Below are 119486 nucleotides of genomic sequence, written 5' to 3'. Positions count from 1 at the left end.
CAGCATTCTGATAAATCTATTCAAAAAATACTTATGTTTTGTCTCCTGAGTTGAATGATTTTATTTTGATTATTGGAAGGATATTAGCTATTCAAATACTTTTGTCACGATAACATTTATTGAAGAGTAAATGAAAATCAGGGAAAAACATAAAAAACTGCAAAATGCTGAAAACTGAAATAAAAACATAAAATGCTAGAGAAACTCCATGGGTCAGCCAGCATCTGTGGAAAGAGAACCGGTTAAGGTTTCAGCTTGAAGACCTTGCTTCAGTTCTCATTCCACTGGTGCTGCCTGACCTGCTGAGTTTTCCAGCATTTCAGTTTCTATGACAACAAAGGGTGCCCAGAAATTCTAGTGCACTCATTCGACAGAAGCTGCACTTATGTGATCATCGTACACCTGGGAATAAGGTTTGCAAGGCCAATGATCATTCCTCTGGCTGTAAATGGGGGTCGAGTACTTAAATGAGCTTAACTTCCTATCCCTAGTCAAAACAGCAACTTAAATGTTCTAAGTGACATGAAATAACCCAAAAGTGGTTTCAGACAAAAAAGTATTTAAAATTACATGGGATCAATTGAATTTCTAAGCAATGTCCTTCCAGTAACTGCCCATAATCGCACAGTTTTGGCTCTGATCAATTGCGAAGAATATACTGTAGAACCAAACCAAGTGGTGCCATGTAACCTCCATCCTTTAAATCATAGTTCCTGATGCCTTGTCCATATCCTATACAGTCCATGTTCTCCCATTTTCTCTTGTTTAAAACTGCTCAGATCAGCTCTTGGTCTGTGCAACTCTCCAAATCCCTTTGAATGAAAAATTGCTGGGTTCACCTTTATCTGCTCCATATAACGGAGATGTACGCCACAGAAGCAGGTCCTTAGGCCCATTGAGTCTGCGCCAACCCATAACACTAATCCTGCACTAATCCCATTTTATTCTTTCCACATTCCTACTCGCTCTCCTGCTTCATCCCATCCCAGTGTCTCCCACTCCCCAACAAACCTGGGCCCATTCATCTATCGACCCACACATTTTTCGGATGTGGAAGGAAGTCAGAGCGCCTGGAATGTATCCATGTGGTCATAGAGAGAACTTACAAACCATAAAAACAACGTCGGAGATCAAAATGGAACCTGGTTAACTGGAGCTGTGTGGAATGATGATATAGGCCATGGCTGAAGGTTCCAAATTTGCCGTAGCTACTTTGTTGAAAAGTTGATGCTGGTGTGAATCCTTTAAATGAAGATATAGTGCTTATAGACTGTGTGGATAAAGAATTGTTGTAGGTGGGAGTGGGGGAGGAGGCAGCAGATAGTTCCAGAATCAGTCTTTGTCACTAGTCACTGAATTCAAAGTCATTAGCAACAATACAGTGGAAGGCCTTCATTCTGAAAATATAGAGTCCAAGCTCACCAAATTCAGAATGCTATTCCTAACCTTTACAATTCTGACTGAAATAGGTCATGAATTGCTGGAGGTTGTCACTTGGTCTTCTGGGTGCTGCCAGAGAAACAAAAAAACAGATAAATCTGCAAATTGAAGAAAAGACTTCAATCTGACACATTAGCTTTGTTTCATTTTTCACTGATGCTGCCTGGTCTGCTGAGCATTTCCAACATTTTAAGTTTATTTTGCAGATTTCCAGCACCTGCAGGGTTTTTTTCTTATTATTTTTAACTTTCAAGAGAAAATAGTGTAAATGACCGAACTATCAGTGGGAGGGCGAAAGAGTCGAGTAAACTGAGGCATTCTTGGAAAAGTAAAGCACAGACATACTCAGCTGAATCGAAAAGCAGGTTCGAAAAGAGGGTCTCAGTAGGCTGGGCATATCTGGGAAGTGGGAGGGGTGGTAATTGGGGGAAAGGAATTATTGTGGGTCGAGACACAGATGCTGCTCGACCCACTGAGTACCTCCAGCAATATGATTTAGCTCCTGATTCTAGCATCTGCAATCTCTTGTGTTTCCATAATGGGCCAAATGGCCTCCTTCTGTGATATGTGGTCTATTAATGCAGTTTCACTGTCAGTCATGGATTGGTCACTGGGATTATGGAATGGGTTTCCTAAATCAACAGTGAAATTCCATTATCACATGTAATAAAACAAAATTTCACACCTCTGTGTGAAATTATACTTTTGTACATGGCAATTATACTTTTGTAAAGCAGTGTAAACAGTTCATTCTGTATTATCCATTCTGTATTATAATATGCACGTGGGAAAGATTGAATTCAGTCCTGGGGCAAAATGAGTTACTGACTTCATGTCTATTAGAAAGCCATCTCCACGTAAAGCTTATTAAAGTATGTCTGAGCCCGTTTTTTATTCTGTGTATTCAAATTAAAACCTATTTGATTAAATTTATACCAGCGCAGAATCACTCACGAGGCTTAGAGTAATGGCCCCAGTGTTTTGTGGTATTTAGAGTATAGACCGTCACAATACAACACAAAGTATGTTTGTTAGCAAACTAATGCTTGCAACCCTTTTCACTGAGTAGCTGTGTGGAACTATGCTTAATAGCCATGTGGGTTGCCCATTTCCTCACACCTTCCAAAGCGTTCGAGTTTATCCAGCTTTCTGAATAGCTGAGAATTACCATAATTATCAACGCCTTCCAGTCCTGGCCCTATTGTCACATGACTCTACACAGGATTATTCCAATTAGCTGAAGTGGTGCTTTACCCTCCTGTCCTTTTAATGATGGATTGGATGCTGGGGGTGATGATTTGAATGCAATCGACAGATCCGATCTTACAGCACCCCTCTCACACACACAAAACCTAGAGAGCCCTCGCACAAAGGAAAGGTTCGAGCTCATCCACGCTGACTCACCAGCAAGAGAACATCTACCTTGACCCTTGATTTTGCTTTTTTGTCTTCAGCTTATTTTTTCGTCAACGAGTGAGAGGATTTATGAGCCATTTTGAACCCTGCCTAATAAGTGTTCTCTTTTGCAAAGAGCCGACACAAATCCCCCCTCAATCCCCTTGCAGTGGTCTGGACCACCAGTGCCTCTCGTGTCCAGATGTCTCCTCAGTTTACCGATGAACACACGACAAAGCCCATCTGTTGCAGCCTGGGATTTAACTCTCAGCCTCTATTGGGTCCAGATTAAACCCTCATCAAAAAGCAATGACCCTCCCCATGATATCACTTTCAATCGGAGCCCCCTGTAAAGATTCAGACCTGAGGCTCAAAATCCAACAACTATGTCTCTGCCCACATTTAGATTTTAAAAACGTACCGGCTTTTCTAGAACTTCTCTCAGAAGCAAACGTAAATAGACCCGAGATCTTTTGTTTCCTGCATTAAAAAAATATGTGGTCTGTGGAATTTTTTAGAATTAGCCATGCAATTTTAAAATTCCGTTTAAAATGTAAACATTAGCTGCAAAGCTGAGCCGAAAGCAGAAATGCTGGAAGAACTCAGCCAGTCTGGCAGCATCTGAGGAAAAGCGATCCAGATAATGTTCAAAGAAAGTTCATCAGAACAGAAAAAGTGAAAGCAAGGGAAACACGCAAAGTGCTGGAGTACACAAGGTCTTCCCTGGGGAACATGAATTGGTGACGTTTTGGGTCGGGCTCCATCGCCTGTTGTTGGTAAAGTAGCATCTATCGTCTGAAGAAGGGTCTCAACCCGAAACGTCACCCATTCCTTCTCTCCAGAGATGCTGCCTATCCCACTGATTTACTCCAGCTTTTTGTGAGCATCCATAGTTACTTGTGTCTACAAAGGGAAAGCAAGTTAGACTTTAGACCCATCCCTAGCAACTTTTGAAAAGGAACATGCTAAAATTCCCAGCTATCACCTCAGCAAGACACCGAGGGAATGTTGTGTTGTCCCAAGTGCCTCTGCTCACATTAGACTTTAAACCAAGATGCCGATGATTCCTTGGGTGAATGTAAAAGATCCCATGGCAATGCTTTAAAAACTTACTTCTGGCTTCTTAATCAATGCCGATATTTTGGTAACTGTGTCCATAAGAGATTATTTAATTACCTTTTGTGGGGGTTTACTATACATAACGTCCCTGCTACAATTTCATCTTTTACTGAAATTACTTCATTGGCTGTAAATTACCTCAGAATTTTCTGCATTCATGAAAGATACCGCTTACATATCAGCCTTTAAAAATGTGATTGATACAATCTTTTGTGATATGATGTCCTGTAATCTAATGCTGATGGTCCTATGTTATTTCTTGCAGATACACAGGAATAATTAAGTCAAGTCAAGATGACCTTATTGCCATATGCACAAGTGTAATGAGGTACACGTACAAAGAAAAGTCTTGCTTACAGCTGCATAACAAACGCAGACAAACATACAAAAATAAATTGTACATAAATTCCACATAAATTACACCTAAAATTTCAAAAAACAAAGAGACTTAAATGACATAGATTCTTGATTAGTATGGGTGTCAGAGGTTATGGGGAGAAGGCTGGAGAATAGGGTTAGGAGAGAGAGACAGATCAGCCATGATTGAATGGCGGAGTAGACTTGATGGGCCGAATGGCCTAACTCTACTCCTATTCCTCATAACCTTATGACCTTATAAACTCAACTCCTTCCTGGATGGTGCCAGCATTTTGTTTCAGATTTCCTGCACATTGATGTTAGAAAACTGAAGTAAAAACAGAAAATGCTAGAAACATTTAGCAGAACAGACAGCATCTGTGGAAAAAGAGACAGAGAAATGTATCAGGTCTGAAACCCTTTGAGAAGAACTTGGTTGCAAGGTCCAGAATGGCCATGAATGATATTGGCCAAACTAACGGAGATCAGAGCATCCTGGTCAAATGGGTTCAGTTATAAATCATACACACCGTTGGCATAAAGGGAGTCCTGAAACCGATTATTGTTAGTACCTCCCTGAGCAGTTAAAGGTTAGTTTTGCCTTCAAAGACAATCAGATCCAAAATCTCAGTCTGCAGATCAAGGCTCAAAATCCCTTCTGAGCTGTTTACCAGCTGAAACAGTTTCAAGGATTTGGGTTTTATGGCAAATACAATGACAATCTTCCGCTCTGTTCACTGAGCAAATAAATTGACTAATGCAATCATTATGTGGATGGCAAACACTTTGGGTGAGGTGCATAGATATAACTTTGTGAATTTGATGTTCGTCACTGGCCCCCTATACCTCACTATTAAAAATTCAGTTGACCAACAGTGGTGACATACAATATAATCATGGTGTAACGAGAATAGAGAAGATGCTTCTAACGTTTCATTTCTGTCTCATTTAGTTTAAGCATGGTGTTGTTTCTTTATCACAGTGATTCATTAGGTAAGAAGGATCACTTCTGACTGAGTGACAGTGGTTGTGTGAGATGTGCAGTGGCAGAGAGTGGAAATCAATGCAGGCGGTTTCCATTCACCCCCTGAAATACGAAGCTAATCGCATTTGTAGATTGTTCCCGCAGCCAGGGCAGGAGAATAAGCTCCTGCTGCAGAAAAGGTATCTTGCCCACATCGCGACACACTGGATTTGTGTGCTCACAAAATGGAACGGTGCACAATAAAGCTCGTGTACAACTCCGACCCTTATCTGCAGCCTGTTCAAGTGTCACTCTAAATTTTCAGCATGGCTGCCCTGGAGAAGGCCCAGACTTAACCCCCTGTGACAGAGAGGGGAGGCCACACTGAATAGCAATTCACAAGTCTATACATCTTCGACAAACTGGAGCACATGTGTGTCGAGGAGCCGTCTCCAGCTGCTATGCATAGTTACAGGCCCAATCCAAGGAGTTTCATGCCTTGCCAAGAAACCATTTCTTTCTAACGAGATCTAATTTGCACTGAATAGAGGCACGGAAAAATATGACATTTTCATTGCAAACTAACAAGTGAAGAAATTCAATTATAGCCTGAAAGCTTCTTTCTAATGGGGTTCCCCCTCTGGTCTGTATCCAGATTAGTTTGCATATAAAAGCCACACGGACCATCCATCAGGGCACACTGTAAGCAAAGGAAATATTTTTAATTCTCCACATGAAAAAACGCAGAATTAAAGGGCAAATAAAAGCCCCTAAACCCTTTGATTTTTTTTTAAAAACTTTTGCAAGTTGGCTGCAGACTGTTCAACTCTCTTAGTTTCAACGGGGAATGATGTATGCTCTTCAGATTCTTAAAGGAACTCCTCAGAAGAAGATTAAACCTGCCTCGCATTTTAAAGGGACTGCTCCTCTCAGGAAAGAGGCGAAGAACCAGGTAGTCTGATGGCCCTGCCTATAAACAATAGACAATAGACAATAGGTGCAGGAGTAGGCCATTCGGCCCTTCGAGCCAGCACCACCATTTAATGTGATCATTACTGATCATTCTCAATCAGTACCCCGTTCCTGCCTTCTCCCCATACCCCCTGACTCCGCTATCCTTAAAAGCTGTATCTAGCTCTCTCTTGAATGCGTAGAAAAGATAAAATTACTTACCATGTATTGATAGCAACCTTTTCCTTTAATAAAATCAAATGATGTTCAGATTTATGTTTGCGAGGCAATGCAAGTTTTTCTCTTGTTAAGACATCATTATGGTGGGGGACTTTAAGCTTTCGGCCACTTGGTTGGTTGGTGCAGACTGGTGGTCATGCCATAGAACTTCATCATTTGATTTAATGGATATTCAATGGATATATTTAAGGCAGAGATAGATAGATTCTTGATTAGTACGGGTGTCAGAGGTTACTGGGAGAAGGCAGGAGAATGGGGTTAGGAGTGAGAGATAGATCAGCCATATCGATTTATTCACAAAATGCTGGAGTAACTCAGCAGGTCAGGCAGCATCTCTTCAGTCTGAAGAAGGGTCTCGACCCGAAACATCACCCATTCCTTCTCTCCCGAGATGCTGCCTGACCTACTGAGTTACTCCAGCATTTTGTGAATAAATCGATTTGTACCAGCATCTGCAGTTATTTTCTTATGATAGATCAGCCATGATTGAATGGTGGAGTAGACTTGATGGGTCGAATGGCCTAATTCTTCTCCTATCCCTTATGACCTTTTGACCTTAATTTGGATAAAGGCAAGAGCACAGATGGAGTAACATTGTTGACTCATCTGATTGAAGCTGGGCGAACATCCCATCTATTTGGACACAGGGGAGTGACAATCGAGGTCTTTGCCCACCTTTCCAATGCACTGCACAAGATGGAAGACCAAGGAGAAAGGACTCAACATTTCATTACACAATAAACCTTGTTAAAATGGGGTGATTTTAAACAAAACCAAATGTTTATTCTATGGTGCAACTGGTCCAACTTGCCAGCTCTAACAGGGAATTTTCAAGGAGCTTCATCACACAACATTTGGCTTCCAAATACACTTGCTCGTCCTGTGTACCCTTATCCTGGTCAACAAATGTTTATCGACCTGAGAGCCCAGCATCCCATTGAGCAATGAAAATATTAACTCTGTTTTTCTCTCCACAGAAACTTTCTGGTATGAAAAGCATCAGCAACAATTTTAATTGCAATCTCTCACATATTCTCTAAATATCTCAACTTGTTGAGTGGGGGCTTACATTTTCCCCTAAATCCCTTGCCTTAAATAAACGAGGCATGGTGATTACAGAGAAAGATACATTAAGTTAAAACAGTCTGCTAAAATTAAGAGACTGAAGTAAAGTCCCGACCCAAAACATCACCGATCCATTTTCACCAGAGAGGCTGCCTGACCCGTTGAGATACTTCAGCATTTTGTGTCTGTCTTTGCTATAAACCAGCATCTGCAGATACTTGTTGTTACATTTTGACTGCTAAAATTAAGCCTGAATTTATCTTCCTGTAATCATGGGATGCATCCCTACAGGTCATTGTCAGGTTGGAATTCTGGTGACACATTCAATAAGCTGTGGTTTGTACAGTAGTTCTAAATTCTAGAGTTTAAGACCTTGGCAACTGAAGATTTAACTAGGGAGTAAGTAATTCAATTCAGAGATGTTCAAGAACTGGAGGAACATAATCTCAGAAGGCTGCAGGAATGAGACTCTACATCACACTTGCATTGAGAATTCCATAGATTTGCTACCCACTGAGCAAGGAAAACTTCTCATCTCCTCAATGGACACCCTGTTACTTTGAGATCACAGACTCCAAGCAAAGCAGTTAATGGGAATATCAAAGAATAGACACAAAATTACTGATACATATTAATGATAGACACAAAAAGCTGGAGTAATTCAGTGGGTCATGCAACATCTCTGGAGAAAAGGAATAGATGATGTTTTGGGTCGAGACCTTTCTTCAGACTCTGCCCCAACCATGTGTTGCAAGGAACTGGAGATACTGGTTTAAACCGAAGATAGACACTTCCACTTCCTCCCCCACCCAAGTCACACCAGCTTTGCATTCTCACCTAGCAAACAGCTAACAATGCCCTCTTTCCTTTATCATTATTACTTTTTTGCATATCTTTCATTCATTTGTTCCATATCTTTCTACATCATCGTCTATATCTCTTGTTTTCCTTTCCCATGACATTCAGTCTGAAGAAGGATCTCGACTCAAAATGTCACCCATTCCTTCTCTCCATAGATGCTGCCTGCCTGGCTGAGTTACTCCAGCACTTTGTGTCCATCTTCTGTCTCAACCATGTCAAGCCCTATCAGAATTCTGTACATTTCAATGAGTTGACCATTCACTCACCCAATCTGCTTAACTTCTCACACGGAAAACCCTCTATCAGGCTAGACACAAAAAGCTGGAGTAACTCAGCAGGCCAGGCAGCATCTCTGGAGAGAAGTAATGGGTGACATTTTGGGTTGAGGCCTCTGAAGAAAGGTCTCGACCCGAAATGTCACCCATTCCTTCTCTTCAGAGATGCTGCCTGTCATTAATCCGACTGTGGTGGTGCTGGACTGGCAGATTTTCCAGACCATTCGATGTTATTCCAACTGTACTCCTAAGAACTTCTCATAAGTGAGTTACTCCCACTTTTTGTGTCTATCTTCGGTTTAAACCAGCATCTGCAGTTCCTTCTCACACCCTCTATCAGGCAGCTGAACCATCCTACCGCAACCAGAGAGCAGCCGTGAACTACTGTCCAACTATCTTTGATTGGACTTTGCTGGCTTTACTTTGCACTGAACGTTATTCCCATAACATGTATCTATATACTGTGAATGGCTCGATTGTAATCATGTATTGAAACGTATAAGATAATTAGGGGATTGGACACATTAGAGGCAGGAAACATGTTCCCAATGTTGGGGGAGTCCAGAACAAGGGGCCACAGTTTAAGAATAAGGGGTAGGCCATTTAGAACGGAGATGAGGAAGAACTTTTTCAGTCAGAGAGTGGTGAAGGTGTGGAATTCTCTGCCTCAGAAGGCAGTGGAGGCCAGTTCGTTGGATGCTTTCAAGAGAGAGCTGGATAGAGCTCTTAAGGATAGCGGAGTGAGGTGGTATGGGGAGAAGGCAGGAACGGGGTACTGATTGAGAGTGATCAGCCATGATCGCATTGAATGGCGGTGCTGGTTCGAAGGGCTGAATGGCCTACTCCTGCACCTATTGTCTATTGTCTATTGTCTATTGTCTATTGTATTGTCTTTCCGAAGGCTGGTTAACACGCAACAAAAGCTTTTCACTGAACCTCGATACAAGTGACAATAACTTGAACTAAACTATACAATACTCCCATCCCAGGAATCAATTTGGCGAACCTTTGTTGTACATCTTCCATCACAAAGATGCCCTCTCTTAGGTGGGGAGACTGGTCCTGAACAAAAATATTCAATATACCATTTCACCAGAACCCTTTACATCTGCCCAGTTCCTCTTACACCATTTATTTTCCCTCCTGTATTTGTATGTAACATTTAATTGACTCATGTACAAGGCACCCAGTTCCCATTCAATACAAATTTCAATCTCTCACCATTAAAAAAATTATTCCACCCTTCTACTTATTCTACCAAACTTGATGACTTAATATTTTGCACATCATATACCATATGTTGTGTTGTCACCCATTCACGTAGCATGTCTACAACTTCCTGAATCCTCATTTCCTCCTCCTTACTATGCAAGTTCCCTTGTGATGTTTCATCATCACCAAACTTGGATACATTGCAGTCATTTCCCTCATCCATATCACTGATGTTGATTGCAGACCTCAAAAAACATCTATTTATTCATTATCTATTTTCTATCCAGTAACCAATCGTTAAACCTCAGCAGTATATTGCCTCCATATGTTCTCATTTAGTTTACTAACATTGTGCATGGCAGGTTCACATTCAATAACATTCATCGTCTCCCACTTAGACGATGAATGTTATTCATCTACGTTCATGAAACTCTAGCCAATTTTTCCAAACATACAGTAATATCCTTTTCATAAATCAATGCTGACTACATTCAATCCTGTTAATAATTCTTAAGTCCCCCAGTTCTACCTCCTTAATTACAGATGTCAACATTTCCCTTTCGATTGACGTTTTTGAATTTCCGAATGGTGGCACAACGGTAGAGTTGCTGCCTTACAGCGAATGCAGCGCCGGAGACCCGGGTTTGATTCTGACTACGGGTGCTGTCTGTACAGAGTTTGTATGTTCTCCCCGTGACCTGCGTGGGATTTCTCCGAGATCTTCGGTTTCCTCCCACACTCCAAAGACGTACAGATTTGTAGGTTAATTGGCTTAGTAAATGTAAAAATTGTCCCTAGTGGGTGTAGGATAGCGTTAAGGTGCGGGGATCACTGGTCGGCGCGGACCCGGTGGGCTGAAGGGCCTGTTTCCACACTGTATCTCTAAACTAAACTAAACTTTCGAATCCCATTTTCTTTCAGATTCAGATGGAAGATCTACACCCAAAACGGCAACTGTCCACTTCCCTCCACAGATGCTGCCTAGTCCCTTGACCTCCTCCACTAGCTCTCCTTTCTTGCCCCAATTTATCCCTTCCTTCACTTTCTATTTCTATCTTGCAGAGTGGCACAGTGATAGAGTTGCTGCCTTACAACGCCAGAGACCCAGATTCGATCCTGACTACTGGTGCTCTCTGTAGGGTGTCTGTACGTTCTCTCCGTGACTTGCTTGGGTTTTCTCCTGGTGCTCCGGTTTTTTCCCACACACCAAAGATATACAGGCTTTGTCCTAGTGTGTGTGTCCCTAGTGTGTGTAGGATAGCGTTAGTGTGCAGGGATCACTGCTCAGCACAGACTCGGTGGGCCGATGGGGCTTGTTTCCACACTGTATCTCTAAACTAAACTAAACTAAGCTGCTGGAAGAGGTGAATGGGTGAACAGAGTTTCGTTATTGGGGGGAAATGTGGTTACATCTGCCACTTTCTTCTCCCTGGGTATTATTATTTTAGCAATTATGCTATAATATTCATTATCTTCAGTGAGTATTCAGAATTCTGAAATCTGATTGTTATCTGAAGTAAATCCATCAGCCAAGTTGGTGAGACCAATGTTGAATTAGGCCATTGTTAAATGATCGTTAATTCATTAATCCGACTGTGGTGGTGCTGGACTGGCAGATTTTCCAGACCATTCGATGTTATTCCAACTGTACTCCTAAGAACTTCTCATATAAATAAAGTCATAGAGTCATAGAGCACAGGGCCTTAATGGCAACTGCCCAGTGGCTCTGACATCCACCATCAGGAAGTGCTTCAAGAGACTGGTGATGATCAAAGTTAACTGAATTGCAGATGCAGTAATATAGAGACAAGGAACTGCAGATGCTGGTTTACACAAAAGGACATAAAGTGCTTGAGTAACTCAGCAGGTCAGGCAGTGTCTCTGGAGAACATGGATAGGTGACGTTCCAGATCAGGATTCTACTTCAGAGTGATGTACCTGAAATCTGACTTGGCTCCAACCGGGAAAGCCTGGAACCGGATGAGGCAGAAGATGGTGGCACAGGCAAGTGTTGAAGAGACACATGTGGCTGTGGTAAGAACATGGGTTAGAGCCTGGTTAGAACATGGTGGTCGAAGCAGAGAGCAGCAAAAATCACAGAAGGGCTGCAGTGAGAGAGGATCTCACATAACTCCTGTCAGGAAGATGGGAAGACTTCTTCAAAGTAAGCATACCTTGAGGATATTTCACAGTGGAGCAGTCAAACTGTGGAAACAAGGAACGGCAGATGCTGGTTTACACAAAAGGTCACAATGCGCTGGAGTAACTCAGCAGATCAGGCCACATCTCTGGAGAACATGGATAGGTGACGTTCGGGTCGAGAACCTTGTTCGGATAGTCTGAAAAAGCGTCTCGAACCGAAACGTCTCCTATGTATGTTCTCCAGAGATGCTGCCTGACCTGCGGAGTTACTCCAGCACTTTGTGTCCTTTAGATGCAGTAATGGCCAGTTTCTGGATGACCTACTCCTCCCAAATGCCTTCAGCCACATTATTCCCAACACCACATCGCAGCCCAACATACTCTTCACCCCCTAGTGCCGGGTCCAGACCTTTTCATTTTAAAATGACATAAAATCCCCAAGTGATCATCAATTTAAGTCTGAATTCATATCACTGATTGGCAACCAATCCTTAACGTCCAAAGAAGAGTCTTGACCCGAAACGTCACCTATTCCTTTTTCTCCAGAGATGCTGTCTGACCCGCTGAGTTACTCCAGCTTTTTGTGTCTATCTTCGGTTTCAACCAGTATCTGTAGTTCCTACCTACACCATCCTTAGCGACAGTTGGAAGCAATTTCCCTTGTTCTGGTCGTTATCCATTAATGGAAGTGTGTTCACCTTTCGAATTACCGCACAAAAAACACTTCAGCCTCGAACCTTCTCTGAGCACTGAACTGAAGGCCTCCGTTCGAAGGTATCTGTTCTGCACCTCAGTCTTAACCCTATGAATCCCATTAGCGTTGGGTACAATGCTGCATTTCACTCAACAAAAGGCAACCCGCATCCCTCCCCTCATCTGAATTGGAGAGTGTGCCATTGTCCAGCTGCAATTTGTCAACAATTAGTTAGGTATAAAGATGGTAATCAAGGAAGCGTTCTTTCTGAGTCACCCCGCCAAGTGTGGGAGGCCCGACTAGAATGAATTGCAGAATTTATTTTGTGCCCTATTAAGACTGTGGAGAAGCAGTCGTTCCATGAAAGGAACCAGATTCAGATTGCTGAGGACTGACCCTCTTTTCTTTATTTTATAAACAGTCAGTGGTCTGGCCAAAGACAAAACATCCTTGTGCTTGGCATCACAGTATAGGCAACAGGCTCATTTAACTACACCCGCACTCCGGCGTTGAGTGGCAGAACAGCACTCCGATCCACTGACCCTGTGCTGCCCTCTGAAGCACAGATCATCCATCATTCTATTGCTTGAAAGCAAAGCCGATACATTCAGGACAGAGGCAGCTCAATTAGTTCAGTCGTCTGTCAGCTGAAAGGACAAAACAATAATTCATAATGTTTGTGATCACTCTGTCCTTGACTCCTTTGAAGTGTTGATTTGCTCACCAGAGGGATAGGCAAACAAATGCAAATTTACCCGTAAAAGTTTTTTAAGGGGGATAGAATTTGGCAGTGGACGGCTCGATGAACAAGCTGAATGGTCAGGAGAAAAGTCTAATTAGTGTGAGAGAGGATAATGGATTCAGCTGCAGTCTCAGTCCCAGCCCCTCCCCTTCGCTGCATGGTGCCCCGCTATTCTTAAAATACTCCCCAGCTTTGTCTCAGAGCCTGACTCTTGTTCAAGCTTTTCTTTGCACAATTGGATAGAAAAGGAGAATGGGATGACTATGGAAATCATAGTTTGCCCTTCCAGTACAGAACAGCACAAACCCTCTCAACTAGCCCCACACTCTTGAGAGCAAACAAAGACAAAATTCTTCCTGCATAATGCGCACAAGGCAACTGAAATCTTGAACAAAAATTCCTTGATTATATTTGTAAACATTTACAAACAATCTAACACTTCTCCAACTTTCCAGTTAAGGGACTTTGAGTTGTTACTGACTCTGAGCTGTTTTTTATTTATGTGATTTTTAAATGATATCTTACATTGAGACAAATGGGATTTAAGGTTAAGGTATTACCATTAGGGATTCGAATGCTAGGATGTTCAGGTTAGGATTCGAATGTTCTGGTCAATGTTTTAGTAGTTCACTTGTTAGTGTTAGGGATTGCCATTAATGTTGCAGGTTAGGATTTTTGTTTAAGATGGTAGCAAATGAAATGCTCACAGTTAAGGTGTTAGGATTATGTGTTTGTGTTAAAGGTGTTTGGACCAGTAGCTTAAATATTACTAGTTTGACTGATAGTTTTAGTGTTAGTGCTTGGCTTACTGCTTGTTATTATCATTAGTGGTTGGAGTATTAAGAGTAATATTTGAGATATTTATATTAAATGCTATTATATCAGTGCATTAATATCAGTGACTGGAATCTTAGTGATAAAGTGTTCATAGTTGTGATGTCCTGGTTACGGTTAGTGTTTAGTATTCGAGTTTAACATATGAATTAAGGTAAGGGTGAGGTTGTATTTAGTTTGGGTTAGGTTTAGAAAATTGGGCTCATGATTTGAGAGTTCAGGTGTTAGAATTAGAGTTGAGATGGTCATTCGTGTTGGGGTTAAGTAAAGGTTAGGGCAACAACACTTTAATACAAACTTTAGTTTGGTGCATCTTTGTGGCAGAATTAACTTTGAGGCTGCAGAATTAGTTCACTAATTTAGCTGCACACTCCAAGCCAAGTTCCAGGTAATGTCCAAACGCACAACGCTTGCCTGATTGACATGTTGGAGTGGAGGCCAAATGTGCCCAATTCTCATCAGAGTAGCAAACCCACTCACGGAGAGAATTCCGCAACATGTGAAATGTGTTGGAACATTTTGTGCCCACAAGTTCGCTCTTAAACAATCAAAGCATTAGGGTTAATGCTGCTTTAATGGTGTAACAGCACAAACAGCGAGTTGAAAGGTCCAGTTCTATTTGCATGTTTAAGGAGCTGTGACAATACACAGAGCTCTGGGTAATGGAAATTGCCTGCACGTTGCCAGTAATCAAGGCAGGAACACTGAAAACAGCAGCACAATCATTTGTGTTTTCAACGAGTGAAATCATTGATCAAAGTATAAACTAAAGAGCCAGTGTTTCATATTCTCTTGCCGTCTAACAGGTGTGAATACTTTGCTCATTCCCTGCCATTTTCCCATGCTTGAGGGGCGACGAGACGGGTCTTTAACTTTATAAAGGAGTTTAATAAGGTTAATATAGAGAAGCCGTTTCTATTCATGGGGAATCTAACCAGGTAACTTAAACGCAATGTAGCCATAAATTCAAAAGCAACCACATTACTCAAAGGGTGGTGCAAACGTGGAACTTGTCTTAGTTTAGTTTAGTTTATTATTGTCACATGTACTGAGGTACAGTGAAAAGCTTATTGTTGCATGCTATCCAGTCAGCGAAAAAATGATACATGATTACAATCAAGCTGTCCACATTGTACAGACACACAACAAAGGGTATAACATTTAATGCAAGATAACGTTCAATAAGGTCCAATTAATGGTAGTTTGATGGTCTCCATGAGGCCATGAGGCCAGCAGCATAATCAAGGACAAGTCACACCCTGGCCACTCCATCTTCACCCCTCTCCCATCAGGCAAAAGGTATAGAAGTGTGAAAACGCACACCTCCAGATTCAGGGACTGTTTCTTCTCAGCTGTTATCAGGCAACTGAACCTACCACAACCAGAGAGCAGTGCTTAACTACTATCTACCTCTTTGATGACCCTCGGACTATCCTTGATCGGACTTTGCTGGCTTTACCTTGCACTAAACGTTATTCCCTTATCGCGTATCTATACACTGTAAATGGATCGATTGTTATCATGTGTTGTCTTTCTGCTGACAGGTTAGAATGCAACAAAAGCTTTTCACTGTACCTCGTTGTACACGTGACAATAAACTAAACTGAAACTGAATTGAAACTGATTACCTCACATGGGTCCAGAAATGGAGTGAATTGTCTTTTTCTATGTCACTGCCATTCTACTTCTCCAACAACTACATCATCCCACTTTCACACCCACTCCTTGCACACTGGGGACAATTAACCTACAAACCCGTGTGTCTTCGGGGTGTGGGTGGAAATCAGAGAACCCAGAGGAACCCCACACACCCACAGGGAGAATGTGCAAACTCCACACAGACAGTACATGGTCAAATCAAACCTGGATCTCTGTCGCTGTGAAGCAGCAGGTCCACCAACGGCACCACTGTGCTGCCCTTACCACTGAGGATGTAACTAGTAGAGTGGATAAGGGAGAACCAGTCGATGTGTTATATCTGGACTTTCAGAAGGCCTTCGACAAGGTCCCACATAGGAGATTGGTGTACAAACTTAAAGCACACAGTATTGAGGGTTCAGTGTTGAGGTGGATAGAAAATTGGTTGGCGGACAGGAAGCAAAGAGTAGGAATAAACGGGTCCTTTTCGGAATGGCAGGCAGTGACTAGTGGGGTACCACAAGGCTCAGTGCTGGGACCCCAGTTATTTACAGTGTGTATTAATGATTTGGACGAGGGAATTGAATGCAACATCTCTAAGTTTGCGGATGACACGAAGCTGGGTGGCAGTGTTAGCTGCGAGGAGGATGCTAGGAGGCTGCAGAGTGACTTGGATAGATTAGGCGAGTGGGCAAATGCATGGCAGATGCAATATAATGTGGATAAATGTGAGGTTATCCACTTTGGCGGCAAGAACAAGAAAGCAGAGTATTACCTGAATGGTGGCCAATTAGGAGAGGGGGAGATGCAACGTGACCTGGTTGTCATGGTGCACCAGTCATTGAAAGCAAGCGTGCAGGTGCAGCAGGCAGTGAAGAAAGCGAATGGTATGTTGGCATTCATAGCAAGAGGATTTGAGTTTAGGAGCAGGGAGGTTCTACTGCAGTTGTACAGGGCCTTGGTGAGACCACACCTGGAGTATTGTGTGCAGTTTTAGTCTCCTAATCTGAGGAAAGACGTTCTTGCCTTAGAGGGAGTACAGAGAAGGTTCACTAGATTGATCCCTGGGATGGCCGGACTTTCATATGAAGAAAGACTGAATAGACTAGGCTTGTACTCGCTGGAATTTAGAAGACTGAGGGGGGATCTTATAGAAACATATAAAATTCTTAAGGGGTTGGAGAGGGTAGATGCGGGAAGATTGTTCCCGATGTTGGGGGAGTCCAGAACCAGGGGTCACAGCTTAAGGATAAGGGGGAAGTCTTTTAGGACCGAGATGAGAAAACATTTCTTCACACAGAGAGTGGTGAGTCTGTGGAATTCTCTGCCACAGAAGGTAGTTGAGGCCAGTTCATTGGCTATATTTAAGAGGGAGTTAGATGGGGCCCTTTTTGCTAAAGGGATCAGGGGGTATGGAGAGAAGGCAGGTACTGAGCTGGATGATCAGCCATGATCATATTGAATGGCAGTGCAGGCTCGAAGGGCCGAATGGCCTACTCCTGCACCTATTTTCTATGTTTCTATGTTTCTATGTTTCTAAATGGTAAAAGGCTGATCTTAAGTGGCAGGATAGTGATGTAATATTAAACAGTATTGACTCTGGCAAGGGTACAATATTCCTGTATAGTTTATAGAGCAAAAGATAAGGAATTATTTGTTAAAAGTGGCCTGTTGCAATTGGAGCTCATAATATCAGGCTTTCTAACCCAAGTGCAGCCCTGAAACTGGCTGTCAAGTTCCCATCACATCTGACTCTCATAAATTGTGAGGTTAACAGCTGGTTTTTGCTCCCTTCTCGTTTTGTTGTCCCCAACAACAGCTGTAACCTGTCCGCAGAAAAAAGATGACTGCAGGTTTACACGGACGGCAGGTGAAAAATGGGTCAGTCACCCATGATTTATAACCCACTAATGGGGCTGACCGTAATTGATTCATGAGATTTTGAAGGTATTTATTCACAAAATGCTGGAGTAACTCAGCAGGTCAGGCAGCATCTCGGGAGAGAAGGAATGGGTGGCGTTTCGGGTCGAGACCCTTCTTCAGACTGATGTCAGGGGGGCGGGACAAAGGAAGGATATAGGTGGAGACAGGAAGATAGAGGGAGATCTGGGAAGGAGGAGGGGAAGAGAGGGACAGAGGAACTATTGAGATCATTTCCTCAGGAGATATAAATGCTAACAAACTGGCCTTTCTAAGTATACTATTCAAATTATTTTTTAAAGAAGAACCTGCCAGACAATTTGATCTAGAGTAACTCAGCGGGTCAAGCAGCATCTCTGGTAAAAAGGAATAGGTGACGTTTCGGGTCGAAACCCTTTTTCAGACTCGGTCTGAAAAAGTGTCTCAAGTCGAATTGTTACCTATTCCTTTTCTCCAGAGATGCTTGCTGACCCGCTGAGTTACTCCATCATTTTGTGCCTATCTTTGGTGTAAACCAGCATCTGCAGTTCTTTTCTAGTCAATTTTATCTTGTACTGCATTATGAAAAAATTAATTGCACAGACCAACATTTACAATTCCATGGTTACGACTTGAAATCAGCCCAACCAGCCTGTTCTGGCGAACCAAGAGAATGCAGGTACTAGAATCTTGAGGAACAATACACATAGCGGGTCAGGCGGCATCTGTGGAAGGAAATGAACGGATGACGTTTCAAGTCGAGAGCCTTCTTCAGATTGCATTGTTTGGACTCCACACAAGCAAGAAGCCTCAATCATGTTTATTCTTCCGACAGCACAAGCCCCTTTCTTTTAATCTGTTGAATGATTTTTCACACAGGTTCTGCCCTAAGCACTGGGCCCGTGGGAGAATCGCAAGCCTGTGAAGTTTCTTTCCCTGTCAGTTTGCTCCTGGGCTGCTCCATGGTGGCTATTCAAGGGTGCAGGCAGTAGGCAGTCGAGGGTCCTGCCAAAGACAACTGCCTGTCCCTCTTCCGGGTCTACATCCGTGCCAGCGTGTCCCTGGAAAGGGAACACGCGGTGCCCACGGGGACTCTGGAGGCCTTCCGTGAATGCTAGTCGCCGAGGGGGTCCAGTGTACATGGATGATAACGTAATTTGATAATTGATTGATTAATGTTTGGAACTGCTATTTGGCAGTATTGATCCTTCCAGTACTTGTACAGTGATTATGAAATAAAGTCTCCTTGTTAAGGAAAAAAAACCCTGTGAAGATGTGTTGCACTGTCAGAGCAGCCACACTGACAGACCACTGCATTTTTTTTATAGTAGTAAGTATATTTACATACAAAATGACAACTAAAACACTATTCCAAGGCGATGTCAATCCAAATAAAAGAATACACATCTAAGTATCAAAGCCAAACATTATTACTTTCATCTAAGAAGTACTCAAGACCTGGTGATGCCCAGCGGTCCCGGAAAGCAGCCAAGATGCCCCTGAATGCAGCATGCTCAATCTCCAGGGACACCCGGGCAAGGACATAAGCCCAAAATAGTAGCAGGCATCCGACCCAGGAGGACAGACCACTGCACTTCCAGAGGAGCTACATGATAGAGCACAGCACTATCAATGGCCATGGCTCAGGGTGTGATGTTTGATGGGCTGTGTGGGGTGGGAGGACCCATTGCTCCTCCCGTGCAGCAGGTGGCATTGCACAGGACAAAGGGAGATGTTTTGTACATAGTTATCTTGGCTGTACACAGTGTGGAGTGTGCAGTCAGATTGTGGGATGGCAGCCATTTTTTAGTTGTCTTGCTGCCAGCATTGAGTTACTGTAATAAAGACTTCTGTTGTACCTTGAAGACTCGCAAAGTTTCATACAGGCATAAAACAAGAACATGAAACACGGAGTGCAAGAAAGGATGAAGGGATTTCATTTCTCTGTTGTTTTAACTTTCACTGCGCATGCACATAGGGACAAGAAGGGCTCTCTTTAGCCATATTTGATTGATATAACATTCCGCAGGCTACTGATTTGGGTGATTATTCCCATCTGTCTGTCGGCTTTGAGGATTTATGTATTGAAAAACTTTGCCCAGTATCCAATGTTTCAAACCTGCCTCTTGCAACAGTTAGACGTAAACAGGCAATTGGTCTTCAGAACCACTTGGCATGGAATTCCCAGCCTCAGGATGTACAAGTTCTTAACCCCAAATTTATGCAAAGAGGGAGCCCACAAGTCAAGAGTGCTTAATGGTCATATGTACTGGGATTGGAGCAATGAAATTCTTACTTGTGTAAATTTTGGCGGGCACTTAATAATGGTAAAATATGTTTTCACTGATGATACTTGAGGGATGAAAGATCTAGCAGGATAACATCAGTACTGCCCCAACTGCAGCACAGTACAACCCTCCAGAAGTGCAACTTTTTACCAGTTTTGCCCCTCTGTTATTGCAGAGCTTCCCAAATATTGGTTCTTTAACAGTGCCATACTCCTTCAATATTGTCCTTTTGTTTCTTCAGCACTGCCCCTCCGACAGCACAGTGCATCTCAAATATTGTCCCCCTAAATAATGCTGCAATCTCTCAGTCCTGGCCATTTATCAGTGCAGCGATCCCTCACCATAGCCCTTCCAACCTTCAACAATTCTCTCAATTTGCCCCTCAGCAGTGCAGCGTTTCTTTGTAATTCCTCAATATTGCCCCATCTGAGTTGTAGTGAAATCTTTCTCTTAATCAGTTGTCCAAGGCAGAATATCAGCCTTCATCTCAATAGTCAATAGACAATAGGTGCAGGAGGAGACCATTCGGCCCTTCGAGCCAGCACTGCCATTCAATGTGATCATGGCTGATCATTCTCAATCAGTACCCCGTTCCTGCCTTCTCCCCATACCCCCTGACTCCGCTATCCTTAAGAGCTCCATCTCAAGTGACTTCTACTGCATTCTAGTAGTGTCAAGGGACTTAAACACGAATCTACTGTCCTTAGCAAGCAAAATGGTGAGTGTAGTTGCGCAAATTATTGAACTTTAATTTCCCCAGAGAGACTGGGACAGAATAAGCTATTGTTGCTGATATCAACAAGAGCCTTTCCAAAATATTCAGAATCATTAGATGGGCAATCTGAAGAAGGGTCTCGACCCGAAACGTCACCCATTCCTTCTCTCCAGAGATGTTGCCTGACCCACTGAGTTATTCCAGCATTTTGGGTCTATCTTCGATTTGAACCAGCATCTGCTGTTTTAGGACAGATATGGCAGCAACGGTGAACATTACTGGCATTATCTGTCGTCTGCCTGGAATCAAACATCTGGCTTCATGCTCCTCTCTGTGTTGATAGCTACTACTTTAGCAGCAGTGTGTGTTAATTTGCCCGGGTAACTCACATCAAATTCTCTAACCTGTAATGGTTGAATATTTGACCTCAGGATATCTTCTGACCACCCACATAAGAACAACTCTTATACCACACAAGCTCCAGCTCTCTGGCTCTGCACAGATGATGCAAGACAAGAGTATTATTTCCTCTCTCTGCACCAATGCCATGCCCTGAGGCAGTGCTTTGTAAGCCCTTGGCCAGGCTTTAAAAGCAAGTGTCAAGCCTATTATCAACATAAGTGCAGGAAAAGAATCTCCATTGAGTCCAGTGCTGGAGAGGTCCCCTATATAACAAATGGGTCCATTCCTCATTAAGTACATGTTTTTCAACATCCAGTTTAATTGCAGCTTGAAGAGACAACTAGGGAACTAGATCTTTGTGCATTAAACACCTAATGTTTGTAAATAATTTCTTAATCCCTTTGCAGTTTACTCACACAATTAATTGAGTTGAACCCAAGAGCAAAAAAAAATCTGTTGAATATTCAGCAGAAGGAATTGAAAAGGCTGCTTTAAAATCCGTAGCATCGCTCTGATAAATCTGATTTACTTTTTTCCTTTGGCTGCCTTTAATTCCTGCACAGAGTTGGCACCGAGCAACCTTGTGGTGATATTAAATTCCGCTCGGTTCCAAGATTTCCAGGAGAGCTTTAGTCTGAGGGATAATTGTCGGCAAACATTATGGACGAGCGTATTGACTGCAGAGAGTTCTAAACGTGTGAGAGTCTGGGGCAGTTAGTGCACAGTATTGCTACTCATGACTGAAATACAGTTATGCAGATGTGAAGTCTGAGAATAACTCAAGATATTGTCATCCATTCTCTTGGTGGTACTGTACATTGATCAATGCTTCCTTCAGTTCTCTGATGAAGTTTCTGGTTAAACTGCTGAGAATATTATTAGGGATACTTGTTTAACAATGGAGTTTGAACGTGGAAATTTGTTATAGTAGGTGTCTAAGCAGATTCAATGAAGTGTTGGCATACTAATTTCAGTATTTCTGTGCATTGATCCAAGATGTATTTTTAAAGGGAGAGTTATTGTCCTTTTCTGGACCTTTGCCACCTTTCTCTTTCCTTCCTACCCTCTTCCTCTTCCTCTGTGTTTCTGCAGTGCCATCTTCCTGCTTTCTCTCTTTCTTCCTTTCTCCTTTTCCTCTCTTCTATATCCTTCTTCAGCCTCGGTTCCTTTCCTTCACCATTTCTTCCTGCCTTCCTGCTCTCTCTTTCCTCTTTCCCTTCCTTTGGCTTCTTCCTCCCTTTCTCTTTCCACTTCATTCCCTTTTTTCTTTGCTCTTCCCTTCCCTGAAATCAGCGGACTCCTCGTGCATAGTTATTGAATGTGTGTGGGGCAGTTTCACTCATTGACTAGAGATCGACTCATCGTCCATTTGCTGTATTTTATTTTCGAAAGACAGTGATTTGGTGTAACTGAATTGTAAGATGTATATTGCACCAGGGGGTGTCAGGGCTCTCCTGCATATCACACTGGGGTAAGAATCCAATGGAGAAGAAGTGAAATGGGAAGCAAGGCTACTGATGCTGGAATTGTGAGCAAAAAACAAAATGCTGAAGGAACCCAGTGGTCCATGGTTTATTTGTTGTTGCGTGTACCAGGTACAGTGAAGTACGTCACACAGCATCTATAAGAGGAATGTACAGATGATGTTTTGAGTTGGGATCCTTCTTTAGCCTTGAAATGTCGTCTGCCATTTTCCTCCACAGATGCGGCTGACCTTCTAAGTTCCTCCAGGAGTTTTTTGTTTGGAGAAAAAAAATGAATATGTCCTTCTGTGTGTGTGTCTTGTTGGATTCCTGACTGTCCAGTACATTTTGCAAATGAAAATGAAAACATGCTTTTAAAAAGCAATTTGTTTTGCAAAGCCGAAAGTCGAACAAATTGAGAGCATTGTTTTAATTAATGCGTTGGCAATGGTCCACTGAGATTATTATCAGCACCTACTTCAAGGTGAACTAGCAAGAGATGGAATATTGACTGGCTCCTGATCAATACAGGTTTTTAGCAACAGATGGTTGGACAGCAACCAGGTGGCAGTTCCATTTAGGTCAGTATTTGGTTTAAGAACATTTTAACACACAGTGATTAGCGACGGTGGAGTGCCATCTGCTGCTAGTCCACTGAGATATTTACCAACCTGTATGTTACTTGGTTAAATCATTAACAGTGCACAAGGTCAGTTATCAAGCCTGCACCAAAGATGTTGCCAGTGTTTCGAACCAACATTCGGGTACCCACACTGATTAATAATTCTTAATTGAAAGAACCTCAGCAACATAAGGGGGGTCTAAGGCCGCTGTGATCCAATACAATTTGTAAACAGCATGTTCTGATTGACTACAGAAGCCAGGTGCAAAGAGGCAACATAGCTAATTATTATTTACATCCTTTAATTAGTGTCATGAAGGACTGGTTGATCACCTTTTAATTAATAATTATTGCATTGATCCAAGGTAGCAGTGGGATAATGCAGTCAGGCTGAAGACAGTTGTCATGGATAGTTAATGGCCAGTTAGAAATATGAAACATAACACTCTGTAAAGATCGAGCAACACATTCTTCGGTCACCACTCTGCAAGGCTGGATTAGCAAAGATTTGCCTGAATCTAAAGTAAAAACTACACCAGTTGTTGAAATGTTTGTATTTTGGAAACTTCTCTACACTTATGTAATTAGTCCAGCTGAATTGCAGGAGATTTCACGATATACTGCTCAAGGTATTTTTGCAGAACACGCAAATGATGAGGCCTCTGCTCGTGATTTATTTCTTGCTGCTTTCTAAACCTGGGCAGATTATGAAAAATCCACTGTAATGCTGGAGTGTGGCTGCACCTACAAATCACCAGCATTACCTAACCCATTGAGTCCATAAGAGAATAAATCTGAAAGCGATTTAAGGCAGAGATCGATTAGACTCAAATTATATTGCCAAAATTAACAGGGGTTGCAGAGTAGTGGGAAAAACACATACTGGAGTAACTCAGTGGGTCAGTAAACATCTATGAAGGGAATGGACAGGCAACTTGACCCAAAACGTTACCTGCCCATTTCTTCCACAGATGCTACCTGACCCATTGTGTTGTGCCAGCACTTTTTGTTTGGTTCAAAATTCCAGCATCTCCAGTTCCTTTTATATCTCTGGCATAGTAATGTGCTTGAGTTGAGGAATCATTGTCTGGTCAACAGCAAAGTTCAGCCCATCATTCTTATATTAGCCCATTGAAAAAAAAATCCCACTTGCTCAATGCCCACCTTGCTCTTTCCGCATTAAACTGCAATTAACACCCGTACCAATACTTATGGAGTACTTCTTTGAAAATCACCACTGAACCAACTGGCATTGCATATTCACGAAACTTATTTCAGATCACTATTCACTAGGTAAAAATTACTGCCTCTTCGCTCCTCCTGCTTTTTTTTCCATGTTACAATAAGTCTATGAATGCAAACCATCTCCCAATGCAAATCCTTCTCTGAGATTACTCAGTCAAAATTATTCACAATCTCAAAGATTAGTATTAAACCTTAGTATGTTCTCCTGTCACGATTTAACAATTGCCCATATTTTCACTCTTTTCTGGCATACATTGAATTTGCTTCAATCAGTAAATATATTTATTTTGAAGCCCCACTCCCACCACCACCTCTCCAACACCACCCCCTCCTCTGCCTCGCTTAGTTAAGTGACTTGGGCACAGTGGCAAGCGGGTGCAGAATTAATCAATTTCGTAACATTATTTTGTCTTTTCAGTGGATATCTCCCTGGGTACCTTTGACCATTTTCTGACATATGAACAGATCTCATAAAAGTCTATCGATCATGTTGCAAAACCTTTTGGTGTCAGGGATGAGGTGAGCTCAACTTTCATTGATCACAAACAGATGGAAGGTCTACACTTACATCAAATCCACAGCAAAGAAACAGGCCATTGAACCATCATGTCCATGCAAACATTGATAACCCCCACCCCGTTCTCCCTTAAGTCATGTCACCCTTTCACTGGGTATTTCTATTCCCTTTCCCCTATATGCATGTCCAGGTTTTCTTTAAACCTTTCAACTACTCAACCTGCTCTATGTTTAAATATTATTGACGGTTTTGTGCTCATGATCTCATATGAAAGTTGTTTCCCTATCTACCCTTTTGGAGGATACTGCTCCACTTAAATAAAGAATCTAAGCCCTTAATCTTTTGTGGTGATTATAATCTTTAGTTTCTGGTAACATGGCAAGAGGAGGGATGAGGTGCCATGCTTTGGGTATTGTGCTAAACTTCAGTGGAATGGTTTACAAGGCCAGAGAAGTTCCATATGGGACAGGGAGTTACATCTATTAATTAAAACCGAAATAGTCAGTGCCGTGACTAAAGTCACCTTTGGTTGTCACTCGGTAAATTTTGTCTGGATAAATGACCTCAGGGACTCTACTTAAAGCAAAAGCATTTCCAGGTGAAATGGGAATGTTCTGAAGAGGCTGCACCTGTCCGTGTTTCAGAACCTGCTATTAAAATGCCCCGTCTTTCTGTGAAGATAGACCTCAGATGGAACTTGTTCTTTGCAGTTTTTAATTTTTATCTCTACTACAGAAATTAATCACGACTCATTATCAGAAGACTATTAAAAATAATATCTGCGTACTAAATACACATTGGCTGCTGTGGTTCCCCCAGTTCATTAAGCATGCAAATTAAACCCAACCAAAGATTAATTTTTTTTAGGAGTGTGAAATCAATATCCTAGTTCCTTATTGACCCTAAACATCTGCATCACCATATATTGATGTAGTCAGCAAATAATTTTGCTTGTGTTAAGTTTTTAATCCATTCATTAGTGTAATAATTTTGTGTATTTGTGAAACTGTATATTTGTATTTACTTGAATGCATTGGCAGTGCCCAGATTACATAAGGTTCCATTCCCGGGTGCTGTCCCAAAGATGATTTTCCCCAAAGTCTAAAATATCAATTTTCTATAGTAATCCACATCATAGCGCTTCACATATACTTATTATAACTTTTGAAAGACACAAAAACATGGAGTAACTCAGCAGGACTGGCAGCATCTTTAGTCTGAAGAAGGGTCCCGACCCGAAACGTCACCCATTCCTTCTTTCCAGAGATGCTGCCTGTCCCGCTGAGTTACTCCAGCTTTTTGTGTCTATCTTCGGTTTAAACCAGCATCTGCTGTTCTGTCTTATACTTATTAGAACTGTTTCATTTCATTCAGTAATCACCCCAACAGTACCCATAGTTAAACGAATGGAACAAATACTAAATACCATCATTTTATACCATGAAAACTTATCATTAATTTCATTAGCTTAAAATTTGCTTTGAAAATATACAGGAGAATTTGCATAAAGTCAAATGTCCAGAAGTCAGGTTATTCTGAACCCAGAGAGGTTAACCCTGTATTTATATATCAGTATGTGTACTTACATGTTTGTGGGTGTGTGTATATCAGAGTATACGTGTATGTGTGTGTGTGAGTGTGTATATTTATGTTTGTGTATCCATATGAATGTACATGTATGTGCACATGTACTGGTGCACCAGTAAGTATCTGTCCACTTGTATGTACTTTTCTGTATACCCCTCTTTGTGAATTTATGATTTGTGTATTTAATATTTGTGCATTTACCTGTATGTGAGTCTGTCTGTGCATACACCAAGTCAATGATGCTCATAACATTGCTGTCAGAACTTAAATAGAGGCAGGTTTATAAATATTAATATTTTACTTGTCCAAAATACATTTCAAAAATAGGGATCTATCCAGGAAACCTACACATCCACAAACAATATGTCATATATTTCAATCAGACAAATTGTGATTTCGAGCTAACGCAAGAAAATCATATTTTAAAGTTAATCAGACAATGTTTCCAAAATCTCAGAGCCATTCACTTGAAAGACATACTGTAGCTCAGAGCGAAGGTATATATTCACAAAATGCTGGAGTAACTCAGCAGGTCAGGCAGCATCTCGGGAGAGAAGGAATGGGTAACGTTTTGGGTCGAGACCCTTCTTCAGTCTGAAGAAGGGGCTCGACCCGAAACGTTACCCATTCCTTCTCTCCTGAGATGCTGCCTGACCTGCTGAGTTACTCCAGCATTTTGTGAATAAATACCTTCGATTTGTACCAGCATCTGCAGTTATCTTCTTATACTACCTGTAGCTCAGAGCTTTATTTTCCAGCTTTGGTGCATTTTTCTGCTGATTGGTGGAAGGTGGGACAACAGGGACTGCCTGCTTGAGGTGCCTTTGTTGAAGAGGTTGTAAGGATCTGTTCCGGCACAGCTTGGACAGACTTTGATGTTGCTCTTGCACACCTCTCCGTGGTCAGTTACAGATTAGCACTGCTTTGCTCTCTCCGGCAGTCCCAACCTGGAAATCTTCCACGAAATCTGGCACTTTACCACGCAGAGATTTTTAAAATACACAGACAATAATGATGGTGATAGTAGATGCTAGCATGGATTTTTTAATGGATTTCTTTTCCAGTACATGACTGGAATTAGATCAGAGGTGAAAAGTATGCATCATGCCCCCCCCCCCCCCCCCCCCCCAAATATCCAGAAGTATCATTGCTTCAGGTAAATGTAGAATGTGGAATGTAGAAATGTAGAGAGGAGATCTTATCGAAACGTATAAGATTATTAAGGGGTTGGACACGTCAGAGGCAGGAAACATGTTCCCAATGTTGGGGGAGTCCAGAACCAGGGGCCACAGTTTAAGAATAAGGGGTAGGCCATTTAGAACTGAGACGAGGAAAAACGTTTTCAGTCAGAGAGTTGTGAATCTGTGGAATTCTCTGCCTCAGAAGGCAGTGGAGGCCAATTCTCTGAATGCATTCAAGAGAGAGCTAGATAGAGCTCTTAAGGATAGCGGAGTCAGGGGGTATGGGGAGAAGGCAGGAACGGGGTACTGATTGAGAATGATCAGCCATGATCACATTGAATGGCGGTGCTGGCTCGAAGGGCCGAATGGCCTCCTCCTGCACCTATTGCAAATTGCAAATCCATACTGAGTTTATTCTCAGAAATATTGAGTGTTCAGTATGTCTGTCTCTGTCAGGATATATTGGCGCCTTGTTTCACCATTAGCTCAATGACATTGAGCTGAGCATGCTGTGAAACCTGCAACAGATCAAGATCACTAAAACAAATGATGTGGATTAAAGAAATGAAAAAAAACAATAAACATGTTTCTCCAAAGTAATTTATTGGACTAGGGCAAAAATATATATAATGTCTGAACAGTGAATTTGAGGATTTGCAAATAGTAAACCACTGTAGCCATTGGGAGAATTCAAAGTCCCGAGGAATTTCTTCACAAAGATACTTTCAGAGAAGACATTATCATAACTTGCCCGGGTTAATCGTATTTTGGGATTTTTGGTGGTGCATTTCCCTCTCCGGGAGAATCTTGGAAAGATATATGTTCAATGTTTGAGTTTTGAAGCCTAATTAAGTGGACCTGAGAGAGTTTGAGGTGTTACTGCCTGTAACTCCTGGTTCATGCCAGAAGCTACCAATGTAAGAAGAGGAAGCAGGAGTAGGCCATTCATCCCTGCTATGCCATTCTGCCCTCTAGGCTGTGTTTCTGCACTAACCTTATATGTGATTCACTTAATATCTAAAAGCCTTTCTCGATATGCTCAGTGACTAAGCCTCCACAACTCTTTCAAGTAGAGAATTCCAAGGATTTGCTAAGCTACGGTTGAAGATATTTTTTATCTCAATTCAGATATTTGTGAGTGAACCTAGCAGTTCAGTATCCCAGGTTCTGGAGCAAGATAGGGAATTGACTCTGGAAGACTGGGCTTGGAAGATCATACCAGGTTTCCAAGTCTTCTAGTAGAAACAATCAACTGTAGATGCTGGTTTATACCAAAGATAGACACAAAGTGTTGGCATAACTCAGCGGGTCAGGCATAATCTCGGGAAAAAATGGATAGGTGACGTTTTGGGTTGGAACCCTTCTTCAGATTGTCCCTGGGTCAGGTTGGGCAGTGTTGGGCTCTGTATTTAAAGAAGGATGCAAATGAATTGAAAACCCAATTTAAAGCAAGTTTTAAATTTGCAGAACATTTCAAAATATTAAAAAGGCTGAGAGCTATAAATATCTGAGATCTCTTTACTGGATGTATTAATACAATAGTCTGAAATGTATAAAATCCACATTCAGTTTAAAAGGGAAATGTTACTGGAGCAGTCCCAGGGATGCTGGAGGATCTGTGATTGTATCTAATGGACTGAACAGGACTGGTGGTTCATGCAGTGCTGTTGAGCCCAGAGGCACCATGCCAGGTAATCTGCCTTCTGGGGCAAGCTCCACGTCCGCCACGACGTGGAGCTTTTCTTCCATCGCCTCCGCCTCAGTGCCTTTTTCAATGGGAAGGAGTCCTCACCACCCAGTGATGACCCCTTCTCCTGTCTCCACTGTCCCCCTCCTCTTAGACTCCCCAGAACGGCCTTCTACCCTCTCTAGACCCCTTTGTTTCTAACTGCCGGCATGACATCAACCGTCTCAACTTTTCCACTCCCCTTACTTACTCCAACCTCACCCCCTCTGAATGTACAGCCCTCCGCTCACTCTGCAGAAACCCTGACATTATAATCAAACCCGCCGACAAGGGAGGTGCCGTAGTAGTCTGGCGGGCGACAACTCTCAGACACCTCCTACTTATCCTTGGCTCATGTTCCCACAGATGAGCACCAGGCCTTAATCTCAAACACCATTACTGATTTCATCACTTCTGGCTTCACTATGGGCACCGGCATGGGCCCCAGCTATCCCAGCCTCTTTGTAGGGTACGTTGAACAATCCTTGTTCCAGGCATGCACTTGTCCTATCCCCAAACTCCGTTACATTGATGACTGCATTGGTGCTACCTCCTGCATCCATGCAGAACTCATGGACTTCATCAACTTCACCACCAATTTTCACCCTGCACTCAAATTTACTTGGACCATCTCCGACATCTCCCTCCCCTTTCTTGATCTCACACTCTCCATCTCAAGAAATAGACTATTGACTAACGTCTATTACAAACCCACTGACTCCCACAACTATCTCAACTACACTTCTTCCCGCCCTGCTTCCTGCAAAGACTCTATCCCCTAGTCAAGTCAAGTCAAGTCAAGTTTATTTGTCACATGCACATACACGATGTGCAGTGAAATGAAAGTGGCAATGCCTGCGGATTGTGCACAAAAAAGAATTACAGTTACAGCATATAAATAAAAGTTAATACAGAGAAGACAAAAGTTAGACCCTGGAGTTATAAAAGTTAACAGTCCTGATGGCCTGTGGGAAGAAACTCCGTCTCATCCTCTCCGTTTTCACAGCGTGACAGCGGAGGCGCTTGCCTGACCGTAGCAGCTGGAACAGTCCGTTACTGGGGTGGCAGGGGTCCCTCATAATCTTGCTTGCTCTCGATCTACACCTCCTGATGTATAGGTCCTGCAGGGGGACGAGTGTAGTTCCCATGGTGCGTTCTGCCGAACACACTACTCTCTGCAGGGCCACCCTGTCCTGGGCAGAGCTGTTCCCAAACCAGACTGTGATGTTGCCGGACAGGATGCTCTCTACAGCCCCAGAGTAGAAGCAATGAAGGATCCTCAGAGACACTCTGAATTTCCTCAGCTGTCTAAGGTGGTAAAGGCGCTGCTTTGCCTTACCCACCAGTGCGGCAATGTGCGTTGTCTATGTCAGATCCTCTTTCATGTGGACTCCCAGGTATTTAAAACTGCTCACCCTATCCACAGTAGACCCATTTATCTCCAGTGGCGTGTACGTCCTTGGATGTTGAGCCCTTCTAAAGTCCACAATCAGCTCCTTAGTTTTTTTGACATTCAATTCTCTCAATTCCTCCATCTACGCCGCATCTGCACCCAAGATGAGGTGTTCCATACTGGAACATCCGAGATGTCCTCATTCTTTAGGGAATGGGGGTTCCCCTCTCCCATCTTAGAGGAGGCCCTCACTCATGTCACCTCGGTAGCCCGTAGCACCGCCCTTGCTCCCCCTCCCCCCAGTCGCAACAGAGAGAGAGTTTCCTTAGTCCTTACCTTCCACCCCATCAGCCGTCGCATACAACACATAATCCTCCGAAATTTCCACCACCTCCAACGGGATCCCACCACAAGCCACATTTTCCCATCTCCACCCTTTTTTGCCTTCCACAGTGACCGTTCCCTCCGCAACTCCCTAGTTAACTCATCCCTTCCCACCCAAACCACCCCCTCTCCAGGTACCTTCCCCAGCAACCGCAGAAGATGCAACACCTGTCGCTATACCTCCTCCGTTGACTCTGTCCAGGGATGCCGACAGTCCTTTCAGGTGAGGCAGAGGTTCACTTGCACCTCCTCCAACCTCATCTACTGTAACCGTTGTTCAAGATGTGGGCTCTAATACACCTGCGAGACCAAACGCAGACTGTGCGATCGTTTTGCGGAAGATTTTCGCTCAGCCCGCGTGAACCATCCTGATCTCCCAGTTGCTGGACACTTTAATTCTCCTTTACATTGCTACACTGACCTTTCTGTCCTCAGTCTCCTCCATTGCCAGAGTGAGGTTAAACACAAATTGGAGAAACAGCATCTCATATTTCCCTTGGGCAGCTTACAGCCCAGTGGTATGAATATTGATTTCTCTCACCAGGTAGCCCCGGCATTCCCTCTCTCTCTACCCCTCCCCCACCCAAGTCGCACTAGTTTCTAATTTTCACACTACAAGGCCTGTTTCCTTTATCATAGTTACTTTTTTGCATATCTTTCATTCATTGTTCGTTATCTCTCCACACCACCGTCTATACCTCTTGTTTCCCGTATCCCTAACCAGTCGGAGGAAGGGCCTCGACCCAACGTGTCACCTATTCCTTCTCTCCAGAGATGGTGTCTGTCCTGCTGAGTTACTCCAGATTTTTGTGTCTATCTGCCTTCTGGGGGAAGTGCTTAACGTTTCATTGCTGTGAATATAATTCAAAATCAGGTGCACAACATTGCCTGCATTCTACAGAGTTTCCATGCAACACATTGAACACATGCAATAATTTGGCAAGAAGATGAAAGTTTTATCAGTTTAATTTAGTTTAGAGATACAGCGCAGAAACAGGCCCTTCAGCCCACCAAGTCCGCACTGACCAGCAATCCCCGCACATTAACACTATCCTCGGGACAATGGGCGGCACGGTGGCGCAGCAGTAGAGTTGCTGCCTTGCAGGGAATGCTGTGCCGGAGACCCAGGTTCGATCCTGACTATGGGTGTTGTCTGTATGGAGTTTGTACGTTCTCCCCGTGACCTGCGTGGGTTTTCTCGGAGATCTTCGGTTTCCTCCCACACTCCAAAGGCGTACAGATTTGTAGGTTAATTGAATGGGTAAATGTAAAAATTGTCCCTAATGTGTGTAGGATAGTGTTAATGTGCGGGGATCACTGGGCGGCGCGGACTCGGTGGGCCGAAGGGACTGTTTCCACGCTGTATCTCTAAATCTAAATCTAAATCAAAAAAAAAAATTACATTTATACCAAGCCAATTAACCTTCAAACCCATACGTCTTTGGAAACCAAAGATCTCGGAGTAAACCCATGCAGTCATGGGGAGAATGTACAAACTCCGTACAGACAGGACCCGTATTCTGGATCGAACCTGGGTCTCTGACGCTGTAAGCGCTGTAAGGCAGCAACTCTCCTGCTACGCCACCGTGGCCACCCCTTTGTTTCATAGTAAAGTACAACTAGAATTATTACAGGTGCATGATCACTTTAAGGCTTTAGATGAGTGAATATGTTCTTGCTGACTGCCCATTGCACATGTGCAGTTTTTGGCCTCCGAGTCTCTGTCATTGTAGCCATCAAAGCCAAGATGAAAGCATTTTGCTCAGACCACCCTTTAAAACTCTGAGTATCTAAAGAATTACTGATGTAACAAAGAATGCCCTAATACCCGATGTAAACAGTTCCTTGTAAACGAGGACGTGTGTTGAGCGATGCTAACAATTGACATTTAAAATGTTTCTAATTGGCCAAGAATTTATTAAACTCACAATCTGAAATTTATTCATAATTTTCCACCGGTTTCAATAGTTTTCCTTATTTGATTTAACCAGTATCTTTATTTAATTCTAAGAGCTTGCATTTCTACATAATGGTTTTTCTGAGTAACAATATTCACCCACTGACATAATGATTTAATCATTTAATGCATGCAGTGCACCCATAATCAATTTATTTTCAACTTAAATATGGTCTAAATCTAATTATGTACATTTTTTAAGGCCAATTCTCCCCCTTCGCTTCAATGACACTCTAATCCATTTTAATCCCTGTCCCTCTCCACCAATTCTGAATATACACAAGTGGCTTCTGATAGTCACAGCTGGAGCCCAAGGTTTAATAGGACAGGACTGGAGCTCTCTATTCAAGCACCATTTGTGGTTAGTGGAATGATGAGGGGTAGCCAAGAAAAAAATTAACTTATTGTAGGCTGCTTTCTCTTTGTTACTTAACTGGACAGTCCGTCCGCACAGCCAATGGTAGATGTTAAACCCAATCACACCATCATTGTTTGAACATTCTTCTCTTACTGCTGATGTCTGAACACGTCAGACAGTGTTCCTGTTAAGCTACCATGTAGGGCTGCACGGTGGCGCAGCAGTAGAGTTGCTGCTTTACAGCGCCAGAGACCCGGGTTCAATCCTGACTGTGGGTGCTGTCCGTACGGAGTTTGCACGTTCTCCCTGTGATCACGTGGGCTTTCTCCAGTTTCCTCCCACATTCCAAAGACATTGTAGGTTAATTGGCTTTGGTAAGAATTGTAAATTGTCCCGTGTGTGGGATAGTGCTAGTGTATGGGGATCGCTGATCGGCACAAACTCAGTGGGCCGAAGGGCCTGTTTCCGCGCTGCATCTCCAAACTAAACTAAACTAGCAGTAAATGTACGATCCAGGAAATCATCATTCATCCTGTGTCATCCCAGACATACCTTCATTGGAAAAAAGAATGAATAAATTCATCCAGTGTGAGTAGCATCCTTACAGCTGAGTTGGAAAGTAATGGATATGAATCCTAGTCCCAAAACTAGAGCAGAGAATCAGATGCTCCAGTGTACTAATGAAGGAACACGGCACTGTTTCAGAGACAATATCAACCGAGGTCCCATCTGGTCTTTGAAATAGATCCCATGGCACTACTTCAAAGGAGAGTAGGAGCGATATCCCTGGTGCCCTGATCAATAATAATCCATGGAGCAATCAATCTCATTAAACAGATTATCTGATTGTTATCACTGTGGGAGCAAGCTATGTACAATTTAGCTGCTCTGTTCCCCTGGTCTGCACTTCAAAATGTACGTCATGGATTGTAAAGTGCTTGAGGTTATGGAACAAGCTAAATAAATCCCAGGCATGATTCCAAATCTTATATATAATGATACAGAAGAAGGATATTCAGCCCATCGGGCCCACGACAGCTCCTGGTGAGTAATCCTAAATGGCCTTTTCCCATTGTTTTACTTCCTATATTCCTGCAGTTTACTCTTTCACATGTTTATCATCATTCCCTTTGACGATTTTTGGCTATTAAGGTACACTCAGGGATAACTTGCAGTCCTGAATCCTGAGCTACTATCTACCTCACTGGGGACGCTCGGACTACCTTTCATAGGACCTTACTGAACTTTACAGTATCTTGCAATAAACGTTAATCACGGTATTCCCTTTATCATGCATCTGTACACAGTGGATGGCTCGATTGTAATCGTGTATTGTCTTGTCGCTGAATGATTAGCACACATCAAAAGCTTTTCAGTTTACCCCAGTACATGTGACAATGAACTAAATCAAACTCAAACTCAAATCAAATCAAACTCAGCAGCCGATAAACCTACCAGCACAGTTTGGACTATGATGGAAACTGAAGTCAGCAGTGGAAACCCACGGACTAAACAGCAGAATGAACAAAAAGCACTTAGAATGAACCTGAGGTCTGGGCTGAACCCAGCTCCACGCAGCAGCACTACCTGCTGCCCATTGAAGAAATTTATCAACTAGTCTGTAAATCAAATCTCAAACTTTAAGCCCCTTGAGAGAAGGTGGTGGGGGCAGGTACCCTCTCAAGGGTTAAGAATCATCAAGATAATAGTTGAACCACCAAGGCATGGATGTCTGTGATCTAATATGGGTAAATGGGATCAGTCAATATGGATGCAACAGTTGGCATAGACAAGGTGGACTGACGAACCTGTTGCTGCACTGCACAACTGCGTTGCACAACTGCGTTGCACAACTGCGCTGCACAACTGTAAACTCAACATCTCTGAATCCTGAACTATTAAGACACATTTTTTTCTAAAATTTGGAACATTATTATTTGTTTGTCTGTTTAAATTTTGTTTAAATCAAACAGGGTAAATCTGCTAAATATTTAACAGATTTAGATGTCTGAGTTTCTTGAATGTTAGATTACTCTTTGTTGCTGAAGAAAATTTGAAGTGTTTTGTCCTGTAAAAACGACTACAGTATTCTGTAGGCTGTGTCATTCACCTGACCCATTCCCATAAATGAGATGATAAAATCTGTAACCAGCCATTTAAAGGGCAAATGTGTTGGATTAGTTATGATTGTCTGTTCAATATTTTAAAACTAATGGATATTAAATTGGATAGGTTTAATCTCCTATCATTGAAAGGGTCTCCTAGACAGCATCCTGCCTGACATTGATGCTGCCTGACCCACTGAGTTACTCCAGCATTTTGTGTCTACCTTCGATTTAAACCAGCATCTGCAGTTTTCTTTCCTACAGATATTACGTTAGGCTTGATATTCAAGTGATAAAACATAGCTTAAAATAAAATCTAAACAAAGTTTGATAATAAATCATTGCACGTTGCATATTAGGCTAAGATCAGACTTTTCATAGACTTGGATCTGAAAGTTGCAAGATGGTGATTTTTTACATGCAGTCCCGAAAGGAAATCTATTTGCAATTGTTTCACTAATTTGCTTATATATAATTATACTCATGTTCATATATATTTGATTTGACTGGATATCACATGAAGCAAGCTTTGCACTGTATCTCAGTACAATAATAAACTAAACTAAACTAAACTTTACACATTTGGGAAACGAGTGCAAGGGGGATGGAAGTTTCACTCTAACATAATCTAAGCATTGGACAAATTCTGCTAACCTGAATCTATCCACAGCCAGCTACACCCTCTCACTGATGTTGGAACCCCAAATCTCAAGATAAACTCAACAGAAAACACTTGAATAAACTGCAAAACCAGAGGAATTAAAGCTGATGTGGGAAATCATAACTTGATTGGCAATTAATTGGGGATCAGAAGACCAGCAGAAATGCAATTTTTTTTTTTGGCCTAACAGAGCTGACAGCAATAAAGAAATAAACGTCTTGATAAAAGGGAATGCTGATGCAAGAAAAGGCAATTAGCCTCATACCAGGACCCTCACAATAAGACACCCCTGATTCTATTTCTAAGTGTAGGTAGGAACGGCAGATGCTGGTTTACACTGAAGATAGACACAAAATGCTGGAGAAACTCAGTGGAATAGGCAGCATCTCTGGATAGAAGGAATGGGTAATGTTTCAGGTCGAGACCCTTCTTCAGACTAAGAGTCAACAGAGAGGGAAACATAGAGATATGGAAGGCGGAGGTATGAAAAAGAGAGATCAAAGAGGACGAAGCTCAAGGATAATGTAGCTGATCATTGTTAGCTGATGGAAAGGTGACAACGAGGTATACAATCAGTAAAATTTCTAAGTGAAAGCTCTGTGGGTGAAGACTCTGACTTCCACTAAGCATGGAACCATAACTGCAGCCGCACACCCCGACATTTAATCCTACCATTGCATCACTAAATGCAGCACATAGATAGAAGATATTAGATTGAGTAGGATTTCTCACAGCAAAGGAGTGAAAAGTCAGAGCATACCTTAAAATTGATTTGCAGAAGTATTGAAGGGTAGGAGAGGAAGATGATTTCCACCCAGTGGGTGTTGGGAAACCTGAAGTTCACTATTTTAATGGGTAACATAAACAAGGATGTGAACTTGAAGATCCATCACCTGCAGAGATGCAGACCGAACACTGGAAGCTGGGATTAGGCTGAGTAGCTATTTTCTAACTGGCATAGACACAAGGGGGTGAATGGCTTCCTTCTGTGTCACAATTCTTTTGTGATTCCACCTAATCCCTAATACCTAGTTTCATTCTTACACTAAAATTCCTCTAGGCTTTCATCCACATTATAATCATAAACTTGACTTCTTCAACTGTATTAACCCACTTTTGGGAATGGAATATTTACCGTTGATTCTCCAACATGGGATGGATAATGATGTGGCAAGGAATAAAAGTGTTAAAGAACATGAGCTAAATAAAATAGCTGATGTGACTGAGACAAAGAATTGAGAAATAAGAAAATAAGCACAAGGCAATTATCCTACCACATCCAGACTCGAACCCTGATTGTAATCCTGATATAGCCTTAGTCATCTCCTTGATCCTAACCCTCTCCGTATCTCTAATCCTTGTCCTGTTCCTTAGATGCTAACAATTGAAACACCCACCACTATCATCTCCACAAATAGAATGTAAATAAAAGGCCTGATCTAAATATTAACCTGTCTCATTTCTTTTCATTTGGTATCTGTCAACCAATGACTGTAAAGCAACATTGTGAGATCCGGAAACAAAAACAGAAATGGTGGAAGAACTCATCCAGTCAAGCAGCATCTGCGGAAGAGAAACCAGTTAACATTTCAAGTCAGGGACCTTCCTCATAATTGAGGGAAGAGTGAAGGGTTCACAATTTTTCAAAGCAGAGCTGAGGGGGGAGTCATGCTTAAAACAAAAGATTAGATAGAGATAGGTTACGACAGATCAGTGGATAAGGAACATGAGAACTAACTGTGAGCAAGACATTTTAAAGAAGCAAAGTCAGAAAGGATATTAAGCATTATAATGGGAAATGATAAGAGAGCAGGTTACATGTTGTTGGAAAATTCAATGGATGAAAAGTGTCTTCAATTATTTTCCATTATGAGGTCATTGCCACTTTGTGTTTATGATATCTTTAAAGATTCTTGGTTCATGGAGTTGTATCGCATGGAAACTGGTCCTTTGGCCCAATGTCCATCCTGTGCACGATGCATACTACACTCATCCCATTTGCCTACATTTGTCCTCTATCCCTCCAAACCTTCCTTATCCATGTACTTCTGCAAATATCTTTGAGATGGTGTGGTTGTCCCTATCACTACTACCTTCTCCAGCAGCTTGGACCGTATATATACCAACCACTGTGTGAATATTCTGCCCCTCATATTCCTTTCTATCTTTCCTCTCTCACCGTTAACCTTTATACACCAGTTTTAGACTCCCCTGCCCTGGGAAAAAGACTGTGACTATCCAGTCTGTTAGTGCCCCTCATAACTTCTATGAGGTCATCTACATACAAACAAAATTGCACTGCCATGTTTCTGACAACACAACAGTGGACACTCAATGGTAACAGTTCATTGACTCGGGAGTTATTGAGGTCAATATTTAACACCACAAGTTCTATGCGTCTACAACAGTTAAGTACCCAGCTTGTGACAGAACTTGCTTTATTGAGATATCACTCATAGATGCTGGATAGTCACAAATAAAACAAAGTGCTGTCAGTGGGGAGGAGTTAGCAAAGGGGAATTATTGTTTTAAAATAATTGATTGAATGTCTGAATTTGCTTCATAGAACATCGACCAGCATGGGATCGGGCCCTCTGACCCACGATATATGTGTTGAACATGATGCTTATTTGAACTGATCTCATCTGCCTGCACACGATCCGCATCATTCCCTGTCCTTCTACGTGCCTATCGGCACGGTAGCGCAGCGATAGTTGCTGCTTTACAGCGAATGCAGCGCCGGAGACTCAGGTTCGATCCTGACTACGGGTGCTGCACTGTATGGAGTTTGTACGTTCTCCCCGTGACCTGCGTGGGTTTTCTCCGAGATCTTCGGTTTCCTCCCACACTCCAAAGACGTACAGGTATGTAGGTTAATTGGCTGGGTAAATGTAAAAATTGTCCCTAGTGGGTGTAGGATAGTGTTAATGTACCGGGATCGCTGGGCGGCACGGACTTGGAAGGCCGAAAAGGCCTGTTTCCGGCTGTATATATATGATAAAGATGCAATGTGTTGCAGGCGTCCACCACCCTCTGTGTATAAAACTTGCCCAGCACGTCTCCATTAAACTTTCCCCCACTCACCCTGTAGCTATGCCCTCCAGTGTTTCCACCCTGGGTAAAAGGTTCTGACTGTCTACCCTATCTATGCCTCCTATAATTTGATATACTTATATATCAAATCTCCTCTCAACATCCGAAGTTCCAGAGAAAACAATCCAAATCTATCCAACCTCTCTGTGTACTTGAAACTTTTAGGCTTTACTTTAGAGATACAGTGTGAAAACAGGCCCTTCAGCCTACCGAGTCCACACTGATCACCCCATACACTAACACTATCCTACACACTAGGGATCATTTACAATTTTACCAAAGCCAATTAACCTACAAACACTTACACCTTTGGAGTGTGGGAGGAAACCGGAGCACCCAAAGAAAACCCACGCGGTCACAGGGAGAACATACAAACTCCATACAGACAGCACCCACAGTCAGAGGTATTTATTTCACAAAATGCTGGAGTAACTCAGCAGGTCAGGCAGCATCTCAGGAGAGAAGGAATAGGTGACGTTTTGATTCGAGACCCTTCTTCAGACTGAAGAAGGGTCTCGACCCGAAACGTCACCCGTTCCTTCTCTCCTGAGATGCTGCCTGACCTGCTGAGTTACTCCAGCATTTTGTGAAATAAATACCTTCGATTTGTACCAGCATCTGCAGTTATTTTCTTGCACCCACAGTCAGGATAGAACCCAGGTCTCTTCTGCTGTAGGCAGCAGCTCTACCACTGCTATGCCACTGAGCTGCCCACATCTCTAATCTCTCTAAACCAAGCAGCATTTAGGTAAACCACCTCTGCACCCTCTCTAAAACTTCCACAACGTTCCTGTAAGGGGGCAACCAGAACAGCACGCAATATTCCAAATGTGGCCCAACCAAAATCCTATGGAGCTGCATCATGACTTCCTGACTCTTGAATTCAATGCCCCTTGCAATGAAGGCACGCATACATTATGCCTTCTTTACCACCCTTTCCACTTGTGTTGCCACCTTTAGTTAACTATGAACTTGGACTCCAAGATCCATCTGCACATCACTGCTGTTAAGAGTCTTGCAATTAACTGTATAGGTCTTGCCATTATCTCCCTAGAAATCATATATATAGCAACTTCCTAAAAAATAAACAGAAATATTTGGGAAAGAGGAATGTGAGCGGGATAGCTCATTTGAAGATGTGGCACAGATTCGATGAGCCAAATGTCTTCCTTCTGTGCAATAAGATTCAATGATATCAATAGGTACTGAACAAGTTTGCATGGTTCTATGACTCTAAAACAAACTTGATTTGCTGCACACTGAAAGCCCATGTCTATGCATAGTTTCCCCGCGAAGGCTCTTAGATAGCATTAAATAGCAACTTTAAAAAAAACTCTATTCCCTATTAGATGTTGCAGCCAATAAATGACCCAGGTCAGCCCTGAATGCAATGGATATCTTGTTTTCGGCTTTTAATTTATGAAGTTGATTACTATCTTGCACACTGATCAGTTGCTGAGGCTTCCTGGTTTGAGCAGGTGTCTGCCAAAGATAATTTATTTCAATTTACAGTTCTGACGGTTATATTGTTGCTCATAATTTGAGTTTCCTTTATTTATTTGACGGTTCTTTTCATTGTTATGCTAATTTAATTAATATGATTGCTGTGCTTAAATGAATCAGTTCATGGAGTGACGAGCCGCTGCCATTCCTCCTTGATGCTGTTTTAATGTTGTTTGCGTGCATTATACCATCTACCCTACTTTAAGGTAATTTCTCTCTGACATGGACCATTTTAGAATTATAAATATGATTTGTGTCACTATTCTTAATTCTTCTCTGCGTTACTCAATCACCCTGAGAAATAATATTTTTATTGCCTTCCTTTGGAAACTTTAATTGAGGGTAGATCCCACACGATAACATGGGTCAAAATATTTTAAAGCTGATATAGATAGATTTTTGATTAGTACAGGTGTCAGAGGTTATGGGGAGAAGGCAGGAGAATGGGGTAAGGAGGGAGAGATAGATCAGCCATGATTAAATGGCAGAGTAGACTTGATGGGCCAAATGGCCTAATTCTACTCCTATCAACTAAAATGTGGCTGACAGTTCTGAAAAGTCAGTCAGTCTGCATACAAGCAACTCCTGAATCTAAGCAGAGCCACTTTAAGTCAGGGACTTATTGAGTAGTCAGACATACCCACCATTGAGGGGGAGGAGGAGGGGGAGGGGGTAGGACACCAATGCAGGAGAGGTTTGGGCCCAACGGGTCCACTTGGTCCAGTAGTTTATAAATATCTCTGAAAATCAGAGCAATTTTCAACTCTAAATAAAACCAGGCAGGATTTGACTGGTAACCCCCAGCTTTGCCTCCTGTCCAAGGCTCTGTGGTGCTCCTGAAGGCAATGCCACAACTGAGTCTGGTTGATGCATCACGTCCCTCGCCTCCCATCTCCCAGGTGCGATGACCAACGTGATAGGGTCCTCTACAGGTAAGTTTGGGTTTGGGGGAAAACACAGTGGGCACCAGATCCATGAGGTGGGCAGCGTTCAGCTGAATAATAGGCAACCAACACAAACCCATAGAAAAAGCAAGATCAAGAGATCATCCGTTTCATGTTAGAATTAAAAATGTTGTGTGGAAACTGATATTCTACTCTCTAATATTTTAACTAGGAAGTTAACTTCTTTAAAACGACTTGGAAAGTTGAATCACCACGGTTCTTGCACTATCTTTACAAGACTGGCAAGGTGGCAAGTATCTGTTGTGGTTCAATTGGTAAACCTCTGACTCAGAAGCTCCTCATATGTCTCACAGTCGAAGACATCAGCACATAGATCTAAGCTGGCATTCAAGTGACCTACGAAAGAAGGCTGTACTGTTAGAGATACAGAAATTTACTTCTTCAAAGTATTTTTTCTGAGAAAGTCTGAAGAGGGGTCGTGACCCGAAATGTCACCCATTCCTTCTCTCCAGGGATGCTGAGTTTCTCCAACATTTTGTGTCTATCTCCTGAATTTTACTTCTCCTGGACTCATAGGTTGACGTAAAAGTCTCCATCAAACTATTTGGAGGGAAAACATAGGAATTTTCCAGCGTGTACTTGTCAATATTCAAGGGTTTCAAAGGTTTCAAAGGTTTCAAAGGCCTTTTATTGTCACATGTACCAATTAAGGTACAGTGGTATGTAAATTACCATCCAGCCATACGAAAACAAAAAGCAACAAGACACACAATTACATAAAAGTTAACATAAACATCCACCACAGCAGATTCCCCACATTCCTCACTGTGATGGAAGGCAAAAAAGTCCAATCTACTTCCTCCTTATTCATTCCCCACTTAACATTACTAGTCGGTGGCACATTGCTAGTTGTAGGGCTTTCTGTTTGCTAATTTGATGCTGCATTTCAGCCGACGTTGGCTGCCTTGGGGTGATGTGAAATCTGTATATAGGTGCAAGCCTTTCTGTCTATTGGATATTTTTCACATGTGGAAATAAATAACGGAAATACATCACCATAAAATAATGCAGAAATTTGGGAATCATTGAGTTATACACATATGACTCAATGCTTCCTGAATTTTTGCAGTATTTTAGGGTGATGGATTTCCATCGGAACATTGACCTGAACATACAGCGGTATGAACAATAGACAATAGACAATAGGTGCAGGAGTAGGCCATTCGGCCCTTTGAGCCAGCACCGCCATTCAATGTGATCATGGCTGATCATTCTCAATCAGTACCCCGTTCCTGCTTTCTCCCCATACCCCCTGACTCCGCTATCCTTAAGAGCTCTATCTAGCTCTCTCTTGAATGTATTCAGAGAATTGGCCTCCACTGCCCTCTGAGGCAGAGAATTCCACAGATTCGCAACTCTCTGACTAAAAAAGTTTTTCCTCATCTCTGTTCTAAATGGCCTACCCCTCATTCTTAAACTCTAACATGTCCAACCCCTTAATAATCTTATACGTTTCAATAAGATCCCCTCTCATCCTTCTAAATTCCAGTGTATACAAGCCTAGTCGCTCCAATCTTTCAACATATGACAGTCCCGCCATTCCGGGAATTAACCTAGTAAACCTACGCTGCACGCCCTCAATAGCAAGAATATCCTTCCTCAAATTTGGAGACCAAAACTGCACACAGTAACATTGACTTCTCTCACTTCAAGTAACCCTTGCTTTTCCTCTCTCTCCATCCCTCCCTCTTCCCAGTTCCCTGGCCAGTCTTACTGTTTCCGACTACATTTTACCTCTGTTTACTTTGTTGTTGTTATCTTCTCCCAGCTAGCAATGACCTTCCTTGATCTCCATTCCCTTTGTCCTATTTTCACACCTTACACTTCCTTATCTATGTATCTCCCTCTCCCCTGACATCAGTCTGAAGGGTCTCGACCCGAAATGTCACCCATTCCTTCTCTCCAGAGATGCTGTCTGTCCCGCTGAGTTACTCCAGCATTTTGTGTCTATCTTCGGAAGGCTCCTGAATTTCTGCAGTTGCTTGACCATGGCTTAGTAGGAGTAAAGAGCTGGTTTCTGCTCCGACTGTAACTCTGAGGCCCCACTGTTGTTTTAGCCCCACTGATGCACCCCCAGTGCAGCTCATATCTCCTTTCTTGTTTTAAATACAGCTGAACTGGCACACAGGGACGGTAGGGATTTGTCTGGTGAATAGCTTCCTTCTGTTGAACATAAACTGCAGCCTCATTAATGCAAATATCCAGTGTGAACAGCCTGTGCCTGGCGTCTTTAATTCCTATTTCAGATTTAATTACAGCCCCTCTCCTGCAATAACCAGAGTCAAACCACACATTGAGGAGCCGTGAGATGAGAATGAATCTCAACCCCCCCCCCCCACCCCCACCACCGTCCCCTTCCCTCCCCTCCCCTCCCCAAATGGGGTCAAGTCACCCAGCAGGTGCGACATTTTTTCATCCAGGCTGCACTCAGTGTTTTCTCCAAACTCTTATCGATGCTTTTGTCGGGTAAGGATACGAACTACAGCGCTGTAATCCCAGTAATAAAATCAAAATCACTAATTCCTGGACTAATATCAATAGTGCCTTTATTCCAGCCAAATCCATATGCAAAAACCATGCTATGGAGACTGAAATCCACTGCTATTCTTTCTCAAAGAAGAAATGATTGACCCCATTTCTTTGACAGCTGCTGATGTTAGAACTTATTAGATCCGTTGCCTAGGGGGTGTGTAAGGAATAGAATACATAATGCTAAAGTTAAATAAACAGCAGCACTGGGAGATTTCATTCTGTTCCTCCCATAAGACTCCATGGCTGTAGAGCAGACTCACGTGGACTTGAGTGTAACTGCACGTTCCCAGTTTGGAACTAAAGTATCCCATTGTCCCGGACCTCTGTCCTGTTTCAAAAACCCTTTGGAATATCAACATTCAATTGTCACTTTTCTAAGCTGCTCTCGAACAATATATCTAATCCTTTCCTCGTGATGGCCTTCCGTAAAGCAAACCAGCTATTTTGAAATAGTGTAGGAAGGGACAGCAGATGCTGGTTTAAACCGAAGATAGACACAAAATGCTGGAGTAACTCAGCGGGACTGGCAGCATTTCTGGAGAGAAGGAATGGGTGACATTTCGGGTCGAGATCCTTCTTCAGACTATTTGAAATAGTGCTTGTTTTCAGATTTCCTCACAACCTCACCTTTCGCTGTCATTGTAATCTCCTTCAGTGCTGCCACCTGTGTTGGGAACAGTGTTAAAGGGTCTAATTTCTTGCATTCGTAGCACCTTTCTTTGCTGCACTTGACCTCAGGAAATAGCCCTTAAAACACCTTACCACAGTACAGTCATCATGTTTACAACTGGACTGTAGCAGTGAAATAAGTACATGCTATGATGCCATGAAGGTGGTAGTTATCCTCAAGGAGAATAGGGGAACCCACGGAAGATTCTGAAGAACAATGCATTGAGGAAGCAGCAATGGTAGGTGTCTGTAAAACTATGAAGGGAATAGGCAGGGTAAGCAGAAGCAGTAAGGACGTGAGTGAGACTGGAGCGACTAGGCTTGTATACACTGGAATTTAGAAGGATGAGAGGAGATCTTTTCGAAACGTATAAGATTATTAAGGGGTTGGACACGTTAGAGGCAGGAAACATGTTCCCAATGTTATGTCTGTTATGTTTGTGTGCTACTGTATGTTTCATTTTTTCCTTAGTACCTAAACAGATGTACAGCACTTTGGTCAACGTGGGTTGTTTTTAAATGTGCTATACAAATAAAATTGACTTGACTTGACTTGACTTGAATGTTGGGGGAGTCCAGAACAAGGGGCCACAGTTTAAGAATAAGGGGTAGGCCATTTAGAACTGAGATGAGGAAACACTTTTTCAGTCAGAGAGTTGTGAATCTGTGGAATTCTCTGCCTCAGAAGGTAGTGGAGGCCAATTCTCTGAATGCACTCAAGAGAGAGCTAGATTGAGCTCTTAAGGATAGCGGAGTCAGGGGGTATAGGGAGAAGGCAGGAACGGGGTACTGATTGAGAATGATCAGCCATGATCACATTGAATGGCGGTGCTGGCTCGAAGGGCCAAATGGCCTCCTGCACCTATTGTCTATTGTCTATTGAGTGCCTTCTGTGAATACCTGCACTTTTGGGATCCCTGCACTGCAGCCTAATGGCCCTTTCAGGAGAGAATGCTGAAGCCACATGCATCAAATGTCAAAAGTTCCCAACTTCATCAGTGCAGTTTTTATGCAGTACAGCAGTGGGGAGCATAGTATTATGCATTGCCCCTCTCCAGCAGAAACAGCCTGTGAGGATCCTAAGGCAAGATTTCTGATAGACGCTGCCTCCTGCACCAAAGTTCATCTTTGTTTAAATCACTGATACATATTAAGAAAACTTATACAAAAAGCTGGAGTAACTCAGCGGGACAGGCAGCATCTCTGGAGAGAAGGAATGGGTGAAGTTTCGGGTCGAGACCCTTCTTCAGATTGGTTAGGGATAAGGGAAACGAGAGATATAGGCGATGATGTAGAGAGATAAAGAACAATGAATGAAAGATATGCAAAAAAGTAACGATGATAAAAGAAACAGGCCATTGGTTAGCTGTTTGTTGGGTGAAAACGAGAAGCTGGTGCGACTTTCTGGGGGAGGGATAGAGAGAGAGGGAATACCGGGGTTACTTGAAGTTAGAGAAATCAATATTCATACCACTAGGCTGTAAGCTGCCCAAGCGAAGTATGAGATGCTGTTAGAGAAAACTAATGGTCCTATTACCAATCCATGGGAAACTTCACTGTATATTTCCCTCCAGTCTGAGAAGCCTTCCACTCCTGCTATCTGTTTCCTGTCACTTAGACAATTTTCCACACATGTTGCCCCAGCCACAATTAAAGTATGTGCTTCAATCTTGATAAACAAACTTATTAATTTGACATTTTATCAAACATCTATTGGTAGACCAGAAAACCACAACAACCATATTTCGCTCATCAACTCTCTGTTATTTCATCAAATATCTCATTCAATTTATTTGAACACAATTTGCCTTGAGCAAATTCAGGATGGCTCGCTCCAATCAACACACATTTGTCTAAGTGTTTCAGTTTTATCCATGGTTTTAGAGTTTAGAGATACAGCACGAAAACAGGCCCTTCGGCCCACCAAGTCCACATAGACCAGCAATCCCTGCTTGTTAACATTACCCCCTACACACACTAGGGATTATTTTACATTTATACATTTACACCAAGCCATTTAATCTACAACCCTGTACACTTTGTGGAGTGTGGGAGGAAACGGAAGATCTCACAGAAAATCCACGCAGGTCATGGGGAGAACGTACAAACTACATACAGACTAACACCCAGGTTTCTGGCTCTGTAAGGCAGTAGCTCTACCACTATGCCACCGTATCTAATCTATATACTAAAACTTTTGTTTGTTTGTTTGTTCCTGAACTACAGCCAAAATGGTACATGATAGCGCGACAATTGTAGGCCCACCTGACTCACCGTTGTCCCTTTGGTGCTAATGGAAAAAGTTTCATTGAAATTGGTGTTATATTTTAAAAGTTATTCACATTTTAAAGTTTAAATCTATCTCCTAGGGAGGGAGGGAGGGGGTGGAGGGAGGAGGGGGAGGGAGGGAGGGGGGGAGGAGGGAGGATAAGGGGGGGTTGAGAGGGATGGAGTGGGGGAGGGGAAGGGGAGAGGGGTGGAGGGAGGAGGGGTGGGGGAGGAGAGGAGATGAGGGGAGGAGGGAAGGGAGGGGGGAGGAGAGTGTACTGCACCCATGCAGGAGAGGTTTGGGCCCACTTGGTCTAGTAGGTATCTAAAAAAATCCCACATTACCAATGTTAAACCTGCAGTCAGCATTTGAACAAGAACATAACATGCAGAGTTTTCAGTCCTTAGAACCATTCCTCAATCTATCAACATTTGGATGATTATAGGTAGGATCTCTGAAGGTTTCTCCCATCCACCTTCATAGCATCCAATCTGGCCCATGCAATTTATCAAGACTAGTTTGACGTTACTAATGTCCAATTTATTTTCATTTTTAACCTATTCAAAATCTCAATCATATTTTATTTTGCAGCAACTTCTTTCTGGGTGGGAGATGATGGAAAGAAATCATGTTTCATTTCTTCTTCTCCATCAGAAGATTTCCTCTTTGGTCTCTGATTTGGCTTCACTTATCCTCTATCTCTTCCTATTTTCAAATTTCTGTAGAATGTTTTTCAACTTTATTTTATCTTCATTCCCAGTTTTTACTCATCTAATCTCTTTGCCTTTCCTGTTTGTTATTTCACCTGGTTTTCAATTTGTGTTAACAACCTGGCAACTATCTTATGCTCTTTATCTTCTGGTCTTATCTTCAAGGCAGCGCGTTGGCGCAGCGGTAGAGTTGCTGCCTTACAGTGAATGCAGCGCCGGAGACTCAGGTTCGATCCTGACTGCAGGCGCCATCTGTACGGAGTTTGTACGTTCTCCCCGTGACCTGCGTGGGTTTTCTCCGAGATCTTCGGTTTCCTCCCACACTCCAAAGATGTACAGGTATGTAGGTTAATTGGCTGGGCAAATGTAAAAATTGTCCCTAGTGGGTGTAGGATAGTGTTAATGTGTGGGGATCGCTGGGCGGCGCGGACCCGGTGGGCTGAAGGGCCTGTTTCTGCGCTGTATCTCTAAATCTAAATCTAATAATCTAAATCTAAATCTATTTTGGTTTCTATATTCTTGTTTATCAGTTCTTTCTTGTGAGGACGCACCTGTACTCGATTCCTCTTCTTCTCAGACAGTCCCTTGTGATCAAAGATGATTTGCTTCTACTATAATTGAAAACGCACACCTGCAGATTCAGGGACAGTTCCCAGCTGTTATCCGGCAACTGAATCATCCCGCCACAACTAGAGAGCAGTCCTGAACTACTATCTACCTCATGGGTGACCCAGGGACTATTTTTGATCAGACTTTCCTGGCTTCACCTTGCACTAAACACTATTTCCTTATGATGTCTCTGTACACTGTAAATGGCTCAATTGTAATCATCTATTGTCTTTCCGCTGACTGGTCAGCACACAACAAAACCTCATTACATGTGACAATAAACTAAACTGTACTAAGGTTCTGAGGCTAGTTGGGAAACAGAAGACTTATTCACAGATGCGGCAGGAGGTACACAGTGGAGCGAGTGGTTGGGTAGTTTGTGGACTCCTGTTTGCTCCAAACGCAAAGACTGGAGGCTCTAAATACCATCCCCAAATATTCCTTCCCGCTTTGAGCAGTCATGGCCAACAGGGGCACGGTGGCGCAGCTGTAGAGTTGCTGCCTTACAGTGCCAGAGACCCGGTTTCGATCCTGACTACGGGTGCTATCTGTACACAGTTTGTACATTCTCCCTGTGATCACGTGGGTTTTCTCCTGGTGCTCCAGTTTCCGTATTCATGAATTGGTATTATCAGAGGGCAGTGCTGCACAATGGCGGCAGGCTGATAAAAGATTTTTCCTGTGGATATTATGAATAAGGCCAATCGCTGTGAACACAATACCTGGCAATCCCTAAGCCTGGCCCTAGTCCCACACCTTCCCATGCTCCCAGTTTCTGCCTTCATCCGTAAACCTCACCACATTGCTGATCTCTGGCCCCACACCTAATCATGTTACAAAGAGCCCTTAGATCAGAACCCAGATTTGGGAACAGAGTGAGGTATGTGGCTGGAGCTGGGGACCAGGAAAGGGGGAAGGTATTTTGCTGGCTCCAAGTGGGGAACATGATGAGGTGTAGGGTGGGAGCCAGGGATTGAGGATGTGGCTAGGTTTGTGACCAGTACTAAACACCAGGAATTTAGTTAGCTACAAGGATGAAGGCAGAAGCTGGATGAGCAGGAAAGTGTGGGATTGGAACCAGGGGCTTGGTAAATCCCACACTGAGAGACTGGGAATATTTAACATATTGAATAAGTAACCAAGTAATATGGTGAGTTGTGCAGCCTTGCTAACTTGAAGGTGCTGAGAATACAATACAATACAATATATCTTTATTGTCATTGTACAGGGGTACAACGAGATTGGGAATGCGCCTCCCATATGATGCAATAAATTAATTAGCTAGTCAGTATTAATTTAAACAACCCAATGAAACAAATCGTAGCAGTTTTAAAACAGAATAAAGTGCAAGTAGATCTGTGCGATGTAACCATCCGGTTCAGCAGGACCGGTTCATAGCAGCTATGGCCCTGGGGATAGCATAGCAGCTATGTCCCTGAGTCTGGAGGTGCGGGCGTAGAAGGCCTTGTATCGTCTGCCCGATGGTAGAAGTTTGAACAGACTGTTGCAGGGGTGTGAAGAGTCTTTGTGGATGCTGGTGGCTGTTCTGAAGCATCGTGTGTTGTAGATGCCCTCCAAGGCTGGTCGCTGTGTTCCGATGGTCCTCTGAGCTCTATGGACTACCCGCTGAAGAGCTTTCCTCTGTGCCTCCGTGCAGCTGAGATACCACACAGGGATGCCATGTGTTAGGATGCTCTCTATGGTGCAGCGGTAGAATGTCGTCAGCAGCTGTTGGGGTAGACCAGACTTCTTCAGTGTTCTTAGGTAGAATAGTCGTTGCTGTGCCTTCTTGACCAGCGCAGCAGTGTTATTGGACCATGTTAGGTCCTCCGAAATGTGAGTGCCCAGAAACTTGAAGCTGGACACTCTCTCCACACTGTCCCCGTTGATAAAGATTGGGGCGTATTCCCCGTTTTGTGACCTACGGAAGTTGATGATCAGCTCCTTGGTCTTGGTGGTATTTAGGGAAAGGTTGTTATCAGAGCACCAGTCCAGGTCCTATGGTTAGGAATGTGCTGGGGTTTTTGTCTAGGGTCTAGGGCTGGTCTGAAGAAAGGTCTCGACCCAAAACATCACCTATTCCTTTTCCCCAGAGATGCTGCCTGACCCATTGAGTTACGCCAGCATTTTGTGTCTATCATCCGGTAAAATGGGTGGTCGGAGCAAAGAGAGCTGGCAATGTGCCAAGATGCCAAGGTTGGAAACCCTGCCTGGAGGCAAAGGTCGAGAACGTGGTCGGTGCATGGTCAGAGGCAGGGAACGAGTAGGGGGGAAGGAGTGGGCCAGAGTTGGAGTGAGGAATATGGGTCGATGTGCAGTCAGCATTGAGTGTCGGGAAAGGAGGTCAGGAATGGAGCTCTGAGCAAAGGATCGGGAATGCAGTTGGAAGTGCAGCCAGAGCAAGTGAGTCGGCTGGGTGAACGATTTGAGATGGGGGAGGGGAGTGCGGTTACAGTGACAGGATTGGAGACCAGGAGCTAAAAAGTGTGCATTTAGTTCAGTTTAGTTTAGTTTAGTTTAGTTTAGTTTAGTTTAATTTAGTTTAGTTTAATGACTAATGACAGACAACTATCAATGACTAAAAGGAGTGCTTTCTGTTTAGTTTAGTTTAGTATAGTATAGTATAGTTTAGTTTAGTTTAAACTAAACTAATTTGAAAGCACTCTTTTTAGTTGTTGGTGTTTCCAATCTGCAGAAGGATATTCTCCCCATTTGGCAGGTGGAATTTAATCCTGACAAGTGTTAGTTGAGGTCAAATAAGGGTAGGATATACACAGTAAATGATAGTGCCCCAAGGGACTTTGATGAATAGAGAGATTGCAGGGTTCAAGTCCACAAATAAATAGGATGGTGAAGAAAGTGTTGACATGTTTGCCTTCAAAGGTTGGAACACAGAATGTAAATGTTGGCATTACATGTTGCAATTTTACAATGCCATGAATCAAATGTGCAATCCTTTTTGATGATCTAATCCTCCCAAGATTGACATCAAAGCTGTGCTCGTCCTTAAAATGAAAGTGTTGAACATCAATAGTAAGTTGTACGTCAGCTTTGGACACCCTGGTTGCAATAGTAAGAATGAATAGATGCAATAATCAATGGACAGTGAATGTCTCTTTAATCGTTATAGAGAGTACAGGCTTAAAGATACAGAGGATGAAATCCCTTTTAACCATAGCGATACCGGGTCATTTACCAATGATTGTACTGACCAATCTGATGGGGCATGTTGATCGGCTTGGCAAGTTGGGCCGAAGGATCTGTTTCCACTTTATGACTCAATCCTTCTGGGCTTCCTACTGCATAAGTCATCTGGTTTTCTGCCGAGGATGCAAATCTTGAAATAGCCCAGCCTTGCTCTGATGCATCCTGTAGGATCATGAGAGGTGAGAATGTGAGATTCAGCAAAATATTTGTCTTCATTCCTGCCATGTAAAAAAATCCCTGAAATTTAGTCTCTTTTCATTTCTGCCCATTAGGAAACATGCACAGTAACTAATTCACATTTCACCTCTTTAACTACAAATCTTTTCAAATAATTAGTTTTAATGGAGGCATGGCAAGTGGAAAGGCAGAGTTTTAATGAAGGAATCCCAGAGTTTGGGAGCTCAGCGGCTGAAGGCATGGCCTGCAATGGTGAAGTGCTTGGATTCAGGGATGCTCAGGGACCTGAATTCAAGGGGCAGCACATCCTTAAGCGCTTTAAGACTGGGCGGAATTACTGAAATTGGAGGCAGCACTCGAAAAGTAAGTGTGGGAGCTTTAAAATTGGAACCCTTCTTAACATGTGAGTCAGCAAGCCCATGTGCAAATTGGACTTGGTGCATGTCAAGGAAGGAGACAACTGTTTTGGATGAATGCAGAAAGTAAATTGAAAGAGGCCAGCCAGGAATACATTGGAATAGACAAGTCTAGAAGTAACAAAGGCATGGACCAAGGTTCCAGTCACAGATCAGCTGAGGCAAAAGCTTTAGTCTGGTTCCGTCACGATGTGATTGTGCCATCCTTTAGTGAAGCTATTCAATTAGCCCCATTTCCCTGTTCTTTACTCATAGCCCAGAAACTGCTTCCACTCCCTGTCCAGCAGTACATTTCTCAGCACAGAAATTCACTAAATAAAGACTTCGTTGCATTACATGTCACCTACCGTAAAGCTGATTCCGCTGGCTTTCAGAGGGAGCCACGAAGATTCAATGTACAGGCATAAGCTGGGAAACGCAACATAGATTTGTACCCCACCTCATTGTCATATGTGTGCGTGGAACAGTGGGAGGCGACACCAGAACTGCAGCGACTGATGCACCACTGCAATTGTAGGGTCGATAGCATAGAAAATATAAAAGAAAGTGATCTTTATGCTTGATGGGAACTGAATAATTGCTGCATCTTTAAACGCCTATGAGGAACTCTTTGCATATCCTACACCCACTAAAAGCACCTTTCAATCTCATCCATGCGAGAGAGCCTGGGAAAGCCTACATTTTCCCGTGAATCATTGAGAATCATTGAGATCATGTTCCTTAGGCAACTAATCCACTTCTACCTTCCAGTCAGTACATAAGAGCATTACTTCTTAAATATCATGTCAATATTTATTGTCTGTATATGCACAGTTCGCATCCTTATCGAGGGACCACTGCCTGTATATGTGGCATTTATAGGGGATGTTTTAATGAACTTCCCACCATAATCTGTGGCTTTAATGTACTAACTCCTCTGCCTGCAAAAAGAGCAGTTGTCAGTTTTCATCGAGTAGATATAAAGAGAATCAGAGTATTAATGGGTCAAAGGGGAATGAACAGGGAGTGTTGGGGACCCTGTCTTCAAATGGTCATATATTAAAGATAACCATGGCAACCTTTCAGTCTTTATCTTATCAAGCATATGCAGATACCTAACTGAAGACCCCCTGAACACAGGGGCCATACAAGGCTCACCTCCGCAAAAAGTGAAAAACATTGTCAGATTAAAGAAAGAATATATTTAATAATAATAATAATATAAGTTACAGTACAATCGAGTCTAGGTCCCGCATACCTACAATACCGGTCACTTGCACATGTCTGAATTCCTTCACTTCACCGCTGACATTTCTCCCTTCAGCTGCCGGCCTTTAAAACGTCGGTAGACACAAATATCTGGAGTAACTCAGCGGGTCAGACAGCATCTCTGGAGAAAAGGAATAGGTGACAGTCTGAAGAAGTATAAGAAAATAACTGCAGATGCTGGTACAAATCGAAGGTATTGATTCACAAAATGCTGGATTAACTCAGCAGGTCAGGCAGCATCTCAGGAGAGAAGGAATGGGTGACGTTTCGGGTCGAGACCCTTCTTCAGACTGATGTCAGTCTGAAGAAGGGTCTCGACCCGAAACCTCGCCTATTCCTTTTCTCCAGAGATGCTGTCTGACCCGCTGAGTTACTCCGACATTTTTGTGTCTATCTTTTGTTTAAACAAGCATCTGCTGTTCCTTCATACACTTTAAAACGTCGGATTCCCAATACAAAACTTCTCTTCTACTTTATAAGCATATCCTATAGCTTCTCCCTCTTGTTCGTCTACTCTAATATCACCTGTATCTTGGTGACAAATCTTCCTTGATGAAACTGCTGTACTTTCTGTTGGAAGGCATGCTGCAATGCTGTGCAATCTTGGTATGGAGAACGTGTTTCCTCTTGCGGAAGATTCCAGAGCAAGGGGTCACTGGTTAAAACATAAGAGGTTACGCTTTTATTTCCCCTAAGCGCTGTTGTTGGCTCGCCCGCAGTAGATCACGCACCTTGGGTGCTGTCTATATGGAGTTTGCAGGTTCTTGTGCTACCCCGTGCGTTAACGTTCCTTTTTTAAAAAAAAGCAGATTCAAGAAACAGAATCATATGAAATATGTTTGGAAAGACATGTGCACTACTATTTCCAAATTAGCGGCATCATAGCTCTGTAACTTCCTCCTGCCCTACAACCTTCTCGTTGACAAGACCCTAAGTTCTGGAGAAGGGTCTCGACCCGAAACGTCACCCATTCCTTCTCTCCAGAGATGCTGCCTGTCCCGCTGAGTTACTCCAGCATTTTGTGTCTACCCTAAATTCTCCCCAGTCCAGTCTCGGGCTGAAAAAGGATCCCGACCTCAAATATTGTGTCCATTCCCTCCACAGATGCTGCCTGGCCCTCTTGAGTTATTCGAGCAATTTGTTTATTTCTTAGTATTCCAGCAACTTGTAGCCTCCTGTGTCTCCTTTGCGTCTTCCTCCCGATAAAGTCCACCTCTTTGACCAAAGTCGTTTAGTATATGCAGTGAGTGTATCCATCTTTTGGCGATAGGGGGATCTGTAGATACTGGAATCTTGAGCAAAACACAATGTGCCGGGGGAACTCAACGGACCAGGCAGCATCTGTGGGGGGAATAGACAGATGACGATTTGGATCGGGTCTAAGAAGCATCTCGACCCGTCTGCCCATTCCCTCCACAGATGTTCCCTGGCCGGCTGAGTTCCTCCAACACTTTGTGTTCAGTATCAATATTTTCCTTTGGGCATCTCCAAAAGTTGCTGGTGGCTTCTTTGGCCCCTGTGATTTTGCCCTTAGTCCAGTTAAGTGGCAAAAAAAAGTCGAAATTATTGGGCATGTGTGAGCGAAAGTACTTTGCAAGGCTATTTCGTGAGATTGGCGGATTTGCGCTCTTGTATGGCGGCATTGACTCAATGGATCGAATAACATCTTCTTGTGGTGAAGGTGTGGAATTCTCTGCCTCAGAAGGCAGTGGAGGCCAGTTCGTTGGATGCTTTCAAGAGAGAGCTGGATAGAGCTCTTAAGGATAGCGGAGTGAGGGGGTATGGGGAGAAGGCAGGAACGGGGTACTGATTGAGAGTGATCAGCCGTGATCGCATTGAATGGCGGTGCTGGCTCGAAGGGCTGAATGGCCTACTCCTGCACCTATTGTCTATTGTCTATTATCTATTGTATCCTATGTAAGGTAAATTAAACTCTACGCGGTCGAATCTCAATGTTAAACCATGTCCTTCCAGTTTCAGTCTCGGCAACATCTGGCAACATCTGCCTCGAACTGCCACAGTTTGACTTGATGTAAATCGCCAAGGGAACAGCCCCAAATGTAATGTTCCCCCGCCCCACAGGGAATTCTCTAACCGAATCATTCCTTCAGATTGTGGACACGCCTGGCTGGCGGCGAGACGGCCATTTACTCTCATCCCGTGCTGTGAGTAATCATCGTTCCCCAGAGCACACAGTTGGAATATCTAGGCATTCCCCTCAACCTCATTTGGCGCACTCCTCGTCACCTTACTTAACACCGGAGCAGTTTAAAGTCGACGCGCAAAACTGGCTCCGCCACATCTGCATAGAATATACAAAGACGTCGTCCGAATCTAACCCCAGCCTTTATGTTTTATGATTCAATCTCTTGTTCTCTCTGCCGATGGTGGATCGTTTTATAGAAACAACGAACTGCAGATACTGGTTAATACACAAAAAACTACAAAGTGCTGGAGTAACTCAGCGGGTCAGGCAGCATCTATGGAGAACATGGATAGGTGACGTTCCTTAGACTGAAGCAAGGTCTCGACCCTAAATGTCACCCTATCCGTGTTCTCTGGGGATGCTGCCTGACCCGCTGAGTTAATCCAGCACTTTGTGTATTTTTGTGGATCATTTTATATTAACTCTTACAAACACTTCCTTGTGGCTGATTCGCGATATTTGGAGGGATTCCATTTATTGCAGGTCTTATAGGTGGGAATATTTTAAACTGCGTTTTTGTTTTAACACGGTGTGAAATATATGAATTTATTCACAAAATGCTAGAGTAACTCAGCAGGTCAGGCAGCATCTCGGGAGAGAAGGAATGGGTGACGTTTCGGGTCGAGACCCTTCTTCAGACTGAAATATATGAACCTGGATTCCTCTGAAAGTCGTGTTGTCAAAAGATAATTTAGTGATTAGATTGCGTTAACGTACCAGCGAAACACACTCGTGTGCTTGCGGCAAACTGGGACACCCTGGGCAAAGCCCTGACGTTATGGAAGAGAACGCATTCAGTCAGGACCAGTTCTCTTCGTCTTCCCAAAGAAAGTGTCCTTTGAAGTCTGTGAGTTGGAACTCCCGGAGGTGAGAGGCACTGCCTCTAGCGACAATCACTAGAAACTACTGGAGGAGCTTGATATGATCCACTTTCTTCAAACGTGCAAGCGTGCACATTCCAGGAAATAAAGCATCCCGTCTATCCTTGAACTAAACACCAAATCTACGACTGAAATGTCCCCTAAGTTATGAAAACGTGAGAAGTGAGACATTTAACATCCCATCTCTGCGTGGTCTTTTCCTTTAGAGCCATAGAGTGAAACAGTGTGGAAACATGCTCTTCAGCCCAACTTGTCCACACAGGCCAACATGTCCCAGCTACATTAGTCCCACCTGCCCGCATTTGGTCCATACCCTCCAAACCTGTCCTATCATGTACCTACCTGTCTGACTGTTTCTTAAATATTGGGATAGTCCCTGTCTCAACCAATTCCTCTGGCAACTTATTCCATACACCCACCACCATTTGTGTGAAAAAGTTACTCCTCAGATTCATATTGAATCTTTTCCCCTTCAACTTAAACTTATATCCTCTGGTGCTCGATTCGCCTACACTGGGCACGAGACTCTGCATCTACCCGATCTATTCCTCTCATAATTTTATACACCTCAATAAGAACACCCCTCATCTTCCTACACTCTAAGGAATAGAGTCTCAGCCAACTCAATCTCTCCATACAGCTCAGACCCTCTAGTCCTAGCAACATCCTTTCCTTGTACTCACTCACAGTGCTTCTAAACAGTCATGAATCCCTGCAATTCTTCCCACCAACCACTAATTTAACCTCCTAAAACTTTGCCTCAATCACACACTAAATGCATCAATAGCACCCTTATCCTCATTAAGCATGATTATGCTTTAAAAAATATTGAAATATATCCCCATTTTATGAACGGGACGGAACAACAACAGTTAAAGATGGACAATGACGAGAAATCTGGACTAAAAGCATTGAAGACTGTGAACCAAATTAAAATGACAGCTGGTCAGCAGTCATTTCTGCACCCCACATCCCCACCCTTACACACACACACACACACACACATACACACACACACACACACACACGTATGAACACACACACACACACACACATACGTATGAACACACACACACACACGTATGAACACACACACAGAAACGAATGAACACACGCACGCACAAACACACACACACACACATGTATGAACACACACACGTATGAACACGAACACACACACACACACACACACACACACACACACACACACACACACACACACACACACACACACTACCTAGATTGCTGGGGTCACGGGTTGTAATGAATGCTGTCGGGATATACAGTGGGATATGGATATATCGTGTGGCTATCCCTCGAGGTCGAGGATGATGGACTACATCCCATTGTTTTTACGAACTCTCAGGTGGCTTATGAGACCAATCCTGGCTTTGAAAGTTCTTCGGCATTCAGGGCAGGTAATTCCAGATGTCAGATCGGGCTTTGGTTGTTGCTGCCTCTCTTTCCGTTTACTTCTCTTTTTCTTCTAATTCTGTGCATCTGTTGGCTTCGAAGGTCGCTGTTCCCTTTTGGATGATGGTTCGTCTGTTGTTCCTGTCCTTGGCATTGGCTTCCCAATTTTCAATGTCGATTTCACATTTCTTCATGCTGGCTTTTAAGGCGTCTTTGTGAATCTCTTCTTTTGTCCGCCTCTTTTACGTTTGCCTTCTTTAAGCTGGGAGTAGGAGACTTGCTTTGGTAGACGCTGATGAATGCTGTCAAGGTATACAGCGGGATTATGGATATATATCAGCTACAAAAATAGGCGGAGAAATGGCAAGTGGAGTTTAATCTGAGCAAGTGAGAGTTGCTGCACTTTGGGAGGTCAAATATAAGGGGGAAATATACCATTAATGACATTACTCTTAACAGTATTGATGTACCCAGGGATCTAGGAGTTCAAGTTCATAACTTCTTAAAAGTGGCAACACAACTGAGGAGAGTGGCAAAGAAGGCATGTGGTATGTTCACTTTCATAGGTTGAGGTATTGAGTATAGGAGTCAGGGAGTCAGTATGCAGCTATATAGGACACTCTTTAGGCCACATTTGGAGTATTGAATTCAGTTCTGGTGGGCCCAATATAGGAAGGATGTAATATAAGAAAATAACTGCAGATGCTGGTACAAATCGATTTATTCACAAAATGCTGGAGTAACTCAGCAGGTCAGGCAGCATCTCAGGAGAGAAGGAATGGGTGACGTTTAAACAGGAAGGATGTGGCGGCTTTGGAAAGGCTGCAGAGGAGGTTTACCAGAATTATGCCTGAATTAGAGGGTATTAGCTACAGAGAGAGGTTGGTCAGACTAGGATTGTTTTCTCGGGAACACCAAAGGTTGCAGGGAGACCTGATAAAAAATATATACATTTATGAGAGGCATGGATAGGATAGACATCCAGAACCTTTTTCCCCAGGATGGAAAAATTAAATACAAGTAGACATAGCTTTAAGGTGAGAGGGCAAAGTTTAAAATAGATGTGGGGGCAGGTTTAAACAGAGGGTGGTGAGTGCCTGGAGCACACTGCCGGGGTTGGTGGTTGAGGCAGATATGATAGTGGCATTTAATAGACTGTTGGATAGGCATATGGATATGGAGGTAGATAAGAGGTGTAAGAAAATAACTGCAGTTGCTGGTACATATCAAAGGTATTTATTTCACAAAATGCTGGAGTAACTCAGTAGGTCAGGCAGCATCTCAGGAGAGAAGGAATAGGTGACGTTTCGGGTCGAGACCCTCTTCAGACTGATGTCAGGGGGGCAGGACAAAGGAACGATATAGGTGGAGACAGGAAGATAGAGGGAGAACTGGGAAGTGGGAGGGGAAGAGAGGGACAGAGGAACTATCTAAAGTTGGAGAAGTCAATTTTCATACCGCTGGGCTGCAAGCTGCCCAAGCGAAATATGAGGTGCTGTTCCTCCAATATCCGGTGGGCCTCACTAGGGCACTGGAGGAGGCCCATGACAGAAAGGTCAGACTGGGAGTGGGAGGGGGAGTTGAAGTGCTCAGCCACCGGGAGATCAGGTTGGTTAAGCGAAGGTGTTGAGCGAAACGATCGCTGAGCCTGTGTTTGGTTTCGCTGATGTAAAGAAGTTGACATCTAGAGCAGCGGATACAATAGATGAGGTTGGAGGAGGTGCAGGTGAACTTCTGTCTCACCTGTAAAGACTGTTTGGGTCCTTGGATGGAGTTGAGGGGGAAGGTAAAGGGACAGGTGTTGCATCTCCTGCGGTTGCAGGGGAAAGTGCCCGGGGATGGGGTAGTTTGGGTAGGAAGGGACGAGTGGACCAGGGAGTTACGGAGGGAACGGTCTCTGCAGAATGCAGAAAGGGGAGGGGATGGGAAGATGTGGCCAGTAGCGGGGTCCCGTTGTAGGTGACGGAAATGTTGGAGGATGATTTGTTGTGGATTTGTTGATGATTTGTTGGAGGTAGATAAAGAGATGGTTTTGGCATCGTGTTTGGCACAGACATTGTGGGCCGAAGGGCATTTTCTTGTGTTGTACTGTTCCATGTCAAGAGCTACTGCCGGCCATGAGGTGTGTGGGTATACACAGAACGTTTAGTTTAGATATAGCGCGGAAACAGGCCTTTCGGCCCACCGAGTCCCCACCGACAAGCGACCCCCGCACATTAACACTACCCTGCACACACTAAGGACAATTCTACATTCTATATCAAGCCAATTAACCTACAAACCTGTACGTATTTTGAGTGTGGGAGGAAACCGAAGATCTCGGAGAAAACCCACGCAGGTCACGGGATCAGGATCAAACCCGGGTCTCTGGGGCTGGAAGGCAGTGGCTCTACCGCTATACCACCGTGAGGCCCTTAGTGGGGAGGGAGTTTCAGGATTTTGACCCCGAGCCTGTGAAGGAATAGTGATATATTTCCAAATCAGGATTGTTTGGAAGGCATATTCCAAGTTGGTGTTCCCAGAGTTTTGCTGCCCTTGTCCTTCCATCTGATAGAGGTTATGGGTTTAGAAGGTACTGTTTAAGGAGTCTTGATTAATTGTTCCAAGGGATCTTATAGAAACATATAAAATTGGGGATCTTATAGAAACATATAAAATTCTTAAGGGGTTGGAGAGGCTAGATGCGGGAAGATTGTTCCCGATGTTGGGGAAGTCCAGAACCAGGGGTCACAGCTTAAGGATAAGGGGGAAGTCTTTTAGGACCGAGATGAGAAAACATTTCTTCACACAGAGAGTGGTGAGTCTGTGGAATTCTCTGCCACAGAAGGTAGTTGAGGCCAGTTCATTGGCTATATTTAAGAGGGAGTTAGATGTAGCCCTTGTGGATCAGGGGGTATGGAGAGAAGGCAGGTACAGGTTACTGAGCTGGATGATCAGCCATGATCATATTGAATGGCGGTGCAGGCTCGAAGGGCCGAATGGCCTACTCTTGCACCTATTTTCTATGTTTCTATGTTTCTATGTTGTGGTTGGTACAAACTGCTGCAACTCTGATTCGCTGGTGGAGTTTAGTTTAGTTTAGTTTATTGTCACGTGTACCGAGGCACAGTGAAACGCATTTATTGCATGCTGTCCAGCCAGCAGAAAGACAGTGAGTGAATGGTTGGGGATGGGGTGCCTATCAAGCCGTCTCAATGTCCTGTTTGATGCCAGGCTTCTTGATGATGTTGAACTCTTTCAGTCTTTTGCAGATTGTTGTCACATATAATTTCAAGGGACAACAGAAAATGTCCTCATGTCCACAAATTTGCAGTAATGAAAACGTTCAATAAAATTCATAGTGATTCTCTCAAACAATATTACATGCAAACGTCCTTGTACACATAGTCTCTCACAGATCAGGAGTCGAGCGTGTAAAAAAAAAAAAACACAGCTGGGGACTAAAACGATCTTGGCCAAAAAAAGAGCATTTTAAGTAGGGGGTGGGCGGGAGGGGAGGGGGGAGGGAGAGCAGACAGGGAGATTACGGAGCAAATTGCTGAACCTAGGGTCTTGCCAACTTCAAGTACAAGGGCAGGAGAGATGATGTCGCCTACCCCGGGATTATTTCCAAACGCATTGTATTGCTTGGAATATAGAGTCATGGAGTTATGCAGCGTGGAAACAGGCCCTTCGGCCCAACTTGCCCATGCCGACCAACATGCCCCATCTACTCTCGTTCACCTGTCTGCGTTTGGCCCATATCCTTCTAAACCTAACCATGTACCTGTTTAAATGTCTTTGAAAGGGTGTGATAGTACCTCTCAACTACCTCCTCTCGTTTCATATACCCACCACTTTGTGTAAAATAGATGCCCCTCAGGAATCTATTAAATCTATCCCCCTCCCCCCCTCCCACCCCACCCCCCTACACATACACACAATACTTACAGACAATAGACAATAGGTGCAGGAGGAGGCCATTCGGCCCTTCGAGCCAGCACCTGCATTCAATGTGATCAGGGCTGATCATTCTCAATCAGTACCCTATTCCTGCCTTCTTCCTATACCCCCTGACTCCGCTATCCTTAAGAGCTTTATCTAGCTCTCTCTTGAATGCATTTAGAGAATTGGCCTCCACTGCCTTCTGAGGCAGAGAATTCCACAGATTCACAACTCTCTGACTGAAAAAGCTTTTCCTCATCTCCGTTCTAAATGTCGTACCTCTTATTCTTAAACCGATGTCCGCAAGGTAGCTTTTTGTGTCTATCCCCAACACTGTTTCTTGACTTTATCGCTTTAAGGAGCGTTTTCTCGATGCACCGGTCTTGTTGTTGATACGGGCGAGTGCTTTAAGCCTGTCCCGCCCCGTCCCGAATGACACTAAGGACGGACGGTTTCTGGTTGATGTTTGAGACCAGTGGCCGGAGTTTGCCCGCACACTGCAAGTACAGAGGCCAGGGGAGACCGTCTGAAAGCGAATTCGGGTTCTTTGTTTAAAATTCCCAACAGGAGAGTAAAAGTTAGTGGGGAGTTCGCCTTCGATTGGCGGCCGACTGAGTGAAACCTGGACAAAATGACCAATCAGCCTCGGGAGCTTTTGGACGGGCTAGACTTAAATCGGCGCAAAATGCTGGAGTAACTCAGGGGGTCAGGCAGCATCTCTGGAGAACATGGATAGGTGACCTCTCGGGTCGGGTCTCTTCTCCACGTAGCCGATGATCGGATGTTTGATCAACCCAAATGCTTGCCCCAACAACCCATTCCCTACTCGGGCTCTTTCGGAATTGGTGTCACTACAAATTGAGTCGGGATGTGGTTCGAGGCAAGTTTTAAACTCAGCTACCCTGCCGAATTTTCTTAAACGCCATCGCATTCTCCGTAAAAGAGTAGCAAAAGAAAGTGAGAGACCGGTGAAGAATTTCAACGGGCCGGGCAGCATATGTGGAGGGAAAATTTCCCCTTCGTAAATGCTGGTCGGCTCGCAGAGTTCCTCCAGTTGTTCTCGTCTTTGTTTTTTTTACTGCAGATTCCAGCCTCTTGCGCCTCTGCAAAAGAGCATTGGGCAAACGCCGGTGGTTGTGGTGGTGTGTGCGGGTGGGTGGGTGTGCGTGGGGCCTCCCGCGACCCACGTTGTTAACATGTATGACTCAGGTCAGCTCACAATACCACCCGCAGTTGACACTAAATCAATTCCCAGCAAGGACAGGGCGCATTCTCCAAGGGCAGCGTTTGGACTGGCGCAGCGGAGGCGCTGGAGGTCCGTGGGCTGAGCTACACATCTGGTTGGTTGCGTGTCTTTAGCGAAGCACTCGTGTTTCACGGGGAAAGGGGTTACAATTTTTACTGGTGGGAACCCATTGGAGCCGAGACTTGTATTCCCACCCGCAGACGTTGCTTACCTACTAAATACACCCCACAAAGTTCTGCTGTTTCTTAGCTTAGTTTCGTCCAACTGGCTCAGTAACCAACACCGTCTCTCGCCCTTTGCTCCCCTCGGTGATTTCTTCTGCTCTCCACGTTTTAACCCGGACTCGCTAACCATTGTACATTTCCTTGACCAGCGTCTGCTTTGATCTGTTCTTTTCACGCCTTACATGCTCGTTGTACCCTTCCTTATCTCGTTTCCCTGACTCTCAATCGGAAGGATGGTCTCAACCCGAAACGTTTCAGATCTCCCCTTCCTTCTTTCCAGAGATGCCGCTTGTCCCGCTGAGTTACTCCAGCAGTTTATGTCTATCTTCGGTGTATAAACTACATCTGTAGTTCCTTCCTACACACTCTCCCCGAATCTAACAAGGTTTGAACTTTCCGAATACTGTACAGCACAACCTGTACGCTTTCCACATTAACACGCCATCCGGAGGCAGTTCTGTGTGTGTTACTGTTTGCTAACAGATCAACGTCGCTCGCTAGCAGGCGAACGATGCGCTTCAGTGTGCAATAGGCAGGAGAGTTTGTGGAATTTGTTCTGCTTCGGGAACAAATTCTCCAGGAGCGATGGGACCTCAAACCATGCGGAATAAAGTCAACGTTTTATTACAATGTAGAAAACGACATATTGCATCAGAACACGTTCGTACAATGATTCAATGCTTCCGAATAATCTCTTTTATATACAATATATATTTTCAATTTATTCTGCATCAATAAATATATAAAAATGCACGCGTCCGCGATATAATTTATCATTTGGAATTATAAAAATCGCTGGGATCTCGGGGAAGTAAGCGCCATTCCTTGTTGCCTGTGGGCGAGCGACCCACCTTTTTACAGTCACATTCGGGAGGGTTTTCTTGATCCTTTTCTGATCTAGTCGCGATGGGGCATCTCTGTAGCGTCCTCCACATCTCACAGTCTGCAGCCCAGCATCGGGGGGGAGGTGGGTGGGGGGGGGGGGGGGGGTGGGGTGGGGGGAGTGCAGTGTCCAAGAGGCTAACTACTTTCAGGGGCGAATAAGGCAAGTGTGATTTCCGCGCCGCCACCAGCGCTGCGCAGGGGAGATGGAGGGGGGAATGCAGCGGTATTTTCTACACAACGCAAGGGTCAAACGAAGCCGGCGTAAGGCGGGCTGTGCAGGGCGTGGGTCCGCTCCTGTTGTGCCGACAGGAACATCTCGTCGGCGGAGCTCTGGGGGCTCCGGGACTCTGCGGAATGCGAGCAGTCCCAGTCGGAGGAGGATGGCGAGGGCGGGGAGCTGGCGAGCTCGAAGGAGTGGCCCCGGCCGCTGGCCATGTAGGCTGGGCGTCCTTGCTCCGCCATCCGCAGCGCCTCGGTCAGCGCCCAGATGTAATTGTGAGCGAAACGGAGCGTTTCGATTTTGGTCAACTTCGCATCGTCCGGGAAGGTGGGCAAGACGCCCCTCAGAGAGTCCAGCGCGTCGTTCAGATTGTGCATGCGGTTGCGCTCCCGGTCGTTCGCTTTCGTGCGCCGGTTCTTCCGCTGCTTGGTCGCAGTGACTTCGCTTTTCACCCTGGAGCGGCTCCTCGCTTTCTTCTTTCTGGTCTCCGGGGCGCCCTGGCCGGACTTACGAGCGCGCAAACTCCCAGCGTCGTCTCCGGAGCCCAGGCGAAGGGTCGGAACTCCGTCCGGAGACAGGACGGTGCTGGTGGAACCGAAGGAGCTGCTGTCGTCCTCGGAGAGGGGAGAATATTGTCCCTGGTCGCTGATGAAGGGCACAGGCGAGCAGTCGGTTTTCGTGGGCATCCTGTGTGAGAGAGAGAGAGAGAGAGAGAGAGAGAGAGAGGGAGAGAAAGAGAGAGATGATAACATTACTCTCACGGACACACCCAGAAACTGCAGATGCTGGAATCTTGACTAAAGCAAAAAGTGCTGGATGAAATCTGAGTTACTCCAGCACTTTGTGTTGTGACTTGGTTTAGCTGCGTAAGACCGCGCGGACATTAGAAATGTCCCACTCCCTTGGGGCAATTTATGAAATTCATCTTCATGGGACGGTGCATCGTTTGCAACGTTAGATCTCAGAGCGAGCTGCGATTATCCCATCCCAGTGATGGAGCCAAGGATACAACGTTTGCAAATGCGAACCCACCTGGGTATTGGCTGGAGAGAGAGTGAGAGGGAGAGGGAGAGAGAGACAGAGAGAGAGACAGGTGATGCTCTCGGCAGCGGAGGGTGTCCTGGGCTGTGGCACGCGTCTTGTCCTCGCCCTGGGGGCCTCCGACTCAGCCGGGCTGTGAAGTGCGCTCTCGTGAGGTCTGGCACACGACTCCAGCCGTTGCATTTATATAGCGTATGGGACAATGCTGGCGCCCAGGGAGCGGGTGGATGGGGGGGGGGGGTGTAGGGGGAGGGCGGGGAAGGTGAGGGTAGGGGATGGGAATGCAAAGGGTGTCCTGGGGTTGGGGGGGAGGGAAGGGGGGGGTGGAGGGGAGGGCTTGTTTAGAGATACTGCGCGCTTTGACTGAAAGGCACCTTCTTTAGATTGTAATTAAGCGTGTGCGCCGCTAGCCTGGTCCCCTGAGGGGAAGGAGGCGGGCAGCGTGCGCCGGGAACGTGTCCCGAATTAACGAGGCGCCAGGCGCAGGGCAAGAGACCACGCGAGCCGGCACGGCCTCCTCTGACACTATCTGTACTCCCCCGGGCCGGAGAAGAAAGGCAAGGTCAGCCACTAATTCAGCACCACAACACACTGGCGCGGCAAATCCTCCAGCAACAGCAGCCGGCTACAACCAATCCTTCTTGCTTGCAACGAGTCTGCATAATACAGATACAATCTCCACCCAATTACATGAATTAAAATCTTAATGCCCCAAAGTATTCTTAAACATCGCAACAAGTGCTTGTGTTTGCAAACTTTCTATAAATTCTCAATGTCTTTGCAATTACAGATTCCGATACGGGGGACTCTAGCTATTCAAACAGGTTGTGTTAAGCCGGGCGGAGATCCATTTTTCTGCTGAACAAAGTTTGCCTCGTGTAATGCAGTCAGAATCGAAGTCATAGAACTGTTTATTTTTTATCTTGTTTTGAAAGCGCGCCGTGCAATAAGATGTCACAGAGGACAGGTGTAAATGCGCAATCTGCCGTCATTACGCATCTACAATGGACCATTAATGGCCATTTTTTAGGGTTTGCTCGAGATATGTTTTGTTTTCTTCAACGTTGCATTTTAAACACTCGCTTTCCCGCTGGGAAGAGTTGAGCTGGAGATGAGACGGGGAGAGGCGTTACTCAGGGGGGAAAAGGATTCTCTTAACCCACACAACCCGGAGTGTGTACAGTGTGATTTGCAAACCACTTTGCAAACTAGTGAACTCTCATTAAGCCGGGAATGGTGGTCGGTATTGGAAACAGAAACGGACCTTTGACGGGTGTATAGAGCGCATTCAGAACAGTCTGCTAGTCCCACCGACCTTGTAAGGGTCCTAGTCCCTTAGCCAAACCCATCAGTGCCGTGCGTCACCGAGGGCGCACTGTTAAAACTTCGCGGGAGCGCAACACACGCGTTCTGGTGGGACAGCAATTAAAAACTTCTGCTTCACAAATGTTCTCTAGCTCAGATTTTCCTTTAATTGTTCATCTAAAGGTGAACTCCCTCCCCCCTTAGCTTCCTGCTTCATTTATTGAATGGCAGCCCCACAGTTTTCTTTTACACACAGTGCGCTGGCAGCAAAAAAAGAAAATCTGCAATGCGAGCTTCCAAACTCAGATTGCCCACTTCAAACGCCCTTCAAACAAAGGCTGATGAAGAAAAGAAAGCCCCACCTGGTACCACTGTTTGCTAAAATAATAATAAATAGATTTCCTTCAATAAATAGTCGCGAGAGATTGTAAAGTGCAGTATTGTAGGATGCATTAGTCACAGTGCAGAGCGGGTATCACCTGCTCTCAGTGCAAGCCCATGTTTATTGTTAAATCACCTCCAGACCAACGTTTTCTGATAATCTACCCATTCTCACAGCAACTGTTGCCCGCTGTTTACTCTCTCGGCATAACAAGCACGATATTGCAAACAGTTCTGATAAAATCAGGGGGGAAGCAATGAGTTTCAGCGTACACCTGTTTGGAAAACCCACAAACAGACCTGTTATTTAATGGCCTATTCAGAGGCGGTAATATTTAGTTTACATTGGATTGTTTAATGCTTTTTATAACAGGCAAACTGCAACTCCTATCTCTACCTTATTTGTCTTTTTTTTATTGAAACCATATGGCTTGCAGATAATTTCTCCATCCTCTATTTATTTTGCCAATTTAATGGCAATGTGAACAACTTCGCGACTCGGCCCAGCGAGAACAAATATCACAGTTTATAGCTTCGAGTGTTTTATTTTAAATAACATTAACATCCCCTTCCCCAACAACCTCAGTGAGCAATGAAAAGGCTTTTGTGAGAAGTCTGTGTGTTAAAATCGGATGCGCTATTGTGACTAATGGATAGGTACAACGGTCCAACAGCTGCCTTATGATGGTCGAGGGCATAGCACCGAGGAGCAAAATAACACAAGTAACTTTTTTGTTTAACGTGGGAAAAAGGGTCGCTCCTTGCACCTTTTTAAGGCAAGAAAAAAAGCCCTGCCTTTGTACAGATTGTAGGGCTGAAAGACAAATAAAGGTGAATGGTCGACACGGCACCTGTTCCATGGATGTCCCGTCTCACGCACTCCCTTGGTTCCAAGCAGAAGAGTCCACTGTTAGGAAGATACAGTGATTTGCAGCGACATATGTGAAGCGAATATATGAATGCTCTCCACACGGAGCAGCTGGTCATCTCACCTTTAGATAATATAATACCTGAGTCTAGAATCGCGCCCTTAGACCCGGCTTCTGCTTTATCCAGCGGACGGCGCCGTATTTCATGCCCTTAATTGTCGCGCCTCAAACAGATGCACGTTGTTGCAAAATACACAAAATGACACAAAAATATCACTCTTTAGACACAATTGAGCCCATATGGCAGCACAAGATCCGCATATGCGTCTTTTCTGTGGCCCTTGTTTGTCTCCAAAAGAGAAGCAGCGAGACACGCGGCCAAAGCAAACAAACATTTTTGAATGAAATGTGTAAATTGGACGATAGTGACAATGCCCCGTCGATATATCTTGGCCGGATTCTCCTGTCGCGCTAGTCTTGCTCCATAGTAAGACCCCGTCTTAAGCAGTGTTCCTGATGCTGGGCTCTTGCAGTCTCACCCCCTCCTTGCCTTCTCCACAGCCTCGCCATTAAACCTTTATTTCAGTTTTGACAACTTTAAAAGTTATACACAATATATAATCCGTGACTCCCACCATAATAGACCCACCAGTTGTCATGCTCAGGTTTCCCATTAAAGTGTTCTTGCTATTTGAACTATTTTGCATTAATAATTAGAGAAGTGGCGAAATGGAAAATGTTCCACGATTTTTATACAGACAGTTGCGCTTTTAGTTGGCAAGGCGAATTCCAATTGAGAGTTCTACATTTAAACAGAGGAAGGAGTAGGATGGCCCGGGGTCTCGCTGGATTTGTGTAGGAACTGCAAATGCTGGTTTAAACCAAAGGTGGACACAAAAAGCTGGAGCAACTCAGCGGGACAGGCAGCATCTCTGGATAGAAGGAATGGGAGACGTTTCGAGTCGAGACCCTTCTTCATTCCTTCTGTGCAGAGATGCTGCCTGACCCGATGAGTTACTCCAGCATTCTGCGTCCATCTTGCAGGATTTCATGCAAACTTTGGCAAACACAGGATAATTCTCTGTTTAATTTGAAAGACAGCGGGAAGCCTAGCAAGGATGAATTGTCATCGGAACAAACTTTGACGCACAAACTGTTCCCGGTCCCCTCTCAAAGTGCCGCAGGTTTGATGTTCAAAAATAGCCTGTACTGTTTGTTTCACGGCGAGACTCTCCTTACGCGAACAGTCGCCACCTAAACCGGGTATAACCTGTAAATCGTAAGGGATTTCCAAACTTTAAATGCAGGTGCAAAGAACAACTGGCCACCAATTTCCCTTCCACCGCGCACACAGAGTTAAGAAACTACTCTGACTGCTAGTTAAGGAAGCTGCAATCTGCCCTCCATCATTTAATGGAGAAAACTTTTCCTTTCAAAGCAGCTTCTCCCACCCCATCCAATCCCACCCTGTGTCGCCTTCCCTCCACCCGTCCCCCTCCCCCGAACCGGGACACAGGCACACACTCACACGAACGCACTCATGCACACACACGCACACACACTCGCACGAACGCACACATGCACACACACACACCGACGCACACACACACCGACGCACACACACACACACACACACACACCGACGCACACACACGTGCGCACACACGAACGCACACTCACACACGAACACGAACGCGCACACACACACACACACACTTGTGCTTGCAAGTTTATGATAACCCCGGCCTATGTTTGAGGTGCATTGGAATGGCCTTTAATACAAAAACTAGCTGCACACGAGAGCAAGTGTTGTTTGGTTGCAATGTGTTGAAGCGTTATATTTGAATTGAGATGTGGTCAGAAATATTGGATCAGGTGACACTGATGCCCACAATAGTTGTATCTGCACTTGTCGCGGGTTTTGGTGCTACAAGGTAATAGCGCGCTCTGAAACAGCACGGAGACGGATCCAGCATTACTTTGTGTAGGAAGGAACTGCAGATGCTGGTTTACACCGCAGATAGACACAAAATGCTGAAGTAACAGCGGGAGGAAGGGTCTCGACCCGACATATTACCCATTCCTTCTATCCAGAGGTGGAGTCTGTTCCGCTGAGTTACCCCAGCATTTTGTGTCCATCTACAAAATTACTTTGGTGTGCTGCCGTTGAAGGATGTACTACCTGGTGAAATAGATAGCTGTACTGTCGTTATCCGCAGTTCTCCCCCATTCCCTCGTCCTATATGCAAACTGTAACGCATCTACTGAGATATCCTGGCGGTGCAAGGTGTGATATTCGCCAACAGCATCTGTGGGTGATTTGTGGATTAAAGGGTTAACAAATACCGCCTGCCCCGAGATACTAGATTTAAAATAATTAGCAAAAGAAATAAGGAGAGGTTTCTTCAGATGATGAACATGATCTGAAGAACATGGATGGGAACAAGGAGAACGCAGTCCACTGATGCAGTGGAAGGAGAAAGAAAGAGCAGATATGTGGTTAGAGGATTAATTCGCAAGGAGAAAAATATAGACTGGAAAGTTTATCAAAATGGTTTTTTAAAAAACGAGGGCCGAATGTCCTGCCCCATTCGAAAAAAATTGTGTTTAACTAGTTAAATGTTTGTGCGATTGTTTTTGAAAGATTTGCACTGTCGCGCTGTTTCAGATGTAGCACTTTTAATTTCGGTGTACTGCTGGTACAATGACAATAAAGGCATTCTAATCTAATTCTAATCTCAGCGGCTCCTAGGAGATGGGATGATGATTTAGAGTCTGTCAGTTCCTCCGCCGCGGACTCACTCTGCTGAAGCACAGAGGGTCGGTTGGAGATTTCAGTAGATGTACAGGTGTTGCTCAATAAAACTCTCCACTTTGAAACCTGCTCAGGAAGTGAACAAAGTCATAAATCCCATACTGCTGGTGCTCCCTTCTCCACCTACAAAGCAGCGGAGCCTACATTTACCCTTGTATGAATGAGGTCGTGGGCAGGTACTGTGGAATCCAACCTCAGGAGCAGCAACAGCACCCAACCACTGCTTAACCCAAACCCGAACCCAAAGATAGACAGGAAATGATGGCGTGACTCAGCTGGTCAGGCAGCATCTCTGGACGACATTTTGCGTCGAGACCCTTCTTCAGATGTTCTTCAGTCTGAAGAGAGGTCTCGACACGAAAGGTCACCTAAACCTTTTCTCCAGAGATGCTGCCTGGCCTGCTAAGTTAGTCCATCATTTTGTGTCTATCTTCGATGTAAACCAGCATCTGCAGATCCTTCCTACACATTTTGCCTAACCCTAACCCAATCTTAGGTCAGCTACTTCACCCAATTACTGCCGGACCCAAACCCTAACTTAACCTCAGCACAGATACTGCACACAACCACTGCCTAACTCAAACTGTAACCTTTCCTCTGGACAGCCACTGCCATTTCCTCCACTCTTTATTGAAGGGGTGTGAAAGGAAAATAAAATAACAAGCTACAAAAATCTCTCCAAGGTAAGTGTTGGTCAGAAACAGGCCATTCAGTCCAAATATTAAAATGGACAATATTTTAATGCCCACTTGAGCCTTCTCGCTAACTCTTCATCATATTCCTTTCTTCTTTTTGCATTATTCCACCTTAAATATGTCAACTTATCGCAAGGATTCTCAATGGGAGTCAATTTCACATTTTCACCAACCTTTGAGTAAAGTTTCTTCCGAATTACTGATTGGATATATTGGTAAAATATCCCATATTAAGGCTTCGAAGGTATCTGTGGAATTCTCTGCCACAGAAAGTAGTTGAGGCCAGTTCATTGGCTATATTTAAGAGGGAGTTAGATGTGGCCCTTGAGGCTAAAGGGATCAGGGGGTATGGAGAGAAGGCAGGTACGGGATACTGAGTTGGATGATCAGCCATGATCATATTGAATGGCGGTGCAGGCTCAAAGGGCAGAATGGCCTACTCCTGCACCTATTTTCTATGTTTCTATGGAGTAACTCAGTGGGTCAGGCAGCATCTCAGGAGAGAAGGAATGGGTAACGTTTCAGGTCGAGACCCTTCTTCAGTCTGGAGAAGAGTCTGAAGAAGGGTCTCGACCCAAAACGTCACCCATTCCTTCTCTCCTGAGATGCTGCCTGACCCGCTGAGTTACTCCAGCATTTTGTGATGCCTTCAATTTGTACCAGCATCTGCAGTTATTTTCCTACACATATTAAGGCTTGACTTCTTCCAGATTTTAAGAATGATTAATATTAATTTCACCTCTCCTTTACTATCTATTGGAAATATTTCAATTTTTTAATGGTTGGAATTCAGTAGTGAGCACAGGTTAGGAGTGTAATGGAGTACTCTTCACTTGCCTAGTTATGTGCAGCTCCTACAACTCTCAAAAAGGCTGACACCATTCAGGGCAAAGCACTCACTTTATTTGCAGCCCACCCATCATTCATCATCCAAATATTCATTACCTCCTCCACTGGCACACATTGGCAAGTGTGACCAATCGGCAAAATGTACCACAGTTACTCAGCCAGGTTGCCAATGGTTTTCACATGGCACCTGCAATCTACATGCCTCTGTAATGGAGACTCAAGGTGATCCATGTCTATGCAATGGTCCCTTCTCCAAATTTGTGAAGTCAAATGGATTCCCATGCGCACATTTTCAAGTACATTTTAAGAACATTGTTGAAGTAGTCTCTCTGATCTGCTGAAAACGTTTTGTTGTGTCAGAGCTTGGTGCTGTGAGGTATTTTTAATTTTCAGAGACTTATATCAAGCACACAAAGACTGTGAACTACCCACTGAACCTTGTTAAGGGTTCAACAAGGCCTTGATGCCTGGGTTCTCAGTCAGGGAGGGGAGTCTGACGTTGGTTCATCTGCCAAGTCAGAGCATTTAGAAGAGTACGTAGAGAAATGCCGTGAGATCACTAAATATGTTGATTTTGTGGTTGTCCATTCCAAACTGCATACATGGGGGCACAGATTATTGCTGCTGAGTTCTGGGTTTGAAGGCATGGTCTTTGAATGCTCCTTTCCTTCATTGAGAAGTGAGGATTTGTGCAAAAATATAACCCTCCTTGATCCCAGTCTGCTTTAGACTTGGATGTGGTGAAGGTGCTGGTTATGATTATGGCGTATGTCAGAATGAAGCAGTTGCAGAATAATAATGGATATGAAAAAGATTCTTCACAATTCCTCTTGGTTCACACAGTCAATGTCTTCACTGAGGTCAATAAAGATCATATAGAGTGGATGACAAATTCAGAAAAATGTAGGGTCCATATCTTGCTACTCTTTAAATACATCTCCATAGGTTTCACAGTACATTGGTACATGCAACAATGATCAATGTAAACCTAAACTTAAACCTAAATAACCAATTACATGAGTTTCACACATTCTCACCATTCTCTGGGCAAAATGGTTCAACTTGAGCCCCTGGTAGACACAAAATGCTGGAGTAACACAGTGGGACAGGCAGCATCTCTGGAGAGAAGGAATGGGTGACGTTTCAGGTCAAGACCCTTCTTCAGTCTGAAGAAGGGTCTTGATCCGAAGATCAGTCTGAAGAAGAGTCTCGACCCGAAACGTCACCCATTCCTTCTCTCCAGAGATGCTGCCTGTCCCGCTGAGTTACTCCAGCATTTTGTGTCTACCTTCATTTTAAACCAGCAACTGCCGTTCGTTCCTACACATCTTGAACTCCTGTTTGAGTTTATTACTGATGGAGAAAATCACACAAACTCCTGATGCTGGAAACCTGAAATAAAAAAACACTGTTCTGGAAACACTGAGCAAGTCAGGTAGCATCTATGGAATACGAAACAAGAGTTAACATCAGATTAATGGTCTCTGTTTTGAACCATTAAGGGGGGTCACAGTGGCGCAGCGGTAGAGTTTCTACCTTACAGGGAATACAGCGCCGGAGACCCGGGTTCGATTCTGACTATGGGTGTTGTCTGTACAGAGTTTGTTCGTTCTCCCCGTGACCTGCATGGGTTTTCTCCGAGATCTTCAGTTTCCTCCCACACTCCAAAGACATCCATCCAGTTAGATAAGAATCTCACAGTCTGAGTATGAATTTAGTGACACCTTTCTTTAGATCATTCCATGTGGAACTATCAGCTGTAAGTTGTGCTCAGCTCCCACACTTTGGAAAGGCATCCACCCCTCAATTTTACACCAGGATAAGAATCCTGCTCACTATAATGTAGGTGTTAACTTCAAAATATAAGAAACAGTTTCAATTCATTATATATTTTTGATTGGTATTCATCATTGTTTAGAACTTAATTTGTTTAGTTTTATATTATTCCCCTTGAGGATTGTTTTTTAAACAACTTGTCTTTATTTGATTATAATCTATTTGAATCACTTTTAAATGTCACTGGGTGTCAGATTTAAAGTCAATTCAAAAGCGTTTTGGAGGCTGTCAGAGTGATCCATAAGCCTGTGCCCTCCAATTCTTAGATTCCGATTATCTACCCTAACCATGTCCCTCATTTGTAAACTTATGTTCCAGTGAGAACAAACTCAGCCTGTCTCATCTCTCCTGATAACCACAGATCCCCCTCAGAGGCTCAGCCTGGTGAACCTCTTCTGCACACTCTCGAGTACTACTACATCCTTACTATTGTGTGGTGAGCAGAAAGTACGCAGTCTAGGTTATGATTTTTGCAACATGACACCTCGACTCTAATATCGATGCCTTGGCGTATGAAGGCAAGCATACCAAATGTCTTTTTTACCACCCTATCCACCTGTGCTGCCATTTCCAGGGAGCTATGGACTTCACTCCCAAGTCTCTCTGTACACCAATGCTCTTAAGGTCCCTGCCATTTACTCTATATATCTCAACAGAAATGAAATCCTAAAATACATTGCCTCACAGATGTCTCAATTAAATGTCATTTTCTTCTGCTGATTTACATCCTATTGTATCCATAGAGAAACTTTGTTGCTAACTAATACTCCCCCAATTTTTCTGTCATTCACAAACATACAAAACAAATCACTGAAGAAGTCTGAAGAAGGGTCTCAACCCAAAACATCACCCATTCCATCTCTCCAAGAGATGCTGCCTGTCCCGCTGAGTTACTCCAGCATTTTATGTTTGTAGTCGGTATAAACCAGCATATGCAGTTCCTTCCTACACACTAAACAAATTACTTACATTCTCTTGCAAGCCATTTCTATGTATGACAAAGATCCCTGCACTAATCCCTATGGTACACATGTTACAGATTACAGAAAAACACACATCATCCATTACCCTCAGATACCTATCACCCAGGCAATTTCAGACCCATTCACCAACACCCCTCAGATCCACAGTGCCCAATCCTTCTCCAACTAGCCTACCCTCTAGGACCTTGTCAAAAGCATTATTATGTCCATACAGACAACATCTATCGCCATGCCTTCATCAATCCCTTGGTTACCTCCTTAAAAGTCTCCATCAGATTTGCAAAACAGTGTGACTCCTGCTAATGAGTCCCTGCCATTCCAATCATACATGAATCCTGTCCCTCAGCATCTTCTCCAATAACTTCCTTCCCCCAAATATAAAGCTCGGCGGTTTCCAGACTTATTCCCGCTGTTCTTTTTGAATAAGGGGACAACATCAGCTTCCTCCAAACTTTCAGTGCCTCATCCACGCCTACAAAGAGGCAAAAACTATCAGAGCGGCAGAAATCTCCTCCTTAGCTTCCCTTTGATCACGTTCAACCATGGGGATTAAATCACCCTAATGTACTTCAATATTTCATGCACTTCCTCCTTCCATATATATCGACATGCTCCAGAATCGCTGTGTATCCCCTCCCCCACTTCCCCAGCCTTCACCTCATTTTCTCTGCTGAATATTAGAGAAGTATTCATTTAAGATATCACTCATATCCTCTGGCTCCATGCATAGATTAACAACTTGATCCTTAAGATCATTTACTTCCTTTGCTATCTTCTTGCTTCTAATATACTTCCAAAAGATTCTACGAGTCTCTGTACTCTTACTTGCCAAGGTCATTTCATGATCATTTTCTTCTCTCCAAATTTCTTTCATTTCCCCAATATCCCCCATAAACCTCAAGTGACTCATCAGATAACAATATCTGATAACTGACATGTGTTTTCTTCATTTACCTGTTCAAACATTCCTTGACCAGGGTTCCCTAAACTTATCACCTTTGCCTCGTACCCTCGTTGCTGATGCTGAACTCCTGCCGTCTCGACTTTAAACTCATCCACCATCACCATCATCAGATGATGATGTTTTCCCCAGCAGTTGCTCCCAATCGACCTTTCGCAGGTAGTGTCTTACACGATTGAAATTTGCCTTCTCCCAGTTTAGTTGCCCCATGTTCTCTACCCTCTTGAGCTAGCCAACCTTGCAGGACTTTATCTTTTTTCATGACCACCTTGACGTTCACCAAACTATTGTCATTGTTGCCAAAGGAATCCTCCACAAATACCTCAATCATATGCCCATCCTTAAGATATGGTCAAGTAAAGACCCCTCCCTTGTAGGATTCTCTGTTCAGAAAACTGTACTGTTCAGAAAACTCTTCAATGCATTTTGTGGATTCTACCCTTTTAAGCCATTTACGTTAAGGCAATCCCAGTCAATTCTCAGAAAGTTGAACACAAAGTGCCGGAGTTAGTCCGTGGGTCAGGCAGCATCAATGGAGGGAATGGACGGGTGAATTTGTGGGTCAGGACCCTACTTCAGTCTAGGAGCATTAACATCCCCTAGTGTGACAACCTCCCTGAAGCTCCTATCTATGACACCTTCTACCTCTTGGTTGCTCCTCAATGTGTCACTTCAACTGATCCAAGTGGACTGAGAGGAGATGTAACTGGACACTCTTCCTGAAACAAAATCATAAAGTGCCAAAGTAACTCAGTGGGTTATGCAGCATATCTGGAGAACATGGATAGTTGATGTATAATCATCAGGAACGCTTGACATCTTCCAGATCTCTCACTTTTTACAGGAGGAGCATCCCTCTCTGCTAACTGCCATTTTTACCCCTCAAGTTGTAACTGTGTTTAAAAAAGGAATGACCCTTTCTTGACTTACCTCTTCACTGCTCTGCCTTCTTGCTGAAGCCTCCCTGGTGAAAGCCTTTGCATTCAGTCCTCAAAGCTCACCATTTCAAACCTCAAAACAGCCTTCATCAAATTGACCACTCCGTCTATCCAAACAAGGGCATTTGGGACTAGCGTAGATGCAGTGCCTTGGTCAGCATGGGCAAGTTGGGCCAAAGGGCCTATTTTCATGCTTTGTGACTGTGTGACTATGCCCAGAGTTTGTCTTCCTTTCGCATGCTGTTCCTCAATGCTAAACCCACCAGTAGCAAGAAAATCGCTTTGCCTTGCTTTGCACTGTCTTTTTAAATTTGTCCCCCAAACTTGAAGCTCCTGGGAAATTCCAGCCCACGAGATGTCAAAGTGACGAAGCATTCAGTGTGGTCCTGAAACCTCAAAGCTTCCAGAAGCCCTGCATATGCAGCAAGGGCAACACACAAACTAATCACCTGCCCCACAGGCCATTTACAGTCCCATCTGTGCAAGAGTTTGAGGTTCCCTCAGCCTTGATGGCCATAAAAACCCGAGGGGAATCAAGGCATCTTGGATCCCAAAGCACTGCCTTAGAAAATAAATTATTGCACTGGATTTGTCCCATAAATCTACAGCATCTCAAGATTCCTTTTTTATTTCCAAACTGGCACAAAATCAACACATAAGACAAGAATGAAAGGAGTTCATTTGTACACATTTGTACCCTTTTGGATTTAGCCTTTCAGTTGAGAGAGTAAAAATGGAAGGATCTGTTGATAAAATCTGGTTTAAGGAGCTGTGTATCAGCTAGTGGGTCTCTGTGCCCTGTACTTCAGCTGGAACCAGTCAACAGATCAAGCAGCATCTGATAGTTCTTCTAAAGGGTCCCAGATCTGAAATGTTTTGTTTCTCTTTCCACAAATGTTGCCTGACCTGCTGAGTGCCTCCATTATTTTCTGCTTTTATTTCAGATTTCCAACATCTGCTTCTTTGATTTTCATCTCCTCCAATTCCAGCCTCTAGGTCGCGCTTGGTTTTAATTAATGTCAAAGCCTCAGCTTTGGAATTCCTTCTCCAAACCTATCACTTTAAACAAGCTTATGGGCATTAAACATCTTAGCAAATCCTTAAGTGAAATGAAAGATTCCACATCTCTGAAGAGAGAAAGGCATAATTACTGGCTCAGAATCTGCAGTCAATGGTGATGAAAAAGTGACTGCACTGACCTTGTACAGTTGCCCCAATGACAGCTTCCCAAGACAGGCGCCTCCACTCATCCTAGGAAGACCCAGTTCTGTGGCTGCGCCTTCTGCAATGTAAATGCCAACATGTACTCCTGAGGAAGCAGCATTTCCAGTCCCATCCACCAAGCTACTGTAAAAGCTTTGACTGTGAACCTGACTTCAACCCCCCTCCCCCATCTTTGTCACAACCCCATTTAGCTGGCTGTCAAATCCTTCAAAATTTTGAATATTTCTAAATTTTACATTCAAAAGTCATTAACATTTATTTTAAAAGAATATTAAAATGTTCCAAAAATTAAAAATTAAAGCATTACTAATAAATTACCTTATCAATGACCAGCGCTGGTGGTTAGTCACCAGCATTGACCTAATTTGAGCACACTAATCAATAGTGCTTGACATTGGCTAGTGATGACAAGTACTGTCCAGAAGTGATCAGTAACCAGTGACTAGTGACTCGCACTGATCGGTCGTGACCTGATCTGATAAATAGTGACCAAGATTGACCCGAACGGATTGTCACGGACACAAAGGACTGTTCTGGTGTTTAAGAAACCATCCAGTTATAATAGAAAGCTTTGACTAACAGCTCATGTTTCTCAAGATCAAAGCAACATGGACACAGAAGGCTCTATAAATCCTTGAGCCTGGTCAATGACATCACGGACAATCTATTCCCTGAATCTGCCTTCATCATTCCTTAAAAAAAAAATGCAAAGTGCTTAAATAACACATGGATTCAGGCAACATCTCTGGAGGACATGGATAGGTAACATTTTGAGTCAGGCCATTTCTTCAGAAATCATCGCCTATCCACATCCTCCAGAAATTCGGCCTGGCCCACTGAGTTAATCCAGCACTTGATGTTTTTTTCTTTTGAACCTGCATCCATCTCCCTTATTCCTTTACAATTTTATTTAATAAAAGCCTACCAATTTTAGATTTAAGGCATAAGGTTCAGTTGAGAATTTTGAAATGCAAGGACATAGATACAAGGAACCACACATGCAGAAATCCTGTGTGGTGCTGGAGTAATTCAATGGACCAGGCAGCATCTCTGGAGGATGGATAGGCAATGTTTTGGTTTGGGACTCATCATCAGACCAGACCTGAAACATGTCCTATCCATGTCCTCCAAAGATGCTGGCTGACCTGCTGAGTTACTTCTGTTCTATGGTATGCAAGGACAGCTGGCAGAAACAGTGGGCAGATGCAATGGAGACAAACTTGAAGAACAAAATGCAAGCCCCACAGCGGGAGCTTTTAGTAAAATGAAGTGGCAGCTAATTGTTTTATTTGTCTCGTCTCATTCAGAATAATTTTCTCCTTTGAAAGACTTTGTCCAGCGTCTGTAGAATGTCTAATTAAAAAGCCTAGGCAAGGCTGATTTCTATCAGTAAACTCCTCACAGACGATGAACATCTTTCACTAGGCTAAATGTAACATTGCCTCTCACCGTGACACCTCTGTCTCCTGCAGTATCCCTCACCGTTTCACACTAGGTCAGGGTCAGGTTGCTAAGCAATTGGTTCCACAGCCTCTAACATGGTGGCTTGAGTCTGTGGAAACCCAAGTGATTTATAAAGTGAGCAAAGAAAGAAGTGCTGAATTCCAAAATAAAGAGATAAAGCATGAAAAATGGGGAGCGAGAGAAAAACCCTGACAGACCTTGTGAGATGAGATAGAGCAGATCTGTCGGGTAAGTGTAAAACATCCCAAACCAACGATTCTGTTATTAACATGTCTGAATACTGAAGCGCACAGTCGCTCAAATCTCTCACAATGTCCCTGGAGTTCTATTTATGAGACTTTGCAAAGTGAATGCAGCCGACCACTGCCACAGAATTTATTGCTGCCCCATAGAATACACAACACATTGCCTGTGAATACCGACGCAGAGATTTACCATCAGTCTTTGACACAATTGGTGAGGGGAAGGGAAAAGGAAGGAATGTGTCCCCCTGTCCTCCTCACTCAAAATCCCAGGATTGTTCAAGTATTTTTGTGCAGCTTCTTAAAATATGAAGTTCGCAGTCAGTTTCTATTTCAATTCATTTTGAACAATGATATCCATTTATATAGCACTTTCAAAGTACCAAACTGTCCCTTCTTGCTTCATAGAAGCAGAAGATTTGACAGCAACTTAGCTTTCGAACAAATGAACCAAGTCTGTGTCCTTGGGAAAGGATTAAAAATACACCTTGAATGAGGACAGAGAATGGGAGACATTTGGGGGAATCCAGAGCTTAATACTTTGGTAGATCATAAGATCACAGAGGTAAGGAGCAGAATTAGGCCATCCAACCCATCAAGTCTATTCCGCCATGCAATCATGGCTGTCTATCTCACCCTCCTAACCACATTCTCTTGCCTTCTCCCCATAACCTCTGACACCTGTACTAATCAAGAATCTATCTATCACTGCCTTAAATATATCCACTGACTTGGCCTCCACGGCCTTCTGTGACAAAGAATTCCACAGATTCACCATCGTCTGACTAAAGAAATTCCTAAAAGAACATCCTTTAATTCTGATGGTATTACCTCTAGTCCTAGACACTCCCACTAGTGGAAACATCCTCTCCACATCCACTCTACCCAAGCCTGTCACTATTCTGCACATTTCTGTACATTTAGAAGAATGAGGTCCCCCCTCATTCTTCTAAACTCCAGTGAGTACAGGCCCAGTATCGTCAAACGTTCATCATATGTTAGCAGATGGGATCAGAGATGTGCAAGTGCATCTTTTGTTTCTCTCCACAATACTGATAAGACATGGAACTGTTGTCAAGCAATTAATTGGATAAGTTCACAGCTTTACTGAGTTTTAGAAGTTTTCATACCCTATCTAATTTCTACCTCTTGTCCGTTGCCAGGTTTTATCAAACCCACTCCATCTCCAAATGCACAGACCACAGCGATTCTTTCTTATTCCTAATTGAGAAGCAGGAGTTCTGAGTACACACACACACACACATACACACACACACACACATATATATATATATATATAGAGAGAGGGAGAGATAGATAGATAGAAACATAGAAACATAGAAAATAGGTGCAGGAGTAGGCCATTCGGTCCTTCGAGCCTGCACCGCCATTCAATATGATCATGGCTGATCATCCAACTCAGTATCCTGTACCTGCCTTCTCTCCATACCCCCTGATCCCTTTAGCCACAAGGGCCACATCTAACTCCCTCTTAAATATAGCCAATGAACTGGCCTCAACTACCTTCTGTGGCAGAGAATTCCACAGATTCACCACTCTCTGTGTGAAAAAAAACGTTCTCACTCGGTCCTAAAAGACTTCCCCCTCATCCTTAAACTGTGACTCCTTGTTCTGGACTTCCCCAACATCGGGAACAATCTTCCTGCATCTAGCCTGTCCAACCCCTTAAGAATTTTGTAAGTTTCTATAAGATCCCCCCTCAATCTTCTAAATTCCAGCGAGTACAAGCCGAGTCTATCCAGTCTTTCTTCATATGAAAGTCCTGCCATCCCAGGAATCAATCTGGTGAACCTTCTCTGTACTCCCTCAATGGCAAGAATGTCTTTCCTCAGATTAGGAGACCAAAACGGTACGCAATACTCCAGGTGTGGTCTCACCAATGCCCTGTAAAACTGCAGCAGAACCTCCCAGCTCCTATACTCAAATCCCCTCGCTATGATAGATTATTTGTGACTCACAAACCCACACACATATATCTATATCGATATGTGTGTGTGTGTGTATTGAGAACTACAGCTTCTCAACTGGGAATAAGAAAGCATAAGAAAGTATATGTAATGTATGTGTGTGTGAGTGACTGTGTGTGTGTGTGTGTGTATATATTTTGTTCATTTACTCAATGCAAGTTTCAATAGCAAGGCCAGCATTAATTGTCCATCTTTAATTGCTCTTAAGAAGTGGTGGAGAGCCACCTTTGTGAACCACTGTGGCCTTTTGTGGAAACTTCTCCACAGTTCATGTACGGAGTGCAGACTTTGACTCAGTGATGGCAAGAGAATAACAATATCTTACCAAGTTGCTTTCAGGGCTCCCTGTGTGTGGTAGTGGTCCCCATGTTCTTGCTGCCCTAGTTCTGCTTGGTGGCAGAATTTGCGGATTGAAGAGCTGCTGCAATAGTACAGTGAGTAACTGCAGTGCAACTTAAGGAGGGTAAATACCTCAGCTACGGTGCATTCATAGGGAAAGGAGTGCACGTTTAGGATTGTAGTTGAGGCATCAATTAAATGAACTGCTTAATTCTAAATGGTGTCAAGCTTCTTCAGATTTGATGGATTTGCACTAATCCAGACAAGTAGAAAGTATTCCATAATAATCCAGGGCCTGTGCTTTGAAGATGGTGAAAAGGCTTTGGGGAGTCAAGAGTCAACCATTTTCCACATGATACCCAGACAGCTATTGTAGAATTCATGCAGTTGGTCCAGAACGTCTAATCAAAAGGATGGTGATGTCGAAAGATTCATCAATGGAAATGCTATTGAACATCAACAGAAGGTGATGGAGACAATAATTGGCTTGAATCTGTGTGGCTTCAATTCTTCTTGCAACATCAGTCCTCTTTTGAATGTTGTCCGGGTCTTACTGTGTGTAGGCATTGACTGCTTCATGTTTGCAAGTGGAGCTGAACATTGCACAATCATCAGTGAACATTCCCACATCTGACCTTACGATGGGAGGATGATTATGGAAGATGCAGCTGAAGGTGGCTGGATGGAGGACACTGCCCTGAGGGTGGTTGCCCTTTCATAACCATGACCATTGACCTTTCTCTGAGGTAGGATGTCAACTTTTGCCATTAACCTCAGTGTTACAATGGCTCTTGACACACTTGGTCAAGTGCAGTCTAGATATTAAAGTGCAGTAACTCTCACTCACCATTATTTGTACCAACACCATGCTAAGACCTGAGGCTGAATACACCCAACAAAATCTAACTAAGCATCAGGTGGATGTTAATGGAGAGTACATTCCCTTCGATAGCACTGTCGTCAACACTCTCAATCACTATTCTGAAAATTGAAAGCTGTTTGAACATAACAGTTGTTTGGCAGTCCATCATTAGCTGACCCAACTCTACATTACAATGCTGACTACATCTGAATGCTAGTAATTTGGAATGAAGTGCGTTGGGCCATCCTTAGATGGCGAAAGGCACTGTAGAAATGGCAATGTTTTCATCTCATCTCTCGACTAGTAAATGATCATGGCTCCACCATTCTGTGGGCTTTGGGTAATTTGTAGGTAGCCCATTACCTCCTATTGACATGTGACAAAATACACTCTCTCACTCTCTGGAGCAAAAATGTCTGAATATTTGCACCTTTGAAAGAGGTCACATTAAAGACCTAGTGATGTAGTGGCTTCCTCTGGGTTCCTGTTTGTCAATGCCTTGTGTCCCAGGAATAGGTTGTGTGCAGAATTTACTTTGTTACAAATTAACATATCTTGGACCAAAAGTTTCCATTTTGAATCTTGCCAAATATGTTCAGGTAGGATTTCCAACTACCAAGTGTCCATCAGTCAGGGGACAGTTCAACACATCCACCTCCAACACTTTGTTCACTGACATTTTGACATTACCAGTCAAACTGGATGAAAAGTACCTCATATTTGGCTTGGGTAGCTTATAACTCAATGGTATCAACATTGAATTCTCCAATTTTAGGTAACTAACCTTCAAATAAACCCTCTTCATCCCCCCTCCCCAATTTTCCCTCACTCTTGCCTATGCCCTCCCTGATGTGCCCCAATTTCTCCCTTTTTGCTTCCCGCATTCCTTCCATCTATATTCCTTGCTTTGGCTTTACATTTCATGCCTCCTCTATCTTTATATTCTTATCTCACACTTTTTGTCTTTTACATTCCTGGCCTTTATCAATCATCTGCTAATCAAAATCCAGTCCCTCCTGTATCGTCCGGCCACTTGCCAGGCTTTAGATTTAGAGATACAGCGCGGAAACAGGCCCTTCGGCCCACCGAGTCCGATCTGCCCAGCGATCCCCACACATTAACACTATCCTACACACACTAGGGACAGTTTTTATTTATTTTTTACATTTACCCAGTCAATTAACCTACATACCTGTAGGTCTTTGGAGTGTGGGAGGAAACCGAAGATCTCGGAGAAACCCCACGCAGGTCACGGGGAGAACGTACAAACTCCGTACAGACGGCGCCCGTAGTCAGGATCGATCCTGAGTCTCCGGCGCTGCATTCGCTGTAAGGCAGCTGTACCGCTGCGCCACCTTTGGCCTGTCCCTCCTTTCTTTCAGTTTTCCCTCAACCCCCCCCCCCCCCCCCACCTTCCCCCGCCACCCACAACCACAATCAGTCTGAGGAAGGGTCCCGGCCTGAAATATTGACTGCCCATGTTCTCCAGAGATGCTGCCTGGCCCTCTGAGTCACTCCAGGACTTTATGTCTTTTTTCTCTACTGCCAATTTTATGAAGAAGTGTTTCCGAACGACTCCTGAAAAGACGACCACTAATGTTTGCACGCTGGTGCCTAATCCAGAGCCGCCAGCACAGTTTCTCTCTATCTTCCCTCTCAGTTCCCCTAAATATCTCAAAAACATCAGTCGAAGGGAACATTAACATACATTTCCTACACAGACCATATCCTTTGTGAGGGCAATGTCTCGCGTGTAATTTAACCCTGGTTAAACCGGTCTCTGGTGTGGTGAGGCTCCATCAGCTGCACCAATGTGCTACCCAATTGTTCTTTCAAACATATTGGAAAATGCCAGTGTCATGGATGATAGAACTGGAGATATTCCACTGAATTTTTATTCTTTTTTTCAGCTCATGGGTTTTTTCATGAGCTGTTTTTCACCCACAGATACAGTTTGACTGCCTGTTCCAACATGATCCATCATTCTCTTTTTGTTGGTTATCATCCATGTTCTTTACATCGCAGTTCGCTTTGAGATATCTTAATTCTGAGTGGCTGCTCCATGCATTTGGTACTGGATCGTGTTCGAATGCAGAGTTACTCCAGCATTTTGTGTCTATCTTCAGTATAAACCAGCATTTCCAGTTCCTTCCTACACATTGTGTTTGGATGCAGCAGGTCATAAGGTCATAAGTGATAGGAGCAGAATTAGGTCATTCGGCCCATCAAGTCTACTCCATCATTCAATCATGGCTGATCTATCTCTCCCTCCTAACCCCATTCTCCTGCCTTCTCCCCATAATCCCTGACATCAGTACTAAATAGGTCCCGGTGAATGGTATCAAACCTGGCCCACCAAATCTACGCCAACCATTGATCACCCATTCACATTGGTTCTATGTTATCCCACTTTCTCATCCACTCTCTACACATTACGGGCAATTGTACAGAGTTTGTCCTGATCCGATGTGGGTTTCCTTCGAGTGCTACAATTTCCTTCCAAAGACGTGCGGGTTTGTTATTCTACAAACCCGCACGTCTTTGGAAGGAAATTGTAGCACTCGAAGGAAACCCACATCGGATCAGGACAAACTATGATCACACCTTTTCAGGGGAGATCTTGTCAAGGCCAATGTTAAACAATGCAACAAATGAGCAGCATTGTGGGACTCAAATCCCTGTGTTCTTATGGGTACAGATGCAAGACTGGAAGGACCACTTACTCATCATGTCTGTTTTATGTCGATAGGAACAAAATGTTACTCGATGGATTACATTCTATGCTTTCATCATGTAAAAATAACTTTGAAAACAAATTCTTGTGTAATATAAAGCTATATATATATCATCATAATCCCTTGACACCAAACTATGGTCATTGATTGCTATACAAGGAGAAGGAATAGGGTTCGTTGAGGCGTGTGTAGGAAGGAACTGCAGATGCTGGTTTGAATCGAAGATAGACACAAAATGCTGGAGTAACTCAACGGGACAGGCAGCATCTCCGGAGAGAAGGAATGGGTGACTTGAAACGTCACCCATTCAGTCTGAAGAAGGGTCTCGACCCAAAACGTCACCCATTCCTTCTCTCCAGAGATTCCGCTGAGTTACTCCAGCATTTTGTGTCTATCCAAGGTTCGGTGAGGATAGGATGTTGGGATGGTTTTGCCAACATCTCGAAGAGTGATCCACAGGCGCCACTCTGTGGACTTAGTTAGTATTGCAAAACATTTTCTTTTTGTGGTTCAGTCACATGTTGGTCTTCATGAATCAGGCGAGCTTCATACAAATCTTTCAAGAAAATTAAATATCCAGCTGCTGACATTTAATAAAAGATGCGTAGAAGACAAATGCATTTCCAATTATAAGAATACAGCAGTCTACAATAGTAGCTTATACATTTATCACTGCACTTTAAGCGGTAAAAGTTTTCAGTGGGTTGAAGTGTGGTGTATGATGTCAAGTCAAGTCAAGTCAATTTTATTTGTATAGCACATTTAAAAACAACCCACGTTGACCAAAGTGCTGTACATCTGATTAGGTACTAAGGAAAAAAATGAAACATACAGTAGCACGTAACTGGTTTATACATAATTTTCTTGAGTGCCAAGATAGATTGATACAATCAGGAACACGAGGGTGCACAAGACCATTAGCCAAAGGCCTGTAAGATTAGCAGTCTAATTTAATACACGAAGTGATGAAGTAACTCAGCGGGTCAGGCAGCGTTTGTGGAGGGAATGAAACAGAGGGCTCTGGGGCCCTTCTTCGGACGGCAGTTCCTTGAGTCTCGAGTCCAGTTCATTACTTCACCAATAATCCCAAACCTGACCCATGCAAATATGTTTTGAGTCCGAATTTACTAACAGGTGGAATTTGGGTCGAAAATAGGCACGATCCCCCAGCAAATAATATTTTTGGTTGGACAGCTGGTCCATTGAGAGACCACAACCCAGTCATATTGCCACACAGCAGAATAAAAGACACAATGTGCTTGAGTAACTCACTGGGTTGAGAGCTGCTGACTCAGTCAGAGCTGCCGACTCAGTGCCACAGACCCGGGTTCGATCCTGACAACGGGTGCTGTTTGTCCGGTGTTTGTATGTTCTTCCTGTGACCACGCGGGGTTACTCCAGGAGCCCCGGTTTCCCCCCACATGCCAAAGACGTGTATGTTTGTAGGTTAATTGGCTTCTGTAAATTGCCCCCCTAGTGTGCAGGGCACAGAACTCGTGTACTGGAGTCTGAAGAAGGGTCTCGATCGACCCATTCCTTCTCTCCAGAGATGCTGCCTGTCCCGCTGAGTTACGCCAGCATTTCGTGTCTATCTGCTGGTGATCGATGATCGGCGCGGACTAGATGGGCCGAGGGGCCTGTTTCCTCGCTGTATCTCTAAGCTAAGCTAAACTTAGTGTGTTGGGCAGCATCTGTGGAGGTGATGTTTCGGGTCGGGTCGGGACTAAATCCATCGCCTCTCTTTGGGGACGGGAAATAATAAGGGCAACTCCAGTGGCGTTTCCCTTCGCTGGTCTGAGACAAGAACGTCACAATAAGAAGGAATTATTTGCAACAGGTAGCTTGGCGCTGGCAGACCATGAAACGCACTGCCTGCCGGAAAATACATGACTGCCAATTCACAACCTGGGATGGGTTCACTATGGGTTACAACCAGAAACACGCCTGGCAATCTCTCGTGGTTTATTGTGCTTTTAAAGATAAGAAGTTCACCTTTGTGCTCAGTCCGGTGCAGAAGGGAACTCAGTCCGGTGCAGAAGGGAACGCAAGTGTGAAAATGGACCCGGCAGCGCAGAGCGAGGATGGCAAAGAAACCCGCCTGCAGCTCCACGGTCCGATTCTGACTTTCGACGACGTCCGATACGTGGTGAACGTTGCAACGACCTCCTACCTGAGGAGAACGAAGAAAGAAATCCTGCGCGGAGTCAGGTAGAAGGGTTGCGGGTTGCGCTCCGGATAGCGCTCGGGGTTTTGCACCAGTAATGCCCATAACGCGCTGAACCTCGGAGCAACTCTGCTCCTGGTCAACATGGGGTGGTCGGGAGCCGCACTCCGTTCCCTCCCGTCCAGGCAGCCGGACTCGCGGGCGTGTTAAACTACCACCCCATTCTCCGTGAACAGGTTTATCAGTAAACCATCTATTCGCAGATCCTTTCAAATTATTTCCATTCATCCTTTGGTTCGGTGTGGAGGGCAAAGGGCCAATATGTCAATTTGGTCGGCATGGACAAGGTGGGCCGAAGGGCCACAGCAGTTTCCATGCTGTGCAGCTCAAAGACTATAAAAGCGCTATAAGAAAATAACTGCAGATGCTGGTACAAATCGATTTATTCACAAAATGCTGGAGTAACTCAGCAGGTCAGGCAGCATCTCGGGAGAGAAGGAATGGGTCTCGACCCGAAACGTCACCCATTCCTTCTCTCCCGAGATGCTGCCTGACCTGCTGAGTTATTCCAGCATTTTGACTATAAAAGCGCCACAGCTTCTGATCAACCTCTGCAGTGGCAGAGCGAGCAACGTTGCCGTTTCACGCCAACCCGGGTTCAATCATGACCTTGGTTCTATCTGTGTGGAGATTGAATGTTCTCCCTGTGACCCGGTGGTTTTTCCTCCCACATTCCCCCCCCCCCCCCCCCCCCAGATGGTTAAAAAAAAATCAGATTTGAAGGGGGACAGAGAAGTAAAGATGTGGAGAGGTTTGTTGGAAGTTGCCCTGTAGTTGACCGAATATTAGAGGAGGTTTACCAGAATGGTACTTGGATTAGGGGGTTTCAGCTAGTGGGAGAGGTTGGACAGATTTGGATTGTATTTTCTGGAATGCAGGAGGTGGAGGGGAGACCTGACAGAAGCATATAACATTATGAGAGGCACAGACAGGGTAGACAGTCCAAACCTTTGTTGCCAGGTCGGAAATAATAAATACCAGGGCACAGCTTAAAAGTGAGAGGGGCAAGGTTTAAAGGAGATGTGCGGGGGAAGTTTTGTACACAGAGGGTGGTGAGTAGCTGGAATGTGCTGCGGGGGGGGGGGGGGTGATTGAGGCAGGTGGACTGGTGGCATTTAAGAGGCTCTTATATAGGCACATGGATATGAAGGGAATGGAGGATTCGGGATTATGTGCAGGCAGATAAGAGTTGGTCGTGGCATAGTGTTCAGCACAGACACTGTGAGCTGAAGTGCCTGTTCCTGTGCTGTTCTGTTCTATGTTGTGTGTATTTTCAACCATCTCCCGAATAAGGGGGGGGGGGGGGGGGGGGGGGGAACCGAATGGCAGATTGATCAGTCTGAAGAAGGATCTCGACCCGAAACGTCACCCATTCCTTCTCTCCCGAGATGCTGCCTGACCTGCTGAGTTACTCCAGCATTTTGTGAATAAATCGATTTGTACCAGCATCTGCAGTTATTTTCTTATACGGCAGATTGAATGCATTACGTTGACCTCAAAGTCAACTGAGGTGTGTTAATAGCTGCATCATTAAATAGATCCAAAGGTTGCAGAATGATGTTGATAGTATTTAAAGGTCCTTCACCCATAATTTGCTTTATAATGATATAACTTTCAGATATGAGGAGCGCATTTGATAATTTTAAAAAACTGCATTTGCTGGAAAATTTGAAACAAAAATAGAAAATGTTTGTAAGACTCAACAGTCAGTCAGCATCTGCGGATGAAGAAACCATCAATAGACCCTTCGTCAGAACTGGAAAGGGGAGAAAATCTAAACACAGTGCTGGAGGAATTACAGCTGAAAGATTGTCTGATCATTCCCTCCCCAGATGCTGCCTGACCTGCTGAGTTTCTCCAGCATGTTGGGTTTTGCTCAAGATTCCGGAATTTGCTGTCTCTTGTGACTCCAGCGAGAAATAAAACAAGTTAGGTTTCAGTAGCGCGAAGGTAGGAGGTATATGAATAGCTATGGAAATATCTCTGAATAGCTTACCGAGCGCAGTGATCAACACATTAAGCTTCTTTGGCTGTGTGATATGTAATAAATGGCGAAGCTGTTTAGTCAAGCCATCCAATGCAAAGTAGAATGAGTAAAACTAAGCTAACATGGTGACCATCAGAAATGGTTGGTTCTGAAGTGGAAAGAAAGAATGAGTCCTCAAAAAGTGAATAATTCGATATTGAGTTCACAAGGCTGCAATATCCCCATTTGGAAAATTAATTTACATTTAGGTTTATTATTTTCACGTGTACCAAGGTGCAATGAAAAGCTTTGTTTTTGCATGCTTTCCAATCAGAGCAGATAATACAATCAAGTCAGTGTCAAGTACAATAGATAGAACTAAGGGGAACATACAGAGTACAGAATATAGTTCTCAGCATTGTAGCGCATCAGTTCCATCGACAAAGTCCAATGTCTGAAATGGGATAGAGGTGAATTGGACAACACCCTAGCTTAAGGAAGGATTCAGAAACCTGATAACAGAGGGTGAACAGATAACAGATCATTTGTGAGATGTTGTTGGTCTGAAGCAGGGTTCCGACCCAAAACGTCACCCATCCTTTCTTTCCAGAGATGCTGCATGACCCGCTGAGTTACTCCAGCAATTTGTGTCTATCGTTGGTATAAATCGGCATTTGCAGTTCTTTTATACACACTTGCAAGGTGTTGTTCCGCAAAGTTGCATTGGGCCTAAAGTCAGTGGGAGTGGGATGGGAATCAAAGTACATCAAAGTATTTATTGGATGCCACTGAAAATGTCTCTCTCCTTTTAGTGGAATCATAAAACCAGGCTTGAATGCGATCCTGGGACCCACAGGAAGCGGCAAGACATCGTGAGTCATATCCCAGTAACCATGAATATCACAGTTACCGATAATTACCTGGATGATACTTCTTGTTTAAAGACTGCCTTTCCTTTCTTTAATCAGGCTTCTAGATGTGTTGGCAAGCCGGAAGGATCCCAAAGGGTTCAGATCAGGCAAGGTTTTGCTGAATGGCCAAGTGTTGGCTGCAAACTTTAATCTACAATCTGCTTATGTCGTGCAGGTGAGAGTTACAATCCAGTGTGGTCTTTGGGTTGGCTTAACATGAGAATATTCATACCTTGCTCATTGATGAAACTTCTTACCGATTTAACACACATGATGATCCAAGCCATTAATAAGAATTCTATGAATGCATTCTCCAATATTTCCCCTAATTTCAAATGACTTTAAATCATTTTTTTGAAGTCAAAAAATGACTTGACTCATTCATCAATTGAATCACAGTGTTCTTTTAAATGAAAATTAAATCAATTTCACAACCTTGGAGCTGACCAACGTCTACAGTGTCAAGCTATTCTCAAATGACTGTAGTGTCCTGACTCAGGCAATATTCCTTACAATGTTTGCTTCATATGAAGGTTAACGATCATCTAAGTGAATCGCTGTTGTGGCCCTACCACGCACCGGGAAGCTGACTGTCTGGGATTAACACACTTAGCTTATGACCCTTACATTTGGACAGCACAGAAGTGTGCCCCATGTGAGAATAATCATAGCATGGTGTCCATTAACAGCTGAGGAACGCGCCACTTTAGTTAGGGTGCAACTTATTTACATCGGCGAAACCAAGCGCAGGCTCGGCGATCGCTTCGCTCAACACCTGCGCTCAGTCCGCTTTGGCCAAACTGGTCTCCCGGTGGCCGAGCACTTCAACTCCCCCTCTCATTCCCAGTCTGACCTTTCTGTCATGGGCCTCCTCCAGTACCATAGTGAGTCCCACCGTAAATTGGAGGAAGAGCACCTCATATTTTGCCTGGGCAGCTTGCAGCCCAGTGGTATGAACATCGACTTCTCCAACTTTAGATAGTTCCTCTGTCCCCCTCCCCCTTCCCAGATCTCCCTCTATCTTCCTGTCTCCACCTATATCCTTCCTTTGTCCCGCCCCCCTGACATCAGTCTGAAGAAGGGTCTCGACCCGAAACGTCACGCATTCCTTCTCTCCTGAGATGCTGCCTGACCTGCTGAGTAACTCCAGCATTTTGTGAATAAACTTTAGTCAGGGTGTGCTTTGTTATTACCGTAAGGCACTGAGTCATTTCAATTGAAGAGCCAATTCCACTATTAGCAGATGTTTCTCCACTGTCCAGTTCTGAGTGAATTTAATGATACCACAACTTTAGTACGAGAAGAAGCCCAGATGCAACACCTTTGGAAAAGGAAAAAAACACATTGTACAAAGTGTTGTTAATTTAGCAAAATGTTCCAAAGTACATCCCAGGATTATTATCAAATATGATATGTGTAGGAAGGAACTGCAGATGCTAGTTTGAATCGAAGATAGACACAATAAGCTGGAGTAACTCAGCGGGACAGGCAGCATCTCTGGACGTTTTGGGTCGAGACCCTTCTTCAGATTAGTTAGGGATAAGGGAAATGAGTGATATAGGCAATAATGTAGAGAGATAAATAACAATGAATAAAAGATATGCAAAAAAGTAACGATGATAAAGGAAACTGGCCATTGTTAGCTTTTTGTTGGATGAAAACGAGAAGCTTGTGCGACTTGGGTGGGGGAGGGATTAAGAGAGAGGGAATGCCGGGGATACCTGAAGTGAGAGAAATCAAGGATCATACCACTGGGCTGTAAGCTGCCCAAGAGAAATATGAGATGCTATTCCTCCAATTTGCATTTAGCCTCACTCTGACAATGGAGGAGATCTAGGACAGGAAGGTCTGCGTGGGAATGGGAAGGAGAATTAAAGTGTTTAGCAACCGGGAGATCAGGTAGGTCCGGGCGGACTGAGTGAATGTGCTCAGCGAAATGATTGCCCAGACTACGTTTGGTCTCACCAATGTATAAGAGTCCCCATCTTGAACAAAGGATACAGTTGATGAGGTATATATGATGCCTAGTCGCATACGGAGAAGTTAAAAAATCTTTGTACTTAATATAATTGTATTTATTTGTTTTTGCATTTATTGCATATATGTTTGTACGCACCGTCAGGATTGGCTATTTTTTTAATTTCGTTGTACTCGTTGCAATGACAATAAATGAATATTATTATTATTATTATTATATTATTAAATGGTCAAAATGCAGGTTTGAAAGGCGGGGAAGATGTAAAGCGGTGGTTGTAAGTTGCCCAATAAAATATAGGACGTGGAAACGTACAGCAACAGAGCAGGCCCTTCAGCCCACAATTATCTGTGCGAAACGTGATGCCATGATAAATTAATCTCATCTACCTGCACATTGACCCATTTCCCTCCATTTCCTGCATATTCATGATATTTAAAAGCTTCTGACATGCCACTGCCATACCTGCCTCCACCACCACCACCACCCCTGGCAGCACAGTCCATGCACAGAACTTTCATTGTGATGTTGTGGAAGAACTGATGCCAGCAGGTGATCATGAATACATGAGAAGCAGGATCACACTTGCTCCTCCTTTGCATCTGTTCACCTTTCAGCAAGATCATGACCACACTTCCACTCTCCAATCCACTCTACTGCCGATGCCCATGAGAACTCTGGAAGATGTTTAGAGAATTACCTGTTGGCAAAGCTCACTGGAAAGAACATCACTCGTTCAAGTGATCACTTGTGCAATCTCTGCTCATGTCACTAACAGTCATTTTCTGCGTCATCCAGTCCCAAAATATCAAAACTCAGGTAAACTACATCTTCCCAAAGATACAACATTGATATTCTGGTTATCTAATTTTCCAGCATCCGCTCTGCTATAGCAACACATTGTGTAAAGTATTCAAAATAGCAATATCTATTTGGCTTATAGCAAATCTCTAATTCAAGTCTAAAGTACCCCATTACCTCCTGGTGTCGGAGGCTGGTGTTCAGTCACTGATTATGGCATGAGGGGGGCTATTTCTATAATAATGTCATCCATAAGGTCATAAGGATATAAGGTCATAAGGAATAGGACTAGAATTAGGCCATTCAGCCCATCAAGTCTCTTCCACTATTCAATCATGGCTGATAGACAATAGACAATAGGTGTAGGAGGAGGCCATTCGGCCCTTCGAGCCAGCACCGCCATTCAATGTGATCATGGCTGATCATTCTCAATCAGTACCCCATTCCTGCCTTCTCCCCATACCCCCTGACTCCGCTATCCTTAAGAGCTCTATCTAGCTCTCTCTTGAATGCATTCAGAGAATTGGCCTCCACTGCCTTCTGAGGCAGAGAATTCCACAGATTCACAACTCTCTGACTGAAAAAGTTTTTCCTCATCTCAGTTCTAAATGGCCTACCCCTTATTCTTAAACTGTGGCCTCTTGTTCTGGACTCCCCCAACATTGGGAACATGTTTCCTGCCTCTAACGTGTCCAACCCCTTAATAATCTTATACGTTTCGATCCATCTCTCCCTCCTTACCACATTCTCCAGCCTTCACCCCATAACCTCTGATACCTGTAGTAATCAAGAATTTATCTCTGATTTAAAAATTACCACTGACTTGGCCTCTAGAGCCTTATGTTACAAATAATTCCACAGATTAACCACCCTCTGATGAAATAAATTTCTCCTTATCTCCTTCCAAAAAGAACGTCCTTTAATTCTGAGGCTATGACATCCATTGTAACATGCGATTTTATTGAAGTGAACATAATATTGCAATTTTTTTAACAAGAACACATGAAAACAGGAGGAGGAGGAGTAGGTAAACTGGCCGCACAAGCCTGCCCCACCATTCAATATGATAATGGCTGATATACACCAGCCTCCACGCCTCTCTGTGCTGGTTCCCCAAAGAGCTGAGGTCAGGGACTGTGAGTCACAGTCCAGAGGGTGGAGCTGAAATCCAGAATAACATGTTGAGCTAAAATTGGCTCTCAGCGTTAAAATGCGTACAACTCTGAAGAATGAATAAATCATACTTTGCTCAATAACAGGATGACATATTGAGGAGAACATTAACTGTGAGGGAAAATCTGGAGTTTTCTGCTAACCTTCGACTCTCCAGCAAAGACCACACAGTTGAACAGAAGAAACAAAAGGTGAACCAAATCATCGAGGAACTAGGATTGCAAGACTGCATTAATACGAAGGTATGTTGAACCTCATGGGGTTTACTTCACAGGAACAGGTGATCTGTTCCAAATAGAACCATGCTCCATAAAATCTTCTTGCCCCTCTTCATTTCACCCCCTCAACATGTTTATTTAGTTTAGAGATACAACGTGGAAACAGGTCCCGCTGAGTCCGTGCCATCCAGCGATCCCCGCACTATCACTAACACTATCCTGCTCACACTAGGGACAATTTACAATTTTTACCAAAGCAAATTAACCTACAAACGTGTAGGTCCTTGGTGTGTGGGAGGAGACCAGTGCTCCTGGAGAAACCCATGTGGTCATGGGGAGAACGTACAAACTCCGTAGAGAACCTTTAATCTTCTTGAGATATGGGAGTTATTGGCAATGTAAATATTAAATACCCATTCTCAATTACCCTTGAATTGGTGGCAATAAGGTGCCTTTTCTATCCAGGTGGTTGAGTTCAGGGATCGGGAGGGCTGGGATACTGTTGAAGGAGTGTTGTCAGGTCACTCAGACAAGGTGGAGAGAAATTAAGGAAATATTAGATCAGGTATGGACAGTAAACTCTGCGCAAAGTTACTTACTACTCAATGCAGTTACTTGTGGTCACAGGTAAGTGATGGCGTGAAGGTTCCAGCTGCTTGGGACTTACAAGTGTGAGAAGGGCGCCATCATTTTCTCCATGGTTACCTGTTGAAAGTGTAGAATGGAGCTGCAGATGCTGGTTTGTACCGAAGATAGACACAAAGTGTTGGAGTAACTCAATGGGTCAGGCAGCATCTCTGGAGAAAAAGGATGGGTGACCTTTCAGGTTGGGACCCTTCTTCAGACTGAGTCTGAAGAAGAGTTCCGACCTGAAATGTCACCCATCCTTTTTCTCCAGAGATGCCTTCTAACCCATTGAGTTACTCCAGCACTTTGTGTCTATACCTGTTGAACGTTTTGGTTGGTGTTGGTTTGTAGGTATCAGGTGATAACAACTCGAGGGTGCCAGGACCGAGGACATTGTTGTTAGTCATGTGTCTTCCATAACTTTCTTTATTTGGAACTAACAATATTTTGTTGTGTCAGATCGGCACGGACCTCTCGCGAGGTATTTCTGGCGGAGAACGAAAACGCTGCAGCATTGGAATGGAACTGATCACCTCACCATCTCTGATCTTCTTAGACGAGCCGACGACAGGATTGGATGCACACATGGCCACTTCTGTCATCCGTACACTTCACAAGTGAGTCTTCATGTGGCTTCCACGAGTCTACTCTGAGGCAGAAAGAAGAAACAAAACTTACACTCTACAGCTTCCCAAATTAGATAATGGAAGCATATCTCCTTTCTTGAAGGGTTTTCCCCAGGTTCTCCAATTTTTTCACACCACACAAATATGTGAGGGTGGTTAGTTAATTGCCCCCGGTATGCTGCTGAGCGTTGCATCTGGGAGGAGTTCATGGGTATGTGGGATGAATAAACTGGGTGTAGATTGAATGGGAGGTTGATGTTCATCGCAGATTTGATGGGCAGAAGAATCTGTGTCTATGATGTATGACACTATGATATTAAAAAGCAGATGTGTTTTTACGGCAATGTAGTGATTTCACAGTCACCAATAGTACAATTACATTTTACTCCCAATTTATTAACAAGAAATTCAATTCCCCCAGCATTGAGCAGAAGTACCAGCCTCGCTACCTGTGCAAGCTACTGGAGTAGGACAAACACTTCAGATTCATAATAAAAGTACAATGATCTGAGCCACAAGCATAAAAGGTGTAAAAGTTACATAATTAATTCCTACCTTCTTTGGGTGGCAAGACCAATGGATTGATGCTATCAATGCTTCTTATTTTCAAGGATTTCTCTGAAGTAATTTTTTTTTAAACTTGAACAAATTCTTTTCACTTGACATTTTGTTATTTGTGGCCAATCTGGAGTCAAATAGGAGAGTGCACTTTAAATTGGATTGAATCTGAAGTGCTGCTGTTACCATGTTAAATGCGCCAACTATGTAAAACTACAGTGGAAGCCTTGAAAGGAACACTGCATTAAATCTATCCCTTAACATTTGGCTGAACCACTAGAAAGAGAAATCCCAAAGGAAGGCCCTGTTTTATTTTGAAGTACAGTAATTGCTATTGGGTGGATTGTATAGACCTCATAGAGATCTATAGGTCTATGAGGTCTATACCTTATACAAGGTTGAATGTTGTGGAACCCACATTTCTCTTTTATAATACCCTTTACATTTACTAGGCAAGGGTTTGCTTTTCCATCTATTTAACCTGAAATGGGAGAAGCATTATCTTCTCAATCCTTCAACTTTGCTATTTCATCAGCTAATTTTAAATTTTATGACATTCATTGTCAAAGGGAATCCTGTATAGAATTCCCAGAACTATCAATAATTGTAAAGGTCTTGATAAAGAATGGATATTTTAACAATGGGACATTCAGCAACTACTGTGAATAAATTTGAAATATATTACACAATAGCGATGCTTTGGTCTCTCCAGTTATGGATATCTGCTGGAATAAACTATGGTCAGAGTCTCAAGATAACTTGAATTATATTTTGTTCTGCTCTTATTTCATGCATGTATCAATGACGGGAACTACCCTTAATCTCTCTATGCCTTTATCATATCACTTGAAGAACGCATCCATGTGCATTAAATGTTGAAGATTTTTTAACTTGAAACACTAACTCTGTTTTTCTCTCTTTCTGCCGATCCTGCCTGAGTTATTGAGTACTTCGAGCATTTCCTGTTCTTATTTCAGACTTGATTTTGTGATTTTAGGATGTCCAGAAATGGGAGGAGCATTGTATTTTCAATCCACCAGCCTTGCTATTCCATCTGCAAAATGTTTGATTATATAACATTAATGAGCAAAGGAGAAATTGTATATCAAGGCCCAGGTGGAGAAACCACCGGATACTTTAATGATCTTGGTAAGAAAGAGACACTTAACGCTGGCCTTTATTTAATATATTAAAGCATACCTGACTGTACCATTCCTTTTACTTGTATACTTCAGGGCCAATTATCCTTCCAGAGCATCCCTCCCACACTGGTCCAACAATGGTCTCCCATTATCCCCTTTGAACTGATGAACTGATCACTACCTATCATTTCCAGACATTCTGGTCAGATCGTCCCATTTCCTTATCAAGATCTCTGGTCACTATTATGAAGACTAGGTTTGGAAAAAAAAATCCTGATTATTTAATTAATTACGTGCCATAACTGCCTTGCTGCGATTGAGCTCCTGTTTCTGATCTTTGGATTATTAGTCAGGGTAGTTTAACCACTGCCCCACCATTGTACTTAGCCAAGATAGGGGCACCTGTGCAATGGGGAAATGTCTCTCTGGCTTTATACAAATATTCATAGTGCTGCTGCCACTAACATCTGGCAAATTGTTTATTTGTAGGTTATGAATGTGACCCTCGTAATGACCCTGCACAATTCTTCATGGATGTCATTAATGGAGTCGTGTTATCCCGTCATGAAAACTCCAGTCCAGGTATTTCTGACAACCAAGATTTGCTGCTTAAATTTTATTCACACAACACAGCGTCAATCTAATGATATAATGTGGGTGTCAGGAGGGAAATTAATCCTGATTAGAGGTGAAGGTTGTATTCTGTACTCACGTGCAATAGAAAAGTGTAACTGAATTACTCGGTAAAATCTAGACATAGGAACTGCAGATCCTTCCCCCCGCCCCATCCCCTTCCTCCTACATCACTTCCTCTGGCTTCACGTTACACGCCTCTTCTCTTATTTGCTTCTCTCACAACCTTTTGTCTTTTCAACTCTTGCCTTGGTCTGACCTGTGGATTGGTATCTGCCTCACAAGGGCCCAGGTTGATTCACTCCCTTCTACTTACTGGTGACCCCATTCCCATGGTCTACTTCTCTCACTGGGGCCCTGGCTCCTATGCTCCCCTGGAGAGCTCCTGTTCTGTTTCCTGTGCTCCCTTGAACGTTCATCCAAAAAGGACATTAATTAAAAGTATGAAGGAGCATTAATAAACCAATGTCTGGTAGTCTGGTAAATCTGCTTGTCCGCCACCACCCAGATTCTGAGCATGCCAGAGTTTTACTGTACCAACATAGCCTTTCCTCTATGCCACCACAGTCCTTACCCCTAATAAGCCTCCACTCTTGACTCAGAGGCAGATTGAAGAGTATTGCATACACACTTGCTTTAGTTATCCATCAGATCCGGAAATGGTGTTGGGTAGACTGATGGGACTGAAGGCTAATAAATCCCCAGGGCCTGATGGTCTGCATCCCAGGGTACTTAAGGAGGTGGCTCTAGAAATCGTGGACGCATTGGTGATCATTTTCCAATGTTCTATAGATTCGGGATCAGTTCCTGTGGATTGGAGGGTAGCTAATGTTATCCCACTTTTTAAGAAAGGAGGGAGAGAGAAAACAGGAAATTATAGACCAGTTAGTCTCACATCGGTGGTGAGGAAGATGCTGGAGTCAATTATAAAAGAAGAAATTGCGGAGCATTTGGATAGCAGTAACAGGATCGTTCCGAGTCAGCATGGATTTACGAAGGGGAAATCATGCTTGACTAATCTTCTGGAATTCTTTGAGCATGTAACTAGGAAAATGGACAGGGGAGAGCCGGTGGATGTAGTGTACCTTGACTTTCAGAACGCCTTCAACAAGGTCCCACATAGGAGATTAGTGGGCAAAATTAGAGCACATGGTATTGGAGGTCGGGTACTGACATGGATAGATAATCGGTTGGCAGACAGAAAGCAAAGAGTGGGGATAAATGGGTCCCTTTCAGAATGGCAGGCAGTGACTAGTGGGGTAACGCAAGGCTCGGTGCTGGGACCGCAGCTATTTACAATATACATTAATGACTTGGAGGCCCAGAAGCAGTTGGAGGCGGTTGGAGCAGCGTCCGGGCGGTAGGTTTAAAAACCCAGCGCGGGGCTTTGTTCACCCAGAGGCCCAGGAGCGGTTGGAGGCGGTTGGAGCAGCGTCCGGGCGGTAGGTTTAAAAACCCAGCGCGGGGCTTTGTTCACCCAGAGGCCCAGGAGCGGTTGGAGGCGTTTGGAGCAGCGTCCGGGCGGTAGGTTTAAAAACCCAGCGCGGGGCTTTGTTCACCCAGAGGCCCAGGAGCGGTTGGAGGCGGTTGGAGCGTTGGTATAAAAACGTTCCCACACACTTTAAAAGAAGTGTTCTGGAGGAAACCGCTGATTGGTGGAAGCGGACTAGAGGAAGCAGCTGATTGGGCGTAACCCCGGGGTTGTAATTCTGCTTTTTATTCGTACTTTTAGTTAAGGGTTCAGTGAGTTCAGGGTTCAGGAAGTTAAGGGTTCAGTGAGTTAAGGGTTCAGTGCTTTTTAGTAAAGGTACAGTTTAAAGGATTAAGAGGGATTTGATTTAATTTGGGGGTAAGACATGTCAGATGAGATCGGCCCCGTGGAATGCTCATCCTGCAACATGTGGGAGATCAGGGATATTGTCGTGTCCCTGATGACTACGTGTGCAGGAAGTGTGTCCAGCTGCAGCTCCTGGCAAACCGCATTGAACGGTTGGAGCTGCGGTTGGACTCATTCTGGAGCATCCACGAGGCTGAGAAGGTCGTGGATAGCACGTATAGTGAGTTGGCCATACCACAAGTAAAAGATAAGCGGACAGAAAGGAAACGGGTGGCCACTAGCCAGCGTAGCAGTAGGCAGGTAATGCAGGAGTCCCCTGCGGTCATCTCCCTCCTAAACAGATATGCCATTTTGGATACTGTTGGGGGAGATGCCTCATCAGGGGAAGGCAGCAGCAGCCAAGTTCATGGCACCCTGGGTGGCTCTGTGGCAAAAGAGGGGAGGAAAAAGAGTGGAAGGGCTATAGTGATAGGGGATTCAATTGTAAGGGGAATAGATAGGCGTTTCTGCGGCCGCAAACGAGACTCCAGGATGGTATGTTGCCTCTCTGGTGCAAGGGTCAGGGATATCTCTGAGCGGCTGCAGGACATTCTGAAGGGGGAGGGTGAGCAGCCAGTTGTCGTGGTGCACGTTGGCACCAACGATTTAGGTAAAAAACGGGATGAGGTCCTACAAGGTGAATTTAGAGAGTTAGGAGATAAACTAAAAAGTAGGACCTCAAAGGTAATAATCTCTGGATTACTACCAGTGCCACGTGCTAGTCAGAGTAGGATTAGGAGGATATTTCATATGAATACGTGGCTTGAAAAATGGTGCAAGGGGGAGGGATTCAAATTTTTAGGACATTGCAACCAGTTCTGGGAGAGGTGGGACCAGTACAAACAGGACGGTCTGCACCTGAGCTGGAATGGAACCAATGTCCTAGGGGGAGTGTTTGCTAGTGCTGTCGGGGAGGATTTAAACTAATGTGGCAGGGGGATGGGAGCTGGAGCAGAGAGACAGAGGGGTGTAAAATGAGGGTAGAAGCAACAGGTAGCAAGGTGAAAAGTAAAAGTGGCAGGCAGACAAATCCAGGGCAAAAATCAAAAAGGGCCACTTTTCAACATAATCGTACAAGGGGTAAGAGAGTTGTAAAAACAAGCCTGAAGGCTTTGTGTCTCAATGCAAGGAGTATACGTAATAAGGTGGATGAATTAAATGTGGAGATAGTTATTAATGATTATGATATAGTTGGGATTACGGAGACATGGCTCCAGGGTGACCAAGGCTGGGAGCTCAACATCCAGGGATATTCTATATTCAGGCGGGATAGACAGAAAGGAAAAGGAGGTGGGGTAGCGTTACTGGTTAGAGAGGAGATTAAAGCAGTGGAAAGGAAGGACATTAGCTTGGAGGAAGTGGAATCGATATGGGTAGAGCTACGAAACACTAAGGGGCATAAAACGCTAGTGGGAGTTGTGTACAGGCCACCTAACAGCAGTAGGGAGGTTGGGGATGGCATCAAGCAGGAAATTAGAAATGCATGCACTAAAGGCGCAGCAGTTATAATGGGTGACTTCAATCTACATATAGATTGGGTGAACCAAACTGGCAGGGGTGCTGAGGAAGAGGATTTCTTGGAATGTTTGAGAGATGGTTTTCTAAACCAACATGTCGAGGAACCAACGAGAGAACAGGCCATTCTAGACTGGGTATTGAGTAATGAGGAAGGGTTAGTTAGCAGTCTTGTTGTGCGAGGCCCCTTGGGCAAGAGTGATCATAATATGGTAGAGTTCTTCATTAGGATGGAGAGTGACAAAGTCGATACAGAAACAAGTGTTCTGAACTTAAAGAAAGGTAACTTTGACGGTATGAGGCGTGAATTGTCCAAGATAGACTGGCGATTGATGCTGAAAGGGTTGACGGTGGACATGCAATGGAAGGCATTTAAAGGTCGCATGGATGAACTACAACAAGTGTTCATCCCAGTTTGGCAAAAGAACAAACCAGGAAAGGTAGTGCATCCGTGGCTAACAAGGGAAATCAAGGATAGTATTAAAACAAAAGATGAAGCATACAGATTAGCCAGAAAAAGTAGCATACCAGAGGACTGAGAGAAATTCAGAGTCCAGCAGAGGAGGACAAAGGGCTTAATTAGGAAAGGGAAAATAGATTATGAGGGAAAACTGGCAAGGAACATAAAAACAGACTGCAAAAGCTTTTATAGATATGTCAAGAGAAAAAGATTAGTTAAGGCAAATGTAGGTCCCTTGCAGTCGGAAACAGGTGAATTGATCATAGGGAACAAGGAGATGGCAGACCAATTGAACAAATACTTTGGTTCTGTCTTCACTAAGGAAGACATAAACCGTCTGCCGGAAATAGCGGGGGACCGGGGGTCTAAAGAGATGGAGGAACTGAGGGAAATCCAGGTTAGTCGGGAAGTGGTGTTAGGTAAATTAAATGGATTAAAGGCAGATAAATCCCCAGGGCCAGATAGGCTGCATCCCAGAGTGCTTAAGGAAGTAGCCTCAGAAATAGTGGATGCATTAGTGATAATCTTTCAAAACTCTTTAGATTCTGGAGTAGTTCCTGAGGACTGGAGGGTAGCTAATGTAACCCCACTTTTTAAAAAGGGAGGGAGAGAGAAAACGGGGAATTATAGACCAGTTAGCCTAACATCGGTAGTGGGGAAAATGCTAGAGTCAGTTATTAAAGATGTGATAGCATTACATTTGGAAAGTGGTGAAATCATCGGACAAAGTCAGCATGGATTTACCAAAGGCAAATCATGTCTGACGAATCTTATAGAATTTTTCGAGGATGTAACTAGTAGAGTGGATAAGGGAGAACCAGTCGATGTGTTATATCTGGACTTTCAGAAGGCCTTCGACAAGGTCCCACATAGGAGATTGGTGTACAAACTTAAAGCACACGGTATTGAGGGTTCAGTGTTGAGGTGGATAGAAAATTGGTTGGCGGACAGGAAGCAAAGAGTAGGAATAAACGGGTCCTTTTCGGAATGGCAGGCAGTGACTAGTGGTGTACCGCAAGGCTCAGTGCTGGGACCCCAGTTATTTACAGTGTATATTAATGATTTGGACGAGGGAATTGAATGCAACATCTCTAAGTTTGCGGATGACACGAAGCTGGGTGGCAGTGTTAGCTGCGAGGAGGATGCTAGGAGGCTGCAGAGTGACTTGGATAGATTAGGCGAGTGGGCAAATGCATGGCAGATGCAATATAATGTGGATAAATGTGAGGTTATCCACTTTGGCGGCAAGAACAGGAAAGCAGAGTATTACCTGAATGGTGACCGATTGGGAGAAGGGGAGATGCAACGTGACCTGGGTGTCATGGTGCACCAGTCATTGAAAGCAAGCATGCAGGTGCAGCAGGCAGTGAAGAAAGCGAATGGTATGTTGGCATTCATAGCAAGAGGATTTGAGTTTAGGAGCAGGGAGGTTCTGCTGCAGTTGTACAGGGCCTTGGTGAGACCGCACCTGGAGTATTGTGTGCAGTTTTGGTCTCCTAACCTGAGGAAAGACGTTCTTGCCTTAGAGGGAGTACAGAGAAGGTTCACCAGATTGATCCCTGGGATGGCGGGACTTACATATGAGGAAAGACTAGATAGACTGGGCTTGTACTCGCTGGAATTTAGAAGACTGAGGGGGGATCTTATAGAAACATATAAAATTCTTAAGGGGTTGGAGAGGCTAGATGCGGGAAGATTGTTCCCGATGTTGGGGAAGTCCAGAACCAGGGGTCACAGCTTAAGGATAAGGGGGAAGTCTTTTAGGACCGAGATGAGAAAACATTTCTTCACACAGAGAGTGGTGAGTCTGTGGAATTCTCTGCCACAGAAGGTAGTTGAGGCCAGTTCATTGGCTATATTTAAGAGGGAGTTAGATGTGGCCCTTTTTGCTAAAGGGATCAGGGGGTATGGAGAGAAGGCAGGTACAGGCTACTGAGCTGAATGATCAGCCATGATCATATTGAATGGCGGTGCAGGCTCGAAGGGCCGAATGGCCTACTCCTGCACCTATTTTCTATGTTTCTATGTTTCTATGTTTCTATGAAGGGATTAAAAGTAACATGAGCAAATTTGCAGATGACACAAAGCTGGGTGGCAGTGTGAACTGTGAGGAAGATGCTATGAGGTTGCAGGGTGACTTGGACAGGTTGTGTGAGTGGGCGGATGCATGGCAGATAAAGTTTAATGTGGATAAGTGTGAGGTTATCCGCTTTGGTGGTAAGAATAGGAAGGCAGATTATTATCTAAATGGTGTCAAGTTAGGAAAAGGGGATGTACGACGAGATCTGGGTGTCCTAGTGCATCAGTCACTGAAAGGAAGCATGCAGGCAATGAAGAAAGCCAATGGAATGTTGACGTTCATAACAAGAGGAGTTGAGTATAGGAGCAAAGAGGTCCTTCTGCAGTTGTACAGGGCTCTGGTGAGACCGCACCTGGAGTACTGTGTGCAGTTTTGGTCTCCAAATTTGAGGAAGGATATTCTTGCTTTTGAGGGCGTGCAAGAAATTGGTTTACTAGGTTAATTCCCGGAATGGCGGGACTGTTGTATGTTGAAAGACTGGATCGACTGGGCTTGTATACACTGGAATTTAGAAGGATAAGAGGGGATCTTATTGAAACATATAAGATTATTAAGGGGTTGGACACATTAGAGGTAGGAAACATGTTCCCAATGTTGGGGGAGTCCAGAACCAGGGCCCACAATTTAAGAATAAGGGGTAGGCCATTTAGAACGGAGTTGAGGAAAAACCTTTTCAGTCAGAGAGTTGTAAATCTGTGGAATTCTCTGCCTCAGAAGGCGGTGGAGGCCAATTCTCTGAGTGCTTTCAAGAGAGAGCTAGATAGAGCTCTTAAGGATAGTTGAGTCAGGGGGTATGGGGAGAAGGCAGGAACGGGGTACTGATTTGGAATGATCAGCCATGATCACATTGAATGGTGGTGCTGGCTCGAAGGGCTGAATGGCCTATTCCTGCACCTATTGTCTATTGTCTATTGTCTATCTGCCTGGACCACAATGGATGGATGGCATGGGACCTTTCCAGAACTGCTCCAGGGGAAGCAAGGCGAAACATATTTAGAGAAGCTAATCAATTTGTCTTTATGTTTCTTGTCAAACTACTTTCATATCCTACATTCTCTTTCCTTCACAATGTCTTTGTTTTCCTTTGTAAAACACTGAATTTCTTCCCAATTTTGGTCACCACTTTTATGGTTAACATTGTACATTTTTCCTTTGATCTAATACTAACTAACTTCCCTCAATATTCACTTCCCTTGTTGAGTCCTACTGGTTTAAAGGAATATATGTTTTTTGTAAACTTTTTATTTATTTTTTCCTGTCATGGCTTTTAATGTATTTTCCAACGAACTATAGTCAAAATAGTTATCATGCCTATTCAGATTCTTGTATCAATTTGAACTAAACTATGTCTCTTGTATCAATTTGAACTAAACAATGTTTCAGATGCTGGCTTTTCATCAGAAATGGCCCGGAAATGTTTTTGATTTAACACAAATAAATTGGACAGAAATGAATGTTGATATAAATAATTATAGATGAGTCAATAATAGGTGGAATTTGAATATTGAATCCTGTATTTTTTTTAAAAGAAGAAGCAATCACTTCCCACAGCGTTCCGGATCCCAGTGAGAATACAAATCTCTTCGCCCATCATTTCCGACAATCTGCTTTGTATCACCAAATCAACATGGAAGTGAAGAATTTATCTGCAACAGATAACTCAAGAGATTCAGTCAGAGTAAAGTACACATATCCAACTCCTTTTTGGTATCAGGTATATAAAAACATCTTGTATTTTTGTGCGTTGAATGTAAAAATAAATGCAGTGGGGAGATTTATGTAGATTGCATTGCACCGTTGTCTGCCTTGCTTAGGCTGAATACTTTGTCTTAATATTTATGTGATTCTAGATTTATCCTTTATGCTGAAAATCTCCAAAATTGTGTTTAACATTCTTTATTTCCCAATAAGATAGCAATTTGAAATTACTATAATTACAAATTACTCTTCCATCATTAACTGCCATTCTAAAATATTCAATTTCAAAGAGTGTGCAGAGTGCATAGGAAGTTAAGTTTAGAGATGCAAAGTGGAAACGGGCCCTTCGGCCCACTGAGTCCGCACCGACCAGAAACTATCCTACACACTAGGGACAATTTACAATTATACCAAGCTAATTAACCTACAAAGCTGTACATATTGGAGTCCGGGAGGAAACTGGAAATCTCAGGGAAAGCACAGGCAGGTCACGGGGAGAATGTACAAACTACGTACAGACAGCACCCGTAGTCATGATCGAACCCAGTTCTCTGGCGCTGTAAGGCAGCAACTCTACTGCTGGGCCACAGTGTCGTCACTATAGTTCTAGCTAATAAAAGTGCAGAATGACTTTGAAATCGTTCTATCTTCTATTGTGTGTAAATACAGTTCTATCTTCTTCCTTGATGGTGTCAGTGCTCTCCACTTCATCCTTGAATGGAGGCCCACTCTGCCCGCGTTCAACACAAGCGCCTCCTCCTATTCTTACACCACTCACTTCCACCATAAGGTGTTGTAATGGGAACTCTTGTAAGTTTTTGCCATGTTGGAGATTATGTTTCAAGATACTCACCTTCCCTCTCACACCCTTCCTATTACATTGCATCAGATTCTTTCACAAAATATTTTGCTCTAACCCCGAACTATAATTGTCGTCAAATTAACTGCTAACATCTACCTTTTACCTTACCATTTCACAGTCCATCTCTAAGTCTTTTCTCCCTTTTCCTCAATTTTGCTACCTCCATTTCTGAAGTCAACCTCGCATCCATTAACTGCCATAAACCCAGGGATTCCAACAGCTTTCTTGGCACTTTTCCCCTCACCTTTCTTCCTGCATAACTGTTCCAGTGATCCCACTATCCACACAAATACATCTTCCTCACTCCGCAGCTGAGGATTCCACTTCAGCTTTGGCAACAGGATACTCATTTATGCTCATTATATTTCCTGTTCGTGTATTGACATCCCTCCCCTCCATCCAAGAACTACACAAGTTCACTTATCCTCAACTTCCATTTCAATGGCCTCCGGATTCAGGGTGCTTCTCTGGCATTTCCGAAGATATCAAAACTCCAAATGCATCCTTCCCTCTCCTATCATCATTCCACAAGATTGGTTTCTCTGGAATACTGGTGGTTCTTAATAATATATTCCAATATATTCCTTTATTCGTCCCACACCGGGGAAATTTACAGTGTTGCAGCAGCAAAGTGGATAGCAAGACATTATAAATAAAAGTAAAGACAAGGATAAATTGTCATCAGTTTTCTGTGTGTTGTTAACTGTTATTGTTGACTCGTCTGCTGGTAGCAGTGCTGGTTGTGTAGTCTCACAGCAGCGGAAAGGAAGGACCTCCTATATCTCTCCTTCACGCACTTGGGGTGAAGGAGTCTGTCACTGAAGGAGCTACTCAGTGCAGTGACAGTGTCCTGCATGGGGTGGGAGTCGTTGAAGTCATTCTTCACTCCCCCCCTCCCCTCTCATGTCCCCTTCTTTTCTTATGTCAACTACCTTTTTATCCCATTCTTTCCTATCACCCAAGACTACCAACGTACTCCGTATGTAAGAAAACATAAAAAGTGAATTCCTTTTTCATATATGTACTTATTTGTTCAATTTCTTCAAATTCCTACTGGCATCGTTCTATCACTTTACTACTTCGACCATTACATCCATAATTATCAGGATGTCTTTTCCCAGAATATCCATGGCTATTTGTTCAGTGCGCAGGATCACAGCACTGGGTAGGCACATCTCTACAATGACGCTAAGCAGATTTTCAGGCGTTGATCACTTGATGATGCCCCACTTTGTTTTGCTACTCACTATATAACTGTGAGTTATAGACAATAGACAATAGATAATAGGTGCAGGAGGAGGTCATTCGGCCCTTCGAGCCAGCACCGCCATTCAATGTGATCATGGCTGATCATTCTCAATCAGTACCCCGTTCCTGCCTTCTCCCCATACCCCCTGACTTCGCTATCCTTAAGAGCTCTATCTAGCTCGCTCTTGAATGCATTCAGAAAATTGGCCTCCACTGCCTTCTGAGGCAGAGAATTCCACAGATTCACAACTCTCTGACTGAAAAAGTTTTTCCTCATCTCAGTTCTAAATGGCCTACCCCTTATTCTTAAACTGTGACCCTTGTTCTGGACTCCCCCAACGTTGGGAACATGTTTCCTGCCTCTAACGTGTCCAACCCCTTAATAATCTTATAGGTTTCGATAAGATCTCCTCATCCTTCTAAATTCCAGTGTATATATTCACTTTTAACCTGACATTGGGAGATATAGAGGAGCCTACTCCAGATGGTAGAAGAAAAGAGGGTTCCTCCATGAGATAACCAGAGTACTAAACCAAGGAGATTAGCAAAATTAGCACGTTTTTTGCTTGTAGAGTTTATCTGAAGTACTCATAAGTCTTCATTGTTCATTTGTACTTTCAGCTGTATATTTTGAGTGGCTGCACTTTAAAGAACCTCTGGAGGAACCCGCAGACCTTGGTGGTTCAAGTGTTTATGATGCTATTGTTTGGCATATTAAATGGACTTATATATTATAACATACCACACACATTGCCGGAAGCTTTACAAAACAGGTAGGAGAACTACAGAAACAGTTGAATAAGCACATTGGGATGTGCAATTTATTCAACACCGTGAATTACAACAATAATCCCATATTTTCTTTTTGATATTTTATTGCCTATTTCTTTTTATTAGGTCTCCATATTCCTAGACCTAAAATGGTGGAGCAGATAAGACTTGCTCCAACCACTCATTAGTGAATTCATGTAAACCCCAGTACAGACCAGGAGAAGAATAGTCCTGAGTGTTCATAACTTTCTCCCTTGTCCTTTGCATTGAGACATGGGCACATATGTCCCACCAATGGCACAGCCGATCATAAGTATGAGCTCGAACTAGACCCAAATATTGGCTCACTCACAAAGGAGGCACCCAACTTCCACTGTGATACAAACCCAGCCAAATATTTCTCCCAGGAAGGGAATGTCAAAAGCCAGGGGGCATAGTTTTAAGGTGAAAGGGGCAAGTTTAAAGGAGAAATGCATGGATGTTTTTTTTACACAGAGGGTGGTAACTGCCCAGAATCTGCAGCTAGGGGTGGTGGTGGAGGCAGATATGATGGTGACATTTAAGTCTTTTAAATATGCACATAGATATGCAGGGGATGGAGGGATATGGATCATGTACAGACAGATGAGATCAGTTTAACTTGACATCATGTTTGGCACAGACATTGTGGGCTGAAGGGCCTGTTCCTGTGCTGTACTTTCCTATGTTTGATAATTCAGAAATCCAAGTTAGATTGTCATGGGCCTCCTCCAGTGCCATAGTGAGGCCCACTGGAAATTGGAGGAACAGCACCTCATATTTCGCCTGGGCAGCTTGCAGCCCAGTGGTATGAACATCGACTTCTCCGACTTTAGATAGTTTCTCTGTCCCTCCCTTCCCCTCCTCCTTCCCAGATCTCCCTCTATCTTCCTGTCTCCACCTATATCCTTCCTTTGTCCCGCCCCCCTGACATCAGTCTGAAGAAGGGTCTCGACCCGAAACGTCACCCATTCCTTCTCTCCCGAGATGCTGCCTGACCTGCTGAGTTACTCCAGCATTTTGTGAATAAATTGAGATTGTCTTTTAATACTGATTGATTGATGTGATCTCTTGTACAATGAGTTGCTATTACCAGTCTCATTTGTATCCGATTTTGACCTGTTTTGTGCATGTTTTTGATTTCAGAATTGGGGCATTCTTCTTCATAATAATCAATCAGATTTTTGGCAACCTTTCTGCTGTGGAAATCTTCATTCAAGAAAAAGCCCTCTTCATGTATGGAAAACAGTAGATTAATCATCAATCAATCTGCTAGAATTGGTGCAAGATTAGATTCAGGGTCTCCCTCCTTTCTTTGGCAGGGCAGATGTATTTTTCCCAGGTGTAACATGATAACGAGGCACTTATGCCCATGAAATAAAAATCTAAAACCAAAAGCCCTGCTGGTAAAAACAGTTAGATTCTCCATAAGAACTGACACTGGAAGTAACAACTACACCAGTCTCATGTGGACTAAGATTAGCATGTTAGGAATCAAATCATTCTTGCAACAAAAAAAAAATCCGTGGGAAAATAGGATTGTTCAAACAGATATTTCTATTATTTCCTGCTGTTGGGGGATATTTCTGTAAGGTGGTGACTTTTTCCTGATCATTCTTTTCAACACGGAAGTAATTGAACGTTGCAGGAAACTACAGATATGATGTCTTTCCTTGTGACACAACACAATTTTATTTTTATAGAACGTAAGACTTCTGCCTGTGGGGTGGATGGAAGATATTTAGGGAGGTGGGTAAGACGCGTGTGAGTAAGTGGAAAGGGTGGGTTGGGGTTTTAGCCATCTCGTGTTCGCTGGTTAAATAAAAAGAATGAAATCACTGAGGAATTCATTTACCCATAATATTGCAATGGTGAAATTGTTGAGTTACTGTTCAAGATTCAAGATAGCTTTATTGTCATCCAAATTGGACGAAATTCAGTTACCCACAGTCCAACAACAAAAGCATCAAAAACAGTGAACAGTGGACTTTGGGCGATTGGGCTTCCTTGTGTGTCCATTCACTTCCACTTTGAAAATCTATGATTTACTATTATTTTGACACTGAAACGTTTCCATGCTATTTTTTCACAATCTGAAATGTTGGTGTTTTCAATCCTAAATCTTTTATCAGACATGAAAATGCAAGTGGCTACTATCGGACTTCAGCATACTTTCTGTCCAAGGTTGCAGTCGACCTGATTCCCAATCGTATTGTTCCAATTCTTATTTTTTCATTAATATCCTACTATTTGATGGGTATGTATTCTAATACCTCTCTACCAGAGCAGATACACTGCCTGTTATTAAATTATGCTGCAAATATTAATTCCATAATATTCCAACGGAAGACGTTAATTCTAGGCAGAGAACTTCCAACACAGAGAAAATCTTATGAAATCAATTAGATTGCTGTAACTGATATAAGCAGTAGTTCAATTATAGCAAAGGAACTTTTTAGTAATGTTAATTATGTTATAATAGAAACCTGGGATAAATGTAATGTTTTTTTTCTCATCATGGAATCGAGGTTGGATCAGGACATTATGGGACCCTCTGATACTCCAAACTCATTGATACAAGTTAAAGAATGAATTCAATATTCAAAAATATCAGTATACTATATATATATACTGACATTTTCGAATATTGAAAAGCATTGTTGTAGTCAATTGTCAATTATCAATTAATTACTTTGGATGTGCAGTTATTTGGGCGAACATTCCAACCAGTTTGCATATAAGGTTCCAGAATGATGGGTACAACAGCAAAGTAAATTACTGGACTTGTAATCCGGAGACCTGGATTAATGATCGAGTAACATGAAATTAATTTCTATTAAAAAACCTGAATTCCTAACCCACTGGATTAATAAACTCATGTGGTTTATTAATATTCTTTAGCGATGAAAATCTGCCAGTTTGACATGGATGTGAGTCTCGACCCAAAGTTATCTGCTCACAAAAATCAACCCTGGCCTAACAAGTGATTGTTACCCCAACATGCTTCAATCTTATTTACACAGATTGAATGGCTCATGAAGACAGTACATCACCACTTTCACAAGGAAATTAAATACTGGCCTTGTACATTACATTTAAAATATATATTTTATTTCCAAAAATAAACTTTATTCAGAATTTAAAAAAATACAAAACATATGCAAACCCAGTGCAAAAACTTCTCCGACATTCTCAGCGTCTATACATTCATAGGTTTCACATCGGGTCCTGTTCGCAACAAGCCTTAAACCAGGCACCCCCGGGGGGATATCCATTCCCTTGTTTGGGGGGTGCCCCTACTGGAGTTTACCCCTCAATGTCCCACAACAGGAGGACCCTAGACTGTGATCTTCCCCCATGTTGGCTGCACCAAGCTTCAGCAAGTAGTCTGGAATGGGCCAGTCAGCAATATTCCCTGATTCCCTGCTGGGTGGTCAAAGCGCTCCGGACAGACCAAAGAGCGTCTTTCACCAAGTTGGTGATCTTCCAACAGCACTTATGTCCGTCTCTGAATGGGACCCTGGGAACATTTCGTAAATTAGAGTCCCTTGGATGAACCATGACAAGGACCCTTACATAATTCTCTAGACTCTCTTCACAAATCCACACTCTGCAAAGAGGTGGGCAAAGGTTTGATCTAAAACTGTGATCATTATTGTTCCTTAATACCAGAACCTCAAATGTTCACACAAGTTTTTAAAAACTATTTCACAACTTGCCCACTGAAGACTCGCATGTTTGTTCCCCACTGAATATACAAGTAAGTTTTTCACCCCACACAACATGTGCCTTTGAAATGCAGTCCGGCTGATTTTAAAACAGTCCCACCTGCATTGCCATCAGTTGTTCGTCCATTTAGGTTGTTTTGACCAGGCACACGTGATATTAGTTTCAAGTTGTGAAAAGATTTTCTGAATAACTTGACCAAAGCAGCCTTAGAGCAATGCACCTGTAATAAAATCAGTAATACCTCCATTTAAAATAGTTTATTTAAATCAATACTAGCAGTGTACCACACATTTTCAACCCCAATATTTTCAACACAGGCTTGAAACAAGATATTGGTTCGTTTTTTCTGTTCTACATGACCCTCGGCCTCAGTAGTTTGTCAGCAGTGAGTTTGGCCTTTCTAGTCAGTGCCAGTGTCAGCACTTTTGCAACAGCCAATGCTCTGATCGCCATCCCATATGTCTTCATGATGGTAAGAACTTAAATCATAAACATTCGTCTATAACTTCCAGTGACTCCTCCCCCAGCCTCCCGCAATCACTGAACTACGGTACTCCTTCTTTGTAGGTTTTTGGAGGCTTTCTGGTGAACTTAAACAAAATGCTGCAATGGATGGCTTGGTTGAAGTGGATCAGTATATTCCGTTATGGTTTCAACGTAAGAAACATTTCTTTCTAAACATATTTATTAAAAACAAAATAGAATGCATGCACTTGCATTAGGACTTTATAAAAAGCATTACTTTGGGTAGGAAGGGACTGCAGATGCTGGTTTAAACCGAAGATAGACATACAAAGCTGGAGTAACGCAGCGGGGCAGACAGCATCTCTGGAGAAAAGGAATAGGTAACTTTTTGGGTCGAGCCCCTTTTTCAGACTGAGGAGAAAGGGAAACGAGAGATATAGACAATGATATAGAGAGATATAGAATAAATTAATGAAGAATATACAAAAAATAATGATGATTTAGCTATGGGCTAGGTGAAAACAAGTTATACAGACAATGAAACTCACCAGGTACTTTGGGTGTTGACTTAGTTTACTGGAGTAAACAGTTGAACAGAACTGTTGGATGGTAAGATGACCCTACTCTCATTGACCTTCACACAGTTAATTGTCAGAATCGGCTTTGAGGAGACATTTTTGTGGAGACATTGTGGGTAAGCTGTCAGAAAATAAGATGCCTTAAAAATCAAAGTAAGAACAAGTGGGGATGTTTGGTCAGAGGATGAAGCATGTTCAGTTCTCCAGGACCGAGGAGTTGAATAAGGTTGGACTGACTCAAAGCAGAAGTACTGCAAAAGTCTTCAAAATGCCAAGGGAGGACAGGACTACAAGTATACTAGTGTGTAGGAAAGAACTGCAGCAAAGATAGACACAAAATGCTGGTGTAATTCAGCAGGTCAGGCAGCATCTTTGGTGAAAAGGAACAGGTGAGAAAAGGTCCCAACCTGAAACGTCACCTATTCCTTTTCGCCAGAGACGCTGCCTGACCCACTGAATTATTCCAGTATTCTGTGTGAATCTACTAGGAGTGCACTGATGGAGTCAGCTGAGGTGGAGTTAGAATCTAGCATCAGACACCAGATCGAATGTAAGAAAGAAATTGCGGGGCAAAATGTATTTAATATTTCCTAATGACAACTAGTTGCCTGCGTGTAACTTTAGAAACTGTAACCAAAAGCATGGGACGTAATAAAGAGCCTGTCCCCAAGCACATTTCATGATAATATCACGGGAATTACTTTCCAACAGGGCAGGGGTTTAAAATTTAATCTGTAATGACAGTTTCTGTTTTAAAGTTATATAAAAGACTAGACCAAATGGACCCATTGGGCCCAAACCTCTCCTGCATTGGTGCAGCACCCTCTTTTCCCCCACTCCCCCTCCCCTCTCACCCCCCACTCCCCCTCCCCCTCCCCTCTCCTCCCCTCCCCTCCCTACCCCCCTCCCCTCCCTACCCCCCTCCCTCTCCCCTCCAACCCCCCTCCCCCTCCCCCTTCCCCTCCTCCCCACTCCATCCCCCTCAACCCCCCTTATCCTCCCTCCTCCCCCTCCCTCTCTCCCCCCCTCCCCTCCCTCCCTCCCCCTCCCTCCCTAGGAGATAGATTTAAACTTTAAAATGTGAATAACTTAAAAAATATAACACCGATTTCAATGAAACTTCTTCCATTAGCACCAAAGGGATGACGGTGAGTAAGGTGGGCCTAAAATTGCCGTGCTATCGTGTACCGTTTTGGCTGTAGTTCAGGAACAAACAAACAAACAAATGAGTTTTAGTATATAGATTGGAAACATATGGAGAGGCACCACTGGCCAAGGGAGCACTGAAATATGAGGCTGAATATAGTTTCCAATTTTCAATTGGATAAGCAATCAATGGTGTCTCTGCCAACTATTCCCAACACCCAGTACGTTCCCATTCAACCACGGGAGGTTCACGGGATGATCAAGTAACAGATACTATAGAGGACTATTAAACTTTAGCTTTAAAACTGTTTCATAATCCATTTATACTAAATAGTTCATGTTTGGACAACTAATTAACTTGTCATATTTTTCAACAGGCACTGCTAATCAATGAACTAAAAGGACAAATATTTTACGCAAATTCAACAGCGTGAGTATTTGGATTTTAGCTAATTGAAGTAACGTTTTTAATTTTAATTTCAATGAGTAAATGATCTTTTATAAGTGCCAAATAGGCAGCTAGCACAAATTGGGAATCCAGTTGTGGAAAGTTTCATTTCATATTTGAAATTGAAATGTAAAAGGGAGCAGCATATAACAGTATAACAGTAAACAGAGCTTTATTTGTCGTTCGGTACCGAAGTACCGAACGAAACTACATAGCAGTCATAGAAAAAAAGAACACAAGACACATAGCCCCAACACAAACGTCCATCACAGTGACTCCAAACACCCCCTCACTGTGATGGAGGCAACAAAACTTCCACTCTCTTCCCCACGCCCACGGACAGACAGCTCGTCCCCGACCGACCCGCACAGTCCCCGTAAGGGGATGGAAGTCCCCCCGGCCGAATCGCACCGGGCGCTGAAACGTCTCGCGGCCGAGCCGGGCGATGAAAGGCCCCGCGACCAAGCCTTGCGCAGCTAAGTCCCGTGGTCGAGCCGCACCGGGCGATGTAAAGTCCCGCAGCCGAGCCGCACCGGGCGATGTTAAGTCCCGCAGCCGAGCCGCACCGGGCGACGTAAAGTCCCGTGGTCGAGCCGCACCAGCGATGTAAAGTCCCGCAGCCGAGCCGCACCGGGCGATGTTAAGTCCCGCAGCCGAGCCGCACCGGGCGATGTTAAGTCCCGCAGCCGAGCCGCACCAGCGATGAAAAGTCCCGTGGTCGAGCCGCACCAGCGATGTAAAGTCCCGCAGCCGAGCCGCACCGGGCGATGTTAAGTCCCGCGGCCGAGCTGCACCGGGCACTGTTAAGTCCAGCGGCCAAGCCGCACCGGGCGATGTAAAATCCAGCGGCCGAGCCGCACCGGGCGATGTTAGGCCCCGCAGCCGAGCCGCACCCCGCGCCGTGAGGAAGAGAAAAGTTTCCCCCACCCCCAATTACAATAGTCATGGTCAATAAATGTGAATCTTAACCTTGTGATGTGTTTATTTCAGAGGTCATGCGTTGCAGAGCAAAGTTGTTTAGAAATTCATTTTTAAAAGCAACTTTCAGATGCATAGCACTGAAAAAAAATCTATTTTGAGTGGGAAAATAATTGCAACATTTCTTATGGTGCCACTCTGGAAATTCGGCTGGATATTTCTGCTTGCAAAGCCTTCTGGTACCAATCATTGATGTTTACATCAGTTACATATGGTCATAAGTGATAGGAGCAGAATTGGTCCATTTGGGCCATCAAGTCTACTCCGCCATTCAATCATGGCTGATCTATCTCTCCCTCCTAACCCCATTCTCCCGCCTTCTCCCAATAACCCCTAACACCCATACTAATCAAGAATATATCTATCTCTACCTTAAAATATCCATTGACGGCCTCCTTGACGAATGCCTCCTCACTGATGAATGCCAAAAATTCCACAGATTCACCATCCTCTGACTAAAGAAATTCCTCATCTCCTTCCTAAAGGAGAATCCCCTTTAATTCTGAGGCTATGACCTCTGGTCCTAGACTCTCCCATTAGTGGAAACATTCTCTCCTCATCCACTCTATCCAAGCCTTTCACTATTACAGATGGGGCAATGTCAATTCCCAAGCAGCACTGCAACTTTGCTCAAGGAATTAGGCCACATTGTCCCAAGGAATGGGCACTGTTGATTGTGGTTCTAAATGACCACATAGGCATCATTTAACTGGCATTTCCTGGAAGACGTCACAGCCCAGCCTGACTCCTGACCCTTTAATTTGAATTTAATTTTGTGGCATGTTTTCCTGGATTCATATTTAAATTTATTTATTATTCTGAAGAACCACAAAGAAAGTGGCAGGGGTAGAATAATTCCTTGGTAACTCTCTCCATTCCATTCATTATTCTAAACATCACAACGCAATCAAATCTCGCCCTCACATTCAACCAAATGATTCAATCCTTCAGTTTGGCCAACTGCTTTGATTGCGATATTGCTAATTTGGGATCAATTATGTTACTGTGCAGTCGGATCCCAGGTCAAAGTAATATCCATGAGGTCTGCAGTAGCCAAAAAGTGGCGTTTGGCTTACTTTATAATGGAATAGGATCAAGAATATGACTTCACTGGCATCATGGAATAATGAATGGAATTGACACTTAAAGGGGAATTATTCCAAATGAAGACATATCCTTAAAATTCAAGTGAAATACACCTTTGGGGTGTGGACCTCAAATGCACTATGCCTGGAGATGTTTACTATTACAGTTAATTGTTTCCTTTTGTTTTACTGTTATCTGATCAGATTGTATTTCTACAATGATCTCCATTCTGTATTTTGCAGGGTTCCTGGAGAGATCTACATGATTGAGCAAGGTATTGACTACAGCGTCTGGGGATTCTGGCAAAATCAACTTGCCCTTCTCTGTCTAATGATAATATTCTTCCTTCTGGCATTTATACAGCTTTTAACAATTGACAAGTGGAAATAATCTGGTGTACTTTTAACTCTTTTCTCTGCAATCGCAGAGACATAACATTGTTTGGAAATGCAATATATAATGAAACTGTGGCGGATCAGACCACTCTCTGGCCTCCGCCAGGCCACTACAAAACCATGAAATGCTGGAACTACTTCACAACTCAGGCAGTATCTGTAGAGGAGAGTGGACATTTAAGATCAATGACCTTTCATCAGGTCAATGCCGATGAAAAGGCATTGGTTCTGATAAAAGTAATTGATCTGGGATATTAATTGTGTTCCTCTCACTACTGACACTGCCAGACTTAATGAGTATTTACAACATTGGGTTTTCATTTCAGATTTCTAGCGTCGGTGATTTCTTTGAGGGAATTTTGTAAAATGGAATTAATTGCCTTAGCATTTTTTTGTTTAGTATTTGTCCTCCAGGTAGCAATGGCATGGCAATGAACTTTCAGTGGGACATCTAGTTAATAATTATAAACACAGACATTATCAAACTACTTCTGATAATTGGTTATTGCTGCAATCATTTATGTACTGCATTGGGACTTTGGATTTTTACCTCATAACAATAGTTAAGTGATTATATAATTTGCCTGTATAACTATGACCACTCGTGACATAAACTGTAACTATATGTATTCTTCCAGGGTTGCATTTGGTCCTCAATTTGCTCTGGACTCATGCCCTTGTCAATGTTTTTCTTTCCTCAGTGCCCTGTCATTTAATCAATGTTCAATCAATGTTCAATGATCAATGTTCCTTAACAAATTAATAGACGTTTCCATGACTTGGAGATCATTGTTTTTATACAACATCAGATTTAGTAAATTGTTTTTCTCAATAAAAGACTTTCACTGCACAGGAGTTTGCCATTTTGCCAATTGTATTCATGCTGATTCTTTGAATTATTATTGATATATGGAATTGCTTCA

General features: G+C 43.6%; 2 protein-coding genes across 2 annotated transcripts; one reads left to right on the top strand and one right to left on the bottom strand.

Moving 5' to 3' along the window:
* Positions 1 to 64855: 64855 nt before the first annotated feature.
* LOC144610056 (uncharacterized) lies at positions 64856 to 65515 on the bottom strand. The gene has a single exon (XM_078428554.1). The coding sequence runs from the start codon at positions 65513 to 65515 to the stop codon at positions 64856 to 64858; it is 660 nt and encodes a 219-aa protein (XP_078284680.1).
* A 22897-nt stretch (positions 65516 to 88412) lies between these two features.
* Positions 88413 to 118558, top strand: LOC144609910 (broad substrate specificity ATP-binding cassette transporter ABCG2-like). Its single transcript, XM_078428308.1, has 15 exons — positions 88413 to 88564; positions 91359 to 91418; positions 91515 to 91632; positions 95493 to 95648; positions 96711 to 96868; positions 98433 to 98584; positions 99067 to 99159; positions 106671 to 106855; positions 109571 to 109722; positions 110885 to 110974; positions 111871 to 111995; positions 113785 to 113939; positions 114035 to 114124; positions 116034 to 116086; positions 118411 to 118558. The coding sequence occupies exons 1-15, from the start codon at positions 88413 to 88415 to the stop codon at positions 118556 to 118558; spliced, it is 1887 nt and encodes a 628-aa protein (XP_078284434.1).
* The last annotated feature ends 928 nt before the right edge of the window (positions 118559 to 119486 follow it).

This window comes from Rhinoraja longicauda, chromosome 35, assembly GCF_053455715.1.
Source record: "Rhinoraja longicauda isolate Sanriku21f chromosome 35, sRhiLon1.1, whole genome shotgun sequence".
NCBI lineage: Eukaryota > Metazoa > Chordata > Chondrichthyes > Rajiformes > Arhynchobatidae > Rhinoraja > Rhinoraja longicauda.
The sequence above is the reverse complement of the archived record's forward strand: the minus strand, read 5'-3'. Positions and strand labels throughout refer to the sequence as shown.

What these genes read in the sequence shown, in the direction of transcription:
- LOC144609910 (XM_078428308.1), top strand. Translation starts at nt 88,413, where the DNA reads ATGGACCCGGCAGCGCAGAGCGAGGATGGCAAAGAAACCCGCCTGCAG. An exon ending in ACAGGAAGCGGCAAGACATC is followed by an intron (nt 91,419 to 91,514) that starts GTGAGTCATATC and finishes TTCTTTAATCAG; the next exon opens with GCTTCTAGATGTGTTGGCAA. An exon ending in CCGGAAGCTTTACAAAACAG is followed by an intron (nt 109,723 to 110,884) that starts GTAGGAGAACTA and finishes TTTTGATTTCAG; the next exon opens with AATTGGGGCATTCTTCTTCA.
- LOC144610056 (XM_078428554.1), bottom strand. Translation starts at nt 65,515, where the DNA reads ATGCCCACGAAAACCGACTGCTCGCCTGTGCCCTTCATCAGCGACCAG.